The 141109-nt window shown below is 47.0% G+C and overlaps 2 protein-coding genes, 1 long non-coding RNA gene and 1 other non-coding gene across 7 annotated transcripts; 3 read left to right on the top strand and 1 right to left on the bottom strand.

Annotated features, from left to right (window-relative positions):
• Positions 1–25521: 25521 nt before the first annotated feature.
• Positions 25522–35544, top strand: Cd74 (CD74 molecule). Of its 2 annotated transcripts, XM_070036401.1 has the most exons (9): positions 25530–25711; positions 30143–30315; positions 30475–30554; positions 31019–31081; positions 32599–32694; positions 33012–33099; positions 34211–34402; positions 34746–34808; positions 35090–35544. In XM_070036401.1, exons 1-9 carry the CDS (start codon positions 25635–25637, stop codon positions 35098–35100), a joined length of 843 nt encoding a protein of 280 aa, XP_069892502.1. In that variant the 5' UTR covers positions 25530–25634; the 3' UTR covers positions 35101–35544. The 2 variants fall into 2 exon arrangements, with proteins under 2 accessions (XP_069892501.1, XP_069892502.1); XM_070036400.1 differs by lacking the exon at positions 34211–34402 and having other exon boundaries at positions 25522–25711.
• Positions 35545–37567: 2023 nt separating this feature from the next.
• Positions 37568–81792, bottom strand: Tcof1 (treacle ribosome biogenesis factor 1). Of its 3 annotated transcripts, none has more exons than XM_070036397.1 (26): positions 81650–81792; positions 79026–79081; positions 72707–72852; positions 69211–69284; positions 67806–67992; positions 67100–67173; positions 65627–65707; positions 62798–63004; positions 62455–62670; positions 61935–62153; positions 58426–58557; positions 58114–58257; positions 57800–58000; positions 57487–57684; positions 57171–57371; positions 56849–57055; positions 54311–54415; positions 49226–49421; positions 47302–47423; positions 45171–45378; positions 44117–44199; positions 43488–43665; positions 41506–42045; positions 38905–38999; positions 38312–38364; positions 37568–38101 (listed from the first exon to the last, which is right to left on the bottom strand). In XM_070036397.1, exons 1-25 carry the CDS (start codon positions 81755–81757, stop codon positions 38338–38340), a joined length of 4005 nt encoding a protein of 1334 aa, XP_069892498.1. In that variant the 5' UTR covers positions 81758–81792; the 3' UTR covers positions 37568–38101; positions 38312–38337. The 3 variants fall into 3 exon arrangements, with proteins under 3 accessions (XP_069892498.1, XP_069892499.1, XP_069892500.1); XM_070036398.1 differs by having other exon boundaries at positions 49235–49421; XM_070036399.1 differs by lacking the exons at positions 37568–38101; positions 38312–38364; positions 38905–38999; positions 41506–42045 and having other exon boundaries at positions 43544–43652.
• Positions 81793–81940: 148 nt separating this feature from the next.
• Positions 81941–127126, top strand: LOC138837332 (uncharacterized). Its single transcript, XR_011375305.1, has 4 exons — positions 81941–82024; positions 90115–90221; positions 125637–125693; positions 127097–127126. It is a non-coding gene; the product is annotated as an uncharacterized lncRNA (long non-coding RNA).
• On the top strand, positions 123874–123975 carry LOC138837527 (U6 spliceosomal RNA). The gene has a single exon (XR_011375332.1). It is a non-coding gene; the product is annotated as a U6 spliceosomal RNA (small nuclear RNA).
• Positions 127127–141109: the final 13983 nt, after the last annotated feature.

Raw genomic sequence — 141109 nt, 5'->3', positions numbered from 1 at the left:
TTCCAGACCCGAGCCATATATAAACACACGTGGGTGTGTAGCTCCCCGCACACCGTCTGTGCAGAATTGGGGAGCTCGCTCAACTGCTTTGCTTCACTTGGCACATCTTGGAGGTTGTTCCACGTCGGTACATAAAGTACATAAAGATTTGCCCCACAAATACACACCAAGTCCTATTTTCATCAGCAGTAAAAAATAAAGTTCTGGCTTTCCGGAAGCTTTCATCCAGTTCCAAGGACAGAATGACAAGATGATTCTACACGTTCCTTTGGTTGCTGCAGGCCTTGGTTAGAGGATGGGCTGATGGGGAATAGGGTTGGCCAGGCCAGGTGTGGCCTGTGCTAGAGGTGAGAGCACTAAGAATATGCAGCAATTTAAGTCACATTCTACAAGGGGTTTGTTGGCAAACCTGGTGCCATCATGTAAGCAGTACAGTGAAGTCAGACGGAAGAAGCAAATGGTAGAGCCTGAGGCCCTGGGTGTACTGGAGTGAAGCAGCTCTGGGTATGTCTGTGCAGACCCTACTTTACTCATCTCTGAATCCTAAACGTGATAAAGATGGTCCTCTTCCCCTATAATCTAGCTAAGAAAACAAAGTAACTTAGCAGAGGTGGAAACCCTGAGCTGCAGCTTAATTGAGCTTTATCCAGCGTGCAATTCAGATGCTACTTGGTGGGTTTTAGTATATTCAAAATGCTATGGGCATTCTGTGGTCTTGAGTCAGAGTTAAAGTACCCAGCATAATATATGTTTAAGCTTCGTCTACATTGTGTGCCAGAACTTCATTCCTCTGTATTTCCAGATAAGGTATATTGTTAGGATAACCAAACAACTACAATTGGAGACCTGGTCTAGGCTCTAGTTTATGGTCCCTTGCCAACTTAACCTATGGTGGCGGACAAGTCAGCCTTTAAAATCTGTTTAAGCTGGGTGTGGTGGCTCGCTCATGTTATCCTGAGATCTGAGGATCTCGGTTTAAAGCCAGCCTGAGCAGGAAAGGCTATGAGACTTACCTCCAATAAACCACCGGAAAACCAGAAGTGGCGCTGTGGCTCAAGTGGTAGAGTGCTAGCCTTGGGCTGAAGAGCTTGAGGGACAGTGCCCAGGCCCTGTCAAGCCCCACAACTGAAAGAGAAAAAAAGTTTAAATGAGGCAGGTCCCAATGGCTACCTGTAATCCTGGCTACAGGCTGTGATCTGAGGATTGTGGTTCAAAGCCACCCCTGGCAGGAAAGCAGTAGACTTTTTTTTTTTCCAGTTGCTTGTAGGGCTTGAACTCTGGGCCTGGGTGCTGTCCTTCAGCTCCAGCTCAAGGCTAGCACTCTACCACTCAAGGTACAGTGCCACTTCCAGTTTTCTGGTGGTTAACTGAAGAGAAGAGTCTCAGACTTTGCTGTCCAGGCTGGCTTTGAACCGTTATCCTCAGATCTCAGCCTCCTGAGTAGTTAGGATTGCAGGTGTGAGCCACCAGTGCCCAGCTTTTTAGAAACTTTAACAAGCAAGGTAAAGGAGTTATAAACCTAAAAAGGATTCCAAATGGTATATGTGGGTAACTTTTCCATAAGAGGTACTCTTTACAGTGGGCTGGCTTGGGTGACTCACTGCAAATAACAGAATATGGACAAGGGAGGATAGTAACTTGCTGTTGAAGCAACCAGGCTCGCCAACAGCCCAAGGTTGATATCAGACACGTGCCTTCTGACCAAGTGAACAGAGCAGCTCACTTGTGGCGTTGTTCCTCAAGATCCACAATCCCAATCTAGGCAGAAGTCTGCCATTTAACGACAGCCTACAGAATCCTCAAATGGTCACATAGCATGAAGATCAAGAGCAAAACCCATGGAAGGGTGAGGAGCATGCCCCAATGTTCATTTCTTTTAACAAACGCATCACAGTAAATGTAATCTGGTAGAGATCCAGGCTGCCAGGTAAGTGGTATATGGGAATACTCTACAACTGATAAATGTAAAATTAATCCCAGATCATTATGGAGAGGGAAAATGAGGGGAACCTTTGTTACTGTCAGCCTTGGTTTCAAGGCAACACGTGGTCCCGAGACCCTGGAGAGGTGGCCATGCCGGGATGAGCATTCTAGCTCCACAGCCTTGGCCTGCAATGTTCGCCCGAATGTTTCCCTTCTCAGCCATAAAGTGAGAACTCCTGTGATGACGCAGCCCAAAAGGATCATAGGACGAGTGTTGAGCACAGTGCCTAGCACCAAAGAAGCTGCTGCTATTCCTACATCTGCTCAGTTCTTGTGCCAGGCCACATCAAGGACAGCTGGCTGGAGTCCTGGTGGGACAAGGCTTGGCAGTTGCTGGAGCGTTCTTTATCTTCTGTGATGGGACATTGCAGCTTGTCCTGCTGTTTCTTGGTAACCAGGGATTCAATCAGCATCCCTTTGAAAGCAGATCCTTTCAGGGTTTTGTTTGCAAAGAGCCAAACTGTGATGCAGCTCAGCTTGGAACCTAGCAGACTGGGTTACTGAAGCAGGCTGAAGGAAATAGATGGGGTGCTGCCCACCTGGGCTTAGGGAACAAGGAAAAGCAGCCCAGCCTTAGCAGAGGAGCCTACAGCTGACAGCCCCAGATCCCTGGAGACAGCCCCTCTTTCCACCATTTCCTGGCTACGGGCTCTTCCATGAACTGAAATAGTCCCCTCTTTTCCGTCTGGCCCCTCCTGTCACTAAACCACCTTGCTGCTGTGTAACTTGAATCTGCCAGGCATTGTAGCTCTGGGGTGGAGTACTTTCTGCTCCATCTGAGTTCATTGCTAGTACCACAAAATAAAAGAAAGCTAATGGGAGGCTGGGAAGGTGGCTTAGTGGTAGAGTGCCTACCTAGCATGCATGAAGCCCTGGGTCCAATTCCTCAGTACCATATAAACAGAAAAAGCTAGAAGTGGCGCTGTGGCTCAAGTGGTAGAGTGCTAGCCTTGAGCACAGAGAAGGTCAAGGACAGTATCCAGGCCCTAAGTTCAAGCCCCAGGACTGGCCAAAAAAAACTAAGTAAATAAAATAAAGCTACTGGTTCTTCCCTTCTGTTTAGACACTGCCCACCCTGTTTCTTCAAAATGGAATCCCGATGGAAATCTGGCCTGGCCACACCCTTCAGCCTCGTGCCTTCAGATTTGGCCCATGCTTCCCCCATTCCTCCAGCTTGGCTCATTCAGCATCTCTCCATCCGGCCTCACCACCTTCTGCTCATCTGTTAGAATTGTTCTCACAGTTATATTCTTCATTCCTCCTCGTTCTCCCAAAGCACCGCTATTCCCAAGTGGCAACCTTATTATAATGCCCATTTCCATGAGGTGCTAGTAGCTCACACCTGTAATTTTAGCCTCTCAGGGGGCTGAGATTGAGGATTGAGGATCAAGACCAGTCTGGGCAGGAAAGTCTGCTAGTCATCTCCTAATCACCAAAAAGCCAAAAGTAGAGGTGTGGCTCAAGTGGTAAAATGCCATCATTGAGCAAAAAGCCAAGCATGAGCATTGAGACACTGAGTTCAAGCCCCAGTACTCACAGAAAAAAGTAATGCCCATTTTCCCTTTTTGCTATGGGCAAGAAGTACACTTTGCTCTATATCTACTTCCCCCACAGATACCGAGCCCAGGTTCTACACAAAGTAGGGACTCCATAAAGATTTATATCAGATGAATGGATTTCTACCTTCAGTAGTTGAGCCACGGCAGTATTTTGAAGGGCTTCTCTTGATAGAGTACATTTAAACAAAACATTCATCCTAGAGCTCCCAAAAAGTGAAGGAGGGCTGGGAAGTTGGCTCAGTGGTAGAGCGCTTGCCTTGCATGCGTGAGGCCCTGGGTTCGATTCCTCAGCACCACATAAGCAAAAAGAAAAAAGCCGGAAGTGGCGCTGTGGCTAGCCTTGAGCTGAAGAGCTGAGGGACAGTGCCCAGGCCCAGAGTTCAGGCCCCACAACCGGACCCCCCCCCAAAAAAAAATTAAAAAATCAAAAAAGTGAAGGAAATTTCCAAGGCCTTTGAAGAGAGAGGAAAGGGCCATCCAGATGAAATGGCTAAGCATACAGAGGCATTAGCCCTGAGAACAAATACAGTGGTCTAGAGGTTAGGTCAAGTCTGTTTTCACATCCTTTCCCAGGCCTAAGGTCAGGGAGCCAAATGAACTTGATGTTTATATTGAACCAGAAATACTAAGATTTCTGGACAAATTTGCCTCAGTTCTTGGCAGAAGTGAAAGCACAGCAGTGTTGGAAGCCATGCCCCATTGAGCCCTCTGATTTCCAACAAATTAGATAAAACAAATACAGGTCCAAATAAGCACCAGAACAGGAGACAGTGGAAATATGAAACAGATTTAGAGTTTCCCAAGGACTTCAGATATTAGAATCACAATGAAAGATAACTATAAATAAAATGCTGAAAAATATGCAACAGGATAGAAATGAGCCAGCAAGCATGCACTCTCTCCTCTCTCTCTCTGTATTATTTGAAAAGAACCAAAGGAAATTCTCAAGACTGCATATGATCATTGAAATTAAATACTCAATGGATATGTTAAATGGCAAATTAGAGTCAGCTGGAGGAAGAATTACTTAACTGCTAAATCAAGCTAAAGTTATTATAAAACAGTTACATTGGGACTATTTCTGTACAACTTCCTCTGATTCTACCTAAGATACAGCACTAGCCCTGCCAACTGTTTCTGGCTTCTCAGCAGCCAGAAATCACCTGGATGGATGATGACGGGGTATGTGCCTTTGGTCCAGAGAAGCAGTTACCAAAGTCAAATCATACAGGACCAGGAAGATTTTTCCTAAAATGTGGCTGTTTGGAGATACTTCCTCTGGGTGCTTGCTTTTGGATCTCCCCTGGCTATCATTAGCATTTTCCTCCAGCAATCTATTTTTCTGCCACATGTATAGCCTTTAACTTCCCCTGATAGACATGAGTGTCTTCCCCTGAGCTCAGTGCACTCCAGAAAAGAACACATATTAGATTCAGATTGTAGAGCCTCATATCTTCAGCTTCTGTCTCAGTAGATCAAGGATACATTACTAAGTTCTGCTGATGTTGATGGTTCAGAGACCTCACTTAGAAAACTACAGGCCTGGGCTTGGAATGTGGCGTAGTGGCAGAGTGTTTGCCTAGCATGCCTGAAACCCTGGGCTCAGTTCCTCAGTACCACATATACAGAAAAAACCAGAAGTGGCGGCGTGGCTCAAGTGATAGAGTACTAGCCTTGAGCAAAAGATACTCAGGGACACTGCCCAGGCTCTGAGTTCAAGTCCTGGGACTGGCAAAAAGAAAAAGAAAAAAAAAAAACCCCAAAACTACAGGCCTTAGGCTATTAGAGCTGTCTGTTTAGGTCACTGTTCTATACTAGCACCTGAAACAGTGTTAGGTGTTCTATAAATATTTATTGACTCAAATTATAGCTATCTCATTTAATTGCTTTGAGATGAGAAAGGGGCTAGAAAACGGGCAGAACCAAGTGTCAAATCTGTACTTGTCTATAACTACAGCTTGTATCCTTAATCACCACACAAGCTCATCCCTAGCAGGCTGGGCCTCAGAGCACTCAGGCTGCCAATGAAGTCGTGAGGAGTGGACCCTCCCTTGTCTTAGCATTTTCAGAGAGAAGGAGATAATTGAGTCTTGTGTCCAGGGAGTCCATTAGTCAAGAGAGTGTTATATAAGATGACCACCAGGTGGCAGCATTGTTATGACAGGAAGTTGTGGGCCTTGGAGGTGCATGAGTTCTGATTTCATGGTTTTTAGTACAGCCCAATATCTATATTTTTCTTTTTTTTTGGGTCCGGTCGTGGGGCCTGAACTCTGGGTCTGTGTGCTGTGCCTCAGCTCTTCAGCTAAAGGCTAGTGCTCTACCACTTGAGCCACAGCGCCACTTCCGGCTTTTTTTTTCTTTTTGCTTATGTGGTGCTGAGGAATCGAACCCAGGGCCTCAGGCATGCAAGGCAAGCGCTCTACCACTTGAGCCACAGCGCCACTTCCAGTTTTCTAGTGGTTTTATTGAAGATAAGAGTCTCACGGACTTTCCTGCCCAGGCTGGCTTTGAACTGTGATCCTCAGATCTCAGGCTCCTGAGTAGCTAGGATTACAGGCATGAGCCACAGCACCGAGCTCTCTTTCGTGTGTGTGTGTGTGTGTGTGTGTGTGTGTGTGTGTGTGTGTGTGTGTGTGTGTGTGTGTGTGTGTGTGTGTGTGTTGGTGTTGGTGGTGGGGCTTGAACTCTGGGCTGGGCACTGTCCCTCAGCTCTTCAGCTCAAGGCTAGTGCTCTACCACTTGAGCCACAGCACCACTTCTGGTTTTCTAGTGATTTATAGGAGATAAGAGTTTCATGGACTTTCCGGCCAGGGCTGGCTTTGAACCATGATCCTTAGATCTCAGCCTCCGGAGTGCTAGACTACAGGTGTGAGGCACTGGTGAACAGCACACCTAGTTCTCTTAGCATGTTTGACGTACTGAAATTAATTCCCTAGCATCACAAAAATGAATAAGTAAATAAGTAAAAATAAGATTTTTACTTGATGCTGGTATAATCATAGCTTCTCAGTAAGCTGTAGAAAAGTCCATGATACTCTTATTTTCAGTTAACCCAGCAAAAAGCTAGAAGTGGAGGTATAGCTTAAGTGATAGGAATGCCAGTCTTGAGGAGAGAAAGCTAAACAAGCAGGTGAGGCCTTGAATTCAAGCCCAGTATTGGCACACACAATTTTATTTTACCAGTTTTTGTAAAAATAAATATAAATGTAAAAGAATTCATTAATTTGCAATTAATTGTGCATCTTACACATACAGTATGTCTTCTTTTTTTGGGGGGGGGGCCTGGTCATGGGGCCTGAACTCTGGGCCTGGGCGCTGTCCCTCAGCTCTTCAGCTCAAGACTAGCGCTCTACCACTTGAGCCACAGTGCCACTTCTGGCTTTTTCCTTTTTGCTTATGTGGTGCTGAGGAATCGAACCCAGGGCCTCATGCATGCAAGGCAAGCACTCTACCACTGAGCCACCTTCCCAGTCCCATACAGTATGTCTTAATTTGGAGGATCTATATTGTTTTTGTTTTTGTTTTGTGCCTGCTCTGGGATCTGGATGCTGTCCCTGATCTTTTGTGTTAAAAGCTAGTACTCTACCACTTGAGCCATAGCTCCACTTCTGGCTTTTTGATGGTTAATTGGAGGTAAGTGTCTTATGGTCTTTTCTGCCCAGGATCTCTTTAAACCATGATGCTCAGATCTCAGCCTCCTGAGTAGCTAAGATTATAGTTGTGAGCCACAAGTGCCCAACTGGAGAGCCATATTTTAAGGCTTAGTCACCGCATATGACTAGTGGCTGCCATATCTGATAGCACAGCTCCACCTATTAATGTCAAGTATTTATTGAGGTAAGCAATATGCTAAGTGTTTTACAAAAATTGTCAATCTTTGCAATATCCAGTAAGGTAGGCACGCTTATCATTAGTCCCATTTTGCAGTTAAAGAAACTGAAACCTTGGGAAACTAAATGTCTCAGTAAAGATCACACCACAAGAAGGCAGAAGAGTTTGGATTTAAATTTAGCTCTGCCTGGCTACAAAATGTAGGCTCTTCATACTGATATTGTCTTGCCCTGGCAGATGCTTAGGTAGGTAAACTGAGAGATGCACCAGCAGGGATTTTGTACAAGGGACAGCAAAAGCCTAGGCACCAACAGTCAGGCCTGGGAGGACAGGAAGGAGTAGAGGGCTTGAAATTGCCATTGCCCACTCATGTGTTTGGCAACGCTGAGCTTGCCTGGCAAACCAGGCAAGCTTTTTAAGGTAAAAGCAATGATCTTGGGGAAATCATGTTTGTGTAATGAATAACAAATCAGGAAAAGACAATGTGGCACCAAGAGAAAATAAAAATTGAAGCTGGGTGCTGGTGGCTCACGCCTGTAATCCTAGCTACTCAAGAGGCTAAGATCTGAGGATCATGGTTCAAAGCCAGCCTGGGCAGGAAAGTCTGCAAGACTCTTATATCCAATTAACCACCAGAAAACTGGAAGTGGTGCTGTGGCTCAAAGTGATAGAGTGCTAGCTTTAAGCATAAGAGCTCCGGGACAGCACTCAGCCCCTGAGTTCAAGCCCCATAGCTGACAGAGTAGCTGACAGAGAAACAGAGAAAGAGAGAGAGAATTCCACAGGATAAGACTAGACCTAAAGTACTGGTGGTTATAGGGAGACAGGATGTAGCTCTACTCAGAAAAATAATAGTTACAATGATGATGATGTTAGTAGCAGCAATTTGGACAGAAGTCCAAGCTCTGAATTCAGGCTACCCTCCTGCCTAGGATGGGTCATTCATGAAGGTAGTGAGCTTATTGTTTCCAGGAGTATGAAAACATACTATTGGGACATGAGGAAGGAAGTGCTCAAAAGCAATCCTTTGTCAGTTGCTGTAATCCTGGTGACTCATAAGGCCCAGATCTGAGAACTGTGGTTCAAAGCCAGCCTGGGCAGGAACGTCCATGAGACTCTTATCTCCAATTAATCACACATAAAAAAGGAGAAATGGACCTGTGGCTCAACTAGTAGAGCACCCACCTTGAGCAAAAAAGCTGAAGGACAATGACCATGCTTTGAGTTCAAGTCTCAGTAATAGCACAGATAGATAGATAGATAGATAGATGATAGGTAGATAAAGCTATCCTTCCTAAGAATAGAGGCCTTGAGATACTAAGCTCAACTGGACAGTAACGGAGACAGAAGTTGCCCACATAAACAGAACTGGAAAGAAGTCCCATATGGCTTTGTGATCCAGCCCTGGGGAAGGGCTGCACGATGTGCAGCTTTACTATAGCTGGCTGGAGGAAGGAGCGAGGCAGGGAAACAGGATCTGCCGACGGTCTCGCCTGGCTTCACTAGCACTTAGCTACTGCTCATGAGGCTCTCTGAATTCCTCTGAGATCCTCAGGGCTTCTGAGACAATAATATGAGAAATCATAAGGGAATTTACACTCTATCAGAGAGGTGACCAGAGCTTCCCCAAGAGGCCATGAAAGACCCAAGCCAGGCTGGTGTCATTCCAAAGTTCCACTTCAAGCCTGGTGCTGGTGGCTCACGCCTGTCATCCTAGCTACTCAGGAGGCTGAGGTCTGAGGATCACAGTTCAAAGCCAATCAGGGCAAGGCAGAAAAGTCTATGAGACTTTTGTTTTTTCTAGTCCTGGAACTTGAACTCAGGGTCTGGGGTACTATTCCCTGAGCTACTGCTGCTGCTTTTTTTTTTTTGTCAGTAATATGGCTTGAACTCTGGGCCTGGGCGCTGTCCCTCAGCTCTTCAGCTCAAGGTTAATACTCTAGCGCTTGAGCCACAGCTCCACTTCCAGCTTTTTGGTAGTTAATTGGAGATAGAGTCTCATAGACTTTCCTGCCCAGGCTGGCTTTGAACTGTGATCCTCAGATCTCAGCCTCCTGAGTAGCTATAATTACAGGCATGAGCCACCAGCACCCAGCTCCCCTGAGCTTCTTTTGCTCAGGGCTAGCTCTCTACCACGTGAGCCATAGCGGCACTTCTGGCCTTTTCTGTGTGTGTGGTACTGGGGAATCGAACTTCATGTATGCAGGGTGAGCACTCTATTTCTGAGTCACTTTCCCATTTCTCTGTGAGACTTTTGTCTCCAATGAACTAGCAAAAAGTGGAAGTCTAGCCGGGTGCCGGTGGCTCATGCCTGTAATCCTAGCTACTCAAGAGGCTAAGATCTGAGGATCGCGGTTCAAAGCTAGCCCGAGCAGGAAAGTCCATGAGACTCTTATTTCCAATAAACCACTAGAAAACCCGAAGTGGCACTGTGGCTGAAGTGGTAGAGTGCTCGCCTTGAGCTAAAGAGTGCAGGGATAGCGCCTAAGCCCAGAGTTCAAGCCCCATGACTGACCAAAAAAAAAAAAAAAGTGGAAGTCTAGCCGGGCTCCAGTGGCTCACGCCTATAATCCTAGCTACTCAGGAGGCTGAGATCTGAGGATCACCATCCAAAGCCAACCCTGGGCAGGAAAGACCCTGAGACTCTTATCTTCAATTAACCACCAGAAAACCAGAATTGGCACTGTGGTTCAAGTGGTAGAGCACTAGCCTTGAGCTGAAGAGCTCAGGGACAGCACTCAGGTCCTGAGTTCAAGCCCCACAACCAACAAAAAAAATGTGGACATGTGGCTCAAGTGGTAGGTCACCAGCCTTGAGCAAAAAAGCTAAGGAACCGTGCCCAGGCTCTGAGTTCAAGCCCTGGTACTGACATACACACACAAAAAAAGTTTCACTCCTCTCTCCAAATTAGCTTGATTGGGATGAGGGGAGTCCCCAGGGAAGGTAAAAGGAAGGTGGCAGAGAACTGATTTGGCCCAGCTTGGGGCCATTCTTGTCCTTTCTGGTCCTTACGTATGCTTACACAAAGTCTGGATTGTGCAAAGCTCCTCCTCCAGCCCCTCCCTCCTCACCTGGAGTTCCTCTGGCCAGCACACCTGGGCCTTGGGTCCTCTCCTAGCTGAGCCTCACCACGGCTTCCCCTCCCCTCCCACCAGTCTTCACCACCAAGACCTGCTCTTGCCAATGTCCCCAGTGGTCTTTGTGTGGCCCAGGTAGCGGGCATTTCTCTGCACTTCCCTCGCTTGTTTGACACAGGTGACCACTCCGTACTTGCAGCCTTTGTTGAGATTCATGAGTGAAGCCGTCCTGTTCTTTCTCACTGTTCTGCTGCTACGCCCTCCTATTTCTATAAACATGGCGGCTTGTCAGAGCTCTGCCCTGGCTTCAAAGAGCATCTGCCTTGTGCTAATCCACAAATGCACACAGTCCCTCTTTTTAAATTCATTACTTATTTATTTGTCATCTGTGGGGCTTGAACTCTGGGCCTGGGCACTGTACCTCAGCTCTTCAGCTCAAGGCTAGCGCTCTACCACTTGAGCCACAGCACCACTTCCGGCTTTTTCTGTGTATGTGGTGCTGAGGAATCGAACCCAGGGCCTCATGTGTGTGAGGCCAGCACTCTACCACTGAGCCACCTTCCCAGCCCCAAGTTTTAATTCAGTACGGCATCCTCAACCATCGACTTGGTGTCGCAGCAGAAGCCAGGCTGACCCAAGCTCTGGGTTCTATCCGTCCCAGAATGTTCTTCTCCATTCGTCCCCATCTTACTAATATCCCTGCCATGGGGACCATCCTGTCTCCCTCTTCCTCCCTGCCTTAGTGAGTCCTAACATTGCTACTTCCAAGCCAGTGATGGAACCTGCTCCCTTCTCTCCATCTCTATCATCATCTGAAGTCACCATCTCTAAACCACTCTGATTCCCAATTCCTCCCCTGGCTCCCAATACATGACCTGACACAAACCCAACCCAGCATCCCCCCTGCCCAACATCCTTCTCTGGCTGCCCATAGTTCCTGGAGTAATCCCAAAGAGAATCCAGGCCAGGGGTCCTGCTCTGGCCTCTGTCATGGGCTCAGATGCACTGCAACCGCTTTCTCTTCCTCAAACATGCCTAGGACTTCCTGTTTCTATAAACTTCCTGTTTCTTCTCTGTCACCCCGGGGAGGCTCATCAGCATCATGGTCCACTCTCTCTTCATGTAGTCAGGTCAAACTGTATCTGTCTTCCTTCTGACTTTATCCTCTACATCTGCCTTCCTCTCCCACTGCAGCATTATCAGGCCTTGTTTTGTGGCTGCCCTTTCTACCCACATGCTGCCCCTGACCCAGCCACACACTGGCTTCTGAGCCATTCCAGCCACTGGACTCTGAACATCAACTGATATCTGACTCCCATATACCTCCAACCCTGACCTTACAAGACTCACCAGGTATCTGTGTCCCAGCTTCTGGTCCAAATTAAAAAATACACACACACATACATACATAAATACATACATACATGTATACATATGCACACATTTGCTCACATATATTCATACATACCTGTATGTATATATATACAAATACATATGTATGAACACATATTTATATGTGTAAATATATGTAATTAAATATAAAAGCATGTAAACACATAGGTAAGTAAATAAGTACAAACTTACATATGTATGTTTGGACTTTTCTTTTGCAGTACCAGTAGCCAGGTGCTGGTGGCTCACGCCTGTAATCCTAGCTACTCAGGAGGCTGAGATCTGAAAATCACAGTTTGAAGCCAGCCTGGGTAGGAAAGTCCATGAGACTCTTATCTCTAATTGACCACCAGAAAACCTAAAGTGGGACTGTGGCTGAAGTGGTAGAGCATTCGCCTTGAGCTGAAGAGCTCAGGGACAACACCCAAGCCCAGAGTTCAAGCCCCACGACTGACAAAAGAAAAAAGAAAAAAAAGAAAAAAGAATGGCTTTTGCTGGGCCTTGGACTTCAGTGAGGTCCACCCACCACTCTCCAACCTATGATCTATGTTCCTTGCTTGGCTCCTCCCATTCAAATATAACCCTAATAAGGGGCACAGGAATAGCTGTATGTCCCTGGCATCCCCAAGTGTCTAGAACAGTTCTTTCACAAAGTAGCTAACCAGTAAGCAGTTGCAAAATGAATGAATGACTAAGAATGCCCTGTGCTTGTCTTGGGCAAGTATTACAAATGTGGGGCTGGAACCCAAGCCTGCTCCTCCCTCAAGTGGTAGAGTGCTAGCCTTGATCAAAAAAGTTGAGGGGGCGCTTTCACTATATTTGATGTCAGTATAACATGTGGAGGAGATGGGGGCAAACAAGTCGTTTAAGGATTCAGGTGGACCTGTTGCAACAATGAGAAGTACAAAATGTCATGTCAAAACCAACTTTACAATGTCGGTGGGGGGGGGGGAGGGGGGAGGCTGGGAAGGGAGGTGAAGGGTAAACAAAGGAGGAGGCTGCAAAGCTTGGTAAGAAATGTATGCATTGGGGCTGGGAAGGTGGCTCAGTGGTAGAGCGCTTGCCTTGCATGCCTGAGGCCCTGGGTTCGATTCCTCAGCACCACATAAGCAAAAAGAAAAAAGCTGGAAGTGGCGCTGTGGCTCAAGTGGTAGAGCGCTAGTCTTGAGCTGAAGAGCTGAGGGACAGTGCCCAGGCCCAGAGTTCAGGGCCCACAACCAGACTCAAGAAAAAAAAAAAAAAACACCAAGAAATGTATGCATTATCCTGCCCATGTAATTGTAGCCCCTCTGTACAGTATGTTCTCAAATAAAATAAAATAATATTAAAAAAAAAAAAAGTTGAGGGGGCTGGGAAGGTAGCTCAGTGGTAGAATGCTTGTCTTGCATGCATGAGGCCCTGGGTTCGATTCCTCAGCACCACATAAGCAGAATAAGCCAGAAGTGGCATTGTGGCTCAAGTAGTAGAGCCATAGCTCCATTTTCAACTTCTTTTTTTTTGGGGGGGTACGGTCGTGTAGCCTGAACTCTGGGTCTGGGCGCTGTCCCTCAGCTCTTCAGTTCAAGGCTAGCACTCTACCACTTGAGCCATAGTGCCACTTGCGGGTTTTTTCTTTTTGCTTATGTGGTGCTGCCGAATCGAACCCAGGGCCTCAGGCATGCAAAGCAAGCGCTCTATCACTGAGCCACCTTCCCAGCCCCTCCATTTTCAACTTCTTTGGTGGTTAATTGGAGATAAGAATCTCACCGACTTTCCTGCCTGCACTGGCTTTGAACCATGATCCTCAGACCTCAGCCTCCTGAGTAGCTAGGATTACAGGCATGAGCGACCAGTGCCTGGCTAAGTTTGAACTCTGGACCTGGGTGCTCTCTCTCAGCTCTTCAGCTCAAGACAGGTGCTCTACCACTTGAGCCACAGCGCCACTTCCGGTTTTCTGGTGGTTAATTGGAGATAAGAGTCTCACAGATTCTCCTGCCCGGGCTGGCTGTGAACCAGGGTCCTCAGATCTCAAGCTAGCATTACAGGTGTGAGCCACCTGCACCCTGCTGGCTAAGTTTCTAAGGAAAGGAAAAACAAGTTGTGTCAGTCTCCCTGTTATTTGATTTCGTTGACCCTGGAGCCCACCTTTTAGGACCTGGGACATGAATCTCTGCCTGGAGATTTTTCTTTGTGTGTTTTGTTTTGTTTTCTGTGCCAGTCCTAGGGCTTGAACTCAGAGCTTATTTTGCTCAAGGCTTCTCTACCACTTGAGCCACAGCTCCACTTTTGGCTGTTAAAAAATAATTTTATTTATTTATTTTTGTTTATGTGGTACTGAGGCATCAAACCCAGAGCCTCATGCATGCTAGGCAAACACTCTACCACTAAGCCACATTCCTAGCCCCACATCTGGCTTTTTGGGTGTTTAATTGGAGATGAAAATCTCACTGATTTTTCTGTCCTGCTGGCTTTGAACCGCAATCCTCAGTAGCAAAGATTACAGGTGTGAGCTACGTGCACCAGGCTTGCTTGGGATTCTTTGATCACCTTTGCCATCTTCAATTGCTGAGATTACAGGTATCTGCCCTTCCCATTCCCATTTAATTATTAGCAAACATTTTTCTATATTGATCATTTGCAGGCTTTTTTTTTAAAGCAAGGTTTAAATGTCAATTCATTTTTTATGTATTCAGGATCAAATCCAGGGCATTGTGTATTCAAGGAAAGTGTTCTACTCCTCAGCTATATCCCAATTCTATCTTTATTATTATTTTCAATTAGCATATACTAGTTGTACAAGGGAAGTTTCACTGTGACCTTTCCATACACATATACACCGTATCCCATTCAACTCTTTTGCTCTCCACCATCTCATTCTCCTCTGTGTGTGTGTGTGTGCGTGCATACATGTGCATGTGTGTGTGCTGCTCCTGGAGCTTGGGCTCAGGGCCTGAGTGCTGTCCCTTAGATTCTTCCCTCTAGGTACTTTACCATTGAGCCAAATCTCTACTTTCAGCTTTTTTTTTTTTGTCAGTTGTGGGGCTTAAACTCAGGGCCTGGTACTGTCCCTAAGCCTCTTTGTGCTCAAGACTAGGACTCTACCACTTGAACCACAGCACCACTTCCAGTTTTTTGAGTGGTTAATTGGAGATAAGAGTCTAAAGGACTTTCTTGCCTGGGCTGGCTTCGAACCATGATCTTCAAATCTCAATCTCCTGAGTAGCTTGGATCACAGGCGTGAACCACCAGTACCCAAATGCTTCCAACTTTTTGGTGGTTAATTGGAGATATGAGTCTTATGGACTTGCCTGCCCAGCCTGGCTTCAAACTGTGATCTTCAGATAATCAACCTCTTTAGATAATCAACCACTGTAACTCAAATCATTGTTTTGTTTTCATACATGCAAATAAACTATTTTGATAATATTCATTCTTTTCCTTAGCCCTCCTATGTCCCAAGTTTGGTTTTGAAACTTTGTGCCACACTTGAGGGCCGGTGCCAGCTCTGAGAACCTGTCAGGGTGACCCTGGACCAGTTCCTTTCCCCTCTCCAGTTAGATTTTGCCCTAGAACAATGGAGGAACTGTATGTCACCACACCCAATTCCATGGAGGGTATGGCGTCCGTCTTCCTCCTTCCTACTACTTGTCTTCCCTCCCCAGGTGGCATTAAGCTCTTCTACTGGACAGTGGTGGGTTTGTGGGTCAACTAGGAGATTGTGACCTCTTACCCTGTTAGGAGTGATAAAGGGAGCCATGACTCAGTCTACCCTGGAAACTCAGTGTTGGAAGACAGCTTCTTTGGGATGACCTGGGTCCATCCTTAGCTCGTCCTAACCTGCCTCACAGAGTGAGGGCATGGATGGCCATTTTATCACAATCAGCTCAGAATCTATTGACTTTGATGTATTTTTTCCTTCTTTAAAATTTAGTTTTACTTTGAATCAAAGTGATGAATTCACACCGTTTCAAGAATCAAATATTCTTCAAGGCTTGCTGTGAAACACACCAGGTCCTCAGCCTCCTTTTCATTACACTTTCATACTTGTCCAGATGATTCTCTCTTGGTTATTTACCGCCATGTCTCTGAATAACTTTCTGGTATTCTTGCTTCCTGATTTTGTTACTTGCGACATTCTCTGGTTGGCTTTTCACGATGGAAAATGAAAATTTAATTCTCTCTCCTCCCCTGCTCCCTCTACACCCGCGTCTCTTTTCTTGTCATTTCATCCTCAGGGTATGTTTCTGCTGTTTGTAGAATTCAATATCTACCATGTGTGGTAATGGGAATGGTATCCATAGCAGAGCTCAATTGTGTTTGCTATTCATTTTCTATAGATTTCATTTTTACTATTGATTTCTGTCTTCCCAAGAAATAATAGGGATCTTGATTTTTCTTTTGCTTCATCTTCTGTGAAATTATTATATAATTCAAATCTCATACTCTCCAAAAAATGACCTAAATTGCCTGTCAGTACATTCAGACAAAGATTACTTCAGCTTGTTATCCTTTTACCTTGTTGAGGGTATGTCTTTAAGGCCTTTAGGCCTGACCCAATCTGGACCTGCTTTTTTTTTTTTTTTTTTGGTCCGGTCGTGGGGCCTGAACTCTGGGCCTGGGCGCTGTCCCTCAGCTCTTCAGCTCAAGGCTAGCGCTCTACCACTTGAGCCACAGCGCCACTTCTGGCTTTTTTTCTTTTTGCTTATGTGGTGCTGAGGAATCGAACCCAGGGCCTCAGGCATGCAAGGCAAGCACTCTACCACTGAGCCACCTTCCCAGCCCCCCCCTGCTGCTTTTTCTCTTGGGAGTTCTCACTGGTATCCTAGAGCTCCTTGTCTTCTGTCGTGAGAGGAATTTTAGCTTCTTGTCTCTCATGTCTTCCTTTATCCTTGGAAAATTCCTCCATTTTGTGGAGGAAGGAAATCATGGGAGAAAGAGTCTGCAGAGGTCTTAATGACATTCCCTATTCAATGATGAAGGCCTTATTTATCTATGGTTTCCAGGGTTATTACAGAGAAATCAAAGGTTGTATCCATCTTGCTTTTTTCCTTCTGAAAAGTGGTAGGTTTTCCTTCCCTCTTTATTTTTCTGGAACTTTTACAATGATGTGCCCTGCTATGGAATTACTTTCATGTCTTGTCCTTGGTACTCACTGGGCCTTTTCAGTTTGGAAATTTCTGTCCTTGAGTTCTGGAAATTGTATTGCGTTGTTTCTTCTCTTCTGTTTTTTCTGTTCTCTATTTCTGGAGCTCATATTTGGCTGTTGGTCCTTTTAGATTAGTTTTCTTTTAGTTTTTTAGTTTTTTGTTTTTGTTTGTTTTGCCAGTCCTGGGGCTTGAACTCAGAGCCTGGGCTTTGTCCCTTTTGCTCAAGGCTAGCACTCTACCAGTTGAGCCATAGCGCCATTTCTGGCTTTTTCTGTTTATGTGGTACTGAGGAATCAAACCTAGGGCCTCTAACATGCTAGGCAAGCACTTTACCACAAAGCCACATTCCCAGCTCTAGATTAGTTTTAATATTTTTTTGTTGTTGGTGGTAGTGGTTGGGGGCTTTAACTCAGGGCCTGGGAGCTGTCCCTGAGCTCTTTTTATCATGACTAGCAATCTACCACTTTGAGCCACAGTACCACTTCCCATTTTCTGGTGATTAACTGGAGATAAGGGATTTTCCTGCCTGGGCTGGCTTTGAGCTACAATCCTCAGATCTCAGTCTCCTGAGTAGCTAGGATTATAGGCATGAGCCATCAGCACCCAGCTTAGTTTTTAACATTCTTTTTTTTTGGGTCTGGTCATGGGGCCTGAACTCTGGGCCTGGGCGCTATCCCTCAGCTCTTCAGCTCAAGGCTAGCGCTCTACCACTTGAGCCACAGCGCCACTTCCGGCTTTTTATTTTTGCTTATGTGGTGCTGAGGAATCGAACCCAGGGCCTCAGGCATGCAAGGCAAGCGCTCTACCACTGAGCCACCTTCCCAGCCCCAGTTTTTAACATTCTTATCTTTTCTCTCTGATTGAAAAAAAATACCTGTGGCCTATTTTCTATAAGGTTTAAAAAAATCTTCCATTTACTGATTGCTTGATGTCTGCCTTTATTTTGATTTTTGGTAGTACTTAGGTTTGAACTTAAGGCTTCATATTTGCTACAGAAGCATTATACCACTTAAGCCACACCTCCCACTCTTTTTGCTTTAGTTTTTCATGTGCCTTTGCCGAGGCTCCCGTGGACTCTCTGTCCCCTCAGTAGCTAGGACTACATTCACATGCCATTTATACTAAAAATATAAAGGCAAGACTGTATTCTTAAGAGCTTTTTCTTGGGGAATGTTTTTATTTTATAGTGCTTACATTTTTATAACATCTTGTTCTTGAAACATGGATGCACACCTGCCCTTTATCTCCCTCAGGTAAAATAATTTATTCTCACCATTTTTTTTCTGTTTAGTTGTTTCAGTCATTCTTTTTTTTTTTTTTGCCAGTCCTGGGGCTTTCACTGGGGAACCCCAATTTCAGAATTTTTGGGTGCCTCCTCCTGTGATAATCATAATCCCCAGAGAAGTTAGCTCCATTCTATTGCCTGAACTATCTCCAAATGTGCAGTTTCTTTTCCTGTGTTCACCAATAAATAAATAGTTCTAGAAGGAGCAGGCAGGACATTTTATGCAATGGCCAATGAACAGAGAAGGGAAGACATCCCTAAAGCAGGGGTAAAGAACCTTCCTTCCTTCCTTTCTTCCTTCCTTCCTTTTCTTTCTTTCTTTCTTTCTTTCTTTCTTTCTTTCTTTCTTTCTTTCTTTCTTTCTTTCTTTCTTTTCTTTCTTTTCTTTCTTTTCCTTCCTTCCTTCCTTCCTTCCTTTCTTTTCTTTTCTTTTCTTTTCTTTTCTGTTGGTCGTGGGGCTTGAACTCTGGGCCTAGGTGCTGTCCCTGCACTCTATGTACTCCAGGCTAGTACTCTACCACTTGAGCCACAGAGCCACTTCCAGCCTTTTCTGAGTAGTTTGTTGGAGATAAGAGTCTCACGGGGGCTGGGAAGGTGGCTCAGTGGTAGAGCGCTTGCCTTGCATGCCTGAGGCCCTGGGTTCGATTCCTCAGCACCACATAAGCAAAAAGACAAAGCCGGAAGTGGCGCTGTGGCTCAAGTGGTAGAGCGCTAGCCTTGAGCTGAAGAGCTGAGGGATAGTGCCCAGGCCCAGAGTTCAGGCCCCACTACTGGACCAAAAAAAAAAAAAAGAGTCTCACGGACTTTCCAGCTTGGCCTGGCTTTAACCGTGATCCTCAGATCTCAACCTCCTGAGTAGCTAGGATTACAGGCATGAGCCACTGGCGTCTGGCTCAGAACTCTTTTTTCTGCCAAGAGCCATTTGGATATTTGTAATTGTTTGGGAGCAATATAGAATTATCAGCGTACAAAAACAACCTGTGGAGCCTGGTGGCTCATGCCTATAATCCTAGCCACTCAGGAGGCTGAGATCTGAGGATCACTGCTTATAACTAGCTCTGGCAGGAAAGTCTGTGAGACTCTAATCTCCAATTAACTATCAGAAAACCAGAAGTGGCATTGTGGCTTAAAGTGGGAGAGCGCTAGCCTTGAGCAAAAGAGCTCAAGGACAGTACCCAGGCTCTGAGTTCAAGCCCCAGGACTGACAAAAACAAAAAATCCAGCCTGATATATTTAGTTGAACATTTAATTAATTCACTCCTAATGCTGAAAGTGTGTCTCTTTGATGTGATGTTAGCTGGTGCAGATGGTGCTAGCTGGCCCTGCTTTTGCAGGTTTGCATCCATTCATCTGGAGCTCACATAACTATTTGGGATAATAAGTTTTAAAAAGAACTTCTCATAGCAGTAAGTTGTGAACACAGATGTATGTTTCGATGCTTGTCTCCTCTAAGTGGGAAATTCATCATGGCTTATGTAACACCAATAGGACTCAAGCAGTGTGAGGCTGAAATATCTAGCTTTCAACTCATCATCGATTAGCAGGTGAATAATTTCTTGTAAATTCTCAGGCATGTCAGCTGGTTCCACTTTGAATGGTGAAGTAAAGATGTTCAGTTCCATCTGTTTACTTTTCACATTCTTGACTCTTTCACTAAATGCTTCAGTTAGTTTCACACATTCACCGGCATGTTCAAGTGATATGGCAGCCTTTTGTCCTTCCATGGCGGGGAAATGTGCTCTGGTAATTTCTTTCAAATGGCGCTTTCCACAGCCTTAAGCTTCAAATGACTTCACGGTATTTTTTGTTTTGTTTTGTTTTGTCAGGGCTTGAACTCTGGGCCTGGGCACTGTCCTGAGCTCTTCAGCTCAAGGCTAGAGCTCTACTACTTGAGCTACAGCACCACTTCCAGTTTTCTGGTGGTTTATTAGAGATAAGAGTCTCACGGGGGGCTGGGAAGGTGGCTCAGTGGTAGAGCTCTTGCCTTGCATGCATGAGGCCCTGGGTTCGATTCCTCAGCACCACATAAGCAAAAAGAAAAAAGCCGGAAGTGGCGTTGTGGCTCAAGTGGTAGAGCGCTAGCCTTGAGCTGAAGAGCTGAGGGACAGCGCCCAGGCCCAGAGTTCAGGCCCCACGACTGGACCCAAAAAACAAAAACAAAAACAAAAAAACAAAAAAACAAGAGTCTCACGGACTTCTGTTGCCCAGGTGGGCTTTGAACCATAATCCTCAGGTCTCAGGCTCTTGTGTAGCTAGGATTACAGGTGATTACTTCACTTTTGAAAACCAAGGGTAAGAAGCAGAGTAGAGCCTTGTAGTTTGTCACACAGCTCTGGGAGGTACTTGGAAATGTTCAGTGTAAATCCTAGGTCACACAGCCGCTTGCTATCACTGAGTTCTCCGACAGGTCTTCCTTTTGTCTCCATGAACTGCTTAACTTGATGGTTCAGTTCATAAAAACCTCATGAGTTTCTGTGCCATTGATGGTGATAAGCAAGATCTCCATACTCCAAGTCAAGATCATTCAATAATTCCTTACACTGACAGCTGTTAAACTGCTTTTAACAAAATGTGTGTATGACTCTACTGTTGACATCACATTGTTGAACTGCAATGATTGTGCACAAAGACTTTCTTAGTATATGATGAAATGACATATTATTAAGTTACTTGGATTAAGACTGAAATAAGAGGGCTAGGAAGTTGGCTCAGTGGTAGAGTGCTTGCCTTGCATGCCTGAGGCCCTGGGTTCGATTCCTCAGCACCACATAAGCAAAAAGAAAAAAGCCGGAAGTGGCGCTGTGGCTCAAGTGGTAGAATGCTAGCTTTGAGCTAAAGAGCTGAGGGACAGTGCTCAGGCCCAGAGTTCAGGCCCCACGACTGGACCCCCCCCCAAAAAAAAAAAAAAGACTGAAATAAGGACTGGGAATGTGGCTTAGTAGTAGAGTACTGTCTACCATGCATGAAGCCCTGGGTTTGATTCTTCTGTACCACATAAATAGAAAAAGCCAGAAGTGACACCGTGGCTCAATTAGTAGAGTGCTAGCCTTGAGCAAAAAGAAGCTCAAGGACAGTGCCCAGGCAATGAGTTCAAGACTCAGGACTGGCAAAAAAAAAAAAAAAAAAAAAAAACTGAAATAAACCAGGAACTGATGGCTCAGGACTATAATCTCAGGAACCTAAGATCTACAGATCACAGCTCAAAGCCAGTCCAGGGAATCAAAAAAAATTTTTTTGGTTGGTTGTGGGGCTTAAACTCTGGGCCTGGGTGCTGTCCTTGCACTCTTCAGCTCAAGGCAAGTGCCACCGCTTGAGCCACAGCACCACTTCCGGTTTTCTCGTGGTTAATTGGAGATAAGAGTCTCACTACTCTCCTGCCAGGCTGACTTTGAACTGCTGTGATCCTCAGATCTCTGTCTCCTAAGTAGCTAGGATTACAGGCGTGAGCCACCTAAGCTAAGAGTATCAATTTTAAGTAAAATAAACACATGAGAACATGAGGCCCTCAGTACAAGCTCTAATACTGGCAAACAAAACAAAACACTGAAATTATTGTGTGTGTGTGTTGGTCCTGGGCTTGAATTCAGAGCTTCAGCATTTTCCCTGAGCTTCTTTTGCTCAAGGCTATCATTCTTCCAATTGAGCTCCACTTGTAGCTATTTTAGTAGTTTATTGGGGCTAATAGTCTCATGGATTTTCCTGCCAGCACTGGCTTTGAACTACAATCCTCATATCTCATCCTCCTAAGTAGCTAAGTTTATAGATGTGAGCTACTGGTGTCCAGGTAACTTTTTAAATACTAGCTCAAGATTTTATTTTATTTATTTATTTATTTACTTTTTTTTTTTTTTTGGGTCCAGTCGTGGGCCTGAACTCTGGGCCTGGGCGCTGTCCCTCAGCTCTTCAGCTCAAGGCTAGCACTCTACCATTTGAGCCACAGTGCCACTTCCGGCTTTTTTCTTTTTGCTTATGTGGTGCTGAGGAATCGAACCCAGGGCCTCATGCATGCAAGGCAAGCGCTCTACCACTGAGCCACCTTCCCAGCCCTAGCTCAAGATTTTAATTGGTAAAAACAAGTCTCTTAAACAAGTCCTCACCTCTTGTAGTGCCATGCATAGCTCCTAGTGACAGTAGTTCTTGCTTGTCATACTGTAGTTATCCCACACACAAAGCCAGCTGTGCAAGTGTTAAGTGCATGTCTCATTACAAGCCAGAGAGAAACCTCCTGCAGAATCCTTTAAGGTGTTTTTTTTTTTTTTTTTTTTTTGGTTGGTAGTAGGGCCTGAATTCTGGGTCTGCGCACTGTCCCTCAGCTCTTCAGCTCAAGGCTAGTGCTCTACCCCTTGAGCCACAGCACCACTTCTGGCTTTTACTGGTCATGGGTCTTGAACTCTGGGCCTGGGCGCTGTCCCTCAGCTCTTCAGCTCAAAGCTAGCGTTCTACCACTTGAGTCACAGCACCACTTCTGGTTTTCTGGTAGTTTATTGGAGATGAGAGTCTCACAGATTTTCCGGCCTGGGCTAGCTTTGAACTGTGATCCTCAGATTTCAGCCTCCTGAGTAGCTAGGATTACAGGCATAAGCCACAGGTGCCCAGGTTCTTTAAGGATTCTTGATCACAAATATACAGACAAATGTTGGTTTGGAGTTATCTATATTGACAGGGAAATCAACAACAACATCGTTGATCTTGGAGGCAAGATCATCAACCTGAAGAGGAGACATCTCCTTGCACCTTCTCTCATCATGGACTCTGTAGTTTTGCCACAGGGTGTTAACATTCTCACATGTACACTCTCAGCCTATCTGGCTTCAGTCACCACAATACAGGTGAACTGGCTACAGGGAGCTAATGGCAAGTACACTTGAGCAGCTTGTTGTGTACTTGTCTATTCTGTGGTGGACATTCCTTGATTGTCCTTCCAAATCTTTGGGATTCACTTAATATAACTTTATGTTGCTATGAATAAAGTTCCTGGATTGACTGAACTTTGAGACCTTCCTACAGTTGCCTTGGCCGGGCCAGACCAAATGCCTTCTTAGGCCTTCCATGGCCTGCAGCTTGGACATTTCCCACCTTAGCTGCAACTGAATCTTTTCCCCAACAGGTGCTATCATTCACCAGTCTTGGGGTTCAGGATGGTGACAGAAGAAGAAGTCCTGGCTTCTGTTCCCTGTATTTGGGAAGAAGCTTCCAGTCTGCTCTCTGGGAGGGAGTGAAGCACTCGGGCTCACATTGCTCTATTACCAGTGGATTAGGAAGGACACATAAGACCAGTCAGATAAAGAGGTATACCAGGTGAGGTGTGTGGGAAGGATTTCTGGCACAAGAAAATCTGTAGAATGGGGTGAGCCACTCTCCTGGGGCAGGGGCACAGAAGCCCTGTTGAGAGATTTTATGGAAGTTCCATGATGAAGACATGAAGAAATAATTGACCAGCAGTGACTGAACTCCATTTCATTCCTTCTTCTCCCTCAATGTCCCAAGCCTTTCCTCACGTGGTTGGTTCCTCTGGCAACCAGTCCCCATCCTGAAGCTGATGGGCAGCTTTCAGCCACCAGCCATCTTGTTTTTCTTTTTGCCAGTGCTGGGACTTGAACTCTGAGCCTGAACGCTGTACTTGATCTCCTTTTGCTCAAGGATAGTGTTCTACCACCTGAGTCACAGCTCCTCTTCTAGCTCTTTCTGTGATTAATTAAAGATAAGAGTCTCACAGACTTTCCTGCCTGAACAGGCTTGGAACCTCAGTCCTCAGATCTCAGCCTCCTGAGTAGCTAGGATTACAGGTATGAGCCACTGAAACTTGGCCAAAAAGACATCCTTTTTTTTTTTTTTTTGGGCTGGCTGTAGGGCTTGAACTCAGGGTCTAGGTGCTGTCTCTGAGCCTCTTTGTGCTCAAGGCTAGCAATCTACCATTTGAGTCACAGTGCCACTTCCAGTTTTGAGTGGTTAATTGGAGATGAGTCTCATGGGGATTTTTTTCTGCCCGGACTGGCTTTGAACCAATGATCCTCAGATCTCAGCCTCCCGAGTATCTAGGATTACAGGTGGGAGCCACCAGCACCTGGCTTAAGCCTGCCCTTTTTTTGCTCAAGGCTAGTGCTCTACCACTAGAGCCACAGCACCACTTCCAGCTTTTTCTGTTTATGTGGTACTGAGGAATTGAATCCAGGGTTTCATGCATGCTGGCAAGCACTCCACCACTAAGCCACATTCCTAGCCCCAAAACAACATTTTAAAGCTGGGCACTGGTGGCTTATTCCTGAAATTCTAACTACTCAGGAGCCTGAGATCTGAGGATTTAAGTTCAAACCAGGCTGGACAGACAAATCTGAGACTCTTCTCCAATTATCAGCAAAAAGCCAGAAGTGGAGGCATGGCTCCACATGGAGCCAGCCTTGAGTGAAAAAGCCAAGTAAGAGGACAGGGCTTTAAGTTTAAGACCCAGTACTAGTACAAAAACAACCAATAAACATCACTCCAAAATTCCAAGGTCTTAGCAGCTGTTGTGTCAAGAACTAGAGATAGAGATCAAACATATTTCTTACTGTGTCAGTGTACAGGTACAGAGACAAGGTGATAAAACTTTGCCAATATGTTAAATCTCCCCTGAGCCCTTTGCCAGCTCTTCCTTTTTCACTCCCTGAAGAGGCCCCCATTCTCCTGCATTTGAACCACATAATTTCAGTATTAGGAAGAGAGTAGAACAGCTAAGAACACAAGGGCTCCAGGCCTCAGGGGCTCCACCTGGAACGAAGGTACTACAACATGAGCATGACAGTCACTGTGTCTGACACAAAGGAGGTTTAGTAAATGGTGGCAAGTATTACTGTTAGAGCCTTCACAGCAATATTCTCAGATGGGCTGAGTCCATGTTAGGTAAGGGAGAAGAGACCTTATCTAAGCTCACAGGGGAGACATATACCCTCCTTGCCCCATGAGAAAGGAAGACAAATAAAAGACTTTCTGCTTCAAAGTGATTTCCTGTCAAGGGAGAATATTTGTTTGCCTGTTTCTGGAAACATCCAAAGAGCCTTATGAATCCAAAGGTCTGCCTGGAAACAAGTGATGAGATTCCTGGTCAGCCAATGAGATTGTGCTGGCCTTTCTACCTGCCTGGGGAGCTCCCCCGTCCCTGCCTCCCCCCAGATAAGAGGCAACTTTGCTTGAGTGGGGTATTTCCAACTTGGTGGCTTTCACTTCCACATCTACCAGGTAGGTGGAGTGTCCTCCTGTGGACCAATCAGATTCCTCCTCAGCACCAACTTTAAGAAGTGAGCAGAGGCTCGGGTCCCAGACTACTTGGTGGTGGTGGCAGCAGCAGCAGCAGCAGCAGCAGCAGCAGCAGCAAAGACCGTGGGGAAGACCAGAGGCCAGAGCCATGGAAGACCAGAGTGATTTAATCTCTAACCACGAGCAACTGCCCATATTGGGTCAGCGCCCTGGAACCCAGGAGAGGTATGTGGGAACACCAGAAGAGGGCAAATTCTAGATAATTCAGACTTGGAGGTATCCAGGAACACTGGCCTGAATCACATGAAGGTGGCCTTGACTCTTTGGTGCCAAAAACTGACTTTCTGAGTGATTTTGAGCCAGTTTCTGTCCCCTCTGGTTCTTAGTTTCCTCCCTTGAAAATGAGCAAGGGTTTGTAAATTTCTTTTCTTTCTTTCTTTCTCTCTTTCTTTCTTTCTTTCTCTCTTTCTTTCTCTTTCTCTCTTTCTTTCTTTCTTTCTCTTTCTTTCTTTCTCTCTCTCTTTCTTTCTCTCTTTCTTTCTTTCTCTCTTTCTCTCTCTCTTTCTTTCTTTCTTGCCCCCTAGAGCTGCTCACTATTGAGAATTTCACCTATCACCCTTGAAGCTGGGCTATAAATCCCAGGTTAGAAAATTTGGACCAAATTTAAAAATGTTCTGGATCCTAGTGGAGGAAGTTTCTAAAAGAGGATGCTAGAAGCAGTTCCTCACAGAGTTCCCCAATTCCAGTGGGCACAGGTATCTGAGTGAAGGGAATCAGCCTCTCTGTGAGAGGCAGAGGAAAGCGTCTGCGATCACAGCTGCAGCTCAGAGTGCAGGCAGGAGCCCTGACTGAGTTTCTAGAAGGGGCTCAGGGTCAATGTATGGCATATGGTGCTCTGGACCCCTCTTTCACAGCAAAAAGTTGGCACGGCTATCTAGAGAACCCCTGGCCCCTATCCCAGACACAAGATTGCCTCAACCATGTATTTCCCCCTGAAACTCCCTAAATGTGACTAAAATTCAGCTGCCCACCCCCATACCCATTACTTCAGGAAGTAATTTGTTATCTGTAGAGACTTGCAGCCAGATGTGATGTCAGCTGTTGCCAGGCAGACAGGGGCTTGGGAGAGACTCTGAAAGAAGTCATGTGAAGGTAACTAGAGAGTATTAGAGCAGCAGCCTGTGAACTCCCATGGCTATCCTATGGGATCCCATCTCCTCCTATCTGTTGTGAGGAATGGATTCGGGTCCAGTTTCTGCTAGTGCCATGGGTGGACCTTGGATAAATCACTGCTTCTCTATAGGTCTCAATAATATTAACCATGGCCCCAATAATAGTTCTCATCTATTCTACTGGTTACCAGTCCTCATCAACTGTTTATCTGATTACGTCCCAGGCAGTAACCAAAAGCTAAACTTCATTCTTTGTGTTCTTGAGTTGGTCATATTTGTCACCATTTTTACACAAAATTGGGGCTTATATTGTTAATTAACTTGTCTGAGCTCACACAGCTGGTTTACTTGAGACAAAAATTTTTTTTTTTCTTTTGTCAGTCATGGGGCCTGAGCTCTGGGTCTGGGCGCTGATCCTCAGCTCTTCACCTCAAGGCTAGTGCTCTACCACTGGAGCCACAGCACCACTTCTGGCTTTTTCTGCTTATGTGGTGCTGAAGAATCAAACCCAGGGCTTCATGCATGCAAGGCAAACTCTCTACCAGTGAGCCAGCCCGTGAGACAGCATTTAAACCAGGACTTAGTTTGACTTCAATTTGAGCTCCCTTTAGAAGGCAGGATTTGTGGGGAGCAGAGATGTAGTCTTCTGACCATAGGCCACCCAGTGAGTTGCAGATCCATGTGGACTCAGTGTTCAGAGAGTTTCTCTAGTTTTCACTTTAGTTCTAAAAACTGACCTAGCCCTGTGTGCTCAGGCCATCACAGACCAAACCTCATTCAGAGCCTTTCCTGAACACTTCTGCCCGGCAACAGCTATATCATGGTTCTTGCTAGTTCTGATTGGCTCCTGACTTTGGCCAATTACTTTTTTTTTTTAATTCCACAAGGAGACAAAGCAAAGGAGGAAGTGAAAAGGGGAAGTGACAAGAGCTGCATTCTAGCAGAGCCAGAGGACAGAGAGGCATAAGGAGGAAGGAAGTCTGTTGTTCACCTTAACTATTAGCTCCTCTGAGAACAGTACTTTATTTACCTATAGAGCATTAATAACATGCTCACTATGAAGCCAAGAATGTTACTCCATTTTCTTATTTACTACTCTTTTAATTAATCCTCTTTCTCTGTGTTAGGCTAAGTGATTTTTTTCCATGGTCCCAATGCTAAGTGAGTGACTGAGCCAGGATTCCAAGCCAGGTTACATGATCTCATTTTCAATAGGAATCTGTCAGTTTATTTGCTTTTTTCTTTTTCTTTTTTTGTCGGTCATGGGGCTTAAACTCTGGGCCTACGTGCTGTCCTTTAGCTCTTCAGCTCAAGGCTAGTCCTCTACCACTTGAGTTGAGCTACAAACGCCACTTCTGTTTTTTTCTGGTGGTTAATTGGAGATAAGAGTTTCATGGCCTTTCCTGCCTGGGCTGGCTTTGAACTGTGATCCTCAGATTTCAGCCTCCTGAGTAGCTAGGATTAAAGGTGTGAGCCACTGGAGCCCAGTTTTATTTGCTTTTTGAGAGGAGAAGGCCCTGGGCTTCCATAAACTCACATGGTGTGAGGAAAAGCCAGGAATAGAACTAGGTGTAGGTTGTACTCTGGGGTCCCTGAGTGCAGGTGATGAAGCTTGAACTAAACTTGTTACTGGCTTTAGAGCCCAGGCTAATCCTTTGGGAAGGTCAAGAAGTGGAATTTGTTTCCCCCTCTTGCTGATCTCCTCCCTTTCTTCTTAGAATAGTGTTTCTCCCTTGTCCTGGACTTTAGAACAGGAAGCAAGGAGGGCTGGCAAGCATAGAGCCAATGAGAATGAGCCATGTCTGTGACATCATGAGTTACTAGGCAGAAGGGTGTCTTAAGCAGTTCCTAAAACTATTCTCACTGGAGTAAGGAAGGGGGCAAGGATGCATCCTGACAATTCTAGCAGGGTGTGCCTTGGCCAGTTTAAGCGGCTGTAACAGAATACCAAAGGCTGGTAGTTTATAACGAACAAATTGATCCTTCACCATACTGGAGACTGGGAAGCCCAAGATCAAGTGTTTGCATCTGGCTGTGATTTTACAAGGCAGAAAGCAGAAGGGAGAAAAAAAAACCCAGTCCCTCTGCCAAAGCTTCTATTCCCATTCATCATCACATTGGCATCAGATGAATTTGAGGGGATCTGTTGAGATGATGACAGGATCCTAGTATTCCCTCACATTCTCTGGGTGAGTGGAGGGAGGTCAGGGTCCTGTATGGTAACATGTGTTTGCACCCTGGAACCCTGAGGTTTCAGGGTCTGACCACCCCTCATTGGGCAGCTGACCAGTCCAAAGAACATGAGTAGTTCAGCTAGGCATAGATGCCTACAGTCCTGCAGATATCACCATGAGATAATTCTGTGCTCATTGTTAGATCTTGTTTCCAAGAAGAAAGCCAAAGCCAAAGCAGATGAAAGCATTAGGGCTCAAAGGCTGTCCAGGACACATAGAAAATCTGGTGTAGGAATGTCCCTGAGGGGTAATGCCAAACTCCTAGACTGTCCAGGCTCCACTTCCCCTTTTCAAAAGGTCCACTTTTCCTTCCCTTTTCTCCTTAAATCTGATCTCACTGCCCAGCGATGGGAGGAAACACTACTTATATGGTAAATGGCTTGTACCTTTTTTGCTAACAACAACAACAACAACAAAACCACAACTCAAGCCAGGCATCAGTGGGTCAGGCTTGTAATTCTAGCAACACAAAAGGCTGAGATATGAGTTTTGTGGTTTGAAGCCAGCCTTGTCAGGAAAATCTGTAAGACTCTTATCTCCACTAACCTACCCAAAAAGGCAGAAGTGGAGCTGTGGCTCCAGTGATAGAGCTCTAGCCTTGAGCAAAAAGAAGCTCAGGGACAGCACTTAGACCTTGAGTTCAAGCTCCAGGACTGTCCCCCAAAGTAATAATAATGATAATAAAAATAATAAAAAAAAAAAGGGGCTGGGAAGGTGGCTCAGTGGTAGAGCGCTTGCCTTGCATGCCTGAGGCCCTGGCTTCAATTCCTCAGTACCACATAAGCAAAAAAAGAAAAAAGCCAGAAGTGGTGCTGTGGCTCAAGTGGTAGAACGCTAGCCTTGAGCTGAAGAGCTGAAGGACAGTGCCCAAGCCAAGTTCAGGCCCCACGACCGGACCCCCCCCAAAAAAAATAATAATAAAAAAACAGTGAGGGTTGCCTTGATCCTCGAAAGGTCCTCACGGCAGAGGTAACAAAGGAGGCACTCCTACTTTGACTGCAAGATGCCAAGGTGGGCAAGGAACTTGACTCCTTCTCATTCAAACAGTCCAAGGGAAGCTCTGGGATTTCTACTTAAGAGGACTTTAGGAACCTGAGTGGTTGAAAGACTCTGGGAGTGTCTTTAAGCTGCATGTCCACAGGGAGCTCAGTGAATGGGTTTAACGTGTGTCTGTTAGGGTGGCTTACACTCTGCCTGCCACTGGAACAACTCCTTGCATTTTCCTCTGACTTAAACCCCTCTCTCTACAGGAAGTGCAGCCGTGGAGCCCTGTACACAGGCTTCTCAGTCCTGGTGGCTCTGCTCCTGGCTGGCCAGGCCACCACTGCCTACTTCCTATATCAGCAGCAGGGCCGGCTGAACAAGCTGACAGTCACCTCCCAGAACCTGCAGCTGGAGAACCTGCGCATGAAGCTTCCCAAGCGTGTGTATCTACTTTCCTCACCACTCCACTGTCTCTCACCTTAGAGAGCACACCTCTGTACCCAACCAGGCCACTGTCCTCTCCCTTGGGGGCTAAGGTCAGTCCCTGACCCCTCCTGGGCACGGGGACCACACTCATGTTGTACTCCCTTCCCTCCAGCCCCCAAGCCGGTGAACCAGATTCGGATGGCTACCCCCATGCTGATGCAGGCCCTGCCCATGGAGAGTCTGCTTCACGGGGTAAGGACAGCTGAGGGAAGAAGAAGGGGAGTGCTGTCCAGCCTGGATGGAGGGCAGGTGCCAAGGGGAGAAGTCTTCTCTGCTGGAGAGGAGTAGGGCACACCTCAGGGTGAGAGGGCAAAGCTATTCTGGTCATCTAGGAGAGCTCAGTACCTTCCTCTCCCCCCGTCTGGTTCACAAAGCACTTATTTTCCATAGTGTTTTATAGTCATTACTCTTTCTCCAAGTCTTTGATTTCATTTACTAATACTATTTCTGTTCACAAAACTATTACGCTATTACGCTTATGCTAGTGTAACTAATGAGGACACAGAGGCAGACAGGTAATGACATACACTCCAGCTCCCATGTTCGGAAGTGGCCGGGGTGAACTGAGTTCCTGGACCTGACTCTTATCCAGACCCCAGCTTCAGGCTTCCTCTCCTCTGAGCCAAGGCTGATAATGCTGTCCTCTCCTTCCACAGCCCCCGCAGAATGCTACCAAGTATGGCAACACCACCCAGGACCATGTGATGCACCTGCTCCTGGTGAGTGTGGGAGCCAGTAGGTGCCCCTCTACCAAACAGGGGGCCCACGTCACACCAGCCCCACTGAACCTCACCCACAGGAGACCTGTTTAATCCAGCTTCCCCTTGCCACCATTTTTGAGATGTAGAAACAGGCCAAAATCTTGGGGATGACTTGCTTAGACACCCTGATTTCCCTGCCTTTTTTTTTTTTGGTGCTGGCCCTGGGGCTTGAACTCTGGCTCTGGATGCTGTCCCTGAGCTTTTGTGCTCAAGGCTAGTGCTCTACTACTTGAGCCACAGCTCCACTTCTGGCTTTTTCTGAGTGGTTTACTGGAGATTAAGAGTCTCCTGGCCTTTTCTGCCTTCTGGCTTCTAACCATGATCCTCAGATTTCAGCCTCCTGAGTAGCTAGGATTATAGTCGTGAGCCACTGGCATCTGATGCACTTCCAGATTTTTTTTTTTTTTTTTTGTCGGTCGTGGGGCTTGAACTCTGGGCCTGGGCACTGTCCCTCAGCTCTTCAGCTCAAGGCCAGTGCTCTACCACTTGAGCTACAGCGCCACTTCCGGTTTTTCTGGTGGTTTATTGGAGATAGGAGTCTCACAGTCTCTCCTGCCCGGGCTGGCTTTGAACCGCGATCCTCAGATCTCAGCCTCCTGAGTAGCTAGGATTACAGGCGTGAGCCACCAGCGCCCGGCACACTTCCAGATTTTTTAGAGGTTAATTGGAGATTAGAGTCTCACAGGTTTTCCAGCTTGGGCTGGCTTTGAATTGTTATCCTGAGATCTCAGCTCCAGAGTAGCTAGGTGTGAGCCATTGGTACCTGGCACCTTCCCAAATTTGTGTTGCATGTCTCTGCTGTGCCAGGAACTAAGCTGATCCCAGCTCCTGGTTAGTATGGAAGGCAGAAAAGTGACCAGGTGACAGAGAACTATAGTGGCTATATGAGGAAAGCCCATGTGTGTGTGTATGGGGGGGGGGAAGTGATGGTGGTGGTGGTAGTGAGGGGTCTTCTTTGAGGTAGAAACCTGAAGATGCTTGTCTGGAAGTAGAAGGCTAGGGGTATTGGTAGAGGTGCTCTGGAAGCTGGACCCCAACTCCCAGCCCGGGGCCTTGCAGCTGCATAGGATATATGGCCCAGGCTTCTTTTTTTTTTTTTTTTTTTTTTTGGGTCCGGTCGTGGCGCCTGAACTCTGGGCCTGGGTGCTGTCCCTCAGCTCTTCAGCTCAAGGCTAGCACTGTACCACTTGAGCCACAGTGCCACTTCTGGCTTTTTTCTTATGTGGTGCTGAGGAATCGAACCCAGGGCCTCGAGCATGCAAGGCAAGTGCTCTACCATTGAGCTACCTTCCCAGCCCATGGCCCAGGCTTCTATCCTATATATAAGGCTCAGCCCCTATCATGGCTAAGGTCCAAGGTCCAGGCTTAGTACAGCTCACTCCTTAGAGTGAAGAACAAAGGAACATAACTTACATATTTCTCGTTGCCTGCCAGGGAGCTCTTTTTAACCTTCTTTCTGCTCTGCTCCTCTGCAGAGGTCTAACCCCCTGCAGGTATACCCACAGCTGAAAGGGAACTTCCCAGAGAACCTGAAACACCTGAAAAACACCATGGACAACCTGAACTGGAAGGTCAGCAGGCTTCCATGCATTGGAACCCTCTTTTCCCTGATGTCCTGTGAGACTTGGCCCTAAGTGGAAGGAGGGGAGGGCTCATGAGGCTGCAGGGCCAGCTTCTACAGAACTCTGAGCACCAAAGAACACTTGGAGTCACAGAACCACGTGGACAGAGCCCTGAGGGTCTTTTAAGGCGGACCCAGGCTGCAGTTGTCTCCAGGTGTTGAGCCACCATGTTTCTGTTCCTGGGGGCCTGGTCCAGTACAGCATATTGAATGGGGTAGGGCTCCATGATGGATACCAGGCTTAACCACCTGCTTTATCCCCACCAGGTCTTTGAGAACTGGATGCACCAGTGGCTCCTGTTTGAAATGAGCAAGAATTCCCTGGAAGAGAAGCCTACTGAGGCTCCGCCCAAAGGTAGGGTGGGCCTACAGGGTGCTAGGATTTCCAGCTGTCCCAGGTGACTGCATCATGCCACCTCCCATCCTCACAACTTCCTGTCTCTGGGCTCAGCTGCCCCGGCCCCATCTTATTTGTGGGTTTGCTTTTGCCCACCACATTTGCCATGGGGTATAGACACAGCTCATACCTAGCCTACATCTCACTCTAGGAGGGTGATCACATGAGGTCCTGGAGCAAATATAACCTAAAGCCTACCAAGCAGGAATTCCTGTCCTCACCACTTGGAAAGGGCCCTGGGTGTCTCCCACCTCAGCAACATCACATACCAAGATGCTTTAGCCCTAAAGCTGCATTCCCAACATCCCACTTCTCGAATTCACTGTGCAGTTCTAGGCCTGGACTGGCCAATGGCTCATCTGGCCCTAGCCCAGTGAGTGATCCCCTTCAACATACAGAAGAGGCGACCCTTGCTACTTCACCTCTTTGCATTAACAAAGGGCACTTCTGACTTCTACTTGGGTGCTCCCAATAGTAGCATGCTGAGAATTCTCAAGGTATAGGCTGCTTTCTTCCAGAACCACGGGGGAATTCCAGACTGTAATGGGGCTTGGTGCCATAAGAAATGGTCAAGATTAGTCCAGCGCCAGTGACTCACACCTGTTATCCTAGCTACTCAAGGGCCTGAGATCTGAGGATCATAGTTCAAAACCAGTTCAGGCAGGAAAGTCCTTGAGATTCATTATCTCCAGTGAACCACCTAAAAGATGAAAATGGAGCTGTGACTGAAGTGGTAGAGTGCTAACCTTGAGCAAAAAAAAAAAGCTCAGAAACACCTAGGCCCTGTGTTCAAATCCCAGGACCACTCCCCCCGCCCCCCCCCCAAAAAAAAAGCAAGAAAAAAAAAAAGAAAAAGGGAAGGACAGACACAGTCAAGTTCTAGAGTGAATTAGCCACACAGTCTTCCACTCCTCTTCAGTCTCGGACCCTGTGTGGGCCTCAGTTTTCCATCTGTGCAGTTGGTGAAGAGAAGCTACTAGTGCAAATCCTAGGCCCACAGCAGCAGTGTGTGGGTCTTGCAGAGCCAGAGCCTACTCATTCACTGTCTCCATCATGCCTGTCGCTTCAGTACTGACCAAGTGCCAGGAAGAGGTCAGCCACATCCCTGCCGTCCACCCCGGCACATTCCGTCCCAAATGCGATGAGAATGGCAACTATATGCCACTCCAGTGCCATGGGAGCACTGGCTACTGCTGGTGCGTCTTCCCCAATGGCACCGAGATCCCCCACACCAGGAGCCGTGGGCACCATAACTGCAGTGGTAAGCAGGGGCCAAGATGCCAGCAGCTGGAAGGATGAGGAAGGACTAGGAAAGCTAAGGGGCAAGAGGTCCCCCCTGTGCCCATGGGTCAGGATACTGGGGATGTCAGCTTCCGGGTGGTTGGCTCTGTCCTGCCCTTTCCACCCATCCAGCCATCCTTCTGTCTCTGCCATGTCTCCTCTCACACCCACACATCTCTCCATGCACCGGGAGTCCCACAGACCTCCCTACTCCTGTACCACCCTACTTGGCCCCCAGTTACACTCCTGTACTGCAGGCCTGCATCTTTAGGAAGGATGTTATTGGACACCTGCAAGTAACAACTGGACTTGCTTCTTTGTAGAGCCACTGGACATGGAGGACCAGTCTTCTGGGCTGGGTGTGACAAAGCAGGATTTGGGCCAAGGTAAGGCCTGGTGGAGTAGGGGTCACCTGCAACCATCCCTAGTTGCACAGCATGACCATTAGCCATTCTCCCACATCTCATTGTAAAGTGATGGCGGGGGGGGGGGGGGGGAAGGGAGGCATGCTAGGGGAGGTTACTTGAGCCCCTGATGGGCACTACTTGAGCTCAACAGGGGTATGTAAGGTATGTCAAGTCCTCTTGCTCTGTGGTTCTGATACTAGGAAGGAGTAAGGACAACAAATGAGCATCCCCTAACCTCAACCTGCCTCTTCTTTTTCCAGTCATCATGTGAAGACAGCAGAAATCATCTCCAGCACCCAGCCAGCTTTGTGTGACCACGGCTTTCCTGCTCCCCTCTGCCTCAGCCCCTCCCCTGTGCCTCCAGTGTCCCCCAAGTTCCCATCCCTGCAGCCCCTCCTGGGCTGTCAGCCTGTCCACTCCCATCTGTTGGCATGGATGCAAAGCCAGAGGTGGACTCCTGATCACATCACTGCAGTCCCTAACATCAATTATCTAGGTTCATGGGCAGGGAGGAGGGACACTACCCCAAACCCAAGCAGCACATTTGCTGACCTTTCCCCTCAGGCCTTTTCCACCTCACTCCCCAAGGAGGGGCAGTCTCTCTGCTCAACACCTGCAACCCCAGCCAATGCCAGGTCCCCTGCTCAGCTAGCTTGTAAGCAGCCATCAGGGCTGGGCCATAGTGCACATTGAGAATAAAATGTAGTAAGTAGAATGTTCTGGTTCCTAATTCTTCTGTGGGGATGAAGTCAGCTCACTGTAAGGCTGAAGAACCTAAATCCACCCATCAGGAAGAAGACAATGCAGCCCCAGGGGTCCAGACTGGGGCCTGTGGACACAGATATTTTGGGTGGCACGTTCAATATGCAAATACTCTTACTTCTGAGAAGAGACTTGCCTGCAGTTCTAAAGCACAAGTTCCTTGTGTTCCAGCTCCCGTTCCCTCCCCCACCATGTCCTCGATTCCATTTCTATACTAAGAGCAGCATGGGTGTGATGACAGATGACAACGGACTGAGGCCTCCATGTCAGGAATAGGGGCTGCAGCCAACCAGGTGCTTTGTGGGACCATGGGCCAACCACTCTTCAGCTCCTGCCGTTTGTCCCTAGGAGGTGGCGCAGGTTCTGGCTGTCAGGTTGTTGAGGTTCTGCAGAAGCTGACATTAGTGAAATCACACCACTTCTAAGTTTAAAGACTTCTGTGGGTCAAAATTGCTCAATGAGGACACTTCTCTGCAGCCGCTGATCTAAAGCAACACACTTGTAGAGATGAGGTGGGGTACCCAAGGCCTCAAATGCAGGGGTGCCCAGCTGGATACCAATCTAGGTCTCCAAGACTGCCACTCATGCTTTTTCTGCCTGGGCTCTGGCTATTACCAGAGCCTTCTAAATGTCTGGTGTTCTTCACTTCAGGGACAGAGGTAGGCCTCTGCACACCCAGGGTGGGGCAGCAGGCAACATCTCTACCACCCTCCCCTCAGTCCACAGGGGAGCTATAAAGAGTCCCAATAGTCCATACCCAACATATTCTGCAGGTTTGCCTCTTCCTGCCCTCCCAGGACACACTGCCTGGAGGCAAGGCTAATACATGCCTAGTTCCTTTTCTTGTGCCTCCTGTGACTGTCACAGCAATATTCCACCAACCACCTCCCAAGCTCCTGGCCCTCAAGCCCAACCCCCCAAACTGCTTTCCAAGCCCCTTTCCTGTCTGAGCATTTTTACCATCTACCCTGGCATTTGGAGACCAACATCGTTCATCTCCCCTCATACTTACGATGACACTTCTTCCAGGAAGGCTCCCCTACCAATTCAGCCCAGGGAGCTTCCCACTTCACTGAAGCTCTGTGACAATCCGTCTCAGACTGAGCCTCAACATGCAGCCTAAAAGGACTCCTTGTTGCCTTGGAGCCTCAACATGCAGCCTAAAAGGACTCCTTGTTGCCTTGGAGCCTCAACATGCAGCCTAAAAGGACTCCTTGTTGCCTTGGAGTCAGAATGACTTTTTTTTTGGGGGGGGGGGGGCGGGGTCAGTCATTAGACTTGAACTCTGGGCCTGGGCACTGTCCCTCAGCTCTACCACTTGAGCCACAGCGCCACTTCTGGTTTTCTGGTCATTTATTGGAAATGTCCGTTTCCTGCCTAGGCTGGCTGGCTTTGAATCGTGATCCTCAGATTCAGCCTCCTGAGTAGCTAGGATTAGAGGCATGAGTCACCTGTGCCCAGCAAGAATGACCTTTTTTTGTAGTGCCAGTACAGGAGCTTGAGCTTTTTTTTATTTTGGTCAGTCATGGGGCCTGAACTTGGCCTGGGCGCTGTCCCTCAGCTCTTCAGCTCAAGGCTAGCGCTCTACCACTTGAGCCATAGTGCCACTTCTGGCTTTTTTTTTGCTTATGTGGTGCTGAGAAATCGAACCCAGGGCCTCATGCATGCGAGGCAAGCACTCTACCACTGAGCCACCTTTCCCAGCCTGAGCTGTTTTGTTCTCTTATAGCTGGTGCTCTACCATTTGAGCTATACCACTTCTGGCTTTTTACTGATTAACTGAAGGTTAAGTCTTTCAAATTTGTTTGCCTGGTTCTGCTTCAAGCTGCAATCCTCAGATCTCAGCCTTCTGGATAGCTAGGATTAAAAGTATGAGCCATCAGTGCATGGCTCTGAATGACTCTCAAGATGTCTCTAAGGGTCACCAGACTGCCTTTCTTTAAAGTAGCCAACTGCACAGCATTTCCTCCAGTGCATTGGAAATATCTACCTTTCCTTTAAGTCTTTTACTTTATTAAAACAAAAGAAAACAAAACAGAACCCTATAACCAGAAAAACTGACAGCAAGTGGACAAAGCCTCAGTTGGGATCATCCAGACACCCAGCAGCGTGGGATGGGTTAAGCTGAGCCTCACTGCGTCTGCAGAAAGGAGAGAGAGAGAGAGAGAGAGAGAGAGAGAGAGAGAGAGAGAGAGAGAGAGAGAGAGAGAAAGAGAGAGAGAGAGAGAGGAGATCTCAAGGACTTCAGCATGTTGGACTTGTAGAGGGAAAGGCAGGTGACTTAAAAAATATATATATATATTATACACATCTATACGAAGCGCCTTGTGTTGTGGGAGGGGCCACTTCCTCCTCGGACCAGCCTCCGGCAGGCTCACTGGCTTGGCCAGCACGGGACCCTAGGGCTGGCTGTCGTCTTGTGGAGGGAGAAGAAGATAAAGATCCAGTCCCAATCCACGATGGGGAGAGGGCAGAGGCCTGGAGATGGTCACTTCTCTGCTAAGATATCCCTGGGGGAAGGAAATAGTCAGATGTCAGATTGCCCAACTCTTCTCCACCAAGGATGAAGTCAGGCCTCGCACTGCAGTTCAGGGGCACCAACTAACCACTCCATGTGACCATGTGGGCCCCGTGGCTGCTGCAGCTCCAGCCTTTGGCATCAACCCTGGCCCCACCTTCTCTTATGGTCCCCAGGGTGTTGGGATGATCAAGAAGCATACCTGCGCCCTGTGCCTGGCATATGCCTTCACACCGCCTGCTCTGCTGTCTTCTTCTGTAAAGGAAAGTGTAAAAGGCTCTTGTCCCTATGGGTCCCCCACCCTCTACTCACCACCATGCACCCACTGAAGCCTGGCAACTCCCCCACAACTCCATGGTCTTCTGCTCCCTCTCCTTACTTCAACCTCCCACATCCTTTTACCCTCCTACGGTCTTCAGAGGCTGGGAGGGGAGACACCTGCCAAGGCTCTTCCTTGTTAGGTCTCCTTCTTCTTCTTTTTTGCCAGTCCTGGGGCTTGAACTCAGGGCCTGGGCACTGTGCCTGAGCTTCTTGTGCTCAAGGCCTAGCACTCTACCCCTTGAGCCACAGTGCTACTTCCACCCTTTTCTGTTTATGTGGTACTGAGGAATGGTACCCGGGGCTTCATGCATGTGAGGCAAGTGCTCTACCACTAGCCACATTCCCAGCCTCTTGTTAGGTCTTCCATAGCTCCAGAATGGAAAGGAGGCAAGGATCAGGCCCAATTGTGGAAGGGGGTTAACATCCACCCCAGGAGACCCTTTCCTGGGTTTACACCCCTCACAAGTTCCCAACCTTTTTCTTCTTTTTCTTCTGGAATGGTGAGTCAGGATCTTTGGTTATAGTTTTTGCTTTCTTCTTCTTTTCTTTTTTCTCTTTGTCTTTTTTTTCTGAGGGAATAAAATAAACTTTCTTAGCCAAGATTACTCCTCGGTATTGGATTAGTCAACTTCTCAGCCCATGGCTCCGTTGGTCCCCAGCTCTCCTCACACACCTGGAAAGCCATCAAAACAGGCTGTAGCTGGGCTAGGACACCTACTATTTTTCAGGGGCCAGCTTCATGATTCCTTTCCAACCAAGTATTTTACTTTTCTTTTCTTGTTGGTCGTGGGGCCTGAACTCTGGGCCTGGGCACTGAAGAGCCTCAGCTCTTCAGCTTAAGGCTAGCGCTCTACCACTTGAGCCACCACACCACTTCTGGGTTTTTCTGCTTATGTGGTGCTGCAGAATGGAATCCAGGGCCTCATGCAAAGGAGGCAAGCATTCTACCACTGAGCCACCTTCCCAGCCTCTTTTTTTTTTTTTTTTGATCATGGGGCTTGGGTGCTGTCCCTGAGCTCTTTTGCTCAAGGATAGTGCTCAGTGCCACCTCCAGTTTTCTGTTGTTTAATGAGATAAGAGTCTCATAGGTGCCAGGCACCGGTGGCTCACGCCTGTAATCCTACCTACTCAAGCTGAGATCAGAGGATCGTGGTTCAAAGCCAGCCTGGGCAGGAAAAGTCCATGAGACTCTTATCTCCAATTAACCACCGGAAGTGGCACTGTGGCTCAAGTGGTGGCACTGTGGCTCAAGTGGTAGAGTGCTAGCCTTGGACTGAAGAGCTGAGGGGCAGCCCTCAGGCCCAGAGTTCAAGTCCCATGGCTGGCAACAAAAAAGTCTCATGGATTTAACTGCCTGGGCTGGCTTTGAACCATGATTCTCAGATCTCAGCCTTCTGACTAGTAGGATTACAGGTGTGAGCCACCAGCACCTGGTTCTATTTTTCTTTAAATTAGTCTTCCTACCCAACTCCAAGTGGTGGAGCCTCAAGCATAAGAGACATGTGCTCTACCACTGAGCCATAACTTTAGCCTTTTTTCTTTTTTTGGGTCATACTATGTAGTTCTAAACTGTCCTGGAATTGCTTATTCTTCTGGGTCTGTATCCCAAGGGTTGGGATTACAGGTGTTCCACCATGTCCAGGAAATCAGCTGTTTTTTTTTTTTTTTTTTTTTGGCCAGTCATGGGGCTTGAACTCTGGGCCTGGGCGCTGTCCCTCAGCTCTTCAGCTCAAGGCTAGCACTCTACTGCTTGAGCCACAGTGCCACTTCTGGTTTTCTGAGCGATTTATTGGAGATAAGAGTCTCACCGAGTCTCTTCCCTGGGCTGGTTTGAACAGCGATCCTCAGATCTGAGCCTCCTGAGTTGCTAGGATTAGAGGCATGAAACCACCGGAGCCCGGCCAACTCAGCTGAATTTTAAATGAGAACTCTCTTGCCAGGAGCTGGTGGTTCATCAGGAGACTAGCTACTCAGGAGGCTGAGATCCGAGGATCACTGTTCAAAGCTGGCCTGGGCAGGAAGAGACACATTGCCAATTAACTACCAAAAATGCCAGAGGTGGAGCTGTGGCTCAAGTGGCAGAGTGCTAGCCTTGAGCAAAAGCAGCTCAGGGACAGCACCCAAGCCCAAGTTCAAGTCCCAGGACAGGCATACACGCAACACACGCACATACATGTGTACACACACACACACACACACACAAAAACTTCAACACATTTAAAGATGACAGTGGGAATACACGCAACACACGCACATACATGTGTACACACACACACACACACACACACACACACACACACACACACACACACACACACACACACACACACACACACACACACACAACTTCAACACATTTAAAGATGACAGTGGGAATCCAGTCAAGTTCTGCATGCCAAGGGGTGATGGCAGCCCCGCTGTGAGGGTGGCCCCAGCAGCTAGGCTCTGTGCTCTGCAGCTGCTAGGCTCTGTGCTCTGCAGCAATTAGGCACCAGGCATCTATAGGCATACCTGCCTTGGCAAACTCAGAGCAGTGCTCAGGAGGACTAGGTTAGGGGATGGCTCTGCCTAGTAAAAGTAGCTTTTCTCCTCTGAGCCTTTTCCCACATGGAAAATGAGAATGAAATACCCACTTCTGTTACAGGGCTGGTAGAAGGAAGTCAGAAGTCCTACTACATGTAGATTCTAACACAGCCACAGAGCTCTGTAAAAGGCTGTTATTTAGGAGAAACAAGTCTAGAGAGAAGATGAGGCTTGGTCAGGGGTTCTGGTCCATTCAGCACCTACAGAACTGACAGGAAAAGCAGGCACCTCCAAGATCTGCCTGCTACCTTGGGTTAGAGGCAGAGGAGCCTTGAGCCCAGGGCTGAAAGTGGATGTGATTGCTGAATGGGCTCCAGAGGCAGGGCACACAGTGTGGGCCTAGGTGCCCCTCATCTACTCTTGGTTTTGCCACTAGCTGCCCCAGGACCCTAGACAACTACCTCTGAGTCTCTTATTCTGCATGGGGATCATGCCACTGAATGTGGTCCCTAGCCGCCCTCAGTGCGCACCAGGGGACGTGATGTCACTTACTCTTATTGGATTTCTTCTTTTCTTTCTTGCTCTTTGAGTTCATTTCATCATCACCCTCGGCCTTCACCATCCCCAGCTTCCCTTCAAGCTTGTCTTTGGCCCCTGGGGAGCCAGGAGGTCCCTTCCCCTTCTTCTCTTTGATGTCACCACTCCCTTTGTCCTTCTTTGCTTTCTTTTTGGAAGTCCTGGAGATCTTTTCTGGGGAAACAGTACCCTCTCCACCTTCCCCAGCTGTTGACTGCTTCTTCTTGCTCTTGGGGGGCCCGGAGGCTGACTGGTCCCCTGACAACTTCCGCTTCCGGCTCTTCTTGCTACTCTCTTTAGCGGTGTCTGTGACCTTCTTCCTTTCTTGTTCTAGCAGCTGTGTCAGGACCTTCACCACTGACGCCTGCACCTGAGCCTCACTCAGGGGCCAGGGCTGGCCCAGCAGGTGCTGGGTGATGCTGCTCTGAAGCGCCTGTGTGGATGCTGCCAAGCCCATGGCTCCCTTCTTGGGCTTCCGGGGCTCCCGAGGTATGCCTGAGGCAGCATCTTTTCTACCTGTGGAGAGGCTTGGGGTCACAAGTCTGCGTGTTGGGAGACAGATCTACAAGCTGAGGGGGTGACAGGGAAGACTATTTCTCTAACAACAGAACAGATGGGCCGAGTAAAGGTCCTCTCTAATCTCAATTCACACCATCTCAGACCTTACTCCTAACTTAAAGCTCTTCTTTGTCTTTGTCTTCATGCCAATACCCCACTCAAGTTCCAGATGAGGATGGATAATGGATATAGAATGTTAAACTAGAGGCCGGCACCCAACAGGGAGATGCCAGGTCAGACAGGAGGAATTCCTGCTGGCAGTACTGGGAGACAGGAGACAGGCTTGATGTGGTATTCCACCTTACTGGGATACCAGTCAGGTACTAGCTCTTCTTGGGGGCTTTGTCCTTGAGCGTGAACTGAGGAGCTAGATAAGTACTGAGGTCCCTTATTATAAGCCACAGACTCAGACATTCAGCTCATCAGCTTTGATGCACAGTGAGTCCTTGCCCTTCCTGACCAGGGCTCCCAGCAGCCCGGGGGAGTGCTGGGCTGGGAGTGCTGGGCTGGGGTGTGCTGTGCACACACGTGGTGTCTGACTAAGCAGGTTTACTGCCTGCCAGTGACTTCTGGTGCTGCCTTTGTTTAGAATTTTCCACGCCTCTGCTTGCCTTTGATAATTGTGTGCTGACTACACGTGTAAAAAAAAAAAAAAAACCTTCCACAGCCCCCTCTAAAATGTCTCCTTGTCACACCCGCCTCTCATGTAAAGAAAAAAGATGGTGAAGAAAGTGAGCAATGATTTCACCCCTGGCTCCGAGCAGGGAAGCTGCAGCTGATACTGGGGCTGCCACTGCTTCATTTCCCAGGTCACCTGGGATGGTCACCACCCCCTTTCAGGGCTACATGAAGCTCCTAATGTTGGGCTCTACAAGGGGCTCAGGTTGGGATGTGGAGATCCTCACCTCAAGAGTCCAAATGGGCACTCCATGCCACATGAGGCTGGGGGCCATGCAGAGAACTTCACAGTGCCCGTTCCCACCACCTCCCCATGCCATTTGCCTATTTTCTGAGCACCATGCCTTGATATGACCTAACGTAGCCCCCTGACTCATGGTTAGGACACAGGGGTCCAGGGTGGCCAGAGGCTTGTTCAGGCTTCAAAGTAAATCAAAGCAGCCCTGGGGTCAGTCCATTGACCAGGATCTCCTGAGATTTGTTACCTCTGAATCTTGACATCTACACTGTGAGTCCATTTGTGAGAAAGTCAGCTGGGATTGCTGGAGAAAGTCAAGGCCTACTGCACAAGTCCAAGACATTGTTCTCTATCACTCACAGCTGCACCAGCTTTCTGGGGCTGGACAAAACTGGATCCCCAGAATCCAACTCCCATACAGGACCTTATGGATGGGACATGGTGGCCCATGGCCTTGTTCTCTGTCCTGTTGCCCTTGACTCACCTGCTTTAGGGGACATGGTGCCTGCTGTGTGTTGGGAGTCTGCTTCCTGCTTCCCATCTGGGTCATCTTTAGCCAAAGCAGAGGGAATGGAGGGATTTGGGTCTGGCTTAGGAGTGGCCTTTGAAGCTTGGGAATTGGCCAGGGTCAGCCCGGGACTCGCATAACCTGAGAGGAGAGACTGAAGAAGCCCAGTGTAAAAGAGGCTGTGGGCCCGCCCATCCGGGGCCCAATACATACTCATAGCCTGTGGTGAGGAAAGCAGCCCTGGAGGCTCTGGATCAAGCTGACCTTGTCCATACAAAGCAGGCGGCACTGACACCGGAGAGGGGCTTAGCCCTGCAAATGTGCCTCCTGAACCATTTTCATTAGTACTTATTTTAGGCACATTTGAAAAGGAAATTTCTTTTTTTTTCCTTTGAAAAGGAAATTTCTCATTACTGATGCAAATGGAAAATCACTAGAGTTGGGAGTAACCATAGAAAAGTTCTGTTAAGGCATGTTTCTGTTTGGGCATGACTTAGTGTCAAGGTAAATCTTTCCACAGACTGGAAGGAAGGTTAACTACTGTGGACCTTGGGGGGAGGACGATGCCTCAGGTGAAGGATGTCCTAGCCCCTACTGGAAGTTACCTGTGAAGGTGCTACTATCTCATCCTCGCTGGAATCAGATGTGGTCTCCTCCACCAGGGTCTCTCTCTTGGTCAGAGCTGAACCTACCAAAGAAGCAAAGGTCTCCTGTTGGGAGTCCTGGGGTCCTGTCAGCCAGGCAAGAAGAGTTACAGGTGGGCCTGTGCTGCCCCAGTCTTCTGCCCAAGCCTCTTATTGCCTCCATCAACACTAGCCACAGTAGGGCTGGGAAGGTGGCTCAATGGAAGAGTGCTTGCCTTACATGCATGAAGCCCTGGGTTCGATTCCTCAGCACCATATAAACAGAAAAAGCCAGAAGTGGCGCTGTGGCTCAAGTGGTAGTGTGCTAGCCTTGAGCTGAAGAGCTGAGGGACAGCGCCCGGGCCCAGAGTTCAAGCCCCATGACCGACAAAAACAAACAACAACAAAACCCCACTAGCCACAGTATTCAAGAGGAGATGCTCAAATGCCATAGGTTTCATTTCTTTTTTTCTTTTTGGCACCAGTCTTGGGGCTTGAAATCAGGAATTGGGTACTATCCCTTATCATTTGTACTTAATACTAGTGCTCTATCACTTGAGCCACAGCTCCACTTGTGGCTTTTTTGGTGGTTAGTTGGAGAAAAGAATTTCATGGACTTACTTACTGCCCAGGCTGGCTTTGAGCCACATCTTCAGATTTTAACCTCCTGAGTAGCTGAAATTACGGCATGAGCCACCGGAACCTGGCAGTTTTCATTTCTAATTCCCAAGCCTTTTGGTTACCTCTAAGGTGGAAATGTACTCTAGGGACCCGGGGGAATTCAATAAAGAGAGCCAAAAATATCCACTAAGCTGCCAGTGGGTCAAGGGCAGAATCATTTGGATGAACTTCCTCATGGAGTTGTAAAAGTGAGTAAACTGGAGCCCAGTCTGGGCTGTTGTGATCAAGTCCTCTGATGAGGTTGGGAAACGGACCTGAGACCAGAGTTCTTAGCAGGCTACATCTCATGCTCTCCTCTCTCCTCCAGTAACGCTACCCGGCTTTGGGGCTAACATGGCCATCTGGGGTTCCTTACCATCCTGCTTGCACTCTGAAGAGGTGCTGCTGCCATTATTGCTGTTATCTGGGCTCTTGAGGGTTTTGGCTTTGGGGTGGCCCAAGGGAGTGCTTGTGGCCTGCTGGCCCCCGGGAAGCTTGGGTTTTCTGAGCTTCTTGGTCACTTGAGCCTGGACAGGGGTGCTCTGGGGAGATGTCACAGGGAGAGCTCCCACGGCATTACCAACCTAAATTGGCAAAAAGAGTGTAAGGGAAATCAAGGTGAGAGGGGGCTGGTGTTTGCCCAGCACAACAGGAATGGCCCCATGCAGGAAGCTCCACACACATGGCCTTATGTGAGGCTTCCCACCATTCTCAGGTGAATACTCTCCAGTTCCTTCCTGCACACAGGATGCCAAGACAGCTAAAGGCAAGGACTGGTGCTAGAGCACAGGCCATGTGGTGGAGCTGAAATGTAAACCACACCTCTAGGAGCAGAGCTGGGTGAGGAGTTGGGTTCCCTCATCTCCCCAAGCTCACCCTACTTGATGACTGGGTCTGGGAAGGAGACTGAGCCTCACTGGCTTTCTGGGTGAGGACCTTCAGGGTGGCCTGTGTCAGTGGGAGGGATGCCTAGTTCTTCTTTGTCACCTGGACAGTGACAGGCAACCTTGAGACCATGGGTTCTTAGAATGCTACCTCCTATGCCATGACAGCATGGAATAAGGACTTAGGAGCAATCAAAGGTCAACACTGCCACTTACAATAGAATACATGTGACAGAACTTGGGAGATAATAAATCACCATGTTCTCAAAGAGCAGAGAGAGCTCCTGGGCCAGGGCAGAGACTGGAAGTCCAGCACTCAGCTGGTGCCTTCCCTGGGGATGTGTACTCCCTCCCTTATGTCCCCCAACAGCCATGTAAAGAACCTGGATGACCTTTCCAAGCCTCCCATGGGCTAAGCTTACTATGCCACACAGCCTATCACCGCCTGGCCTTGCCCCTTACCACCTCATCCTGTTGGTGAGGTCCCCTCGCCCTACTTGAGTCCCCTGAGTTTCTGGTACCTGCTGGCTTCCTAAGTGCAGGACATTCCCTGCCCCTCTTTCCTAAATCAAGTCACCCCATTTTTCTCTGCTAACTTCCTTCACATCTGCTTTCCTTGATGAATGGCTTGGGAGCTCCATGAGGGAACGATTCTCCCTGCCTTGTTCCTAAATGGTACCTGGCAGGGGCAGATGTGGAATTTCTGGGTACAGTGACCACAGTCAAGCAATCCACTCAGCATCCACACTACATAAGCTCTTGGGCTGTAGTTTGTTCATGCACCTGGGTGGCACACCAGTCCCTTCAAGCTACAGATACCCAACTCCCCAGCACCACTGCTTGCTCAGAAGGAATGGTATACAGGGGTCTCCTCCCTTTATATGAGATGGGAGGACAAACTCGGAAGGCAGAGAGCATGGAATAGAAGTTAGAACCTGGGTGCTGACCTTGTCTAATCCTGACCAAGCCTTGGGTGGGGTATCCTGTTTTTTTTTTTTCCCCTGGTGTTAGTCCTGGGACTTGAACTCAGGGCCTAGGTGCTGTCCTTGACCTTATTTTTGCTCAAGGCTAGCACTCTACCACTTGGGCCACAGCTCCACTTCTGGCTTTTCTGATTGTTTAGTGGATTTTGCTGCCCACCTGGTTTCAAACCACAACCCTCTGATCTTACTCTTCTGAGTAGCTAGAATTATAGGCATGAGCCACCAGTGCCAGGCTGTGCTCAGTTTTATTAACAATAGGTTATTAACTTACCCTGTTGGTTTTAGATTTAGGAAGGGCCAAAAAAAAATGCAGTGAAAATAGGGAGAGTTGGGAAGAACACGCACTGAATGCTAAAACAGGGCAACGATTGCTCATGGCATTTCAAAACTATGGGGGAGGGGGAAGAACACAAAGCAAAGCCTAGCATGCACACTGGAAAAGCTGATGGGGGAAAGCGCTCCCAAAGCACAGCAGGCACCTGGGGCGAGTTCCCAGGCTGCTCCTCCTGACAGTATAAAGGTGGCTTGGAAGCCTGGCATCGGGGCAGTGGCCTGAAGCCCACAATGACTGCCTCCAGCTGGCAGTAACTGTCAGTGGCAGGAAACACTGTGGCCCATACGACTCCCTTAGCTGTTGTACCTGAGTGGTGGCCGCCTCCTGTTTCTTGCCTTTTGGTACCCAACTAGATTCCTTGTTGCTGCCAACTCTGGGAGCTGCCTTTGTGGGAGCAGCAGGCATAGTCTCCCCCTTGGTTTCACCAGCTGAAAGGAGGAGAGGAGCACATCAGGACACAGAAGCTACCTGGACCCCCCAGCTGGGTGTTACCCAGTCACCAGCCCTGACCAGGGACCTGGTACTATGCCCAGGGATCACACAGGAGAGCTGGTTCACCCCTCTCCCCAAGCTCCCAGGCAGGAGCTGTTGCTTTATCAATTGGTAAGGCTCTGGGATAACAAATGGTTCCAGGTCTTCTCAGCACCTCTCTTCTCAGCAGGGCAGGCCAGCACTCCTGAGCCACATGCCACAAGTGCCACACTCCTCTCAGTTCAGACATCCTTTCTGAGAACCAGTAGGGAGAGGTGCACAGGGTTGGACACATCCCTGTTACAGCCCTAAAAGACCCTTCGTGTCTCCAATGCAGTAGCAGTACTGGCTGAATGAACTATGGTACTACTTTGCAGCCAATAGGATTCACGTTTCAAATGTGTAACAAGAAACCTCCAGTGTTCTAATACATGTGCTCAACAGTACTACAATACATCTGTTGTTGAGGACAGGGTACTGGGTGCATGATGATCTCAATGTAAAAACACCCAAGTGTATCTTATATTTTCATGAAAGTCAGTGAGTATAATTGTCAGCAGCATTATATGAAGGAAGGGGATTATAGTTATTTTTTCTCTGGTGAGCCTTTCTTTTATTTTCTCTTGGTTGTTGTGGGGCTTGAACTAAGGGCTTGGGTGCTGTCCCTGAGCTCTTTTGCTCAAAGCTAGTGCTCTACTACTTGAGCTACAGTACCGGTGCCACTTCTAATTTTCTAGTGGTTAACTGGAGACAGAGTCTCATGGACTTTCCTGCCTGGGCTGGCTTTGAACAGTGATTCTCAGATCTCAGCCTCCTGAGTAGTAGGATTATAGGCATGAGCCACCAGTGCCTAGCTGTATTTCTCATCTTCAAGCACTATTTCTTTTTTTTTGGGTCCGGTCATGGGGCCTGAACTCTGGGCCTGGGCGCTGTCCCTCAGCTCTTCAGCTCAAGGCTAGCGCTCTACCACTTGAGAGCCACAGTGCCACTTCCGGCTTTTTTCTTTTTGCTTATATGGTGCTGAGGAATCGAATCCAGGGCCTCTGGCATGCAAGGCATGCGTTCCACCACTGAGTCACCTTCCCAGCCCTTCAAGCACTATTTCTTGATTAACATGTTATAATAACAGCAATACCAACAACTTTTTGCTATTATTGACAGTGTAAGATTCTCGGAACTCTCCCTCTCACCCTCCCTCCACAGTACTGTGCTTTAAAATCAGGGCCTTGCACTTGCTTGGCTGGTGCTCTACCACTTGAGCTATGCCACCAGTCCTGCTTTTTATGGGTTATTTTTAAGAGGCTGGCTCTGAACCATGATCCTCTAGGTCATGGTAGCTAAGACTGATTAGAGGCATGAGCCACTGGTGCCTGGCTTGGTTCTTGTGCTGATGGATGAATTCCCCCTGCAATATCTCGGCTTAGGATCAGCCTAATTCTCTTCACATGCCACTAGGGATGGCTACCCTAGCCAGTTATATGTTCTTCCTTAGACTCTAGGGTTCTAGTCCCTGCAGCTTCCAGATACTGTGCTGGACTCCATGCTTGGAGCTGGCAGAGACCCAAATCCTCCAGAACAAGGTCTCAGCCAGCCCCTATCAGAATGCTACTGTAGAACCCCGAGCCCTGGCCCCCATGGCACTCTGCTAGGCCACTCAGCCAGAGGCCTGTTCTGTCTCATCTCAAAGGGCAGCATGGCGGCAGCCCTTCCCAGCTGAGCCTGGCAGGAGCAGCAAGGCTGTCACGAGAGGCGCTGTGACCTGGCTCACCAGTGGAGGACTGTGTAGCAGGGATCACATTGTCATCGTCCTCACTCTCGGAGGAAGAACATTCGGTGGAGCTGTCCGAGGCCCGGGTCTTCCTTGGGGTGCTTGCGGCCCGGGATTGTGTGGGGGTAGCAGCTGGGCCAGCTGGACTACGATTAGGGTCGACAAAAATCAGAGGGGGTTTAATCACCTTGAAAAACAAAAACAAAACACCCCCCCAGTGATTAAAGACTTGGCCAAAACAAGGGGAAGTGGGTAGAGGACCTCAGGAACACCTAGGCAGAGGTCTTTCTAGCTGCCCAGGGCCCTCTCCATCCCTTTCCACCCTAGGTACCTGCCAAGATCTAGGACATCACCTCATAGCTCCCAAAAGCCCAACTGACCCCCATGCTAAGCACCTGAGAGCAGCAGGGTCATCTCTACTGAAGAGATAGGTGTCAAAGCCACAAACAAGTCCAGAGAGGAGAGAGGTGCCAAGGTCACATGGCCTTCTAGAAGCAAGGCCATGATCAGAATGCCAATTTAATTTTCTTTCTTGTGGCTGATTTTATTGATGGTCCCCTAATGAGGGGCTGTAAAATCAGCAGTCTGGCTGTAAGGTAGGACTTCCCTGGGGAGGTGTTTGCAGTTTCACTGCCCTACTCGAGACTCGGAGGCGGCACTCAGCCCCACTAACCTGGTTTCTTCAACACAAGCAAACAGGGGTGGGCAGGCAGGGAAGAACCCATAGATTAAGACTGAAGGGCTCAGTAAACAAACACAGTGCATGACCCTGATTTGGACTCTTTACTATTAAACACATTAGATACAAAAATAGCATTCATGAGATAACTGGGGAAATAAGACTGCCATTTTTTAGGTGTGATATTATATTGTGGTTATGATTAAAATTTAAAAAAGAACAACAATATAAAAAAGAGTCCTTACCATTTTGGGTCAAGGTGCAAAGTGCAATCTTGGTGGATGAAATGGAAGATCTAAGATCAGCTTCAAAGCAAGCCAAGAATGCTGGGGACGCGAGGGTAGGGTGTGTATGTAACGAGCCTACTCAGTAATACGTGACTGAGGAGGCTAGGAGTAGGGTATAGATTTTTTTTTTTGGTGGGTTTTGGGGCTTGAACTCGGGCTGGGCACTATCCCTGAGCTGTATTCAGCTCAAGGCGAGCACTCTACCACTTGAGCCACAGAGCCCCTTCCGGTTTTCTTGTGGTTAATTGGAGATAAGAGTCTCACAGACTTTCCTGCCCAGGCTGGCTTTGAACTGTGATCCTCAGATCTCAGCCTCCTGAGTAGTTAGGATTATAGGTATAAGCCACAGGCACCTGTTTAGATTCTCTGTATTATCTTTTTTTTTTTTTTTTTTTTTGGGTCTGGTCGTGGGGCCTGAACTCTGGGCCTGGGCACTGTCCCTCAGCTCTTCAGCTCATGGCTAGCGCTCTACCATTTGAGCCACAGAGCCACTTCCGGCTTTTTTCTTATGTGGTGCTAAGGAATCGAACCCAGGGCCTCGAGCATGCAAGGCAAGCACTCTACCACTGAGCCAACTTCCCAGCCCCTTATCTTTTTTTTTCTTTTTAAACCAGTCCTGGGACTTTACCTTAGGGTGCTATCCCTGAGCTTATTTTGCTCAAGGCTAGCACTCTACCACTTGAGTCACTTCTGGCTTTTCTGTTTATGTGGTACTGAGGAATCGAACCTAGGGCTTCATGCATGCTAGGCAAGCACTCTACCAGTAAGCCACATTCCCATTCCCCTCCCCCCCCCAAAAAAAAAAAGATAGGGTCTCTAATGCCGGATGCTGGTGGCTCATGCCTGTAATCCTAGCTACTCAGGAGGCTGAGATCTGAGGATTGCAGTTCAAAGTAACTCGGGCAGGAAAGGTCCCGAGACTCTTATCTCCAATGGTGCTCAAGTGGTAGAGCACTAGCTTTGAGCTCAAGAGCTGAGGGACAGCATTTAGGCCCAGATTCAGGCCCATGACTGCCAAAGATAAAAAAAGATAGGGTCCCTATGGAGCTCAGACTGGCCTCAAATTTGTGATCCTCCTGCCTCAGCCCTCTGAGCACTGGGATTACAGGTGTCCACCATAATACCCAGTATCATTTGATCTTGAGAAGTACTTTGTACTTCCCAATTCTTACTGGTAAGAGAAAAGGCAAGGAGCAAGAGTAGCTCCTTACCATTGGACAAATTCATCTGGTTAGGAACCCCTTTGTCTGGAATGTAACACCACATCCCAGAGGACTACAGGACTGTTTCCTTCTCCAATCTCCCAGCTAGTGAGACCCATGTGTAGCTACTGAGCCAGGGGGGCTCTACCCCTAAAATGCCAGAGCTGGCTGGAAGTCTATTCACTTCCTGGCCAGTGTGTGTGTGTGTGTGTGGGGGGGGGGGGGGAGGGGACAAAAGACAGGAGGGCTGCCTAAGAACCTGGAGGCAATCAGGGCTAGGTCTCTGCCACTTTGGTCTAGCCACCTCCTGGGTATCCATCATTCCCAAGGGCTATGGAAAGAGAGGTAAAGCAATAAAGCAAAGCAGAACACTACCCATTGGGGGGTGGAGGCTCTGTTGGGCTTAGGCCCTTCCTACCCCTGCCAAATAGCCTCCCCCACAGCCACTCTGATCTGCTACTTCCAGAGCCTTTCTTCCCACGAGATGAGAAGGAGAAGGATGGAAAGTGGGAGAAGGCTTGCAGTGGAGGGAGGGGATCTATATATATGAGAGAAGACAGAGGAACAGATTGTCGGGGACCAAGAGAGGCAGCGAACCCACTGAGGCAAACAATAGCGTCTCAGGATGTTAAAAGCAGCTCAGCAGCACAAGCCTCCTCCTCACTCCACCTGCCCACGCCACCCTATCCCAGCCGCAGGGCAGTAGCAGGGAGCTGATGCGGGGGCCTGGATATGGAGGGTGGGCTGGGACAGGGGTAGGGGAAGAGGGGCTGCAGGGAGCAATGATCAGGTCTATAGGCTGTGTGGCCTCACTTTTGTTCCCACCTCTGTCACGACTGCTTTGTGGTTAAGCCCTCTGACTCCTGGAGTCTCGTTTCCCAACTGTTGGAAGGGCCACCAAAAATTCCTCCCTGGGCCTGCTCGATGCAGGGGAAACAGCACATAGGGGTGCCCCTCTGTCTAGAATTGAAGCAGTCGAGCCAATCAGCGAGCCTTTGGCTTCCTCCCTGTGGGCGCCAGGCACTGAGGACCCAGAAGGGATCCACAACACCCCTGCCATCCATGGTGCCTCTTTCTAGCAAGGGTTGCATGGTGTTCAGGTGTGCTGAAGGCCCTGGCTGTCAACCCTCAATTTGTTTTCTTACTATTTCTCTCTTCTTTCAGATGCAATCTCAAACTGGGAGGGCTTTTGGTTTGGGCAGTGATATAAGGGGGACTTTAAAATAATTAAAAACTATGTATTTGTGGTTTCAGACATAGTGGTGATATATTGTACTAATTGTTGTTGATATATATATAAAGCATTATAATATATGTATTTCCTAATTCACTCCAGTTTGCAAAGTACTCTGGCCTGAGCCAGTGTCTATTCATGCCCTGTAGCCAGGGACTCAACCACCATCCCAACACCCAGCTCTTTCTCCCACTCATGGGCTAATGAGGAAAATGGCACAGGAGACTAAGGTAGGAGGGTCAAAAACCCAGGCTAGCATGGGCTACACAGTGAGAGAAATTGTCAGTAGAGAAATGCTGGATAATAATGACAGCGATCACAATTACGGAGGTGGGCACTGAGGAGCTAGAACTCCTCCAGTTAGGAGAGGACACAGTCTCAAGCTCTACCCCTCTTCCCTGAATCCGCCCTGGAGAATTCTAGCTGCTGGCTTTTTTCCCAACCATTTAAAAACTTTTTTTTTTTTTTTTTTTTTAAAATAGGGACTCAGTACTAGTGCAGCAATTGACTGGTTCAGCTTAAACGTGGTGTTCCTTTTAATTGTGTTAACCCGCCCCCACAGAGAAAGGTGAGGCAGCACCCCTCTCCCTTCCAGCTGTGTGGAACACCTCAGAAGGTGCCTGATTAGGATTCCACAGAGAGCAGGAAGGCAAAGACAAAGGCTGAGCCCCAGAGAGGGAGTGTAAAGGCAGCAAGGCAGGGATGAGTGTATGCATCCCGACTGGGTTCAAATAGGTGCTGGGGCAGAACTCTCCCCTTCTCTGAGCCTCACTCCTCAGAACAAGAACAAAAAAAGGATGTTCCCACAGGTTCTCTGGGCTCAACACAGTGCTTGGCACCTAGGGAGCGTGTTCATCAGCCTCTGTAGCTTGCGCTACTGAGATGGGCATTTGAGTGCACCAACCCTGGGTACACAAGCAGCACTGGACCTGCTTGATGGACTGACAAGAACATGGCACACATGGTGGAGGTGATGGGAAAGACCCCTGCAAGTGTGGGGCTACAAGATGCCAGCACCATGTGAAGGTCTAGCCAAAGGGCTGAAGACTGAGGGGGTTGTTCTTACCAGGAAGGCCTAGGTTCACCAACAGTGCATGCCACATAAGAGATGAGTCTCTGAAGGCAGAGCAAAGGCAGTCTTGACCACACCTTTAGGGACCCAGAACTAGGAGAGTGGCAAAACCTTTGAGGTGCCTCGGATACTAAGACACAATCTCAGGCGAGGCCCACAGTGAAGCCTCTTGATCCCCAACAGGAAACAGGAAGACATAGGGATCTGGGAGCAGTGTGTGTGCTCCCTCAGCATGTCACTTCAGTTCACACACAGAGCTCAAGCCTGACCTTCAAATGGGCAATATCAGCTGGCTCCTGAGAACAGGCACTCCTGCTCAGGTGAGGATAGTGACAGGATCTGAAATGCTTAACATCCATACATAAACACCACAGTGACCCTATTTTACAGCTCAAACACCCCAGTGTGGAGGAGGCTGGCTCAGGATGGAGGAGTTGGGGTGTGGAGCTGGGCTTGACCCTGCCCCAATGGTCAACTACGCAGACCAGTGTGTTGAGAGAGTAAAGAGCTCCAGAGTTGTGGAATGCTTGAATATTGAGATTCCTCTGAGGAAGATCTCCCCCTGTCCTCTCTGAGCCGTGTCTGGAGAAGGCACAGCCTACCTGGCTGCACGGTAGCTCCTCATCACTGCTATCTGTGGACTCCTCTGTGTCCTGCGGGGGGGCTGAGGTCAGCGTCTTGCTTTTGGCAGTGTTTGAAGTACCATCCTTCAGAGGAGACAAGATTCAACAGAATATGACGGGGGACGTTAGCTGAGGAAGTGCAACCAGTGAGCATGCTGCCTATCATGACCACAGCCAATGGAAACACACCCCCCCTTGGCTTTCTGATTCTAATCTGTACATGTCACTTCTATTTTTAAAAACTTCTTTTTTTGTGTGGTACCAGCTTTGTGCTTGCTAGTTAGACATTTTACTGCTGAGCCATACTTCTAGCCTTTTTTAGAGGTGGCTACTTTTGATAAGGGTCTTCCTTTCTGCCCAGGAATGCACTTGAACCAGGATCTGCCCATCAGAGCTGGGAGAAAAGGCATGTGCTACCACACCAGCCTATTTCATCGTGATGGAGTTTCACAGATTCTTTTCTGCCCAGGCTGGCCTGGAAATGTAATCCTCCCGATTTCAGCTAGGATGACAGGTATGTGCCACTGTGCCCAGCTATTGGTTCAGAAAGATCCTTGTAAACTTTTTTACTCTGACATCCTTCCAATCTCAGCTTCCTAAGTAGCTAGGATTATAGGTGTGAGCCACTTGCCAGACTTATTTCTGAGCATGTGTGTGTTTGTGTGTGTGAGTGTATGCTGATCCTGGGGCTTGAACACTCTACCACTTCAGCCACAGCTCTACTTCTGGCATTTTAGTTTCACAGACTTTCCTGCCAGGGCTGGCTTCACTGTGATCCTCAGATCTCAGCCTTCTGAGTAGCCATGATTACTGGCGTGAGCACCTGGCTTCATTTCCTAATTTTTAATTGGGCAACCACAATGTACACTGTTGACCAACCACCAACAACTCTGCCCTGCAACCTTCCTTTCTTTCATATTCCCAGATCTATTCTGGTGTTTCTCACATGCTCTGGAGAGGGGCAGGGAATTCCAGCCTGAGATATGGAAAGGCCTGTAAGGTAGTGCTATAGTCCTATGGTTACTAAAGTGGGTGGAGCTGAGAGATAGAAGAAATCCAGGTTACCATGGATGCCAGGCTGCTGAAGGACTAGTCTTTGCAGTAGCCAACCTCTGGGCCTGGTACTCTGCTCGGCCCACATGTATCCTCCATACTGTGGTACTTTCTGACATAGCACCCCACTGAAACCTTAACATAACAGCTATCCAGGTTGAGCACATGGCTCAGTCTGGAATTTATGCCCTTAACATTTCCACTAGTAGCTGGGCAGCAGGGGCTCATGCCTGTAATCCTAGCTACTCAGGCCAAGATCTGAGGATCACGGTTCAAAGCCAGCTCTGGCAGGAAAGTCCATGTGACTCTTATCTCCAGTAAACCAGGAAAACTGGAAGTGGCCTTGTGGCTCAAGTGATAAGAGTACTCACTTTGGGCTGAAGAGCTGAGGGACAGCGCCCAGGCCCAGAGTTCAAGCCCCATAACCGACAAAAAAAAATATAGCTTCCAGTAGTATGCAACCAGCAGGATGCTGCCTGTGCTAACCACCGCCAACCCATGTGTACACACTGCTCTGTGAGGTGCTTATCTCCACCTGGGTCTTGTGAATACCCAGCTTTCCTTCAATCTCAGCATCATCACCGAGCTGCACCCCCAGCCTGCATCTCCATTCTCAGTGCTTACATTTATTTATGTATGAAAAAAACAGAACAAACCTAAGAGGGGGTAGAGTCTGGTGTGGGGTAGGGACTTTGGCTTCTTTTAGAAATGCAAGATCTAGAGCTGGAGGTATGATCAACTTATAGAACACCTTTATCCAGCAAATACAAGGCTCTGAGTTCAAACTCCAATACGTATTAAACTCCTGTATCACAAACAAAAAAAGAAGAAATGGAAGATCTACCTGTAACAAGGACACATTTCTATAAGGTCTCAAATGGCTGAAACTGAAAGGCACTATCCACCTCGTTTCCCCTAGCTGCCTCCTCCATCCCTTATCACTGTATTCATTACATGCTTGAGTCCAACTGGAATTTGTCACCCTGGACATAGCCAGTTCTGCTGCCTACTGTAGCTAGGGAGAGGAAAACTTCTCAGAAAAGAGATCTCCTTCTTCCCTTCCTTCCTTCCCACTGCCTGGATGCCACACTAAGCTAGATCAGACCCCTGGGAGCACCTGCCTCTGTAGGCCCAGAGGAAGGAGTTCCCTACCTTCTCACAGCCTAAGGCCCCTGCATGGTGGTCCCAGATTTCTTATTCTAACAGAGATAACTTTGGAGGTTATGATTGAAGTTGGCAAGAGCTAGCCTTGACTGCATGGGGCAGCTCCATCCTAGTGCTGACAAACCCCCGCTGGTTATGGGGTGCCAAGGATGTCCTTTATCAGACCAGGTGAGGTGCTACAGGTTCCACCTGAGACAAGGAGGCCAGCAGCGGGGCCAAATTCATCTGTGCTTCCTTCCTATATGGTCCTATAGTCATAATTTAAATAACATGTAGGTTGTGGTGGCTTGAAGGCCTCACCTGGACTGGGGTCACAGCTGCTGGAGTCTCATCACTCTGTGACTCCTCACTGCTGCTGTTGTCGGAGTCTTCCTCTAGCTTCCCAGTCTGGGCCTGGGCAGCTGCAGGTCCTGTCTTCCCAGTGGGTGCTGGAGGGGCTTTCTTGGAGGAGTCTTTAGTAGGGACTGAGATAGTGCTGACCTGAGCTGTCTTAGCTGAGGGCTTTATCTGCAGTGAAAATGAGGAAGTAGAGAAAGCTGGAAGGTAGGTAGGCAAGAACTAGAAAAGCTGAGCCCTATACAGTAAGGGCCCAAGGAACACACAGAGCTCTCCCTGGGCCTACCTGGGCTGGTGCTGCCTCCTCCTCACTATCAGACTCCTCCCTGCTGCTGTCGTCGGAATCTTCCTCTAGCTTCTCAGTCTGGGTATGGGCAGCTGCAGGCCCTGTCTTCCCAGAGGGTGCTGGAGGGCTTGTTTTCTTTGAGGATCCCTTGGTAGGGGCTGAAGTGGTGCTGACCTGAGCTGACTTAGCTGAGGGCTTTATCTGCAGTGACAATGAGGAGGTAGAGAGAGCTGGAAGGTGGGTAGGCAAGAGCCAGAAAGTGTAGGCCCTACACAGTGAGGGCCCAAGGCACACACAGAGCTCTCCCTGGGCCTACCTGGGCTGGTGCTGCCTCCTCTTCACTATCAGACTCCTCACTGCTGCTGTTGTCGGAGTCTTCCTCTAGCTTCTCAGCCTGGGCCTGGGCAGCTGCAGGTCCTGTCTTCCCAGTGGATGCTGGAGGGACTTTCTTGGAGGACTCTTTAGTAGGGGCTGAGATAGTGCTGACCTGAGCTGTCTTAGCTGAGGGCTTTATCTGCAGTGAAAATGAGGAAGTAGAAAGAGCTGGAAGGTAGGTAAGCAAGAACCGGAAAAGCTAGGCCCTACACAGTGAGGGCCCAAGGAACATGTACAGCTCTCCCTGGGCCTACCTGGGCTGGTGCTGCCTCCTCCTCACTATCAGACTCCTCGCTGCTGCTGTCGTCGTCGGAGTCTTCCTCTAGCTTCCCAGTCTGGGCCGGGGCAGCTGCAGGCCCCATCTTCCCAGTGAGTGCTGGAGGGGCTTTCTTGGAGGACTCTTTAGTAGGGGCTGAGATAGTGCTGACCTGAGCTGTCTTAGCTGAGGGCTTTGTCTGCAGTGAAAATGAGTGAAAGGGAATAGCGAGAGGGTGGGTATATAGGAACCAGGAGCTGGGTCCTACAGAAAGAGGGACCAAGGCACACTTGTGGTTTTCCCTGGGCCTACCTGGGCTGGTACTGCCTCCTCCTCGCTGTCTGATTCCTTGCTGCTGCTCTCTGAGTCCTCTTCTGCCTCTACAATTGATCCCTTCTGTGCCTGACCCCTTGGAGTGATGGTGCTATTCTGAGGGGCTCTTGCAGGTGGCTTTTCCTACAATGGGAGGGGTAAAGCCACTGGAGGAGGAAGGGGAAAGCGTGGTTCTTCTGGATTAAGCTCCCACTTTATGGTGTGATGGGTGATCATGAGGCTGCTCTGGCCACACATAGCCTGGTCCAGCTACATCACTGTTGGGGGGGGGGTCCCTTCTGCCCCACTTACCTTGGCTGGGGTGACCTGTCTTGCTTGGGCAACTGTAGTGGCCACCTTCCCAGGAGCCACCCCCTTGACTGAAGGTGCCTTTGTGGAAGCTGGGCTGGCTTTGGCCTCAGAGGCTTTCCCCAAGAGCTTGGTCTGGAGGAACAGAAGGGAATTAGAGAAGAGAGAAAGTGAGAGTAGCAATCTGGGGAGCCAAGAACACCCATTCTGTAGTCAGATCTACACTAAAGCTAGGATTCTGGCTCCTTCATCTAACAACTGTGTAAACTGGAGTAAATCATCTGATCATTTCTTTTTTTTGCCAGTCCTGGGGCTTGAACTCAGGGCCTGGGCACTGTCCTTGAGTTTCTTTTGCTCAAGGTTACCACTACCACTTGAGCCACAGTGCTGCTTCCAGCCTTTTCTGTTTATGTGGTGCTGAGGAATCGAACCCAGGGCTTCACACATGCTAGGCAAGCACTCTACCACTGAGCCATGTTCCCAGCTCATCTGATCATTTCATCCTCTGTAACATGAGCCTAGTAACAAGGCTCACCTATAGCATTTTTTATTTTTTTTGGTGTTGGTATAGAGACTTGAACTTAGGGCCCTAGGTGCTGTTTCTTAGTTTTTGAGATCAAGGCTGTAGCTCTACCACTTGAGGCATAACTCTACTTTTGGCTCTTTGTTGCTTAGCTAAAGATAAGGGTCTCGTAAACTTTCCTGCCTGGGCTGGCTTTAAACTGTGATCCTCAAGATATCAGCCTCCTGAGAGGCTAGGATGACAGGTGTGAGCCACCAGAGCCCAGCTACCTGTAGGATTACTGTGAGACTTCAATAGGTGTTTTAGTACTTAAACCTAGTAACAGGTATCATGCTATATGCTCAAATTCACCACTGTAATGAAGTTACCCAGAATAAAGGTGTTTCTAGGCTCCCTTCTAGTTTGATGTCCATGTCATTAAATTCAGGTCAAGACAATCTAAGTTAAAAGCCATAAAGATAGAAATACATTTCTCCCTCCTCTGGGATGGGATGCTAAGGTAACAGCTAGAATTCAGACAGCTATCTTAAGTCTATGAGGCAGGAGCTACCTTAAGTCTATGAGGCAGGAGCTAAGAGCAAGACAGAAAAACACTGCAAATTTTCTTCTGCTTAAACCTAATCTTAAGTGATATCCAGAGAACTGTAATGCCTGACAGAGTCTTCAGTGAATACAGGTAAGAGAGAGATAAGCACAACCAAGAGGGAACTCTGAGGAATAAGCACTCTGCAGGATCAGACAGCAAGCCGGCTGCTGCGAGATGGCATGCAGAATCTGCAGCATCTCAAGGCCATGCCTCACAGGGATGCCATATGGCTAGTGCCAGAAGACATCCCACCCTAGCACCTCTCATCTGCACGGGGAAGTCAAGACTCAAACGTTCCAGCTGAGAGCTCATCAGAACAGCATTTGCTACATTAAGGGGCTCAGAAGACAGAAGACACATTCTTTCACAGATGGGAGAAAATCAAAGTCATGAAGCCCACCTTGATCCAAAAGCCAATGGAAAATAGGACCAAAGCCACAGAGCATGTTCTCCAACCACAGTGCAGCTAAATTAGAAATCAACAATAGAAAGGCACCTGGGTAATCCTAGATTATCTGGAAATTAAATAACTCATTTCTAAATAAACCATGGTTCAGAGAATAAAAATAAAACAGCCTCCTCAAGGTAAAGGTGGGTGGCTCAGGCAGGAAGACAAATACTCCAGTGACCTACACAGTGACATCCTTTGCGGAGCTGGGCCTGGCATGTGTTTGCAGTCTGAGAAGAGGGGAAGTCTTCCCAGTAAGACTATACAGCTTAAACTCCAGAAGAAGAATCTTCTGTGACCTGTGGTGTTACAAGATAATAGCAAGATGGGGAAGCAAAGATCCTGAGAAAGATGTTCAGTAGTACAGGGGAAAAAAAGGATCAATCCATGTCTGAGTGGTTATTGAAAAAAGAAAGTGGTAACTAAAGTAGTAAACAAGTGATAGGTGGGGAGAGGCAACATCTTCATTTCCTCTTGATCTCCCAGGGTGGGAAGTCTGAATCCTGGCTGTTGCACATCAAGCTAGGCCATTCCTCAGGGGATAAATGGTCCAGAGATCATCAGACACAGGTCCCTGACTCGTGTGCATAGTCTCACCCAACGTGGGAGAGCTCATTTCTAGGGTAGAGAAAACAATCAAAGCCCTGGTAGACCTTTTAGGTAGCTCCAGAGAGTCTGCTTCCGGCCCTGCCATACACACCACACAGGCACTGGCAAATCAGGCTTCCTTCTCTGCCTAGTCTCTGCCTCCTGGGAGACTTTCAAACTGGATTGGCTGCCAGTCTTCCTGAAAAGCCCTAGGTGACCACCTGTTTCACTCAGCAAGCCTCACTGCACACTTTGATCCAGTGGAACAACCTACACATACTTACATGGCTACTTGGTAGGCCTTCCTTTTGTCTTGGTCTGTCATGGGGCTTGAACTCCAGGCCTGGGCACTGTCCCTCAGCTCTTCAGCTCAAGGCTAGTGCTCTACCACTTGAGTCACAGCACCACTTCCAGTTTTCTGGTGGTTAATTGGAGATAATAGTCTCAAGGGGACTTTCCTGCCTGGGCTGGCTTTAAACCGTGATCCTCAGATTCTCAGCCTCCTGGTAGATAGGATTTCAGGCATGAGCACCAGTACCCTGACAGTACCTAGCAGTGACTGAGCAAAGCGTGTATGTGAACTCAACAGGGCTATGGAGGAGACCCTGGAGCTTGGCTGGGTGGAAAACAAAAGCGAGGAGGGAGGCTGTCCAGAGGCTTCTGAACACCCAACAGCAGGAGTGGTAGCCTGGCCTGCCTCCCTCAGGGCCTCACCAGTGCTGGGGCCACAGCTGCCTCCTCACAGCTGGACTCTTTCTTGCTGCTCTCAGAGTCTTCAGAAGCCTTTGCTCTGATCTGGGCAACTGTAGGCCCTGTCTTCCCAGGGCATGCTAGAGTGATTCCCTGTCTTGAGGCAGCTCTCCCTTGGGAGTCCTTTCCCCATATACTTTCCCTGGGATAAATAGTAGAAAAGAGGGGGTCTACAGGAGCCTAGGGAAGCTAGGCAGACTGGTGCAGAGGTGGCTGGGCAAATTCAGGAGTAATCTGGTCCTTTGCCTCCTCACTTCTGAAAGGACATTCCCAGGGCCTCTAGATATGAGTTTACAGCAAGAGATGAGGGCAGGCTGCAATCACGTCCTGCAATCCAGGGGGCTAGGGTGCTAGCTTATATGGGGGCGACCTGGCAGATCTGAGGGTAACAAGGGCACCTCTCCAGGGAAAAGCCTTGATCTGGGTTTTCAAAGCTGGTTTTGTCCACAGGGAGGCAAACAGCTGGAGGTACATAAATTTGGAAGCCCCATCTGTTCTAGGGTGCAGGCCCCCGCTGTCCTTCCCCACATCCTGACCCAGGGGCAGACTCCTTGCTGCTGGCCTGACACGAGGGCAACCAGGGTAAGGCCACCTAGCTGCCTTCTGTCCCATCTCACCTGAGCTGGAGTCACCACTGCCGCCGCTGCCTCCTCTTCCTCACTGTCTGAGGAGTCCTCGCTGCTCTCGGAGTCTTCCTCCTTGGACTTTTCAGCCTTGACACGGGTGGTTCTGGGCCCTGTCTTCTGAGGGGACACTGGGGCAGTTCCTTTCCCCAAGGAACCCTTGGCAGGATCTGAGGCAGGTCTGATCGGGAGGTTCTTCCCTGAGGGTTTTGCCTGGAGTGAGACAAATAGGGAGAGAGAGCTCAAGGAAGGATGTTTCCAGACCAGAGGCCAAGACAGCCACCAGTCCCAGTGCAAAGGAGCCAGGGCTTAAGGCCCCTCTTCCCTTTGTGGGGGTCTGAATGCTGGGGGCAAAAATCTGGAATGGGCCTCACTTGGGCTGGGGCTGCCTCCCCTTTACCATCCTCTTCCTTTGCATTAATGTTCTAAGTCCTTCTACCTTTTCTGCCCACAGGGATTACTGTAGTCTTCCTAAGACCCTTCTTGGCAGGGTATGGTATCTCCCCAGCCTCACCTGAGCGGGGCTCACAGCTGCTGGTGCTTCCACTTCACTGTCAGACTCCTCTTCGCTGCTGCTGTCTGAGTCCTCCTGCTTTCCTACCTGGACCCGGGTCTGGGTCACTGCAGGTCCTATCTTTGTAGGGGCCACTGGAGGTGCTCGTTTCTGGGGGGACTCCTTGGTAGGCACCGAGGCTGCTCTGACCTGAGCTGTCTTCACTGAGGGTTTTGCCTGTCATGAGAAATGGGAGTGAGAGAGCCACAGGCTGGGGATGAGTACACCTCATAGCACAGATGGCACTACCCAGGGCGAGGACCCTGGGAGCCCAGGGCTGCAGGGGACTCCCTGCGGACCTCACCTGAAGTGGGGTAATGATTACTGGCATCTCTTCCTCACTGTCAGACTCCTCCTCACTGCTGCTCTTGGCATCCTGCTCAGGCCTTCCTTTCATGGCTTGGGTAGCCAAGGCCCCTGTCTTTCCAGGGGTCACTGGAGAGGTCCATTTTGCAGGCGTCTGCTTGGCCGAGGCTGAAGCAGCTCTAACTTGGGGAACTTTCTCAGAGCCCTTTACGTAGTAAAGGAGAAAGAGTGGTTTACTCCCATGATGCCTTCAGGAGAAAGCTTGGAGACCCTCTAGGGCTTCCCCCTGACCGTGACTGTGCTCATCTCCAGGTGCATCTATGGTCAACACTGATCAGGCTTTATCCCTCCTCACCTGAGGTCTTCATGGTCCCTGCTCTACTTCACAACCCTGCAAGGACCCAGTAGACACTTTACATGGCAGATGTCATTCTGCTCTGACTATTCTGTACTGCTCCATACCCAGGGTGGTGATAGCTGGTCGGTCCCCTGCTGGAAGCCCCAGTGCCTATCTGACTAGGCGGAGGAAAGGAATGGGAGGACAAGCTAGAGAACAATGGAAACTGAGCTATGGCAAGCAAGAGACAGTTTGAGTTGGCCTATAATCCTAGCTACTTTGGAAGCTGAGATCTGAGGATCTCCTAAGGCAGAAAAGTCCATGAGACTCTTATCTCCAAGTAACCACCAAAAAGACAGAAGTAGAGCTATGTCTCAAGTGGTAAAGCACTAGCCTTGGGCGAAAACACCAAGCAAGAGCCAGAGGCTCTTAATTCAAACCCCAGTGAACTTGTATGTACACACACACACACACACACACACACACACACACACACACACACACACACACGCACACACACGCACGCGTGCACATGCATGCATGCTGCAGTCTGAATGTGTAGGGATGGGTTGAGGCCCTTGACCCCAGAAACCTGTCCTTAGCTTCTTAGGGCAAGAAATCAGCCTGGCCTCTTCTCTGGCAGGATCAGCCACATGCCATCTTCCCAGAATGATTCTGGGATTCAGCCCTGAACCAATCTTTCCCAGAAAGTGGCAACTAACATCTAAGAACTTTCTCAGGTAGAAGGAACAGATATTTCACACATACTTTGCTTGATTTGCTTCTTTTCAAATTCTAAACCAAAATGGAGAACACAGTTTTTATGAAAGTTCATGTGGGTTCCTTCTGAAAAGTAGATACTCACACCTCTAACCATAGCAAAACTACCCTGAGCCTCCACTCTGCCCTGACACGCAGGCCTTTACATGCTTATTCCTACCTCAGGGCTCAACCTCCTTCAAGTATGACCTCCTAAAATGTCCATGTGGTTCCTATCTTTTCAGCTCCAGGTCCCTGCTCAATCCATCCTATCTTCTCTGCCTACTCACTTCATATTGCTGTGACCCTGCCCTGTTTATCAGTCCTGGGTGTGGACACTCACTCTTCTCCCAGCTCTAATCCAACAGCTTTCTAGTTCTGTAGCCTTGTCCCTGGGATGTATATCCCAGGGGAAAGGCTCCAGCAGACCAGGAAGGTAATGGATCTCCTTTAACTAGCAGTGGTTGCCTGCTCAGGGTCTTGACCTGAGAAGCAGATAGGACAGACAAAACTTTGAGTTTGCCAGGCGCCAGTGTGGCTCAGGCCTGTAATCCTAGCTACTCAAGAAGCTAAGATCTGAGGATCACGGTTCAAAGTCAGCCTGGGCAGGAAAGTCTGTGAGATTCTTTTCTTTTTTTGGGGGGTCTAGTTGTGGGGCCTGAACTCTGTCCCTCAGCTCTTCAGCTCAAGGCTGGCACTCTACCACCTGAACCACAGCGCCACTTCTGGCTTTTTTGTGGTGCTGAGGAATCGAACCCAGGGCCTCATGCATGCAAGGCAAGTGCTCTACCACTGAGCCACCTTCCCAGCCTGTCCGTGAGATTCTTATCTCCAATAAACCAATCAGAAAACTGGAAGTGGCACTGTGGCTCAAGTGGTAGAGAGCTATCCTTGAGCTGAAGAGCTGAGGGACAGTGTTCAAGCCCAGAGTTCAAGCCCCATGACTGACAAACAAAACAAAAACAAAACCCCCCCCCCACAAAACTTTGAGTCTCAGCAGGAGGATTAAAGGATACCAGTTATCCTAGCACTTGAGAGAAAGCGACAGGAGGATTTTGAGCTATAGAGAGAGCTTGTTTCAAAAACCAAACTAAAAGTTCAATCATCTTCACAGCAGAACTGGCTGGGTGCGGGACCGCAGCCTGTTTAATAGAAATGCAGACTGAGGCGGGCTGGGAAGGTGGCTCAGTGGTAGAGCGCTTGCCTTGCATGCCTGAGGCCCTGGGGTCAATTCCTCAGCACCACATAAGCAAAAAGAAAAAAGCTGGAAGTGGCGTTGTGGCTCAAGTGGTAGAGTGCTAGCCTTGAACTGAAGAGCTGAGGGACAGCGCCCAGGCCCAGAGTTCAGGCCCCACGACCGGACCCCCCCAAAATACAGACTGAGGCTAACAGAGTGATCATCAGTGCAGTGGGATGCAGCACTCACCCTCTGCAAGAAGCCATCTAGGCCACACTGTAGGCTGGAAAGACAAGTCCACTAGCCCAGCTCCTTTGCCCCAATCTCAAGGATAGGTATTCTCTGGCTAGGATGTTTATCACACAGGGGATCTGCCAGCATCAGGGGCCACAGGCAGCCTTTCCCCTGTCCCTCACCTGGTTGGGTGTCCCAGTGGGGGCCTCCTCCTCACTCTTAGATTCCTTGCTGCCCTCAGATTCTGCTTCTGGTTTAGTGGCCCTCCTGGTTGGAGTGAAGACAGCTCCCCTGATATGGGGTGTCATCACATTACCCACCTTTTCAGGGCCCAGGGCAGCCCTTCTTGCTGGAGACTCTTTAGTAGGGGCTGGCAAGGTTTTGGCTTGAGCTGGCTTTACCTGGCATCAGGAGAGAGAAGTATGAAATGAACAGACTTTGTGGTTTAGGTGATGAAAGTACTTTAGTTCATAAAACTCCTTTCCTTCAAACAATGTCCTGAAACAGACATTATCTTCACACCCATTTTCTATGGCACGGAACACTCAAGGCCAGCTCTCATGGACCACTGATCACTAGCCTTGGGGAGCAGATTTAGTCATTTCACTTGTTCCCCTCCTGGCACACTCAGGATCTAGCCTGAGAGGGTATCCATGTGTGCTCTTTCAAATAGCTGGTGTCTTGGAGGAATCTGAAGGCCAATCCTCCCCCTGGCTTGCCTACTTGCATGTTTATGCCAGTCCTGGGGCTTGAACTTAGGGACTGGGAACTGTCCCTGAGCTGCTTTTGCCACTCTACCACTTGAGCTGTAGCACTACTTCTGGCTATTTCTGTTTATGTGGTACTGAGGAATGAAACCCAGGGCTTCGGGCATGGTAAGTAAACACTCTACCATTAAGCCACAGTCCCTGCCCCACATTTGCATTCTTTTTGCGAGACTTCCTTGAAGCTTCTAAAATTCTGATATTTCCAAGGTAGTCATTCAGTGTCCTGATCCACCTCCAAGCTTGGACAGACCCACAGAACCTGGGGGTATTCTTGTCCTTCACCCTCCTTCAAACTCCTCCTTGCCATGGAGTGCTGAGAGCCAAGGATGTCCTTATGCTGGTCATATCCAGGTCCCAAAAGTGAAGAGGCAAGGCAGGAACAGCCCATACCAGGACTGTGGTAGATGGGGAAGCTCAGTCTTTACAGGGTCCCTGGGTGGTTGAGACAGCAGCCTGGGAATCACACTGATCCACTTTGACTCTAGCTGATCTCTTTTCTAAAGCAGTGTTTGAAATGTACACCCAGTCCCAGCTACTGGCATTTGCTGAGGCACTCCAACAGCCCCCAGCTGGTCCCACTATTCCTATTATACAACATCTTCCAAGGCCGGACATGGCCAGCAATCTTTCTGAAACACAATTCAGGCCACCTTACCTTTGAGATGGAAACTACAGTGGCTTCTCTGAGCCTCAGAATGAAACTCCTGTAGTGGCCCTCCAGGCTGGGTAGTGGAGCTTCCTAATCTATACGTGACGACTGCTTATATCCCACTTTCTCTTTTACAAATTTAGTTACACAAGCTGTCTCCACCTCACCCCTTCACTGTGCTCCAAGGCCCTGTATGGCATCTCATTTCCATAACCCTGGCCCTTCTGTTATGTGGTGTGCCATGGGCAGCCCCAGACTCCTCCTAACTGCAGCCACAACCTTTCCAACTTCTAATCTGATTTGGTCATGGAGGTTTGAGCCCCACCAGGGTCCTGTAGGATCAGAGAAGGAAACTCCTGAAGATGGGTGGCAATTACCTCGACGTCTGTCTCATCACTTGAACTGGTGGTGTCTTCGCTGGAGTTGCTGGCCTGGGTCACTGACAGCTTTCCTAAAGGGTGGACATGAGACATTAAGGGACACCCTCTCCCACCCACCCGCCCTCCCTAGCACCTCTGTAACGCCAGCTGCTAGTGAAAGCCCAGCTCAGCACTTGCTACTCCTGTACAGAATATAGGTCTACTGTCTCCTATGCAACCCCCCCCCACCCCGCCCCAAGGGGGGGCCCTTCATTATTCCTATTTTCCCACACAGCTCTAAGGGCCTCTTAAGGCCAGGATAGGACCTTAGAAACATGCTCCAGGACCTGATAGTTTGTAAATCTCCATTTGCTATTATGTCCATGGAAGTAGGCAAGAATGGCATTTATGTAAAAATGGAGACCAATTCAGGCCTTTCCACTTAAGTCTCTGCACCACCACAGTGGTCCTTGTGTCCTGCCCGAAAGAGAGGAGTCAGAGCATGCTCTGGCTACCCCTCTGAAAAGCCCCAGCAGTGCCCGTGGAGCTGACCCAGGAATCAGGAGAAGGGAAATGGCCCGAGGTGCAGGAGTCTCCTGTCATACAGACAAACTTCTGGATTCCAGAATGTCTCAGAGCTTAACAAAGCAGAGCTTCAGCCATATCAGTCTAGGCTCCAGCCCTAATTCTGAGCAACTGGATCTTTGAGGTGGGGGCATCTCACCAGGCCTGGCAGTGGTTCTGAGGGTCTGAACACTGCCTTCCTCCTCAGTTTCTGGGGCCAAGATGATACTTGCTGAGGGCTCTGCAGCCTTCTTGGGTGACTTTCCAGAGAGCAGATGGATCAGTGCTTTCCCCGAGTCAGCATGTGGCATGGAGTTCACTGTCTTGCTGGTAGTCTTGGTCTTTGCCTATATGGAAAAGAGGGCCAGGAACATCTTGCATGGCAGGATGTTTGAGAAGCTCAGCCTGCTGTGTGTGGACCTGACAAGGCTACTCCTAGTTGGGTGTGTTTGGGTAACCTGCCTCCCTGAGCCTCACACTTCATCTTCATAATTCCTTTTATATTACTGCTAATGTTCAAGCTGTAGGGACACATACCTTTCTATGTCTGTAACACTTTATGAATTACTAGAAAATGCCATTCTATATTATTACTTATTTTTAATTTATATTTTGATTGGTGAATGCATAACCTTATGAATATCCTACTTCTTAATAGTTTCTTTTTTCTTTTATGACCAGTCCTGGGGCTTGAACTCAGGGCCTGGGCACTGCCCCTGAACTTCTTTTGCTCAAGGCTAGCACTCTACCACTTGTGCCACAGTGCCACTTACAGCCTTTTCTGTTTATGTGGTACTGAGGAATTGAACCCAGGGCTTTGTGCATGCAAGGCAAACACTCTACCACTGAGACACATTCCCAGCCTTCTAATTTCTGATGTAGAAAATGCTATTAAATGCCGGGAGCTAGTGCTTCATGACAATATCCTAGCTGCTCAGGAGGTTAAGATCTGAGGATTGAGATGTGAACTCAGCCTCACCGGGTAGATCTGAGACTCTTAATCTCCAGCTAACCAGTAAAAAGCTAGAAGTGGAGGTAAGGTTTGAGTGGTAGGGCACCAGCCATGAGTTTGAAAAAGCCAAGAGAGAGCTCAAGGGTCTCAGTTCAAGTCCTAGTACAAAAAAATAAAATTAAAAAATGTTTAAAAAAAGGAAAGAAAGGACATGAAGAAAATGTCATTAGAGTTTTAGAAATGCAAAGTGCCTTGTTTACCACAATGCCTCCACTATCTGGATTTCACCTGGGGTTCAATCCTTTGACTAGAACTCACCAGGTATTAGCAATGTGCTCCTCAGAAGATGGGAGTGCAAGGATGACGGAGGAATGAAAATGCAAATCCCAGGTGCAGGATGTGTCTGGTGGTCCACTACAGAGCCCGAGTGGACCCCATCTTTCAGAAAAGGAAAGAGATCTAGAGAGGCACACAGATTCACTAAGACCATGCTGGCCAATCTCTGAATCCCAGTTGGGCAAATACAACCCTATCCTACTCAATCTAAGGTGATTATTCTCTACCGGGCACTTCCAGACCCACAGGCAACAGTTTGAAAAGTGGTCCCACTCACCTGGACCTTTTCTTTCAGATTTGATGGAAAATCCACTCCTATCATTGAAGAGTTGGTAGATGCTACTCTTAGGGCTGCAAAACACAAACAAATACAAGTAAACGAACCAGGTAGGTTTTTCTCATCTAAGGACAGCTAGGCCAGGCCTCACCTAACAATTCAATTGGTACTGGTTGCCTGATGCTGAGGCTGAGCCCCCACTTCCAGGAAAGAGTGCTGTGATACATTAGCCACGCCCACCACAGTCACATGAGAGATACACTTGCACCTTTTAAGGGACTCCCCGTGTGCCTGGTAATATAAGATGCTGAGGCCTCTAGAGGGAAAGAACTGGCTCACATTCCTGCCACCCCTACACAACTCTGGTGGGTGCCTTCCACAGCAGCTGGTACATAGTAGCCCTGAAAAGCCTCAGCAGGAAGGTACAGCTGTTAGCTCAATGTCCACAGAGAAAATGCTTGGAAATCAAGTGGCTCCTTTTTCTTTTTTATTAGCAAGATTTTTTTTATTTTATTAAAAAAAATTTTTTTAAAGTATAGTAGGATAAAGCAAAGATAAATGGGGGGAAAGAGAGAAATGCTTCCTGCTACTTATACAGGAGATGGAAGTACATAACTCTGGATGATTTCCTAATAAAGAGGTGGTTGAACATGAGTCTGGGCCTACTTAGATGTAGAGATTTATAGATTATTAATGCTTTAAACAAAATTATAGATAACTTCCTCTTCCATCCTAGACAGACAAGACTTTTAAGCTGTTATTACAGAGAATGTTGCTGAAATGAATGGAATGATCTAATTCTCTTCCTGGTACTTAAAACTTTCTCTTTTGGCAATTACAGAAAAGTTGAAACATAGTCAGAAGTTGTAAGGAAGTAAAATTAAACTCTCAGCTTTATTCACTCTCAGCTTGTGGCCAACTTAGTTCATCCGTTGTGTACCTATGCTACCCCATCCTGCATGCCCCAGGTTTTCCTGGGGATGGACACTGTTCTGTGACAGCTGGGGTATACTGCTCACGTTCCCTTTTCCCAGGAAGATCACTTATCTAAAAAATGCTAGACGTACTGACATGTTGTCCATAAATATGTTAACTTATTTCTCTCAATAAGAACCCCAAAAATGGGGCTGGGAAGGTGGCTCAGTGGTAGAGCACTTGCCTTGCATGCTCGAGGCCCTGGGTTCAATTCCTCAGCACCACATAAGAAATAAGCCGGAAATGGTGCTGTGGCTCAAGTGGTAGAGTGCTAGCCTTGAGCTGAAGAGCTGAGGGACAACGCCCAGGCCCAGAGTTAGGCCCCATGACTGGACCCCCCAAAAAAAAGAACCCCAAAAAAGTGTAAGTCCAACTCTATTATCATAGCTTTAAAAATTGATTAAATTTAGCTGGGCACCAATGGCTCACGCCTATAATCCTAGCTACTCAGGAGGCTGAGATCTGAGGATCATGGTTCAAAGCCAGCCCTGGGCAGTAAACTCCATGAGACTCTTTATCTCCAATTAACCACCAGAAAACCGGAAGTGGCACTGTGGCTCAAGTGGTAGAGTGCTAGTCTTGAGCTGAAGAGCTCAGGGACAGCGCCCAGGCCCAGAGTTCAAGCCCCATGACCAAAAAATAAAAAATAAATAAATGTTTTGATTAAATTTAGTAGCCTGCCAGTATGGAGTGATACTGTCAGAACACAAGCGTGTGTGGATGGCTATTTGACAGTGGATGCAGAAGGAGGTTTACAGGCTACCCACAGATATGCAAACAAGGAAGGGTTTAAGAAAGAAACTTCCCTTTTTTTCTATATGTTTTTGTAAAGTTTAACATAAATTTTTTTTCATTTGTAATTTTAAAAGATTATACAAGATATAAATATACATCCAGTGTGATCACATGGCATTTGTTTGGTTTGGTGCCATTCCTGGTGCTTGAGCTTTTGTGCTCAAGGCTAGCACTCTACCACTTTAGCCACAATTCACTTTCACCTTTTTGGTGGTTAACTGGAGATAAGTCTCATGGACGTTCTACATGGGCTGGCTTTGAACCATGATCCTTAGAACTTAGTCTCCTGAGTAGCTAGGATTACAGGTGTGAGCCGCTGGGCCCAACTTACAAATACTTTTAAAAACAGATTCTGGATACCAGGCTCAAGCCTGTAATCCTGGCTATTTGGGAGGCAGAGATCTGGAGGACTGTGGTTCTTTATGAGTTCATCTCAGTCAATACCTGAATGCATATACCTGTCATCCCAATTATGTGGGACAAAGTACTAGTAGGATCTTGGTCCAGATTAGTGAGGCAGAAAGCAGGACCTTATCTCAAAATTAACCAATACAAAGAGTTGGAAGGATGCTTCACTGCTTGAGTGGTAGAGAGCCTGCCTAGCAAGTATGATGTCACAAGTTCAAACTCCAGTACTGCCCAAAACAAAACAAAACACCATAGGCTCTAGAAAAATAAATAAAATTTGCTGAATTATAGGAGGCAAAAATATCAGTTAATAATTTTGTTTGTTTCAAAGATAGGGTCTTGCTATACAGCCTGAACTATCCTAGGACATGCTATGTAGCACAGGTTGGCCTCAAACTATTTACTCATCTCCACTGCCCAAGTGTTGAGATTAGAAGTATACATACATATATTCGCATACAGGCTATGAGAATATAGATAACTTCTTTTCCCGCTTCTCTGCCTTTTTCAGTACTAAAGATTGAACTAGGAGCCTTGTGTACACTAGACAAGCTCTCTACCAACTGAGCATTCCCAGCCTTTCAGGTTTTCAAAATTCTGTAATGAATGTTATATGAATGAATCCTGCATTACTTTTCTAATCAGAAAATCTACTTTAAAAATCAAGAAATTGCTTTCTATGAGAGCAAAACATGGCTCTACAATGCCTAGGAGACACAGCAATGGCTCTGTAGAGCTCAGGCTGTTGCTGGCAAAAAGAGAATCAAAAAGCAGGGGCTTGGAGGCCTCCATGGGCCACTCTGTCTAAGCTTGAAACCAGTCCCAGCACTCACATGCACACTGCCAAGGGGAAGGTGACTCTCAAATAGCCCTGGGCCACTCAGACGAGGGGTCTACTGCATGGATGGCTGTCTATTTGACTATGTGGTTGCATTCTTTGCATTTATAATTTACAGAGATTAAACAGGATATAAATTATACATCCAGGATGGTCACAGGACTTGCACAAATGTGGTTGCTTTTTTCATATCCATCAGAACCCCCCAGGACTTTGTGGAGATGCAGTCCTGGGTCTCACAGGGGGGCCAACCGTATGAGGTTCACCTCTGGATCCTCAGAACTTAGACACACAATTGTCTGCCACAAAGGAAGGGCAGGCTCAAGCCTTTCTTCCCTAAAAGTTCCTTCTAGGACTTACACAGAGGGCAAAGGCAGTAGAGCACTGTACCTCTAAGGCAAGCCACTGTTCTAGGGGTGTAGCTGCAAGTACCTGCACACTCCCCAGTCCTCTGTGGCACCTAAAACACAGGGGGCTTACTGGCTTTGGTGGCTTCGGCTTCTGCCTCCTCCTCCTCCTCCTCCTCCGAACTCTCAGAGGTGGTAATGGGGTCTGACACACGAGTCTTCTTGGCTTGCAGTGCTGCGTCATCTTCAGCCTTCTGCTTCTGGCCAAGCTCTGACGTCCTGCAGGACAGGGGAGATTGTCTATCCCAACTCAGTGACAGGACACCTTAGCGGCATCTGAGAACAGACCTCCCCACACTCCCAGGCTCTACAGGAAATGTGAAGAATTTAAATAGTTGGGTCCCCAGGCTCTACAGGAAATGTGAAGAATTTAAATAGTCAGGTTTGACCTGGGTGACAGTTAATAGTACAGTTGCTTCTCAGTTGGACCAGTGAGATTTCTTTTCTTGAAGAACCTCAACCTCCATGCAAGTGCCATGGTTTCTAGGAAGTATGCCAGTTGAGTGGCCAACACTAACTCAAAGCCTGGGCACTGTTCCTGGGCTGCTTTTGCTCAAGGCTAAACCTCTACTACTTGAGCCACAGTGCTACTTCTGGCCTTTCCTGTTTATGTGGTAGTGAGGAATCGAACCTAGGGCTTCATGCATGCTAGGCAAGCACTCTACCAATAAGTCACTATCCAGCCCTTCTTAGAGACTGATCGTGAGGTACAAGTATAAATGAAGCAAACTAGGCAGACAGGACAATCTCTGCAACACTGAGATAACATGGCTCCTAGGGTGCTGTGTGACACAAAATGGCTTGAGTAGTTTATCCTTACAGGAAACAAACAGGCCCTGGAAAAGGCAGCCACAGCTGACATGGATATCACAGGAATAAAGTAACAGTAGAAGTTGTTCAGACACCTCAGAACTCTTTCAGAAAACCAAAGGTAGTACGAGTTGGTGAAATGACAGAGAAGGAAAAACAAACAGAACTCTTGTAACACCACGGGTCAAGAGGTGTCTTCCCCATATAGCAGGACAGTATTAGGAAGAGAAGAAGACTGAAAGATAACAAGGAATGGGAAGAAAAAGAAACAATGAGGAGGCTGGGCGCCATTGGCTCATGCCTGTAATCCTAGCTACTCAGGAGGCTGAGATTTGAGGATCGTGGTTCAAAGCCAGCCAGGACAGGAAACTCAGGAAACTCCGTGAGACTATTATCTCCAATAAACCACTAGAAAACCAGAAGTGGCACTGTGGCTCAAGTGGTAGAGCGCTTGCCTTGATCTGAAGAGCACAGGGACAGCACCCAAGCCCAGAATTCAAGCCCTACAACCGACCAAAAAACCCTCCCAAAAAAACCAATGAGGATAAGAGGTAGGAATCAAGGTGATTTTTTTTTTTTGTTGGTCATGGGGATTGAATTCTGGGTCTGGGCACTGTTCTTCAGCTCTTCAGTTCAAGGCTTGGACTCTACCACTAGAGCCACAGTGCCACTTCTGGTTTCCTGAGTGGTTTATTGGAGGTAAGAGTCTCACGGACTTTCCTGCTCAGCTAGTTTTGAAGCAGGCTAGCTTTGAACCATGATCCTCAGATCTCAGCCTCCTGAGTAGCTAGGATTACAGGCGTGAGCCACCGGGGCCCAGCATGAATTTTTTTTTAAAGAACTAGAATTTGCGGGCGGGGTGGGGGGTGGGGAAGGGATGCGAAGGGGAAACAAAGGAGGAGACAACAATGCTTGATAAGAAATGTACTCATTATCTTGCCCATGTAATTGTAACCCCTCTGTATGGTATTTTCACAATAAAAATAAAAATAAAAAAGAACCAGAATATAGGGTTGTGAAGGTGGCTCAGTGGTAGAGTGCTTGTCTCACATGCATGAGGCCCTAGGTTTGATTCCTCAGTATCACATAAACAGAAAAAGCTGGAAGTGGTGCAGTGGCTCAAATGGTAGAGTGGTAGCCTTGAGCTGAAGAGCTGAGGGACAGTGCCCAGGCCCAGAGTACAAGCTGTATGACCCGACACACACACACACACAAAAGTAGAAACATAGTTAAGAATTCATTGTATATACCCAAAAATTTAAAAAAAAAAAAGGGAAGGGGTGGGTCAAAGGGGGTAAAAATATTGGAAGGAGTGACACAGATCAACATGCATTGTTAAATGGCAAAAAAAAAATTCAATACAAACTCTAGAAAATTAAGGAAAGTGAGGGAGGGGTGGATTGGAGTGCTGAATGAGAATGTTGAAAGGGGTGACATTGATCAAGACACACCATATTCATAAACTGTTTTGTTGAATAGCAACTCCTTTGTACAAATGTTTAAAGACAAAAAAAAAAAGTGTCTTCTATCCAGAACAGAACACAGTCCATAGTAGCAAAAGGCAGAAGCAAAAGGGTAAATATAACACCACTGTGACCGCAGGCATGGGCAGACTAAAGTTGTCCATGGTGAAATAAACCCCAGGCCTGATACTTGGGTTTGACTCTAGGATCTTGAAGAACTGGGTCTTCATACTCCAGCAGCCAGAGAGGAGATTTACACCTTAGCCAATGGTAGCCCTCGTGCTTATAGCAAAGACATCTCCCTCACTGTGCCAGCATGCAGTTATTGGCCAATGACCTGCAAAAGATAGACATTGCACTGCTGGACCTAGAGGCTTTAGGAAACAAACTCTCTGCAGCAGCCCAGGAACCCATAGGTGAGAAGAGAGCAGAGAAGGGGCAGCAGTGACAATAGTAACAGCATATGTACTTTTGGCCCCTAACTCCCTACTTCTGTAGAAGCTTCTAAATGGGGTTTTAGCTACCTCCTGCTGTGCTTAATAGTTCTTGTCAAGCTGTCTGAAGCAGTGTTTCAAATTTCTCTTTGTCAATGACCAAAACTGCCCTGTAGGTAATTTTGTATCTTGCACCTCTATTTCAATGGAATTTATTTTTATTTTTTTTGGTGGTTGTGGGGCCTGAATTCCTATTGGGTGTTGTCTTTGAACTCTTCAGCTCAGGGCTAGCGCTCTACCACTTGCGCCACAGGGCCACTTCTGGCCTTTTCTTGCTTATGTGGTGCTGAGGAATTGAACTCAGGGGCTCATGTATGCAAGGCAAGCATTCTACCATTGAGCCACCTTCCCAGCCCCTCTCAGTGGAAATTCAAATAAGGGAATTGTCGGGCTCTGAGCCATCTAAGTTATACATACACTGTAGTAGTCCCTACCACATCTGTAGAATGTAAATAGCATTTCTTCTTTTGGGGACCACCGGGAGGACTAATATGACTTGTCTGATGAAGTCAATCTTGTATAGGCTGAGCTGCTTTCAAGTTCTTTTATCCTGTTTTTTTTTTTTTCCCTGAAACTTTCATACAATTATTTTCCTGAGCAAAAGTAATTTGTTCTAATTAGAAACACTAAAAAAGACCTAATTCAATAAATCTGTTTTGTTGTTGTGCTGGTCCTTGGGCTTAAACTCAGGGTCTGGGTACTGTCCCTGAAACCTTTTTGGTCAAGGCTAGTGTTCTACCACTTGAGACCCAACTCCACTTCTGGCTTTTTGGTTAAGAGTCTCACAGATTTTTCTGCCAGGGTTGGCTTTGAGCCACATTCCTTAGATCTCAGCTTCCTGAGTAGCTAGGATTGTAGGTGTGTCACTGGTGCCCAGTTTACTTTTTAAATAATAAAAAAATTTTAAGTGCAGTGATGATAATATAGCATGGATGTAATTTTGTATACTGCATTTTTATTCGTTTGGAAAAGTGCTCCTAATAATTGTTGATTAGTCTTGAATAGAACCAGGTATGTTACAGAGGATTACAGCAGTAGCTAATGGCCATTCAATGACAGGCTCTGTGTACAACTTCTGGGCTCCACCCCAGAACTTACCCCACCAGCAGTGCCCTCCCTTTTCCTCCTGTACCAGGGCTGAACTTTCCCTGACTGAAGTCTAGTTAAGCCTCCTAAGTACCCTGGCAACTGTTCCCTTCCCCCCACCACATTCTAGGCCCTGTCATCAGGTTTCATTTCCTTCTGAGCACTTCTCTCTTTCTCTGTTGTTCTACTTACTTCCGGCCTGATTCCTCACCCAAATCACAGGCCCAAGAGGAGGGCTACAAGCTTACCCCAGCATCTCCCAATTCCTTGCACATACCTAGAAAAAGGAGTCACTAAGTACCTTGCCCAGAGTCAAGGAGTTAAGTTTGGAGCACTGTTAGATGAGCACCCACATGCATGAGCCCCCTACATTTCAAGTATCACTTTCTTTGGCCCTGCTGCTCCCCATTTCTCCCAGGAGTCAATCTGTGTCTTATGTTTCCAGCTAAGAAGGACATGGCTCTCCCAGTCTGGGAAGCACTACTCAGTTGCCTTCTTCTCAGGAAGGCCACTTCTCAGGAGCATTTTATTACAGGTTTCACTTATTACACGTGATGTATTAACTTGTCCTGTTTCTTTCCTCCCAACAGAGGAGTTCTAGTTCAGCGCTGGTGGCTTATATTTGTAATCCTGCTCAGGAGGCTGAGATTGGAGGATCTAGCTTCAAAAGTCTGGTGAGACTCGTATAGAAAGGTGAGCTGTGGCTCAAGTAGTAGAGCACCAGCCTCCAGCAAAAAAGCCAAGAGACAGCACTCAAGCTCTGAGTTCAAGCTCCAATACTGGCGCACACACAGACACACAGACACACAGACACACACAGACACACACAGACACAGAACAATGCTTGGCTTGTAGTAGCTGCTCCATAAATAATGATTTTTTTTTTTCCAGGTCGGTCGTGGGTCTTGAACTCTGGGTCTGGGCGCTGTCCCTCAGCTCAAGGTGAGCGCCCTACCACTTGAGCCACAGCATCACTTCTGGCTTTTTCTGCATAGGAATCAAACCCAGGGCCTTAGGCATGCGAGGCAAGCACTCTACCACTGAGCCACTTTTTTTTTTTTTAATTACATACAGTACTATTGAACCTTTACAATGCAATGAGATAGTTATTATTTTTCATTTCATAGATGAAGTCAAGGAAGTCGCACAAAGTTATACAAGTAGTTGGGTTTGAATGACTAGCTAGGCAGCACAGGAAAGACACTTGTCCCACAGAAGGGGCTAGCAGCAGGAAGGGTGTGTGGTACAGCTCACCAGAACCATCTGCTAGGGAAGGAAGTACTGTAAGTAACCCCCACCTACCTCAGCAAGAAGGAGAGGGTGAGAAGTATAGGGCATGCCATGTGCTCTGAGCTCACCTAAGCACCAAGGTGGATAGGGTTTTTCATGACCTTAGCTTTCCACTACAGACTGGCATCCTTTGTTTGCATACCAGAGGGCAGGAGGCTCATTCCTACTGTCATCTACTTTATTTTTGGATAGCTCTGATGAGCAAGTGCTTGTATTTAGAAATTAAAACCTGTCTTTTGATTACTACCACTCCTTAGGAGCTATAACTACTGCTTCTTCGTCCCAGCTATGCTCAGGGCAGGGAGAGAAAACAGTCATCCATTCACAAGCCGTTTCTCTGATGATGCACCCTTAACTGACCCCCTCCTTGAAAAAGTGTTTACATTTCCATTTTATACTCCATGTGTCCTTGGAGGTTTTCCCTCCAAATGTGTTCCCTCCAGCTCAGTGCACAGGCTTACCCCCAGATCTGGGGGTCAACTAGACACTTGTCCAACCTATCCACATCCTGGTTTCATCCCTACTGTTCCTGAGACATGCTGTCTACTTACTCTGTACTCTCATCTCAGGCCCAGCCAGCACTTGCCTGGTAATAATGTCTTGCTCTGCCTTGTCTTTCTGTGGCTCCCATTGCTTGTGAGTAAAGACACAATTTCACCCTTCGTGGCTAGGCTGCAGGGACTGGCCCTGTCAGTTGCCTGGCTTCATCTACATTGTTCCTCAGCTACAGGCCTCAGAACCAGCAGCACCCACTGCCAGCTACTCTGCCTGCCTCTTTAATGCAATAGCTAGTTCACTCCACTACTTCCAAGAGCTCTTATGTTACAGCCCCCCAGAGAAGCCCCCAAAACTAGAGGCTAGATTTGCTAAGCTATGTTCCATGTCCCCAAGCCTTTGTCTTTCCTAGAAGCATTTTATGGCCACTTGTTTTATCTTACCTCCTTGACTCTAAAGTCAGCAACAGGAAAGGAGCAACCAGTTCTGTATCATTTATGACAGTACCACCATTCTTAAAACAGGACTGGCCATTCTTCAGGAGTTCAATAACTGCTTGTTGATAAAAGTGATTATAACTATCAATATCCTCTCCCCCTACCAAATGTCCACACAGAAGTTGTGGCATGTGGTGGGACCTGGCTTCTGGAGGCAACGCGTGTCACAGATCTGAGACCAGACCAATATGCTGGCTGCTTCCTGGATGACTGACGGGAGGTGGGGGTGTGGGGGTCCCCAGTCCCACCATACTTACTGTTGCCAGTGTGTATAGATGTCCAAAAGGGTGACAGGCTGAGCCAGAAGATTCTTCTGTAAAAAAGTAAAGAGAACACTACAATGACCTCCCAGTGCAGTAATGTCCTTTTTGGACCCAGTTCCCTCCCCTAACCCTGGGGCCTGAACACACAAGCACTTTACAGAGGGTCTTTTGCTGAGAAAGAATGTCTACTTGGCCTTGACAGTAGCATTCAAGTTCTTCTAGACACAAGAAGGGCAATCATGTAATTCTAGCTAAAAACATTTTGAAATAGTACATTGCTGAGAGGCACTTTTGAGAAGCTGGAGTTGAAATGTTTCAGGATAACATTTTTCCAGGCTCATTGGCACTACTCACTTAGCGGCTATGAGACAGGGCTTTTCCTTCTTCTGACCTTTTAGAAGCCTTTCAAAGGTCTGCCTAGTCAACCTCTCTGATGCTCAAACCACAACCCAGACACTTGAGGCATCCATGTGGCATGACCACAGTCCCCTGGTGGCTAGGAAGAAACTTAACCCAAATGGTGCCAGCCTCTCAGTAGCAGAAAGCATCTAGGTGAAATCTAAGCCCCTGAATCCGGGGCAACAAGTCCATGCCATGCAAACAGAAGTGCCAATGTATCAGTGTTCTAAGGAAGCTGAGTCATGTGACAAGAACAGAGGGTGTCACACCTGAGCAGATGTACCTAGAGTCAGGCAGAGATCCTGTCAGCTGGTTGCACTCATCTCCTCACATCTTCAAACTTCAAGAACTTTCATCATAACATGGGAAATGTATTGTAGACACACTCACGTCTGAGATAGTTCATGTCTGGGTCTAGCACCATAAGCTACTAACACCAAGACTGTCAGTTTCATTCTTTTCCACCCTGGGAATACTGGTGGCTGAGCTCCCAAAAGGGCTTTGCCATTCTTGTTAGGTGAAATGCTCTCTTCTCTGGCAATACATAACTCATTCTCCCATTTTCTTCTGGTTTCTACACATATGTCATCTCCTCAAGAAGGCTTCCCTGACCACTCTACTTATAATCGAATGCTGCCATTCCTTACCCCTTACACAGCTTCTTGTGACATTCAGACCTTCCATCTATCAGGTATAATTAACTACAAGTTTGTGGGGGTTTCTTTTGTCATTTGCTTTTATGTGCCAGTCCTGGGGCCTGAACTCAGGGCCTTGGCGCTGTCCCTGAGATTTTGTGCTTAAGGCTAGCTCTACCACTTGAATTCACTTCCAGCTTTTTGGTGGTTAATCGGTAAGAGTCTCATGTACTTTCTTGCCCAGGCTGGCTTTGAACTGTGACCCCCCAGATCTCAGCCTCCTGAATAGTTAGGGATACAGGCTGAGCCACTGGCTCCTGGCTCAAGCTTGTTATTTGTATATTTGTTATGATTATGTCTGATCCTAATAGAACAAATAACTTTGTGAGGACAAGACACTCTTTTTTTTTTTTTTTTTGTCAAATGATCGTGGGGCTTGAACTCTGGGCCTGGGTGCTGTCCCTCAGCTTTTCAGTTCAAAGCCAGTGTTCTACCACTTGAGCCACAGCGCCACTCCAGTTTTCTGGTGGTTAATTGGAGATAAGAGCCTCACTGCCTGGGCTGGCTTTAAACCGTGATCCTCAGACCTTAGCCTCCTGAGTAACTAGGAGTACAGATGTGAGCCATTGGTGAGCGGCAACAAGACACTCTTGCATGCCAAACGAAGATGGACACTCTCTCTTGCCCTCTTATCTCCTAGGTGATATAGTTTTGGGGCCCATCATCCTTTGGCCCTTCCCAAGGTCCTGAGATTTCTTTCAAACTATCAGGGACTGGGACTGTGGCTCAGTGGTAGAGTGCCCGCCCAGCATGCATGAAGCCCTGGGTTTGATTCCTCAGTACCATATACACAGAAAAAGCTAGCTTTGAGCAAAAGCTCAGGGACAGCGCCTAGGTCCTGAGTTTAAGCCCCACGACCGGCAGAAAAACAACCCCACCTCCCCCAAAGCTAATCAGATCAGTATCCATATGGTTAGCTTCAAACTCTGTCTCCATTTCTCAGAGAGACTGTAGCCCTTCTACTGCAATCAATACAGTCCGGCCAACTTCGTGATTCTCTGACTCTACCTAACAGACTGTAATTTCCAGGCTCCTTGTTCCATCAGCTTAAGTCAGCGGATGAAGTTCGTTTGAAATGACTATGCACCACGACGAGTTCGAGTCCCACAGCTGTCCTATCAGTGTTAAGGATGGCAATTATGGGGGCTCTTCTCTTGCCGCTCCCCAAGGCTGGGTCACAACCCATCCCAACTCGCAGCAACCCCGACCACCTGGGGGGGTACCGCGCCGGGCCACGTGGCCGGAGACTTAGGAAACGTTAACCCCCCCACCCCCACGGCTACCAGGAAGGGGTGGAGAAACGAGGCGCGGGAATTACAAAGCCCTGAGCGTCAGCGCCCACGTCGTCGGCCCTCCCACTGCACAAACGGGGAAACTGAGGCCGGAGCAGGCGGCGGAGGCCACGGCCCCCGCCGCCCCCCGCCGCGCACTCCGGGTTCGCGCGCCGATCCCGCGGGAGCGGCCAGCCTCCGCGGGGGTGCGGGCCACCTCTCCGGATCGTGCACGCGGCCCGCGGACGCTCACCTGGCCGCTCTGCTCCTTCACCTCCCGCGCTGCGCGCACGTAGCCCGTCTGCAGGAGATGCTGGTAGATCAGGGGAAGCAGCTCCCGCCGCTTCCGGGCCTCCGCCATGCCCGCGACCCCGGCCGGCCTGCTCGCACGCACGCCCCCTTCGGCCCCCCACCCCGCCCGCCACTTCCCCCGCGCCCGAGGACCTCGCGCACCACACTTCCGGCTCCTCATCGCCTCGGCCGCTGGGCCCGCTGGGAAATGTAGTACGGATGTGGACCGCCGACCCTGTCCTGGCAAGCGAAAGGGGGCGGAGACGTAGAGACCTAAAGGCCCTCCCATTGGCTCGGGGACGTGGCCAGCCGTAAGCCCGCCCCCGAGCCTGCCACGGTGAGGAGGAAAACCTCTCTTCCATACCTTCACCTCTGCACTTCAGTTCTTTCACAACTGTGGGCACATTTGCTACATTTCTCCCTGGACTTGAGCTGCCAGAATATCCATTCATTTCACACATGCTGTAGGACCCATTGCAAGCGACAACTTACCTGACCCCCCCATCTCTCTCTCTCTCTTTCTCAATGATCCTTCTCCTCCTTCCTCCCAACACCTTACCACCTTTTCCTCACGCTCAGCAGTCCCTGAGCTGCTTTTGCTCAAAGCTAGTGCACTGCGACTTGAGCCACAGCTCCACTTCCGGCTTTTTGGGGTAATTAATTGGCGTTAAGTTTCTCCCTGGGCTGGCTTTGAATCGCGATCCTCAGACCTCAGCCTCCTCAGCAGCTAGTGTTACAGGTGTGAGCCATCAGCACCCAGCAACTTCACTGAGTTTGTTAAGTCCATCAGTTTTACTAAAAACTGAGCAACCGGTTCCCTCGCCTTTATATCAGTGCCCTTTGATCTGAGCTGTTCCCCATTGCACTCACTTCACCACTGGGCTCCAGGAAACACAGGATTCACTGATAAATACCCTGTGACAGAGGGCAAACTGGCCCTCAAAACCCAATGCCCCATGCTTATCATCTTAAAGTAAAAAGCCTTTGGAGACCATTTGCCAAGCAACTAGTTCCTGTTTGGTTCCAATGATAGAATGATAGCTTCTCTGGAAGTCATCTAAAGATAAAGACCGAAATAATGAACAACCAGGCAACACTTTGACCTGGACTGTATTAACTGCATACCCTGCCACACACACAGTCACATGCACGATTGTTAGCAGCTCTTTTATGCATTTTCTGCTTATAACTCAGTTACCCCCTCATGACAAACTTGGATAGTAGAAATGAAAACGATCTCCAATTCATAGGTAAAGAAACTGAGGCAGGGGCTGGGAAGTTGGCTCAGTGGTAGAGCGCTTGCCTTGCATGCTTGAGTCCCTGGGTTCGATTCCTCAGCACCACATAAGAAAAAAAAAGCCGGAAGTGGCGTTGTGGCTCAAGTGGTAGAGCGCTAGCCTTGAGCTGAAGAGCTGAGGGACAGCACCCAGGCCCAGAGTTCAGGCCCCACGACAGGACCCAAAAAAAAAAAAGAAAAAAAAAAAAGAAACTGAGGCACAGAGAAATTATATATAACTTGCCCAGTTAATAAGAGGCAAAGCTAGACTAGAATTTAAATCCAGGCGGCAGTGTAACTTTGCAGCACTATTATTCCATTTAAAAATCTTATCTTTATTCTTCTAGCACTTACAATTTTTAACTATATTATGTGATCATTTGTTTAGCATGGCTTCTTTCATTAAACTTCAAACTCTATTAATAGAGATTTTAATCCGCAATAGATAGTTATTCAATGGCTAGCTGAATGCAGATTAGTACATGCTAAGGGTCAGCCACATTTGGGTTCTGCCCAGTGGAGGATGCTGAGTGGGAGAGAAAGAGAGAGGGAGAGGCAGTGCAGGACAAACTGTGGAAACCAGCAGATAGAATTTGGCTCTGAGATGGAAAAACTGAAAGAGGGCTATGTGTGGGAGGGACTGAAGGAGGAGGATGGTGTGGGGGAAGTGAGAATGCAAGTCCTACTTCAGCTATCTTAAGCTGAAAATGCCTGTGGATAACAAGGGTAGGTATTATAGGTAAAACTCAGGGCCTTTTTATTGCTCGGTGAGCCTTCTACATCTGGGCTATATCCCCAGTCCCTAAGTATGTGCTTGGAAACCTGGTTTGAAGATAGCATAGAGGTCCTGGCTGGAGACAAAGACCTTTGGTTTAAATGACTGGCATGGAGACTGGGAGGGATTCAGGAAGGGCTATTACATAGAGTAATAGAGAGGGTCAGATGACAGTGGAAATCCTAAGGGTATAGGAAGAATGAGGGAGGCAGGTTTTTTGTTTTTGAGGTTTATGTGAAGGGGAAGAGAGATGATGATGATGATGATGGTGGTAGTGGTGGTGTGTGTGTACTGGGGGAGAGAGATTAATTCCTGGGGTGATGTTAAGAAACCAATGTGAGGGGCTGGGAAGGTGGCTCAGTGGTAGAGCTCTTGCCTTGCATGCATGAGGCCCTGGGTTCGATTCCTCAGCACCACATAAGCAAAAAGAAAAAAGCCGGAAGTGGCGCTGTGGCTCAAGTGGTAGAGCGCTAGCCTTGAGCTGAAGAGCTGACAGCGCCCAGGCCCAGAGTTCAGGCCCCACGACCGGACCCAAAAAAAAAAAAAAGAAAGAAAGAAAAGAAAGAAACCAATGTGAAAGGAGGAGTGGGAGGTGTGGGTGAAGAGGCTGGTCTTGGAGATGAGGAGGGAGGACTTCCCTAGACTCCTGAAGGGAGAACAAAGAGAATGGGTGCCATGTAGATGTAGGTTTGTAGTGGGATGTTAAGGGAGATTTCATTTGAGCTTCTATTTTTTTCTGCCAAGTGGGAGGTAAGGTCTGCTGAGAGTGAGGAAAAGGTGGTGAGGTGTTAGGAGGAAGGAGGAGAAGGATCATTGAGAGAGTTGAGAAGCAACTTGCCTACAGAATTTGCAGTTTCTTGGTAGTCTAGGCAACCCATATGGGGTTGATGGTCTTTAATGTATGTTCCAGCCTGTTTTGCTGAGATTTCCACCATCAAGGTTTAACTGCCCAGGTGCAGGCAGAGGAGAGTACTTAGTAGGGTTTATGTTGGTAGAGGGTTTTGCCAGGTGAGCAGGGGAAAAGGACATGGGGTTCTAAAGTGTTGGCAGAGACACATTGTCTCTGTATCTAGGTTAGGTAGGAAGTAAAATGAAGCCAGGTGGGATTGGTTTTCAGGGAGACAGTGCAAATCTTTGCAGACTGGGCCATTTTAGGAGGGGGAACCAAAAGCCTGGAATCAGAGAAAGCTCCAGCTGGATGGGCAATTAGCATGTAAGATGAGGATATAAACCACTAGAAGAGTTGAGATCTCTTTACACAGTCCCCTATCTTCTTTTCCTCCCAGAAACCATTTCACCTGATTTTCTTTTTCTTTTAGTGCAAACACTGGGGCTTGAACTTGGCTTTTGCCAGTCCTGGGGCTTGAACTCAGGGCCTGGGCACTGTCCCTGAGCTTCTTTTGCTCAACTAGTTCTCTACCACTTGCGCCACAGCACCACTTTGTGCTTTTTCTGTGTATGTGGTACTGAGGAATGGAACCCAGGACTTCATGCATGCTAGACAAGCACTCTACCACTGAGCCTAACATTCCCAGCCCTGCCTCATGTTTTAGCTTGGCCTTTTTCTTGTTTTTCTTTTTTTAAAAATTTTCTTATATTTTATTGAATGTAATATATGTATATTACCATTTCAACAATGTAATAAGTGAAAAATACAAGTGAGATTTAAAATTTCTCTTTGGGTACTTAGTTTTTGAAATCTAGTCTCAATGTTGACTAGTCACATTTTGGGTACTGAATAGCCACATGTGATTAGTGTTTTCCAAGTTGGACAGTGTATCTTTAGATGTACTAATCTGTTCAGAACTCTCTGGTTAAAAACATTGTCCTTACTTTGTATATCTTTTCTTTCCAAGCTTGGCTTTTTTTTTTTCACCAAAAGCTGGCACGCTACTCTGTAAGCCACATCTTCACTTTTGGCTTTTGTGGGGGGTTAACTGGAGATAGAAATTTCATGGGCTTTTCTGCCTTTGGCTGGCATTGAACCTTGATCTTCAGATCTCAGCCTCCTGAGTAGCTGAGATTACAGGCATGAGCACCAGCACCCAGCTTCTGTTTCGCTTTCTTGAGGACATCCTTGCTTTGAAGGTCCAAACCTAAATAAACCAAGATGGCCTAATACCTTTGTCTGGCAACAGGTTGTTTGTTTTTGTTAGGTCTCTAATAGAATTTGTTTCTGGCACTTAGCTTTGTCCTCTGCTCCTGGGAGGCTGCTTCCTCTGAGGACAATTTCTTTATTTCCCTGATTTTCCAAATCATACCCTTCACTGAATTGCCTCCGGACCCAAGCTCAAAATTAAAACATTAAACCAATAAAATATAACATGGTAACAATTAAGGAAGCAGCAAACAAAGAGGAAATGTCCAACAAAACAGAGCTTTGAAAAACATTTCACCTTGGAGCATTTCTTCTCCCAGTTAGGAAAAGATGTCATTGTCAGTGAATGGTAGGAGCCACTCAACTGCCAGTGCCACTGGGCAAGGCAGCTGGCCTTAGTCACCCCAGACTACTAAGCAGGGCACAGGCAGAACGGGAATAAAGGACTGTAAGCCCAGCAGGTGGGGCACTGAACCCTTTTCTTCCTAGCTGGAAAGGTTCTGGCACTCTGGTGGGAGGTATCATGGCAGGGAAGGGGGCTATTGGACTAGCAATTACTTTTGTTGTTGTTGTTCTAGTTCTGCTGTGTGACCCTGATCAAGTCTCTTGCTCTATCTGGTCTTCAGCATTACCTTCTATGAAATGGATCTGCCAGATGAAGGTCCTTCTTTAGCACTGGATTCAAGAGAGAAGCTCTTCTGAGATGACTACTCTTCACCCTAGGATGGCTCCCCTTATTCCTGCCTTAGTTACTTTGGCTGGTAGATGCACATGTCCAGAAGCTCCCTTCTCTCTTATAGGATGATCATTTTCTTTCTTTTTCTTTTTCTTTTGGTTCACCTCACAGTAGCTTCTTAAGGTTTACAAGTTGTTACTAAAGCAGCAAGTTAAGCAATTTAGAAATGTATCAAGACAGCCAATCACTTAATCATCCTCCCCACTCTCTAACCAGCTCCCAGCTGCTTTCCCTACTCTAATGCTCCCCCCCCACTCCCCACCTCATCCTCTCTCTCTTGGTACACAGATACCCAGCCCTTTAAGGTTTGATTATCTCCTTTTCCCTTGCTCATGTCTCATTTTTTTTCCTTCCTACAAAAAGGGGTTGTAGCCAGGCTGGAGGTGGCTCACATTTGTAATCCTCAGAAGGTTGGGAGTCTAATACAGAGGACCTGTGCACACTTTTCTGACAACCTTTTGAACCATGTTCTTAAATTCCACACTCTAAGCCGGGATTAGATTTTCAGTTATTTATGTTTCTTCAGTTCTCTTTCACTGAGAGAGTATTCTGTTTATACTTCAATCAAGGTTCAAAGCCAACCCGGGTATGAAAGTCTATGAGCTGGGCACTGGTGGCTCATGCCTGTAATCCTAGCTACGCAGGAGCTGAGATCTGAGGATCGTAGTTCAAAGCCAGCCCAGACACAGAAAGTTCATGAGACTCTTTTTTTTTTTTTTTTTTTTTTGTCGGTCGTGGGGCTTGAACTCTGGGCCTGGGCGCTGTCCCTCAGCTCTTCAGCTCAAGGCGAGCACTCTACCACTTGAGCTACAGCGCCACTTCCGGTTTTCTGGTGGTTTATTGGAGATAGGAGTCTCACAGTCACTCCTGCCCGGGCTGGCTTTGAACCGCGATCCTCAGATCTCAGCCTCCTGAGTAGCTAGGATTACAGACGTGAGCCACCAGCGCCCCGCTAGTTCATGAGACTCTTATCTCCACTAGAAAACTGGAGTGGAGCTGTGGCTCAAGTGGTACAGTGCTAGCCTTGAGCTGAAGAGCTGAGGGACAGCACCCAGGCCCAGAGTTCAAGCCCTACAACTGACAATAAAAAAAAAAAAGTCCATGAGACTCTTCTCTTCAATTATTCACCAAAAAGCCAGAAATGCACCTGTGGCTCAAGTGGTAGAGTACTAGCCTCAAGCAAGAAAGCTCAGAGACAGCCCCAGGAATTGCACAGACACACAGACACACACACATATGCGTGCGCACAATACACAAACACAAATTGTAGTATGCATCTATCTCTACAGCTCTTTATTTTTCACTTAAGGCTAGCATATCACAGCTGTTTTCTCCAAACATTGCAATCAACCATGCTTTTTTTTTTTTTTTTTTTGTAGTAGGCACACAGTGAGCCAGAGCTGGGACTTGAGGCTACCAATACTAGCCTGTTTGGCCCTATGACATCCCAAAAATGTCCTGTTAGCAGATTGGAAAACTGAAGCTTTGAAGGTCAAGACCTGGGCCAGGTGCTGAGTGGCAGGATTTAGCCAGGCCCTCGCTGTGTCCACCAGACTCTGAGCAGGACCTAGACAGGAGGGGGGGGGGTGGGCTACAAGGTTACAGGATACAAGTTGTTCACTAAGAGCTCTAGACTAATACAATAGAACCCACCCTAGTCCCAACCAGCTAGGCACCATGGCTCAAACCTGAAATCCTAGCTACTTGGAAGGTAGAGATGGAGGATAGAAGTTCAAGGTTAGCCTAGACAAAAGTTCACAAGAGCTGGGCACTGGTGGCTCACACTGGTAATCCTAACTACTCAGGAAGCTAAGATCTGAGGATCGTGGTTCAAAGCCAGCCCAGGCAGGAAAGTCCCTGCGAGACTTATCTCCAATTAACCACTCGAAAACCAGCAGTGGTGCTGTAGCTCAAGTGGTAGAATGCTTGCTTTGAGCTGAAGAGCTGAGGGACAGTGCTCAGGCCCAGTTCAAGCCCTATGACCAACCAAAAAAAAAAAAATTCACAAGACTCTGTCAACCAGGTGTACAAATCCAAGCCAGCCAGAGCCTAAAGTGATACCCTGCCTTAAATATAGCTACTGGAGCTGGGCGCTGGTGCCTCACGCCTGTAATCCTGCTACTCAGAAGCCTGAGATCTGAGAATCGCAGTTCAAAGCCAGTCCAGACAAGAAAGTCCATGAAATTCTTATCTCCAATTAACCACCAGAAAACCAGAAGTGGTGCTGTGGATCAAGTGGTTGAGCACTCACCTTGAGCTGAAGAGGGACAGTGCCTAGGCCCAGAGTTCAAGCCCCATGATTGAGGAAAAAAAAAAGCCAGAAGTGGAGATGTGGGCCAAGTGGTAGAGTGCCAGCCTTGAGTGAAAAAGCCAGGCAAGAGTGCAAGGCCAAGAATTCAAGCCCCCAGTACCACCAAAATACATACATACATACATACATACATACATATATACATATATACATACATGCATATTAAAAGCACATGTGGCTGGGCACATCCCATCTACTTGGAAGGCTAAGCCCAGAGCATTGCTTGGGCTACAGTGTCCTATGCCAATCGGGTATTCTCACTAAGTTCGGCGTCAATATGGTAACCTCCCAGGAGTAGGGAAACACCAGGTTGCCTAAAGAGGGGTAAACCAGCCCAGGACGGACAAACACATGTGACCCTCTGGCTCACTTGGATTCTATCCTATGGGCTTGAAGGCTTTGGAGGTTGGTTTCCTTCCTTCCTTCCTTCCTTCCTTCCTTCCTTCCTTCCTTCCTTCCTTCCTTCCTCCCTCCCTTCCTTCCTTTCTCCCTCCCTTCATTCCTTCCTCCCTCCCTCCCTCCCTCCCTCCCTCCCTTCCTCCCTTCCTCCCTTCCTCCCTTCCTTTCCTTTCTTTCTTTCTTTCTTTCTTTCTTTCTTTCTTTCTTTCTTTCTTTCTTTCTTTCTTTCTTTCTTTCTTTCTTTCTTTCTTTCTTTCTTTCTTTCTTTCTTTCTTTCTTTCTTTCATACTCTATGGCTTGAACTTACAGCCTTGCACTTGGGAGGTCAGTATTCTACCAGTTGAGCCACACCCCTACTCCCCTATTCCAGTAGCTTTTTTTTTTTGTTGGCTGTGGGGCTTGAACTCTGGGCCTGGGCGCTGTCCCTCAGCTCTTCAGCTCAAGGCTATCACTCTACCACTTGAGCCACAGCACCACTTCTGGTTTTCTGGTGGTTAATTGGAAGAGTCTCATGGACTTTCCTGCCCAGGCTGGCTTTGAACTGTGATCCTCAGATATCAGGCTCCTGAGTAGCTAGGATTACATGTGTGAGCCACTGGTGCCTACTTCTCTGGCTTTTTTCATGGTGAGTTGGAAAAAAGAATTTCATGGATTTGTCTGCCTGGACTGGCTTTGAACTGGGATCCTCAGATCTCAGCCTCTTGAGTAGCTAGGATTACAGGCAGGAGCCACCGGCACCCAGCCTACATATGTTTTATTTTAATAGATGAAGCCAGATTAACTGTGAGCCTCATCAGCATAATTTCTTATTTTTGGTGCTTTTCTTTTTCAGAGCTGAAACAGCCCTTGGAGAGCATGTAGCTGAGCTCTCTCCTCCTACTGTTAAGGTCCAGTGACAGGAAGTGACTAAGCCAGGTCTCCAGCAGATTGGAAATAAAGGTAGGCCTCATAGCTTTTGGCCTGGGCCTCCTGCTCTTCCTCTAGGTGCCTCTGCCTCTTCCTTCCTTCCCTTCTGTCCCTGCTGTCCCACACCATGTGGCCTCACATCATGCTTATTTCTGCTTATCACACCTTGTCTGGCTGAACCATTGACCACAGACTCTTAATATGTGGTCTGCTCTCTGGTATGTTTCCAAGCCATCAACCTAATCTTTTAGTACTCATTGTCCTTGGGGGGGAAAAATCTCCCATTTCCTTCATATCATTTGGACAGATTGCCCTTTTCCCCTTTGACTTTTCACTGGTTCTTCTTTATCCTTCAAGGCCAAGTGTAAATGCCACTTCTTCTATGGTGTCTTCCCTTACTGCACAGGCTTTCCATCTCACTTGGTAGTCTACCACTTACATCTGCTGACTTACATCTGCTACAGGGCCCCTCTTAAGGGCTGTTTCTTCCAGAATCCATGCTGTGCTACAGGAGAACCAACCAGGAGGGGGCAGTGCACAACCAAAGGAAGGTGTTCCTAAAGGTCAAGGTCACAGTGGGACCTGAGCCTGGAGGAAATACCAGGATCAACCCTGTGGCTGGCGCCGCCCTCACATCAATTTGCTTGACCGGGTTAAGTTAGTTCCTAAAATTGTGGTGATATCAAGAAGCTTTGAGAGATAAATATGTGGACATTTTAAAATGAAAATCATTATGTATTTATTGTAATGTGTATTAGACAAAAAATAACTAGCACATCAAACCTGTTATTTTGCAGATAACATTGCCTAGGATGGGGCTAAATAGGCATTCAAATAAAGAAACAGTGAGTCAATGTAAAAGAAAGTACCAATTAAATAATAGTACAGGTGGAAAGCCCACAGTGAATGGCTGTGATGGGGAAACATAGAAGTGTCTTCAACATTCTGCGATGTTGTGATCTGCAGGGATGCCTGCCTATGGAGGAGGGTGTGGGAGAGGAAGAAGGAGTTGCTGGCAGGAACAGGGTGCTGGTCTTGGGGTGGAGTTCAACAGATGCGCAGTGGTGTTCTCACCCCAGGCCCTCCTCCACCTGTGGGGGTATGTGGTGCTGGCTCCCCCTCCCTGCCTTCTTTCCCAGCTTCCCTGTGGTTACTAGGGAGTGGGAGGCAGAGAGGGGCCCTGTTCTGGAAGCTCATCTGCTCCCTCTTTTTCACCCAGCACCCTGCTTGGCATATACTATTCAGGGTGATGATTAACAAGATGCAGAAAGGCACTGGGGGTGGGGAAAAGAAATATGTAGACAGTGTTTTACTGTATCCATGTCCAACCTGGTATGACCAGCTTCATGGTTCCTAGGTTTGGCTATGCATTGGAACCCCTGGGCTATTCAATGAGAATAGAATTAATTCCAAGACTCTATGGCAGCAAATCTGATCTTGGGATCCTTGCATCTGCATCTTAGAAGCTCCCCAATTGGTTCTGATGTTTCTAGGTTTGGAATCGCTATGTTAGACAGCACACCTCCCCCATTGTATCTGTGGAGGCTCAGAGAGGTTGGGCCACTTACTCAGTCACCCAAGAAGTCAATAGCTATTATCCAAACTCCCAATTCAGTCCTTCCCATTGAACATCCCTGTCTGAGACAGGTCCAGGGTTCTCAGAGAGCTTCAGTGATAAATCTGAGGATTCTCTGAGCTTCCTCTGCCTCTGGGCTTGTCAAGGACTTTCTCTAGAAGAGAACATGCTGTACGACTTGCCATCTGCTGAGGAGGCTAGAAGGAGTGGGGAAGGATGCTGATGGAAAAAGAGTGCAGGGGGTATGATGCCAGGGGAGGGGGCGGCCAGGAGGTGCAGCCTTGTCCCTGCAGTTGCCAGCCTGCAGAGAGCAGGAAGCAACTTGGAGAAACGCCACCAATGGTTGGATGTTCACCTGGAATCCTTCAGGAACAGAATTAGGGCCAATGTCTCCAAGGTGAATCTCCAGATGGAACTTTCTGACAGTGATCAGTGACCTGGGAGATGACTGACTTTAGGGAAATCCTCCAAGTTCCTTCCTGCTTTTTAAAATTAGAAGATAGTTGACATATGAAAAATATAGGGACAAATATAGGCAATCCCTTGTTCCCATGTGAATTAAGGCTATTAATAAATTGGAGCTTCTCAACTTATTTTGCCTCTCCTGTGAGAGTGGTCGTCAGCTTATTCCCTGGTAGGCAGACACCATTCCTGTACATGGCTATTTTCTTCTTTTTCTTTCTGTTTCTCTTTCTCTCTCTTCTTTTTTTTTTTTGTCGGTCGTGGGGCTTGAACTCTGGGCCTGGGCGCTGTCCCTCAGCTCTTCAGCTCAAGGCGAGCGCTCTACCACTTGAGCTACAGCGCCACTTCCGGTTTTCTGGTGGTTTATTGGAGATAGGAGTCTCACGGTTTCTCCTGCCCGGGCTGGCTTTGAACCGCGATCCTCAGATCTCAGCCTCCTGAGTAGCTAGGATTACAGGCGTGAGCCACCAGCGCCCGGCTCTCTCTCTTCTTTTCCTTTCTCTTCCTTCCTTCTTTCTTTTCTCTCCCTCCCTGCTTGTTTGCTTTCTCTCTCTTTCTTCCTTCCTTTCTCTCTTTCCTTCCTTCCTCTCTTTCCTTCCTTCCTTTCTCTCTTTCCTTCCTTTCTTTCTCTCTTTCCTTCCTTTCTTTCTCTCTTTCTTTCTTTCTTTCTTTCTTTCTTTCTTTCTTTCTTTCTTTCTTTCTTTCTTTCTTTCTTTCTTTCTTTCTTTCTTTCTTTCTTTCTTTCTTTCTTTCTTTCTCCCTTTATCTCTTTCTCTCTTTCATACCAAGGTTTAAACTTAGGGACTGAACTTAGAACCATTAACAAATTTTTTTTTTTTGTTAATTGGAGATTAAAGTCTTCAATTTTCTGCCCAGGATTTGAATCATGATCCTTAGATCTCAGCTTCTGAGTAGCTAGGATTACAGGTGTTAGCCATCAGCTCCAGGCCTATACATCAACTCATAATTATGTTATATATGTCTTTACTCATGAAACAGAGAAGGTATTGCTTTGTAGATTTGTAAACTTTCTCTAAAGGGCATATAATGTGCTATGGTATACCTCATCCACAACTTGCTATTTTCTTTCTTTCTTTCTTTTTTTTTTTTTGCCGGTCATGGGGCCTGAAATCTGGGCCTGGATGCTGTCCCTCAGCTCTTCAGCTCAAGGCTAGCCCTCTATCACTGGAGCCAAAGCGCTACTTCCGGCTTTTTCTGTTTATGTGGTGCTGAGGAATCGAACCCAGGGCCTCATGCTTGCAAGGCATGCACTCTACCGCTGAGCTACCTTCCCAGCCCCGCTATTTTCATTCCACATTGTGTTTGAAATTTATTTCTACCGATGTATACCATTTCAGGAATCTATTTCCACGATGGGGGTTCTACTTCATAGACCCCATATACCCAGTGTATTAATCCACCCTCCTGTGGATGGGTGTTGAACTGAGTCCCAGTGTTCTACAATAGAAGCCACTCTTGTGGGGCTGCCCTTGCACACATCTCATGTGTGCTTATGGGGAGGGTGCTGCCTTCATGAGCTTCTTGGGAATTGTCTGATCTTGCCTGGCTGTATTGGAAGGGGCTGGTTTCTGCTGGTGTATGTCAGACCTACTACTCTGACAGGGTCATTGTCTCTGACTCTAATCTACCATTTGTATCCCCTCTGGTATGCAGGATGGAAACATCCTCACGACTTCACTGGATGTTCGCATTTTGTTTCCTGGGAGTCACCTTTTTTTTTTTTTGTCAGTCATGGGGTCTGAACTCAGGGCCTGGGCGCTGTCCCTCAGCTCTTCAGCTCAAGGCTAGCACTCTACCACTTGAGCCACAGCACCACTTCTGGCTTTTTTCTTTTTGCTGATGTGGTGCTGAGGAATCAAACCCAGGGCCTCGAGCATGCAAGGCAAGTGCTCTACCACTGAGCCACCTTCCCAGCCCCAGTCACTTCTTGAGTCCCTCATTTAGGTAAATTTGGAGTAATCTGTAGGATCATCTGCGTTTTCTTACTTGTCTTTCTGATTTGTAGAGATTTCTTTCTGAAATTTGTTGCTGGGCTCCTCTGCTAGCCTGTGGCTTATCTGTTCTTTTACTTATCAGGTGTGTGTGTGTGTGTGTGTGTGTGTGTGTGTGTGTGTGTGTGTGTGTGCATGCGCTTACACTTGCATGCATGCTTTCTTTCTTTCTTTCTTTCTTTCTTTCTTTCTTTCTTTCTTTCTTTCTTTCTTTCTTTCTTTCTTTCTTTCTTTCTTTCCTTTTTGTGTCTGGTCGTGGGGCTTGAACTCTGGGCCTGGGCGCTGTCCCTCAGCTCTTCACCTCAAGGCTAGCGCTCTACCACTTGAGCCACAGCACCACTTCCGGCTTTTTTCTTTTTGCTTATGTGGTGCTGAGGAATCAAACCCAGGGCCTCAGGCATGCAATGCAAGCGCTCTACCACTGAGCCACCTTCCCAGCCCCTGCATGTTTTCTTTCTGATATTAGGGTTTAAACTCAGGATCTCATGTTCTTGCTTAGCTTTTTTTTTGCTCAAGGCTGGTGCTCTACCACTTGGGTCACAGCTCCATTTTTGGCTTTTTAGTGGTTAATTGAGGATAAGAATTTCTTACATTTGTCTACACCAGCGGGCTTTGAGCCAGGATCCTCAGATTTCAGCCTCCTGAGTGGCTAAGAATACAGGTGTGAGCTACCAGCACCTGACACTTACCAGTCTTTTGATAGGCCAAGTGTCTTCTGCTATGGTTTGGGGCTCTGCAGCCCTTGGACCAATGAAGTTATTAGGTGTTGTGTGACCTCCTCAGCAGGGAGGTGCAGCTTGGAGTGCAGGAGGGTAATTTATAGCTGGTAAACTCAGGATCAGTTATTTTTGCCTTTGGGTGCAACTTTTGTTGTTTTTAACTGGTGAAACCAGAATAAGAGCTGTCCTGAGACACTAAGAAGCTGGAAGGAGGAGGTCTCCAAGGAGAGGGGAGCTAAGAAAGCATCTCCTCAGATGCTACTCCCTGAGAGAATCCAATGTGACATTTTGGTCTTACCTGACCCTTGGGGGTCAACATTCCCATGTCCCATGGCTCAGGAGGCAGGGACCTGTGTGGAGAGGAAGTAGAGGGAAGACATGCTCATACCCTTCATATGCCCTGACTGCTCACAGCTGCCTGGGCCATAGTGGCAGCAAGCTTAGGAGAGCAGCTCATGGCTCCAGGGAAAATATTTGTTTGGGGGAAGAAGAACACACACACACACACACACACACACACACACACACACACACACACACACACACACACTTGGTCACTTCCACTCATATGTGACCACATGCCAGCCCACACAAACTGGTCTCTTGAGGCCACAGTGAGAGTGGGAATGCTATCTTTATCACCTGAGCACATGCCATCCTGGTAAGAAGAAGCTGTGGGGGAGTCCTCTGGGGGTCACAGCCTCTTGGACAAGGTCACAGAGCCCACTGGCAATAAAGTCAAAGGGACATCCTTCCTCATCCCATTTAGTGACCAGCACCACTTCAGGGGTTCCGCCTGCTCAAGGAACCAAAAACTGCGGGGCATTGAGCCATGTTGCTTAAAATGGAAACATGTTTTCAGTGATGCATGTGTATTTTGTACAAAATGAGTACAGAGAAAAGTAACCTCCCAGCTGCCTGTTTCCTAACCCCAGCCCCTCAGGAGGAAGTAGAAATTATATATGCATGCAATATTTACTGATGGTGGCTTGTTACCTACACTGTGGTCAACTTTGCTTGTGATTTCCATGCCATCTTCTCCTCTCCCCCCCTCGTCCCCCCCTACATCTAGGGGCTTGAACTTAGAGCCTGGTAGCTATCCTTTAGTTTTTTTCACTCAAAGGCTGGCATTCTACCACTTGAGCCACACTTTCACCTCTGGCTTTTTGCTGGTTAATTGAAGATAAGAGTCTCACGAACTTTCCCTTCCTAGGTTGGCAATTTCCAGATCTCAGTCTCCTGAGTAATAGGATTACAGGTATGAGCCATCCCTAGCTCAGCATCCATGCCATCTTTTCCCCTTCTTACATGGAGAATCGGTAACACAGCAGACAGGAATGAATGAAGACTGGACGGATGTGTGGATGGGGGGAAGATGGGTGCATGATGCCCTTCTGGGTTTGGCTTTTGTATTAGGTATTTTAAGACACATCTCTGGCCTTGGGGGGCTTTTTATCCTTCTGCAAGTCACAGTAGGTGGGTAAATTCAGGCCTGTTTGACCCTGGCAAAGAGCCATAGTGGGGGAACTAAGTAAACCACGCAGCCGAACAGCTTAATTGTCATTTCCACCAGCAGATGGTTACCAGGGAAACAAGAGGACTGTTAGAAGGGGGAGGGGTTTCCAGGCTAGGCAAAACTGCAAGATAGAATATCAGATTGGAGAGGGGGAGGTTTACAAAGTTCTTTAATTTTCCTTCAGCAACAATCCAAAACAATCACAATTGTATTTTTAGATAATTTTGATGTTGCTTTATAACATTGCATGGTCATATAAGACTGAGGCCATATTGGTGCTTCTAGTTGCAATCACATTAGCACAGGGGTCATCAGTGACATTGTAGTCCCCTGAATAAACTAAGGTTTTGCTGTTGGTCAACCTGGGAAACTTCTTTTTCACTGATGCATTAAAAATATTAAAAATATCTGGGTGCCAGTGGTTCAGGGCTGTAATCTGAGCTACTCAGTAGGCTGAGATCTAAGGGACCATGGTTCTAAGCCAGTCTAGGGGAAGGAAAGTCTATACACTTCATCTCTAGAATAACCAGCAAAAAGGTGGGCTAGAGGCCTGGCTCTAGTGATAGAGCACCAGTTAAACAAGTACAAGGCCCTGAGTTCAAAACACAGTACTGGCCAGGGAAAAGTGCATATTAATGGGGTATCATATTACTGTGCTATTCTTAAATTTGGGTCTGTAGATCATTAAGATTCTTAGACATATTCTTTGAGTAGAGGGAATTATCCAAGAGGGGTGCTGGTGGCTCACACCTGTAATTTTAGCTACTTGAGAGACTGAGAGCTGAGGAATGAGGTTTGAAACCAGCCTGGGAAGGATAGTCTGTGAGACTCTTATCTGCAATTGACTACCAAAAAAACTGGAAGTGGAGCTGTGCCTCCACTTCCAGTGGTAGAATGCCATCCTTGAGTAAAAAGCTAACAGACAGCACCTAGGCCCTGATCAGGTTACCTTTATTCTTCTGCTTTAATTTCCTTGTCAAGAAAATAAGGATATAAGAAAGCAAAGAAAAAAGGAAAAGAAGGATCAAAATGCCTTCCACACAGGATATTATGAGAGGAAAATGAGATATGGACACTCCATCTTTATAAAAAGATAGGAAAGGAGCCTTGAAGAGGCTCCGAGACACTTTACCAATCACTGTCTCTGGCAGAGCTGTGCCTAGGTCTTGGGCTTTTTGCCCTTCATTACCAAGGGCATGTAGGCCATTTGCAGTAATTTTGGATTCTAATTCTGGAAAGTATAATATTAACACTCAGGTGGGGCCTGCCACTATTTGGGCAAACATACTATCTTTATTTTTATTTGTTAAAGAGATTAAATTAGGGAAACCAAACAAATAAGTGAGCACACTGAATTTCCCTTAACTATACTTCTCTTCCAGTGAAAAAGCAAATTCTCAGGTGAAAGGTCATACAAGGGGCACCCAGGGCTTTCAGTGCCAGATACCCAGACTAGTCATTTGGTAGCACCAGCCACTCAGGAACCTGATTTTAGGATTGGATCACCTATGGCAGGCAGTGGGCTTTAGAATGCAGAGATTGTGACTGGTCACTGCTGTTTCTCCCAAGCTCAGATCACTGTTTTGCTTGTGGAAATGTGTGCACCATCATCAACACTTAAATAAAGGGATGAAAGACTGGAGTCGTGTTCTTTATGTTTAAAGATTTGAAGAAACCTGATGAGGTGGTTCATGCCTTTAATCCCAGCATTGGGGAGGTAGAGGTAGAAACACTGAGATTTCTAGGTCAGGCTAGAATACAAGAAAGATCCTATGTCAAAAAACAAGCAAGCCAGGCACTGGTGGTTCACACCTATCATCCTAGTTACTCAGGAGGCTGAGATCTAAGGATCACAGTTCAAAGCTAGCTCCAGGAAAGAGCCCATGAGACTCTTATCTCCAATTAGCTACCAAAAAAAGCAGAAGTGTAGCTGTGGCTCAAGTGGCAGAGTGCTAGCCTGAGCAAAAGAAGGTTAGGGACCATACTTAAGTCCTGGGTTCAAGCCTAGGACCTGGCAAAACAAACAAATGAACAACAGAACCAACAAAGCCAACACTGGGCACTGGTGGTCAATGCCTATAATCTTAGTTAGGAGGTTGAGACCAGGAGAATTGGGGTTTGAGGCCAGCCATAGACAGAAAAATTGAAATTCCACCTCCAATTAATGAGCAAAATGCCAAATGTAGCTCACTCAAGTAGGAGGGCCTTGAGCAAACAAGTCAAACCCTGGTACTGGCAACAACAACAACAACAGAGGGATCTCAGAATGGAAGGTGTGTTAGAAAAGATGTATCTTCCACATCCAAGTTTTCATAGGAAGTTGAGGAACAAGAAAACTCAGAGTCTAAATAGCTTCTGGTCTGAATTTACAGGACCAGGGAGACTGGCAGGAAAAGAAGCCTAGTCCAGAGACTGAAGTCAATAAGAATAGCTTTGTTACATCTGAGTTCCTGTTTCCTGGGCTTCTTCCATGGGCCAGGCTCTGTCCTACATGCTGGGAATCCCAAGCAATAAAAACAATCTGTACCCCAAAGAACTACCAGCCTATGACAGTGTGCTCAAGATAGTGAAGGGGAGACTGAACTTTGGAATTAAACAGACAGAGGTCATACTTCACCTGCACAATGTGTGATTTGGGGCATGTCACTTTACTTTGCTGTTTCAGTTTCTTTATCTGTTAAATGGGATGGAAAATAAATAAGACATGACCTAGGGCATCTGATCTAAAGAGAGTGCATGGTTCACTGTTATCTAGAATGAGACTGATTGGGCCCAGGCCCCTGGAAGATGAGCCTTTCTCTTCCATTTGCCACGAACTCCAGAGGAACTTCTCTGAGATGACATCAGAAGCCGTTCCAATGTGCATCTCTTGGCCATAGACACCAGATTATTTATAGTGATGTGGCTATTGTGGTTGTTGCAGTTGTTGTTTCTATTAAGAACATGGATGTTCTGACTAAGCCTGTTCATTTCTCTTGGTACCTGTGAGCAAGGGTTCCTCAGGGGTGCATATCAGGACAAGCAATGACCAGGACAAAAATAGCACTAGGCAATCAGATAACTATGGAGTTGCAATATGGCCCTAAAGGTGTTCTGTGAAGCTCACATTAATCTGTTAGTTGCTAGATCATGGATAGGTGGGAGGCAGAAGGGCTTGGGCAGGCAGAGCACAAATAAAAGGGACAGGGGAAGACTTCGAGTAGTTTCTTACTAATTGGCACCAAAACATTGAAAATTCTAAGCCTCAGTGCAGTCAAGATGAAAAGCTTTGTGCATGCCTTGTGGGGAGTAGAGTTGCTAGGCTGTAAGAAAAGCAACTTACCAACTCTACAAGATTATATTGAATTGTTTTCCAAATCTCCTATTCCCCATGGGCATTGCCTCCGGCAGTGTGTGAACATGGAATCCATATTCTTGCCAACACTTAGTATTGTCAGACTCCATACTTTCTTGTTAGTCTAATAGATATAAAACGAACTCTCATGATGGTCTTAGTGTGAATTTTCCTGCATTTTAATAAACTTGAACATCCTTTCACATCTTGAAGATTTACTTAAAAGATGTAGGTCCTAGAAAAATGAGAAGGAGGGAGTAACAATGTTGGACAAGAAATGTACCCATTTCCTTACTGTGCAACTGTAACCCCTCTGTACATCATCTTGACAATAAAATAAAATTTAAAAAAAGATGTAGGTCCTGTGTTCATTTAATATGTGAAGAAGCTGGCTGAGAATGTGGCTCAGTGGTACAGTGCTTGCCTTGCATGCATGAGGCCCTGGGTTCAATTCCTCAGCACCACATAAACAGTAAAAGCCAGAAATGGCGCTGTGGCTCAAGTGGTAGAGCGCTAGCCTTGAGCTGGAGAGCTGAGGGACAGTGCCTATGCCCAGAGTTCAAGCCCCACAATGGACAAAAAAAAAAAAAATTGTGAAGAGGCTAGGTGCTAGTGGCCCACTCCTGATCTGAGGATCTTTGGTTCAGGGTTAGCCTGGACAGACAAAGTTGAGAGACATATCTCCAATGGAACACTAAAAAGTTGGAAATGGAGATGTGGCTCAAGTGGTAGAGTACCAGTCTTGAGTAAAAAAGCTAAGCAAGAATACAGAGCCCTGAGTAGGGCGTGTATGTTGCGCTCACGGACGCACACGCAGACAGAATTTTTTGTATCAGTTACACCTAAACAAAGCTGCCCCAAACACATGAACATACCAAATCCCCCCCCCCCCCCCCGCCCCAGAGAACTAGCATTGTATCCCTAACAACAATGAACATTTATTAGGTACTCAATATTTGGATTGGATATGGAAAAAGAAGTCTTGGGTCCCTCACACCACAGAGAACATTCCATCTCAGGCACAACCAGGCCAAGTAGTAAGAATACTGGATTGAGAGCCAGGGGACCTGGTTCGAGCCTCTGCATGGCCACACCCTATGTGGCCTTTGGCAGGGTGCTTGTCTTTTCTGAGCCTCAGTTTCCCATTCAGGAGCTGAGCTGGGTAGTGTTCACAGGAGAGTAGCTGAGGGACCACATGAGATCTTGGAAGTAAAATACTTTGGGGACTGGGAAATGCAGCTCTGGTCAGATTATTGCTCCTTCTTTAGGAACAATTTAAGAGGGCTTTGGAACCTCAGAGACTGGGTGGCTTGTGGACTTTCTGGAAGTAGAGGGCATGCATTCCTAGGCTGGAGTGAGCCTCTATTTCCTCCCTATTGCCTGACCTTCCAGGGGCCTCTCCACCCCACCAGGTACAGCAAGACAACCCCGGTTTCTTCCTGGCATATGTTCTTAGGCCATCCTGACCATCACTGGGAACCAAATTCGATACCCATCTTTAAGGTAAAGATAGTGAGTATTCTGGTGCCAGAAATATCCTGGAAGGCTTCACTACAGGCAACTGGACCCAGGTACAGGGATGCTGCCAAGCCATGGGGCATAACCCTTAGGTTGTCTTGCCCATATCCCTTTTTCCTCATATCACATTTGTACCTATTTAATGACAGAAGGGTTTGCCTCTGCAGGCATTTCTCTGAGCGCGTGTAGAAGGGCACTGACCACTGTAGATGGGTTAAACGGGGACTCTGCAAAGGTTCTGTGGTCAGATAGAAACACTGAATTAATTTATATGTGCCACTAACACTTGCTGAATGTGTCAGGCCCTGGGCTAGGTATTTTATGAAAGTGATTCATTTCTTACAGCAACGTTTAGGGCACACGCTAGGACTGGTTCCATCTTCCAGGTGAAGAAACTAAGGCTGTGCAAAGTTAGAGTACTAATTAAATTTATTTATTTATTTACTTACTTCCTTACTTACTCTGGTACTAGGGCTTAAACTCAGGGTCTTGTGCTCTCCCTTGGCTTTTTCACTCAAGGCTGGCACTCTGTCATGGGAGCCACATTTCCACTTTGCTGGTTAATTGGAGATAAGAATCACACAGATTTGTTTGTCCCCACTGGCTACAACCAAGGAGCCTCAGATCTTAGCCTCCTAAGTAGCTAGAATTACAGGCATGAGCCACCAGCTCTTAGCAAGTTTAGGTATCTTGCCCAACATTCCTCTACTGGTGAGTGGCAGTCATCTTCAATTTCTAGAGTTCCCGTTCTTAGCCTGCTATACAAGCAGGCCTTGGTGACTGATGAGGCTCCAGGGTTAGGAGAAGGAAAAGGAGAAGGAAGCCTTTTACTCTGGTTTTGATTCAGCACAGCGTCAGCTGAGAATGGAGGCTTGGAATTAAGAAAACACCTGCATGGCTCCCCTCCTGGAGAAAGCTTCAGGTAGGAGGTATGTTCAACAGAGCCAGGAACCACACTGAGGTGGGAATGAAGAGACCAGTTTTCCTTGAGTGGTATCCTTCAAGGCAACATGGAGGGACCATTAACTATGTGAAAAGCTGGGTACACAGAGCACCAGGCAGAGGAAATAGCATGACACAGAACAAGCAAAGTCACACCCACAGGAGACGAAGCGGGTAGGGGATGGGAGAGGAGGCAAGAAGTCATTGGAAGAGGGTTAGGGAGCCTTCACCCACAGCTTCAGCTTTGTGCTTCCTAGATTCAATGGGAAAAAGGAGGGATGAGAATGTCCCAAGAAAGTGCTAAGCAAATAGTGCGGCTGTTAGCTGAAACTAGGTCCATGGGGAGAGGAGCAAGGGAGGGATGGAAAGAGGGGTCGTGATAGTATACTTGTCTTTGGTCTCCATCATAAGTTTGTCTTTGGTCTTACTGCTAAGACTTGGTCAGTGCTGACCTTCTCAACTTCCCTGGAAGGAAGGAACATCTTGCTACGGCCCCTCCACCCCCAAATATTCTGGGCAGGAAGGAGCAGGATCTGTCAATGCAGCTTGCAATAAAGAGTCTCATTCAGGGAAGCAAACAGCTGCTTGACTATTAATAGGCAGGGGCCTCAGCCGCAGGCTGCTGGGAGGGCCTAGCACACAGCTCTGCAAAGGTGAACTGCTCCTTCTGCCTGTCTGAGGCTTGTTCCTTGTGAGAGGACAATTGGGAAGCCATTTATTTTTTAGATGTCCAGCCACCCCCAGGGAAGCTTGACTTGGCCCTGCTAGGGTGCAGACTTTCTCTCTCACGTGTGTGTGTGTGTGTGTGTGTGTGTGTGTGTGTGTGAGAGAGAGAGAGAGAGAGAGAGAGAGAGAGAGAGAGAGAGAGAGAGAGAGAGAGAGAGAGAGAGAGAGAGAGAGAGAGAGAGACTATTGGGAATTGAATTTAGGGCCTGAGTGCTGTCCCTTAGTGTTTTCTCTCAAGACTGATATCCTACTACTTGAGCCACAGATCTACTTTGGGCTTTTTAGTGATTAGTTCTTGCCCTGGCTGACTTTCAACTGAGATCCTCAGATCTCAGCCTCCTGAAATAGCTAAGAATATGGGTGTGAGCCATCAGCACCTGGCTTCCCTCATTTCTTCATGCCACACACAGTCAGAGGTAGAGGGCTTCCAGAGGATCTTGAGCTAACCAGAGATCCAGGCATCCCTGCTGATGGAAGGGATGTCTAGCTGAGGTCTTCCCAGCAGCTCAGATGGAGACATCAAGCCCCATTTTTGAGAGATCCAGGTTGGGGGGTCTGGAAGAGTAGGGGTGTCAGTCTAGAAACAGAAGGACTTATGACAAAAACTAGGGATGAAGCAAGAGGCCAGAGAAGCCACAGTGCATTCTGGGTCATAAGCCAGACCAGGGCCCAGGGGAGCCTGGGAGTCTAGAGCTGAGAGGGTGAGGCCTAAGGGGTGGCCAGTCTCCCACTACTGTTCCTGTGGGGATGCCCAACTTCACTTTGGCTAGCCAGACCATCAATTCAAAGGAGTCTACGGACAGGGCGGCTGAAAGCAAGCAAATGGCAACCTGACTGGCAGCACTGAGGCCAAGCCCTGCTGTGCGAGAGGCTCCATGGCTCCTGCCCAAGTGGGCTCAGGGATCACAGGCTGGCGTTGTTTCTGCCCCTTCAGGTGGTGACCACTTCAAAGAATCCCCATTTAAAGCAAGGCCGCCCCTCAAGTTTCCTAAGGACCCTGTCCAGGCTAATGAGATCATTAAGAGATGCCTTGTTAAATGGGTTTAAACAGAGTTTGCCTGTAAGGCCTTTGGCTGAGCCTTGTGCCCAGGCTGTAGTGATTTTTAACCTATGCACATCTGTGCCTGGGTATGCACTTAGCAGCATGCAGGAGAGCATGGGTTCTGGTTCAGAATGCCAAGGACCCTGGGCCCAGTTTTTTCTTGGTAGTATGACATCAGGCTAGTTACCTAGCCTTGCCTCAGTTTCCTTTCTTGAAAAAGTAAGCTAGTAACACTGCTGCAGAGTTATACTGGAGAACTTTCTTTCTCTTTCTTCTTTCCTTATTCCCTTCTTCTTTCTCTCCCTCCCTTCCTTTCCCTACCCGTCCCTTCCTCCTTCCCTCCCTGCCTCCCTGCCTCCCTCCCTACATCCCACATCCCTTCCTTCCTTCCTTCCTTCCTTCCTTCCTTCCTTCCTTCCTTCCTTCCTTCCTTCCTTCCTTCCTTCCTTCCTTCCAACTTGCTCTGTTGGTCTGTCTGTCTGTCTGCCTGCCTGCCTAACTGTCTGTCTGTCTCCTCCTTCCTCTTTCTTCTTCTGTTTTGGTAATGGGGCTTCAACTCAGGGCCTGGGTGCTGTCCCTTAGCTTTTGTACTCAAGGCTGGTAACTCTTCCTCTCAAGCCACAGTTCCATTTGCAGCTTTTTTTTTTGGTGTGGTTAATTGGAGATAAGAATCTCATGGATTTTCCTGTCTGGTTGGCTTTAAATTGTGATTCTCAGATCTTCGCCTCCTGGGTACTTAGGATTTCAGGCATGAGCCTGTGGCATTGGACTGGTCGTAGCATTTTTCAAGTAGAATTGGTGAGGAAAAGCTGGAGATGGGAGGCAAAGTAAGAGAATTAAAGTTGGAGGCAGGACAATCAAGAGATGACCACAGGCAGCTCTCAGAAGGAGGTAGAGGCCAGAAGTTCAGAGTCAAGCATGTGACTAGAGTAGACTTTGCTATCAGGGACTGTCTAGTGGCTGGGAAGGGACACAGGATAAATCTGCAGATCCTTACTAAACTAGGAGCTTCTCACCAGGAGTGAAAAGTGCTTTCCATATCTGTATCCCTGAACTGTGAAATGAATCCCAAATCTTGTCAGCACTGATCGGAAGGGTTTGTCCCTTGGTACTTGAAATGGATGATACTGTGCTACAACTAATAAAAACAAATATCATTTGTGGAGCTCTTATGATGTACCAGGTACTGTGCTAAATACTTTACATCCATCATCTCCAGTACTGTCAGCTCCATGAGCACAGAAACTAGGTCTGTTTTGTTTTACCACCGCATCCCTAGGGCCTAGCACAAGGCTGACATGTAGTAGATGCCTAATGCATATTAATGGCATAAAGAAACAATTCTGCCTATTGTCCCTGTTACACAGGTAAGGAGCCTCATCTCAAACAGGCGAAGTAACTAAGGTTGTTCAGTCAGTGTGATGCAAAAGGCAGGATTTACCCTTAGGCCTGATTCTCAAGTTCACAGGCTCTGCTCTACCATTCTCAGTGGGGCTTGGGAGCCAGCATCAACAGCATCTCTGAGAGCTTGTTGAAAATAGAGAATCTCAGCTGCATCTCAGATTTACTGAATCAGAATCCACTTGGTAACAAGATGCCTAAGTGAATCAGAGATATATGAAAGAGTAAGAAGCACGGATTCTCCAGCCATTCTGCTCTCCTCCCCCCACCCCTACCCCAGTCACTCAGGGGCCGACATCCTTGGCTGCTAAGCAGCCTCAGCCACACTGGACTCAGCCATTTGGTTCTTTGTCCTTTGCCATGAAACTGCTGAGTGTAATTGTAGTCCTAGTGGCTTTGACCACAGTCTTTAAAAGTGTTATTACTTAAAGATCAAAAGCATAATTTCTCCTTTTAAGTCATTCATGTCCATCAAGTTTCTACCAATCCCAGGATGTATTCATGAGGATGGAGGCAGGGCTTTGTAGCTGGTGGTCTTTCTCTGCACAGGACCATCTTAGAAGGAGCCTTCTCCCTGATTCTTTTTTTTTTTTGGGTCCGGTCGTGGGGCCTGAACTCTGGGCCTGGGTGCTGTCCCTCAGCTCTTCAGCTCAAGGCTAGCGCTCTACCACTTGAGCCACAGCGCCACTTCCCGCTTTTTTCTTTTTGCTTATGTGGTGCTGAGGAATCGAACCCAGGGCCTTGAGCATGCAAGGCAAGTGCTCTACCACTGAGCCACCTTCCCAGCCCCTTCTCCCTGATTCTTTGTTTTTCTATATCCAATCATGGATGTTGTGGATTCTCCGCCCCATTCTATGTTTATTATGAGCAGATGATTTAATCCAATGATTATATTCATAAACAATTCCCCACTGATTTAAACAGTTCTGTTGACTTGTGTTTTGAAGATTATGGGTCTGGTCTTTCAAAACAGTGTAAAGAAGTTCTTCTAGCAGAAGAAACAGAGAACATGGCTTATGGTTACTTCACCTGTTTTCCCCAACTCTCTTCTCTCTCTCATCTAGCTTCTGGTCCCTAGGCCACTGACCTCATTGTGTTATTTATTGTTGTTGTTGTGTCCCTGGACCTTCCTAATAATTAGTGTTGAGCTCTTGTTCAAGAATTCAAATGAGGATTTGCTCCAGATCCACCTGACTTCTACTGTGGGTTTAGCTAAATCATCAGTTCTTAGCTGAGACTACCTAGAAATTGTATGTAAAATTTGCTTTAGGTTGTATTGGGGAGGTCACTCATTTTCTCAGATCTTCACAGTGTCTGTGACCCTTCCACCTTCTCAATAATTATTGTTCTCTCCCACCTCTGCCACATTCCTTTCTCTCAGTGGGTTTATTTTGCTTGATTATATCTTCTCTGTGGATAGTGAAATCTGTGCAAGTTAGGACAATAGTCAGGGGCATTCACATCCAAAGCTGTACGTGTGTGTGTGTGTGTGTGTGTGTGTGTGTGTGTGTATGTGTGTGTACACGCACACTGGCATTTGAATTCAGGGCCTTGCACTTGCTAGCTAGGCAGTCACTCTACCATTCAAGTTACTTCCCCAGCCCGGAAGCTGTGCTTTAATTCTTAAAGTGTGAGATCCTTCGGCAAAGTACAGTACCCTCTTCACTCTAGACACATGAAAAGCATTGGAATTTTATGTATTATTTACAAATAATGTTTGATTCATGGACTATTTCAAGACCTTTTAAAAATAATCTGGTATCCCCTGCTCTAGGAATCTGTAGCTCATAGACTTGAAGATAATATCATAATATAATAGAAAAGATCATAGATAATAAGAAAGTCAACCCCTTTGGATATTATCAAGTCTAACACTTCATTTTACAAGTGAGAGCACTAAGGCCTAAGAAGAGAAATATCCTGCCTAAGGTCACACAAAGAATTCCTATCAGAGTTAGGGTTAGAAAACAAGCTCTTACTACCCAAATAGTCTCCCTGTAGCCAAGCTATAGACATTCTAAGAGGGGTTGGTGAGATCCATGGATAAATACTGGGTATATAAATAGCAGAGGATCCTAAGGGTGCTGGTGGATTTTTTTTCATTAGTTAGACAAAATAAAGTATCAGTCTTGTTCTTTCCCTTCCCCCTGTCTCCCTTCTCCCCCCTCCCATGCACACACACACACACACACACACACTTATCCTTAGACTAGGTCAATGTTGCAATATAACCCCAAGAATTCAAACAAGGGCTTTTCTTCTTGGAGGTTAAGGTTAAGGAGCATTAAATTGATTACATTTGACACCAATCTCAGTTTTCTAATAATGATGCCTATTATCCCATCACTTAATCATGCATGTGTTCATTTGGCAGTTATTTATTGAGAGGCTTTTAGGTGTTGGATTTTTATGAGAATGGCTGAGAAATAAGTATCTTTAAGTACAGTTGTGGCCCTTGCTTTCTGGTGGCCCATCGTCTATGAGGTGAGGGTTTTACAGCTTCCTCATAGGCCAGAGCCAATTTATTGTCTCCCTTCCCTGATTTTGAGTTTGGCAAGGTTGTCACTAAGCAGCCAGAACAGCTTCCTCCTCATGGCGGGCACGATTGCACCTGCCATTCCCAGTGCTGTGACTAAAAGGAATTTATACTGTGGTCTTCAATCCCTTCATTTTCCTATGTTTCTGTGTGAAATATGCAAATTCTCTGAGTCCCAGAGAAGGGAAGGGACTGATTGGAAGTAATCAGTGAGTCAGGGCCCAGCCAGGACTGCCTGTTTTTGTTTTTGTCAGTTGTGGGGCTTGAACTCAGGGCCTAGGCAATGTCCCTGAGCAATTTTTTTTTTACTTGCTTGTGCTCTACTTCTGTGAGCCACAGCTCTACTTTGGTTTTTTGGTGGTTAACTAGAGATAAGAATCTCATAGACTTTCTTTGAACCACAATGCTCAGATCGCAGCTTCCTGAGTAGCTAGAATTACAGGTATGAGCCACCAGAACTCAGCTTTTTCAACCTGGGTTTTAGAGGTTGGTCCTGGGAGCAGGCTAACTGGAGAGAAGGAAAGCAAGAGCATGAATGATGTTCTAGAGGTAGGACTGTGCATGGGATAATAAAATGCAGGACCCACGCAGCTCCAGTTGTGCATAGATTGTTGTGGAGTCAGGAAAAGAGGATGTAAGGCTGATCATGGAGAAGTTATTATGAGGACAGTTTCAGAAACTGAGCTCAGACCACAAAGCCTCAGGCACTGGGGGCCTGGCAGAAAGGAAAAAGAGGTATCAAATTTATGGAGGACTTCTGAGTATTACATGCACTGCACATCATCTCTGTCAATGGGAAAATTGATGGTCATCCACACTTCCTGGAGGATCAAATAATAATTCCTGCTGTTTAATAATGAAGCAGCAGCCATTCATTTAGTGAGAAAATGTGCTGAAGAGAGAGCTGTTCACCAGAAATACACCATGCTGTCTTCCCTGAGCTGTGTGCGTGTCCTGATTACACAGGGAGGAGACAAAGGACTCATAGTGGACCAACAGTGGTGGGACTGGAACTTAGATCTTCCTTTCTCCCAGGTCAAGGCCTCTCCCATTTTAAATCTGAATCTACAGCCAGCCTCAAAAAGTGTGTGCACAGCAATAAATAAGCAGGACTGTGTTGGGTCACAACAGGCTGTGCACATAGCATGCTATTCTCCCTGATCCTGGGGTATCAGCACCCCAGAGTTCTGCCTGTGCTCTCTGCCCACAAGCAATGACATCTGCTGCAGGCCAGGCTGTCACCTGATGGGGGCTAGCCCAAATGCATTTCTGTCCAGCTGAGTTCCTGTAGCACCTCCAGGGCCAATAAGCTTAGAAGAGAAGAAAGCAACTGCCCTCTCTTAGACGATGTGTGTGGCTTGAGGGGTGAAGGCTCAGAGCCCTTTGCCCAGGGAGCAGAAAGATACATGATGCTTCATGCAATGACTGGAGTGAATGAGGGTGATATCAAAGGATAGCACAGAACAATTCTGATCACTTAAAGAGAAGGAGATAAAAAGTTCAGTGACATTTTTCAATCCTCATAATGTTTTAATTTGATGTGAATATGTCATTAGTAACTTCTCTAAGTCTTGCTAATACATACACACACAAACACACACATGCACACACACACACATGCACATTTTTTTCTCTTCTCTTCTTTCTTTCTTTCTTTTTCCTTTTTTTGAACAAGCCTTGGGCTTGGAGCCATTGGCAAGCAACAATATCTAGTTAGGATTTAATAGCATTGTTTTATTGTATTTATTTTTACTTTTAGCTCCTATTTATGGTAGGTGAGACTGGTTTTCCATTTGCAATAGTGATATAAAGTTTCCATTTTAAAGACATTTATTTAAGTTAAAAGGAGTCTATTTAAAGGAAAACCTTGAATAATAATACAGGTGCCACGCAGACCTAGTCTAGGTGGTAAAGGTGGTTTGGGAACAAATGAGATTTAAGGAACATGGACTTAAGCAAACAAAATAGCTATGTATTCTCATAATCAAAAACCATTGTGTTTTAGAAGCCCAGCATATAGAATCTTAGCACCATAAATCCTAAAATAAAGATAGGAAATACTATCAAACACCTCCTGTCTCTCATAAAATATTAGCATGGGAGGCAGAAAACTTGGAAACCATTGTCAATTCAATGTCCTTACTGGTGTGGGAAAACTGACACTTCAAGAGATTAAGGATAGAGTGAAATCACATGTGAAAGAGACTTGTAACACCTAACATGTTCTTAAAATATTATGTATATTTGTGAAGTACCCTCCAACCCTAAGTCACTATGCCAAAGGTGTCTGGCTGAGACTTGGGACTCCAATCAGACTTTTTGACTCTTGTTCTTGTGACTTTCTTGACAGCTATGACACAGTTCCTGAGGGACTTGTGATACTACAGGAATGGAGAACAAACCTGTGGAGGGGGGTGGCCTGCTGGGTACCCCCCCCGAGACAGCAACAGAGATGGGGGAAAGCCCTGGTCAGGAGTCCCAGGAAGGGAATGTGCAATGCTGTTAAGAGAAAACAGAGTACTTTGGTCTGCCATTCTTGGAGCTATATAGAGGTCCCTCTTTGAAACCAGCATGTGCCAGCAGCCTTCAAGGGGAAATCTGCTCTATGATCTGAACTAAGCTATTTTGGGAGCCATGGGTTTGCCTTTTGTCTAACCATTAGGCATCTAAGCAAATCTATTTTTTTTTTTTTGGGTCCGGTTGCGGGGTTTGAACTCTGGGCCTGGGCGCTGTCCCTCAGCTCTTCAGCTCAAGGCTAGTGCTCTACCACTTGAGCCACAGCGCCACTTCTGGCTTTTTTCTTTTTGCTTATGTGGTGCTGAGGAATCGAACCCAGGGCCTCATGCATGCAAGGCAAGTGCTCTACCACTGAGCCAACTTCCCAGCCCTTTTTTGTATTTTTAAGCAAGTAAAAAACATATTGGCATGTTGGAAAAGACCCTGGTCTCCCAGCTTCTTACAGACTTAATTTCATTTTTCTATGTACTTGCAATTTATGGATTCTCCTTTGCCAGGGAGAAACTGCCTTGAAAATGGAGACTCCATGGCCAGGCACTGATGGCTCATGCCTATACTCCTAGCTACTCAGGAGGCCGAGATCTGAGGATCATGGTTTGAAGCCAACTTGAACAGGAAAGTCCATGAGACACTTATCTCCAATTAACCAGCAAAAAGCTGGAAGTGGAGCTGTGGCTCAAGTGATAGAGCGTTAGCCTTGGGCAATAAAGCTCAGGGACAGTGCCAGGCCCTGAGTTCAAGCCCCAGGACCAACACACACACACACACACACACACATACACACACACACACACACACACACACACACACACACACACACACACACACACACACACACAAATGGAGGCTACAGGGTGTGACACCATGCTGCACCAGATGGTAATGTATAATACATACACTGTCTCTTTTGGTAGTCATTGCCAACTTTTTTTTTTTTTTTTGGTCTGGTCGTGGGGCCTGAACTCTGGGCCTGGGCGCTGTCCCTCAGCTCTTCAGCTCAAGGCTAGCACTCTACCACTTGAGCCACAGTGCCACTTCTGTTTTTTTTTTTCTTATGTGGTGCTGAGGAATCGAACCCAGGGCCTCAGGCATGCAAGGCAAGCGTCTACCACTGAGCCACCTTCCCAGCCCTCATTGCCAACTTTTAGAACTGTGTACCTATCCATAGTCATTTAAGCAGCCCCATCCAGGGCCTGACCCTCATGCCACTGTATGAAGTGAAGGGTCTCTGGTGGGGGACTAGTAGACCAACAGTTTCCTCCAATCTGACAGCCAATGGGCTCTTTCTCCTGATGGTCAGACTTTGACCCCAGTCAAGTCTCCAGGAGGCCCAAAGCCTTAGAATTGCCCACTTCTCATGGTCAGCAGCCTGTCTGCCAGGCTCAAATTTTCACACTCACTCCTGAAGGGTGTTCTTGCTCCCTTTCCCCCAAGAACTGTTTCATGTGGCTCTGTGGCGGGAAATGCCATGGGCAGTTGCTTCTCAGTAGTTACCAGGCTGAGGCTGGACCAGGCCCCTCTTCCTGAGGTCACCCACAGCGTGCCTCCCAGGTGCCAGGACCCTACGTGTTCAGTGATGTGGATTCCTGCATACATTCCAGGTGGCCCTGACGAATGCTTGACCCTTCCCTGCCCACTGTCCCCCAGACAGGCGTCTGGAGAGAAGCAAAGAAAGGACCACTTCTCTTCCACTGGTCCTCAAAGTGTCTTTGCCATTCTCTCCACATTAATCATGGAAAAGACAGCGTGCCCCACCAGGGGAGAGAGAAAGCACCTTTTTCAGCAGGCTGGCTATGCGGGTCTCAGCCCTCCTTCAGCTCTGCTCTTGAGAGCAGAGCCGTCCTGCTGTCTTAGACCCTTTGCGTGCTCTTCTACCTACACCTCTAAAGGTTAACAGCGCTAACTTGATGTCACTTTTCGGAGAAAAAGATTGATAGCCTGTCTCATCCCCCATTTCCTGTGGAGGGCAGCTCGTTGTGCTTTGGCATAGTCAGCAGGCCTCCCACCCACCCTCCCTGGTGTTACCCTGGGTTGGGACTGTTAAGTATTTCCTCATTAAAGCTCTGGCAGCTGGGCACAGACCTTCAAGCCAACAGCAATAGTTATGGCTGCCTTGGAATGTTTGGACAGAGTTCTGCAGTTACAAGTTATGAAGTTGAAAGGTTTTATGGATGGGGTACCCTGCTGGTGTTAAGGGAGCCCATTTCTCCAGGGGCCTGAGTCTGCTGGCTTAAGATCCTAGTAGCAGGAAGTAGAGGGTGATGGTCAGCCAGAGAATAGAGAAGGCAGACAGGGAGCAAAAGGTAATGGAGCCCAGAAACAGCTAGGACAATGAAAGGACTGCTAAATTAGGGACAAGAAGTAGGAGGGGACACCAAAGGGCACCTTTGCCCCAAATGCAGAAACAAGCTCTCCACACAGAGATTCCCAAGTCCTGAGCCTCTTTTACAATCAAAGGGACAACCATTGGATGGTCATGGTTTTCTGTTCTCAAAGCTGATGGTTTCAGAGAAAGATTCTGGGTTGGGGTTCACAGGGCAAACTGGATGTCTCAGTCTGAATCTTCCTTGGGCAGAGGATCTGTTTTTATTTTTTTATTTTTTGCACTGCATTTATTTTTTATTTTTATTTTTGTTGGTTGTGGGGTCTGAACTCTGGGCCTGGGTGCTGTCCCTCAGCTCTTCAGCTCAAGGCTAGCACTCTACCACTTGTGCCACAGCGCCACTTCCAGCTTTTTCTGCTTATCTGATGATGAGGAATCGAACCCAGGGCTTCATGCATGCAAGGCAAGCACTCTACCACTGTGCCACCTTCCTAGCCCCTGCATTACATTTAAAAAGGCATCTGTAACAGGGTGCCTGTGGCTCACACCTGTAATCCTAGCTACTCAGGAGGCTGAGATCTGAGGATCTTGTTTAGAAGCCAGCTTGGGCAGGAAGATCTGTGAGATGCTTATGTCCAATTAACAACTAAAAAGTGAGTATAAAAAAACTAAAGGACAGCACTTAGACCCTGAGAGACCAAACCCCAGCACACACACACACACACACACACACACACACACACACACACACACACACACACACACACACACACACACACACACACACACACACACTGAATTACACTTACCCTCTCATGATATTGCTGGCCAAATTGAGGATTATTCATTTATCCATCATTCTGCAAATATTCATGGAATGTCTAAGCGCTGAGGAATTGGCAAGAAAGCAGGAGGTCCATGCAGCATGGGTCTGATGGCTGTGGGTTGGTAAGTGATACACAGACACTAAATGCACCACGAAAGAAGGAGGAAATATCCAGAAGTCAAGGTGTTCTGTGCAGATGTGGACAGGTTCTGCCCTCTCTGACAGTGACATTTCAGATTCAGCTCAAGATTTAAGGAGGAAGACAGCTGAAGGCCAGAGGTCTCTGCAGAAGGCATGAACAGGGCAAAGGCCATGAGCAATGAGCTTGGAGACAGGCAGAGAGTTCAGGGGGGGCAGAAAGGGTATGAGTAAGATGCCAGAATAAGAGCAGAGGAGGCTGGCAGGGTAGAACATATGGAGCCATAGGAAGGAATTTGGAGTTTATTCTCAGAACAACTGGAAGACATGGAGCTTGGGGAAAAGTTCAGAAAACCTAAGAGGGATAAGTAAGGCTCACTGAAACATCTCTGATTTGTAATTCCTCTTCCTGGCTACCTCCCTCTTGTCCATCCAGTTACACTCCCTTTCTGTTCTTTTTGGGAGAGAATGCAAGAAAGTATCTTGGTGGGTGGGATTGCCTTCCTTTGTTATTATTGTTGTTGTTTATTGTGGTGATACATGAGTTTGAACTCAGGAACTCACACTTGTTTGGCTGGCACTCTATCACTTTAGCCACACTAAAGCCAGCACTGCTTTACATTGTTTTGTTTTATTTTGTGGACATCTTTGCCCAGGGTGGTGTCCAACCTCAGTTCTTTGGATCTCAGCCTCCTGAAGAGCTAGGATTACAAGTATGAGTCATTGGTGTCCAGCTTTTAGAGTTACCTTCTTTTTTTTTTATTGTGAAAATACCGTACAGAGGGGTTACAATTACATGGGCAAAAACATTTCTTATCAAGCATTGTTGCCTCCTCCTTTGTTTCCCCTTCCCATCCCTTCCCATCTCCTCCCCTCCCTCCCACACCTGCCCCCAGAGTTACCTTCTTAACTGCTATATTAATGGATTGCAGACCACATTCTATAAGAGGACCCTTCTATAACATCAGGTCGGAAGGGAATGGAACCTGTGATCCTGACAACTGCCACAGGCCAGAGCCAGGCTAGGATACCAAAACAGGATGAGCAGGAGTACAGTGAGAAACCAGGAGAATGGCCAGGAAACCATGTCATTATTCATATGGATAAAACTGCTAAAACAAACTTTCCTTTTCTAAGAAATCCATAGTTTATTAAAAATTTGTTATCCAGGGGAAATATAAAAAAATTACCTATGTTCTCATTGCTCCCACCCTATCAAACATAGAGTTTAAATTGTGTGTGTGTGTGTGTGTGTGTGTGTGTGTGTGTGTGTGTGTGTGTGTGTGTGTGTGTGTGTGTGTGTGTGTGTGCTGATAGCGGGGTTTGAACTCAAGAACTTGCATTCTTCTTTGGCTTTTTCTCTCAAGGCTGGTGTTCTACTATTTGAGCCATAGCTCCACTTCTGGCTTTTTAGTATTTAATGGAAGATAAGAGTCTCACAGACTTTCCTTCCCAGGCTTGCTTTCTACCCAGATCTTCAGATCTCGGCCTCCTAAGTAGCTGGGATTATATGTATAAGGCACTGGTGCCTAGCTAAAAGTTAAAAGTCTTAACTTGTGAATTAGGGTTCACCAGCACTAGATAAGAGGCAATTCTGATCTTGTGCCTGACTTTAACCCTGCTGGTCCTTGGTTGTCTTGGGTAGCAGATGGGATAACTACTGTAAATTCCTTGTGGGGTGGTGGAGAGAAGTAGATGTCATGGGCCTCGTGAGGAGTAGGCAATAACCCCCAGATTGGGTCATTTCCTTCTCTCTGCCTGGAGTTCTTCCTGGTTTCTGGGGGGAGATGATCTTAACCCTGATTGGAAGTTCCATGGATTTGTCTCTGGAGTCACCTCTTGTGCACTCTCCACCATGCTTTAGTGGGCCTACGAGGCACTGTTTCTACCTTTGTGACAACGTATGTCCATTTCCTTGTTCCTCAGCTCTGGCCTCAGAGCTAGCTGAGATTTCATATGCTGCACATATTCCAATTATTTTTAAAAGTTGGAAATTGGGAGAACAATAGAATGTTCCACTATTTTCTTTGGATAAAAGCACTTTTTGTGGGCTGAGAAGGTGGCTCAGTGGTAGAGCCTGAGGCCCTGGGTTCGATTCCTCAGCACCACATAAGCAAAAAGAAAAAAGCCGGAAGTGGCACTGTGGCTCAAGTGGTAGAGCGCTAGCCTTGAGCTGAAGAGCTGAGGGACAGCGCCCAGGCCCAGAGTTCAGGCCCCACGACCGGACCCAAAAAAAAAAAAAAAAAAAGAAAGCACTTTTTGTTGTTGTTGTTGTTGGTCATGGGGCTTTAACTCTGGGCCTGGGCACTGTCCCTCAGCTCTTCAGCTCAAGGCTAGTGCTCTACCACTTGAGCCACAGTACCACTTCTGGTTTTGTGGTGGTTTATTGGAGATAAGAGTCTCACGGACTTTCCTGCCCGGGCTGGCTTTGAACTGTGATCCTCAGATCTCAGGCTCCTGAGTAGCTAGGATTACAGGTGTGAGCCACCAGCACCTGGTTTTGTTTTGAGAAACAAACTCATTAAGTACCTTAGGCTGCCCTCAAACTCACAAACCTCTTGCCTCAGCCTCCAGAGTGCTGGGAATAGAGGCACACACCATCATGACTGGCTAGGTAAAGACATTCTTTTTTTTGTGTGTCAGTTGTGGGGCTTGAACTCTGGGCCTGGGCGCTGTCCCTGTGCTCTTCAGCTCAAGGAGAGCACTCTACGACTTGAGCCACAGTACCACTTCCGGTTTTCAAGTGGTTTATTGGAAATAAGAGTTTCTCTGACTTTCCTGCCTGGACTGGCTTTGAACCACGATCCTCAGATCTCAGCCTCCTGAGTAGCTAGGATTACAGGCATGAGCCACCAACCCCCAGCTTGGTAAAGAGATTCTTAAATAGCTATTATTGGCTGAGATTGGTGGTGAACAACTATAATCCCTGTATGAGTCAAGAAGAACTCTTGAGCCTGGAAGTTTAAGACCAGCCTAGGCAACATAGCAAGGTTCTGTATCTATTAAAGAACAAATAAAAAAAAAAAGATGTTGCTTATTATTAGATTGATTGGAAGACATTGCAAATGTGTGGAAATGAAATCACACACACTTTCCTATAACTAGTATAAACTAATAATAAAAAGCTATTGTTTATACAGTGATAATTTTTTTAAAGATAGGACTTTTTGACATCACATAAAAGCAGGAAAGGAATAATCCCTGGTTTAAAAAATCCTTTAAGTGGATGAATGGACATTGTTCTTTTTGGGGATGCGGGGGGGGGGGGTACAAGTCCTGGGGTTTGAATTCAGGGCCTGGGCACTGTCCCTGAGCTTCTTTTTGCTCAAGGCTAGTGCTGTACCACTTGAGCCACAGCTCCATGTCCAGCTTTTTTGGGTAGCTTATTATGAACTTTCCTGCCTAGGCTGGCTTTGAACCATGATCCTCAGATCTCAGCCTCTTGAGCAGCTAGGATTACAGGCGTGAGCCACGAGCACCTGGCTGAACATTGTTCTTACCATCTTTGCTGTAGACCCATGAAAGCATCCCTTTGGGCCAGCACCTGGGCTACTCCATGTCAGCCTGCCCAAGGAGACCCTGCCTTGGCTTCCTGCCATGGTAGGGTTATTTTTCCCTCCAATGGTTGTGATTTTCAAGGGGCTATTTTTTTTATTTCATCTTGAAAGGGCAGCAGGGTCCATGGGTTCCAAAAACTGTTATTAATCCCTCAAAAACGTCCATGTTCCAACCAACATGTGGGCAGGCTTTTAAATGTTTGCAGTTGCCTCCCTCTCCCTCTCTTCTTTCAAGAAGTGAGGACTTCAAAGGCCATTTCCTCGCTGAAATAAACATGGGCTGGAGGGAGGGGAAAGAGGAATGGGCTTGAGGAGTGGAAAAGAAAATCATGTTTTCTTCTAAAAGGGATCCAGGCGTGTCACTGTATAAATGGTGTGGAGTCTGGAGGGCAAACATCTAGACAGTTGAGGACAGGGCTGGGGTGTAGCTGGGAGGAGATGCCCAGGTCCTTTGTGTGTTCAAGAATGGAGCATGCACCTTTCATGCACAGGGCTGCTAGTGACTCAGATGCTTTATCTGTGCATCACAGCTGAACCTCAGAGCTCACTTGTAGGCTCGGTGGAAGTGGCTTTTACACACCTCAGTCTTCCCATCTGTAAAATGGGGAGAATTGTTTTCATGAGGATTAGGCCAGTTCATGGTGGTGTCATTGTTTTGACAGTGTCTGGCACTCCCAAAGTCTTGGGCCAATGTCATAATTGTGGGTTTGTGTGTGTGTGTGTGTGTGTGTGTGTGTGTGTGTGTGTTAAATATTCAGAGGATAGGATCCCTATAGAAGTTTCTTTTCCAAGTCTGAAAACTCATGCCCATGCCTGAAAAGTCTGTGACTCTGATCCTCCATTAGGAGAGACAGCTGGATTCTGCAGAAAAGAAGCAGGCTCTTGACACTCTCAGCTAGGGCAAAGCCCACTAGGGGCGAGAAACAGATGGGCCCATTCTTTGGAAAATGAGAAGAATGGCAAGGACTCGCACAGAAGGCTCTGGTGTGCATGCGCGCGCACATACACACACACTCACACACTCAAATACCCATCCTTCCCAAAGTGAAGCCTTTGGCCTTCATCTGTAAGGAAGAATTGGTAGAATTCTCGGAAGGATACAGTGGCGTGAGTGTGGCACAGGGAAGCATGTATGAGTTCTACAAAGTGGAGCCTTCTTGAAAATGTCCACCTTGGATGTACTGAAATGTCAGTTGGGTGGGATATCTAAGTAAGATAAAAAATAAATGTAGGGCTGAGATCGGTGCTGGTGGCTCATGCCTGATCTCAGGAGGCTGAGATCTCAAGATTATGGTTCAAAGCCATTCTGAACAGACAGATCCATGAAACTCCTTATTTCCAGGTAACCACTCAACAGAAGTAGAGGTGTGGCTTAGAGCACCAGCCTTGAGCAAAACAACCAAGGAAGAGGTATAATGCCCTGAATTCAATCCCCTATGTAAAGAAAAAAAGAGCTCTGTTGAACCTCAGAAGAAAGCAAAAGGAAAGAAGGTGGAGTGTGTGGAGCTAGAGAGAAGATGCTTCTGGAATGAGTCCACAGGATCTAGCTGGAGTGGAGATCAGGAAGAGGCTCTGGAGCTGATCCTGTATATGTTAAAGGGGGAGAAGGGAGGAGTCCTTTAGGAAGGAGGCAGGAAGCCAGAAGTCCATAGGCAAGAAAAAGATAGATCAAAGAGAAAGGATCTAGTGCCTTAGTATGTGGAGAGGGGACAGTGACCTGGTCTTAGTGGATGCGAGGATCCAAGAGCAGCTAGTGAGGGAAGGACCTCATGTGAACAGGTAGAGAAGGCCAAGCTGGGAGGCTGAGGTCTGTTCCCAGGAAGCCATGTCAAAATGGAAGGGTGTGCATCCAGCCAGGCCCTGTTGTAATGAAAGAGGATGTAACCCAAGATGGGAGGGAATTGCCAGAGCAAGTCAGAAGCAGAGGAAGCAACCTAGACCTTGTCTGAACTGACATGGAGCTTGTTCTTGGGTCTGCAGCCAGATGTGGAGAGTCTTTGGGCCCCAGACTAAAATCATCAGGCAAGAAAGCTGGTGTTGCTGGACGCTGGTGGCTCACACCTATAATCTTAGTTAATCAGGAGGCTGAGATCTGAGGATCATGGTTCAAAGCCAGCCCAGACAGGAAAGTCCATGAGACTCTTATCTCCAATTAACCACTCAGAAAACCAGAAGTGGTGCTGTGACTCAAGTGGTAGAGTGCTAGCCTTGAACTGAAGAGCTGAGGAACAGCGCCCAGGCCCAGAGTTCAAGCCACATGACCAACGAAAAGAGAGAGAAAGAAAGAAAGAAAGAAAGGAATAAAGAAAGAAAGAAAGAAAGGAATAAAGAAAGAAAGAAAGAAAGGAATAAAGAAAGAAAGAAAGAAAAGAAAGAAAGAAAAGAAAGAAAGAAAGAAAGAAAGAAAGGAAGAAAGAAAGAAAGGAAGAAAGAAAGAAAGAAAGAAAAGAAAGAAAGAAAAGAAAGAAAGAAAGAAAGAAAGAAAGAAAGAAAGAAAGAAAGAAAGAAAGAAAGAATATAGAAAGCAAGCAAGCAATCATGCAAGCTGGTGGGGCCTCAGCAATTGTCTAGTTTAAAGCCCTTTTTTTTTCTTGATTTTTTTTTATTGTGATTACATAATTTCCCAAATTTCACAGTATTGTGGGATAGTGATGCTCAGTTAAAGTCACAAACACATTCTAACTTTCCTGGAACAAATTGTCTATCCTGGTCTATAACATTTATGAGTTCTGTGAGCTTTGCGATACAGTTATTTCTTCCACATTAGGTGGTATGTACATTTCTTTTGTTTTGCATAGCATCAACTATTCCCTCTTTCCCATTTGTTCCTTCCCTCCCATCACTGCCATTAAGTTGCTTAGTTCATTTTGGTCAATGCCCTGTGCAGCCAATGGGTCTCACTGTTGTATGTTTTTCCCTGATTCCCTCTAGTTCTGTATCGTTTTCATGGTTCCCCTCCGGTGTACACATATATACCATACATGTGATCAGCAGCATGGGGTTATTTAGTAGTGGTTCGACCAGATGAGTGGAAGTCCTTTGTTTCTTAAGTCCTGTTAATTTTGTCGTATCACCTAACATTTTGGATTTAACATCCACTTATCAGGGAGACCATGTACCGTTTGTCTCTTTGCACTTGGCTTACCTCCCTCAATATGATTTCTTCTAGCTCTATCCATTTCCCTGCAAATACCATTATTTTGTCCTTTCTAATGGCTGCATAATATTCCATTGTGTATAGATACCACAATTTTTGGATCCATTCATCTGTGGTGGGACATCTGAGTTGTTTCCATATTCTGGCTATTGTGAACAGTTAAAGCCCTTTCTGCTGTTGAGCCCATAGGCATCTGTGGCTCCTCTGTGCCTGGGAAAGGCATCATAAAATGGTGACAGAGCTGGGTGCCAGTGGCTCATGCCTGTCATCCTAGCTACTCAGGAGGCTGAAATCTGAGGATTGCACTTTGAATCCAGCCCGGGCAAGAAACTCTGTGAGACTCTTATCTCCAATAAATTACTCAATAAAAGGCTGGAAGTGGCATGGTGGCTCAAGTAGTAGAGTGCTCACCTTGAGCAACAGAAGCTCAGGGATAGTGCCCAGGCCTAGAGTTCAAACCCTAGGACCAGCAAAAAAAAAAGTGGTGACAGGGCTCTAAAACTTACTCAGGCTCCACCACACAGGAATAATGCTGTAGCTTAATGGTATAAACATCTCACTATATGCTTTCACTGCATCTGCACCATAGCGCCATGAAGAATAGAGTCACATGACTGCTTCCATGTTATACCTGAAGAAACTGAGGCCCAGAGACCAGAAAGACCAGCCCCAGAGAATAGAGCTGGTGAATAATAGAACCCAGATCCAAACACAGGAAGCCTAGCTCTCTACCGTGACCCTGTCAGGGCAGAGATGGGGGTGTGTGGCATTCCTGGCAGAGAGGAATGAACACAGAAGCAAGATGTAAGAGTCAAGGGCATCTGGAGAAGTGGGTAGTTTTCTGAAGTAGTGGGTTGGGGGCAAGGGGAGAACAGGGAAGAACATTCTCCATGGAAGGCAAAGGCTTTGCTCTAGTTTTGGCTTGGCAAGTGTCTTGCACAGCACAGTAATTAAGACTGTGGGCTGTGGAAAGGGGAGGGTGTACCTTCAGTGCAATTGTGGAAGGCATGCTGCACTGGTTGGAATAGCTATGGCATGCTGCAGTAAATAAACATCCTGAATCTTTTCATGGCTCCTCGCTTGTGTTACATAATCGTCATGGGTTCTCCCCCCCGCATCTCTCTCTCCTCTGCACTATACTCACTCTGGGACTCAGACTCTGGGAAGGGGAATGCTGGACATTGTCACAGCAGGAATTACACAGTCAAGTCCAGAAGTAATGTCTAAATCAGGAAAGGCTGGAAACTGGTCTCATGGCTCCACTCAAGTCCAGAGGAAGCCATGTTCCATGATCCCAGGAGGCAAAGAGCCAGAATGTTTGCTGAACATTACAGATGACACCCATGCAGATAGGTGGCAGGAACAGCGAAGACCACAGTGGAAATCCATTTCCTTTTTAACCTTATTTCAGCTCTTAGAGCATGTCTCAGGTGAGCTCTCCTGTGCACCTGCACTTTCCTGTGCCTGCTTCTCCCTTCTCAGCAGTTGACAACAAGTCCCAGTTCAAATCTTCCTACAATAGCAGCAACTAGCTACACTTTTCTAACACTATTTCTCTCTCTCTCTCTCTCTCTCTCTGGTCAGTCTTGGAGCTTGAACTCTGGGCCTGGATGCTGTCCCTCAGCTCTTCAGCTCAAGGCTAGTGCTCTACCACTTGAGCCACAGCGCCACTTCCAGTTTTCTGGTGGTTAATTGGAGATAAGAGATTCATGGACTTTCCTGCCTGGGCTGGCTTTGAACTGTGATCCTCGATCTCAGGCTCCTGAGTAGCTAGGATTACAGGTGTAAGCTACCAGTGCCTGGCCACTATTTGTCTCATTGCTCTTATTTTTACCTTTGCTTGATATGGATATTTGGTTTTTTTAGTTTTTTTGCTTTTTGTCAGTTGTGGGGCTTGAACTCTGGGCCTGGGCTCTGTCCCTGCGCTCTTCAGCTCACAGAGAGTGCTCTACCACCTGAGCCACAGCACCACTTCCTGGATATTTGTTAATAATAGTAAAAATTTGTCTTTGACTAATAAATATGTTTTATTTCCTCAATCCCTATAATAATACCTTTTTTATAGTTCCGAGCTTTGAACTCAGGGCCTCTTGCCCTTGTTCGGCTTTCTTGCTCATGGCTGGCACACCACCACTTGAGTTACATCTCCAGCCCAGCATTTTGCTGATAGAGTTTTTTTTTCTGTCTGGGATGGCTTTGAACCTTAGTCTTCCAGTTCTCAATCTCCTATGTGACTAGGATTACAGGCATGAGCCACCAGCACCAGCCCAATGAATATCTTGTGTGTGTGTGTGTGTGTGTGTGTGTGTGTGTGCGTGTGTGTGTGTGTGTGTGTGTGTGTGTGTGTGTGTGTGTGTGTGTGCGTGCATGCTAGTCCTGGGGCTTAAACTCAGAGCTTAGGTGATGTCCCTGAGCTTTTAAAGATTTTTTTTTCTTTTTGCTGGTCCTGGGGCTTGCACTCAGGGCCTGAGCTTCTTTTGCTCAATGCTAGCACTTTACCACTTGAGCCACAACACCACTTCTGGCTTTTTCTGTTTATGTGATACTGAAGAATTGAACCCAGGGCTTCATGCCTGCTAGGCAAGCACTCTACCACTAAGCCACATTCCCAGCCCCCATTTTAAAGATTTTAAAATTGTTATTATAAAGGTGGAGTTATATAGGAGTTACATTTTCTTAAGTCAGGTAATGAGCATATTCCTTTTTGTTACCCCTTCCTTATTCTCTCCCACTTTTTCCCTCCCGTCCCCACCCATAAATTGTATATCTATTTTCAACATAGTGTCTAGTGAGTACTACTGCTGCATTGTTCACCCTTTGTCCCTCCATTTATGTGGCCCCCCGTACCTCCCAAAGGCATAAATGAACGAACAAGACAAAAAGAAAAGAGAACAAAAACAAAACAAAACAAACAAAGCTGCTGGTTTCTATTTCCTGGACTTCATTTTAATAAGTATTATTTTGTATGATAAGAGGCACATAGCATTGTACCTTATATCCCTTCCCTAAGAATATCCACCTTTGGTCTTACTGTGTGTGAATGCTTAGAGTCTTCCTGAGCTTTTTTGCATAAGACTAGCACCGTACTGGTTGAGCCACAACTCCACTTCTGGCTATTTGGTGACTAATTAGAGATAAAGTCTCATGGACTTTGCTGTCTGGACTGGCTTTAAATTGAGATCTGAGGCTATCAGCCTCCCGAGTAGCTAGGATTATAGGCGTGAGTCATTGGTGCTTGGCTCCAATAAATGTTTTTTTTTTTTTTTTTGGCAGTCCTGGGGTTTGAACTCAGGGAATTTGGCTTGCTAAGCAAGTGCTGAGCCAAATCTCTAGCCAAGAACTTTCCTTTGAGAAAAAGAATTTCATATAAGTAAATAAAGCACTTGCTTTAGCAGCATATATACTAAAATTGAAATGATACAGAGGAGATTAGCATGGTCCCTGTGCAAGGTTGATAACAAATTTGAGAACCATTACATAAAAAGAAGAAGAAGAAGAAAGCAAAGCCGGGCACCTGTGTCTCACATCTGTAATCCTAGCTACTCAGGAGGCTGACATTTGAAGATCACTGTTCAAAGCCAGCCCAGGCAGGAAAAGCTATGAGACTGTTATCTTCAATAAACCACTAAAAAAGCCAGAAGTGGAACTGTGGCTCAAGGTAGAGTGCCAGCTCTGAGTGAATCAAAGCTTTAATCAAAATTCTTAAAGCTTTGGCATTCACATTTGTTAAATGGCAGTAATCCAGGTAACACCACCACAAGGTAGTTAGGAAAAGTTAGTTAAGCTCTCGACATACCTCTTGACTCATAGTAAGTTCTTGGTGTTGCCATTTATTAGTGTTAGGGCAGCCCCTCTCTTACCAGCCTCAGTTTCTCTGGCTCTGAAGTGGATTTGACGATGATCTATGGCAGGCTATCTATCATTCCTGCTTAGAATAGCTGAGGTAGAGACAGGTCTTTGAATGCCAGGATAGGTAGAGAGAACCCTATGAACTAGGCTAGCCCCCTCCTCTCTCCCATCCCTTCTCTTCTCCTCCCCTGCAAGTGCTGTACTGGGCCTCTGACAGGCAGCTGTGTTTTTTTATGCTCAGCAAAAATCTTAATCATAAACAGCAGAAATTGGGGGACCTGCGGCTTTGAATGCCTCAACCCAGGGATCTGGGTGAGAAAAGGCTCCTTGTGTCTGGGGCCTGGGGTGAGCTCTGCATGCCTCATGACCAATCACTTACAGATTTGCTCCTAGAAGTCTAGTCCCTGCCAGGAATTGCAGGAGACCCAGGGCAGCTTTGCTGTGGTGCCTGTGCTCCGCCAAAGGTCCTTCTGGGGCTGTGAACACTGAGGGTTAGGGGCATGGACTGGACATAGGATACCCTTTTGGGAAATGACTAGGCTCTTCCAGCTTAATTCTGAGTCAGGTGTTCAGAGGGAGTCTCCAGGGGCATGCACTTGCATTTGGAAAGAAGTGAACCTGTCTTAACACCAGCCTGAAAGCACCTGCCACTCCCATCTCCTCATCCTCCATTCTCCCCTTCTCATTGCAGCCTACTACTGAGTTTGCAGTTTCTTCCACACCAAGCTTCCTTTAGATATCCATGCCCACCTCGTTCAGTCCTTCCCCAAGGTGGGCCAGTCCTCATGTGTCAGCATCAGTTACCCACTGTTTCATCTTAAGTGCCAGACTCCAGTGGCTCATGTCTACTCAGAAGGCTGAGATGTAAGGATCATGATTGGAAGTCAGCCCAAGCAGACAGGTCTGTGAGAATCTAATCTCCAATTAACCAGCAAAGCAAAGCAAAACAAAACAAAAAAGCTGGAAGTGGAAGTGTAGTTCAAGTGGTAGATTACCAGCCTTAATGGAAAGACCCAAGCCAAGGTCCTAGCTCCAGTACCAGCACACACACACACACACACACACACACACACACACACACACACACACACACACACACACACACACAATAGATAGATAGATAGATAGATAGATAGATAGATAGATACAGTAGATAGAATGCCCTGAGCCAACTTCATCTTCCATCACTAAGACTTTCCTGCTTATTATCTATTCACCAGCTTACTTTTCACTAAAGTCTAAATTCTGTAATGGGAGAGACCACTTCTGTTGCTATCTATATATTTTCTCTCCTCAGCAAAGGCTTTTGCCATTAACACCATGGAAATCCATAATCTGAGCTCTATTCCCTCTGGTAAGTACGTATTAAATACTTATTAAATACAAATCAAAGAGTGAATAAAAGAAGCACATGAGAAGAGTCCTTGAGTAATATTTGCTATTATTAAGTAACCATGAGCCAAAGGCTGGTGCCTCATGCCTGTAATCCTAGCTATGAGGAAGCTGAGATTTGAGGATCACAGTTCAAAGCCAGCCTGGGCAGAAAAGTCCAGGACTCTTATATCCAATTAAGCAGAAAGAAGCTGAAAGTAGAGATATAGCTCATGTTGTAAAGTATTCATCCTTGGGTGGGGAAAAGGCCAAGTAAGAGCATGAGGCCCTGAGTTTAGGCCCCAGTACTGACACACACCGAAAAGCTAACTGTGATATTACCAGTGCCCTACATATGAGCTAGTGTATTGTGTATGAGCCCCCATAGCTCTGGTTTAGCTCTGGTTTTCCCATTTTCAGAAGCCCAGAGAAGTCAAGTACTTGCCAAGGTCACACTGTGAGTAGGAGACAGAGTGGAGACTCCAGTCTCAATGGTTGGCTTGTCTGTGGCAGAGCCCATGAATCCCTACCCCCCAAATGCCACCCAGGTCACTCTTTGAAGTGACTTTCCCAAAGAGGGATGGGGGTGCTAGAGAGGCATCTCCCTGCCTCCCACCATCCTCCCCAGCCCTCCCATTTGCTAGTACCTTCCATTCTATGCTCAACATAGAGAGCATACCAGGTCAGTGTTCCACTTCTGGGCAGCGCAGAGGTGGCTCTGGTCTCTCTGAGTCATCCAAATCCCTGTGGCCTCTCAGGTCAGTTCCCAAGGTGCCAGGCCATGACCCAATGCCATTCATCCAGCTGGCACATTTGTCTAAGCTAACTGGAGAATTCACAGAGCTCACCTCACAGGAAGGATCCAAGGCGAGCCATGGTTCTTACCCAGCCACCAGGAATGCTGCTGACTCATGCAGCAGGCTGCTGGTGACTCAGGGGCCAAGCAGTCACAGCCTTGGGAGGGGAGACAAGAGAGGGAAGGGAGGAAGAAGAGCAGACAGGAAGGTCTCCTGGTAAAATGCAGGGCAGGCCCCAGCTCACTGCCTGACATGAGTTAAGTACATACCAGCAACTGTTTTATCTAAATAGGCTCGGCCCACACCAGCCATTGCTGTAATCTAGCTCCATGACCATAGGCAGCCCTTTCCCTCCTCCAGAAACCTGATTTCCCCATCTGTGAATTGAGGATGGGCCCTGATGGTCTGTCACCCCACCCGTAACTCAGGTCATAACAGTGGGTAAGAAACAGGTGATACAGGGCTTGGAATGCCAGTGGGAAGAATCCAGGCTGGATTTTGCAGGCCAAGGCCCTGGGTTGGGAATTAGGAGTTCAGGTTGGACTTTCCCCACACGTATGACCTTGTAACATTACCTTGTCTTCCACAGCCCCGTTCCAGGATCTGTCATAGGTTGGACTTTAGTCACATTTTGCCTTCTCCTGAGAAGGCACTGGTCACCCTCTCTGCCTGCTGATTCTTTAGGGGCTCATGCAATGCCATTTCATCAAAAGCAACTTTTAGAGTCTTCTGTTCAGAATTCATCTCTCACAGATATTCAAATGAAGGTATGAATCTGCATTTGATGACAAAAACTGAAATACATTGTGAAAAAAAGCAGGAGTCAGAATAAAATACATAAAATACATTTCTATCCATATATGTGTATCTATAAGTAGAAATGCATAGGGAAAAAGTCTAGTAGGATATATATAATGATCATATTACTTATGATCATCTCTCTGAGTCATGAAAACTATATCAATCTCTTTCCTTTTCTTTCTTTATTGCCTTCTCTTTCTTTCTTTCCTTCTCTTTCATTCCTTCCTTTTTCCTTTCTTTCCTTCCTTTCCTTCCTTCCTCTCTCTCTCTCTCTCTCTCTCTCTCTCTCTCTCTCTCTCTCTCTCTCTCTCTCTCTCTCTCTCTCTCTCTCTCTTTGTGCTAGCACTGGGGTTTGAACTCAGGACCTAGGTGCTACTCCTTAGCCTTTTCTGCTTAAGACTGGTACTTTACCCCATGAGCCGTACCTCTACTTCTGTTTTTGCTGTTGTTGTTTTGTTTTGCTTTTGCTGGTTACTTGGAGGTAAGAGTCTCACAGACTTTTCTGCTTGGACTGGCTCCAAATTATGATCCTCAGATCTCAGCCTCCTGAATAGCTAGGATTATAGGCATAAGCCACTGATACCCTGGCTTTCTTTACTTAATATTTTTAAGGTTTTCTAATTTGCATGTAACAAGAATGGTACTTATTACAGGTGTAATAACACTCAGAAGGCTGAGATCTGAGGATCCAATTAGTCATCAAAAAGTCAGAAGTGGAGCTGTGGCTCAAGTGATAGAATCCATCCTTGAGCAAAAAAATCTCGTGGAGAGAACCCAAGCCCTTGAGTTCAAGCCCCACGATGTCACAAAAATAAATACGTAAACAGAGATCAAACTTCTTTTTAATTAAGAAGCTTGGTTAATTTTTCCCTAAGCTGAGTCCTGAGCATTGGCCAGGTTGGCTCTAAATGGTTGCCTGTGTTTAGGTAATTCTCTTCTCTGTAAGTTAATCTTTCCTGTTTGAACAAAATTGCTGAGCAAATCAGCTTAAAGAAGGAAATGGCTAATGGTTTCAGAAGTTTCCATGATCTGTGGCTCCATTGTTCCTGACATCGTGGGGGTAGCATGATGAAGAGTAGAGCTGCTCCTTTCATAGTGGCTGAGGAGAGAGTGCAGAAGGATCAGGAAACAGTACAGCCTTCAAAGACACATTTCCTATTCCCTACTTCCTTCAGCCAGGCCCCGCCTCCTTATAGCCCATTCAGAAGGAATTCATCAATGAATGAATGAATCATTGAAGTTTTGGATCCCACAATCCAATCACCTTTCAATAGCACCAGCTAATCAGAACTCCTCCCTGGGATTCAAATTTTTATTGTGGTGAAATTCATATATCCTAAATAAGTTATTTAAAATCAAATAAGCCAATTAAAGTATATTTACAATGTTATGCAACCACCACCTCTGAGTTCTAAAAGCTTTCCCCATTCGACCTTCCACCATATCCTGACAAGTACTGCTCCACCTTTTGTCTCTTTGGATTAACCTGCTGTATGTACCTCACACAATATATAAAGTTTTGTGTGTGACTGCTTTTACTTAGGATGTTTTTAACATTTGTCTATGTTATAGTGCACGTCATTTCTGCTTTTGGTTAAATAATATTCCACTGTATATATTTACTAACTTGTTTATTCATTCATTCATTCATTGAGAGGACATTTGGATTCTTTCTACCAATTGACTATTCCTGCCATGAACAGTCATGTACATGTAGTATTGAATTGCTTAGTTATACTAGGTTCTTTTCCTTACCTAGTAGATAATTCTATGACGTCTAATTACCAAACTTATGCAGAGGTTATAGTCATCCTACTTTACATTTCACTAGCAATGGTAATTGTGTGTGTGTGTGTGTGTGTGTGTGTGTGTGTGTGTGTATGTGTGTGCCAGTACTAGAGCTTGAACTCAGGGCCTTGAACTCTTGGCTTTTTCCACTCAAGGATGACGCTCTATCACTGGAGCTTTACTTCCACTTCTGACTTTTGTTTTGTTTTGTTTTGTTCTTGTTTTGTTGGTTAATTGGAGATAAGAGTCTTTTGGACTTTTCTGACTGGGATGGCTTTAAGCACAGAACCTCAGATCTTAGCCTCCTGAGTAGCCAGGATTACAGGCAGGAACCAATAACACCCAGAACAATGGTATTCCTTAACATGGACCTTCCCTGTGAAACTGAAGTCTACTTGTTTGGAAGAGTGAAAATGACACCCAAAGAGAGATCAAGGTAAAAGACAGAAAGCGTTCCAGCCATCTGTGAAGCTTAGTTCTGTTTCATGTCCTCCTCAGAGTAGCAGGAAGAGACCCCCTTGTTCTTGCTGAAGCTGGCCAGTTCCATTTCATCATGGAGTCCTTGCTGACCCCAGTTTAGGACAGAGTTCCAAGTCCTGCTGCTCAAGCTGCGTTTAAGTGTGCCCTAGGTAGGGCACTATGTCCCAGCCTGGACCCTGAAAATTGAATTCCTTCCGGTTCCCTCTGCTCCTCCTCAGGTCCAAAGCCAAGAACCCAGACACATTTGACCCCTAGCCACTCATCTGATAGGTGAGAAGGTCAGGGAGGCTGGCAGTAAGGGAGGTGGGGTACAGAGGGAGAAGAGAACTGAGGTTCCCCTGAGGACACAAGAGAGCAAGGAAAGCAGGAGGCTGGAGGCCAGGCAGGGGGAAAGGTGGAAAGAAAAACCTAGCAGAATAGCCAATGTTTAGATGGCCTTCCACAGGGTAATTGAGACAGCCTGTCCGTGGCCAAACATGAAGGCAACTTTCAGGTTCTGAATTGAAATGACTCCAAGTTCATTTTTTGGGAGGAGGAAAGGAATGGAAAGTGATGGAGAAGGGCAGTTTTCAGATAGAGTCCAGGCCACTCTGTCCCTCGCATTCCCTGGAGTCTCATATTTGAGCTCTGGGTCTGTGGGAGCAGAGTATAGCCTGCTGCTATTCTTAATAGCATCTGGGGAGCACATGGCCCTAGGATAAGGGCTCTGGATGTGCAGGTAAGGAAGTTCTAGATGCAGCCCACGAGAGAGAGAGAGAGAGAGAGAGAGTCCCAGAGGGCCTCAGAGTATCTGGAGGAGGACATGCCCACCCTTAATAGGAAATGGTTTTGTAATCATCAGTATGAAGAATGGAAAGATGGCCTAGCCTTCCCCCTTAATGCAGTTGACTGAATTTTCTGGTGTGTGTGTGTGTGTATGTGTGTGTGTGTGTGTGTGTGTGTGTGTGTGTGTGTGTGTGTGTGTGTGTGTGTGTGTGTGTATTTTGTTTATTTTATTTGTGCCAGTACTAGGTCTTGAACTCTGAGCCTTGCACTCTCACTTGGGCTGGTATATACTACCACTTGAGTCACACCTGGCTTTTTGCTAGTAGAGAGATAAAAGTCATAGATTGTTCTGTTTTAGCTGGCTTTAAATGGGGAGTCTCAGATTCTAGCCTCTTGAGTAGCTAGGACTATTGTCATGAGACATCAGTGCCCAGCTGATCTGTTTAGGGTTTTTTTTTCCCTGTCAGTCATGGGTCTTGAACTAGGGGCTTGGGCATTGTCCCTGAGCTCCTTTGCTCAAGGCTAGTGCTCTACCACTTGAGCTACAGTGCTACTTCTGGTTTTCTGGTGGCTAATTGGAGATAAGAGTCTCATACACCTTGCTACTTGGGCTGGCTTTGAACTGTGATCCTCAGATCTCAGTCTCCTGAGTAGCTAGGATTACAGGTGTGAGCCACCAGTGCCTGGCTCTGTTTATTTTTCTTTTTCTTTTTTTTTTTTTTTTTGGGGGTCCAGTTGTGGGGCCTGAACTCTGGGCCTGGGCGCTGTCCCTCAGCTCTTCAGCTCAAGGATAATGCTCTACCACAGCGCCACCTCCGGCTTTTTTCTTTTTGCTTATATGGTACTGAGGAATCGAACCCAGGGCCTCAGGCATGCAAGGCAAGCGCTCTACCACTGAGCCACCTTCCCAGCCCTCTGTTTAGTTTTCGATAGCTAGAGTGCAGATGCCTAAAAACATGGATGCTTTTACCATGTCGGTTCTGCTACAGTCATAGGGGTTCTAACAAGTTCTGTCTCATGTGTGTACTGCTTTGCTAAGGCTGCCTTAATGAAACACTTTACTTTAGGTGGCTTGAACATCAGAAATGTCATCTCAGAGTTCTAAAGTCTAGGAAGCCAAAATGAAGGTGTAAGTAGAGTGGGCTCCTTCTGATGGTCTGTGTCTTTCTCTTTGGGAAATTCTCTGACAATCCTTAGTTGGTTTGTAGATTCATCATCTCAACTTCTGCCTTCATTGTTACATGTTATTGTTTCTTTATGTATCTGCCTGTGTTCAAATTTCATTTTTACAAAATACAAGTCACATGGGACCTAAGGTCACCCTAAAAACTATTTGGGTGTGTGTGTGTGTGGTATGTGCTGGTCCTGGGGCTTGAACTAGGGGCCTGAGTGCTGTCCCTGAGCTTTTTTGCTCAAGGCTAGCTCTCTACCACTTGAACCACAGCTCTACTTCTGCTTTTTCTGAAAGTAGTTTTATTGGAGATAGGAGTCTAATGGACTTTTGTTTTTTGTTTTTTTTTTTTTTTGCCAGTCCTGGGGCTTGAAATCAGGGCACTGTCTCTGAGCTTCTTTTGCTCAAGGTTAAGACTCTACTACTTGAGCCACAGTGCCAATTCTGGCCTTTTCTGTTTATGTGGTGCTGAGGAATTGAATCTGGGGTTTTGTGCATGCTAGGTGAGCACTCTACCACTAAGTCCCATTCCCAGCCCCCAGTGGACTTTCTTGCCTGGGTTGTCTTTGAACTGCGATCCTCAGATCTCAGCCTCCTGAGTAGCTAGGATTACAACCTTGAGCCAGCAGCACCTAGCTCTTAGTAAACATCTTTTATGCTGATGGCCTCTGCAAGGACCCTTTTCCTAAGCAATGTCACATTCTTAGACACTTGGAATTCAGCATATCTTTTTTATGGAGACACAATTCAACCATAACAACATGATACCTATCAAAAAAAGGAAAAAATAGTTATGGCACATTATAATTATATGCACTACATTTGAGAGAATATTTCTGACAGGAAATAATTTCCATAATTTCTGAGCATAGAATCTTCTGTTTCCAATTTTACAGGTCTGATAATTGGAAGAATTTTCCATAGCCTAGCGTCTGGCTCCCTGGATTTCTCTTCTTTTTAACTCCCCCCCCCCCCATCTCTCTCTCTTGGTAGGCACTAGAGGACACATTCATGTCTCCAACCAAGCCTAGATATGCATCTTCATGTTATTATGCCAGTCGGGTCAGCTTTGGGGGCAGCAAGAATAGTGGAAGCTATTTCTCTTTCAAGATAGCCAGCTTAGGTGTACATTGGACCTTAAAAGTTCCATCAAACACTGAATGTATCCCCAAGTCAACTTCCCCGAGCCAACTCCTCAAACCATCACAGATATTCTAAAACCATCAGACAGGAGGAAAACAACTGTGAAAAGAGTCATTGATCACAATAAATTATAGCTAACCTGAGTCAAAATTTACAGAAACATGTGGACATGTGAACATGTTGCTGGGATTCTCTTAGGGCTTAAAGATAGGTGAGACCATGGAAAGATCTAGAAGCTTAAGCTGTATAAATTTCATGGTCAACCTGCCTCAACATGGGGTGCCTCTCCTCACTACAAAAATAAATCCCTCAACCAGGTGGTGTTGGCTCACACCTGTAATCCTAGTTACTCAAGAGGCTGGGATTTGAGGATAGTGGTTCAAAGCCAGCCCAGGCAATTCTCTAATTAATCAGCAAAAATCCATAAGTGAAGCTATGACTAAAGTGGTAGAGCACTATCGTTGTGCAAAAAAGCTTAGGAACAACAACCATGCCCTGAATTCAAGCCCCAGGACCAACACACACACACACACACACACACACACACACACACACACACACACACACACACACACACACACACACACACGTCTCTTAAATGTACATGGGAGGAAAGCTTAAACATCTATTGTGGGATAGCCCCTGTGGTGGGTACCAATGAGGCAGAGGTAAGCAAATCAAGCCAATATAAATCTGCCTTCTAGACATCACTGTCTCTGCAAAGGGCTGGGTTTTGAACAGATAGAGTCCTCTCAAAGGTGGATCATTTGAATGGAGGAGGAAAAATCTAGCTAGGCCAGAAACTAGGGCTATTCCCTATGAGAAGTGTCTTGAATGTGCCTATGAGAAGAAGCCTCCTTTCAGAACAATCTCCTTGTTGAAGAGCTTTAGCAATCAAAGTTCTAGACTAAAGGGAATGTCCTCAGTTTGGCCAGGAGATGAGAGTTGAAATCCTCAAGTGAGACAGAGCCATACTGCTCCCAAAACATGCTCTGCCTGGAGTCCTGAACCCAGTAACTGGCAATCAGCCTCCAGATCCAGCCCTTACCCTTGGTCTAGAAACATCTGGCTGAGTAGAAACTCATGAATATCCTCAAATCAGTCCTTCCTGCCAGCAATGGCCAATCCCAGCTGTCTGCTACCTGTTCCTGCCTACCTTCCATCAAGATGGGCACTGTGGTTCATATGAAGAGCTATAGTTCTCCTCTCTGAACCTGATGTATAGTTCTCCTCTCTGACTTAAGATGCTGAGTGAGTGCCAATGGATTATCCACTCCATGAGGTCATTTTATAGTGTCCGTTGTGGTGATAGAAAGGCATAGGGCAGTTGTTCAGTAAGTGACTGTCAAGAGAATGGATGCAGTAGGGGGATCTTTTGGGGGTGGGGAAGAACGTGATTTTGCATAAATTAAGGTGGGATATGTGTGCTTTGAGCTTCAGGTATAACTGGGAAACATTATGTACTCCAATGATAGCATCAGGCAGCCTCTTCACCTCTGTGCATGGCTCCCTTTGCTCAGAAGCAGCAGGTGAGCCCAGGCTGCTACCTTTCTTACTCCAAGTTAGGGATAAAAGACCATCTCTGAATGGGGCTCAGTGGACAGCCATTCCCAAATGGTCCCTGAGGCTAGGGACAGCTCATGCTTGGATGGGCCAAGCTGTTCCTGGAGCTGATCCACCATGGAAGGATGAGGTAGCTTTTCAGGAAAGTCTGTCATCAGGAAAGAGGAAATGATTGTAAGGCAGATAACAAATGCCAGTGTGGACTGAAGTCAGGGTGTTCCGGGAGAACGTCTCATCTCTGAGCTTCGATTTCTTCCCATGTTAACGAGGACAGTGATGACACAAGTCAGATCCCCTCTTTCCCATTCCAGAGCGTTCATGAGGCCCTAGCGATGCCTCAAGTGATAAAGGAGAGCTACCCGGCAGCAAGGCATTGCAGGTACCTGGCCTATTTATTTTAGTTCTTACAACCGTCCATCCCTTAGAACAGACTCAGGCTGGGAGAAGCTGCAAGGCTAAAGCCTGTCACACAGCCAGGAAGGGTGGAGCTGGTGTTTTGAGCAGTGCCCTCCAAGCATGAAGCTATATATAAACTGTAAATAACTTTACAAGCGTAAGGGATTATTAGTAATGGTCTGTTCTGTTAATAATAGTAATTTTTAAAAACCCTGAGAGGGAAATTCAAATAAATTTAAACAAATGTTTGTTTAGCACCTACTATGGGCTGATCACTCACCAGGGGCTCAGAAGTCGACACATAAATAACTGTGAAACAGGCACACTGTGATCTAATAGAACCATAAACGTGCCCCAGGAGGTGGGGGGGAGTGAAAGCTGACTCTGAGTGTGGAGAGGAGATGGTGGGGGGTCTGGAAGGATCTCTGGGGAGAGTGGGGATTGGAAGTGAACTTTAAAGATGAAAGGACTTCAACAAACGGGGATGGAGAGAAAATTAACTTGTAAGGGACTTGGGAGGATCTAAAGATCCAGAACAGAATGCTTGGATGAGGGTTAAGTACTTCTATGCAAAACAACTCTCATATCAGCATGAGCTTCAAAAGTGATTGACTAAGTAGAGCACAGCAGTTGCCATGGGAACGGAAGCACGCTTCATCCCTGTCATTAGTGAGCATCCCTGGCTTTGGAGCTGTCTAGCCAAGGCCAGGAGACAGAGGGGGCTGGGTTGCTCTGTCCCTTAGAAGAAAAGCCCAACAAGATTTCTGCCCTTGGGAAATTGATTCTCGTCTCACAGGGAGGCAGAGCTGACAGGTGACACCTCAGTATGAGAAGATAGCCAGAAGAAGCCTGTGCCTCTGAAGGCAGAGGCTTTAGGACATCCCAAAACTACTGGAGTAGGCAGAGGGGCCTTAGAGCAACAAAGGAAGACAGGTAAGAGGTCTGCAAGCAGATTCCCGGAGGGCTCCATTCCCACCTGAGCACCACGTGAGGAGCAAGTTGGGGTAACTCCATCCAGGATGTCAGTCCACAGGCTGTGTCTGAGTCATTCCCATGTCTGCTCCCAGGGCTTCTGGTGGCTACCTGGCCATGCTGATACATTAGGAATTTGGGTGCTTCACCATTCCCTGAGAAGAGAGACTGGGCAGCAGTGGGGCACAGTGGGATCTTCATTCAAGCAAGCATCAGTGTTGAGACATAGGTTAATCTTGCCTTTGACGTATTTTAGCTGTGTGACCTTGTGAAACTTCCCTTTCTGTGTTTTTGGCTCCTCTAATCTTTGAGGGCGATAACAATTTTAAGTACTTCCTTGGACTGTGTGAGAGTTAAGTGAGATAACTGATATAAAGAATCATACATGACTCATAAATATGCAATAAATGCAAATGACCACATTATTATTATTGCTTCCAAATGTAGATTTGGTAAGAATTTAGGGTTCTTTTGCTCTCCAGAGTCTCCTTATTGTTTGTGCTAAAAGCCAGTTTCTCCAACTATAACAGATGATAACAATGAAAATAGCAATAGCAGTGTTGAGGTCTATTCACCTTCCTTACTGTAACCTAAGACTATTATAAAGGAGAAAGAGCTAGCTGAGTATTCATGGTACATGCCTGTGGTCCTAGCTACTCAGGAGGCTGATATCTGAGGATCACGGTGTAAAGCCAGCCTAGGCAGAAAAACCTGTGAGACTCCTATCTCCAATTAACCAGCAAAAAGCCAGAAGTGGAGCAGTGGCTCAAGTGGTATCAGCTTTGAGTGAAAGAGCTAAGGGATCACCCAGGCCAGGAGTTTAAGACCTAGTATAGGTACCAAAAAAAAAAAAAAAAAGGGAGAAAGAAGGGTCTGTTGGTGGATATCAGACTATTGTGCTTTAACTTTTTACTGGAGACAGCTAATAGCTGTTGAAAATTTCAGAAGACAAAAAAAAAAAAAAGCAACTTGATCGAGAGAAAATGCAGGTTTGTCTCCTGAAGCTGTATGTATACTTGTAGGCATGAAATCAAAGTATAATGACAATAGAATCCAAAGATAGCAGCAATAATAACCATAGCCATCATTTGGAGAGAGCTCATTATACACTAGATACTGAGCTAAGAGTTCCTTTAGAAGGGAAGTATTATTTTCTTCCCATTTTATAAATAAGAAAATTGGGCCCAGATAGGTTAACTCAGGTAGCTAAACTACACAGCTAGCAAAGGATAGAGCAGGAATAGAGCACAGGCAGCCTTGGACCAAGGATCTTATATGTTTGATTTTGTGCTGAGGCTTGAACTCAGGGCTTGATGTTCTCACTTGGTTTTTCTATCAGTTGAGCAACACCTCCACTTCCAGCTTTCTGCTGGTTCATTGGAGATAGGAGTCTCATGGACTTTTCTGCCAGGTCTCGCTTCAAACAGTGATCCTCAGATCTCAGCTTCCTGAATTGCTAAGATTACAGGCGTGAGCCACCAGCACCCAGCTCAGAGGTCTCATATTTAACCAGAACATTCTTTCTTCTTTCCTTGGGCCTATGGGGACTTTGGGATGTGGCTACACCACACTCTATCCATTTCAGTATCCTACCCTCTGTTTCTCTGGGCCGTCACCGATGTCTCTGAGAGTGGGTATGTGAAGAGGAATAAAAAGCTTCAGCTGACCAGTGAGTATGGAAGCCACCCACATCAAAGAGGGCAGAGTCCCGGATGGATGAGCTGGAAGCCAACCTGGGTCCTGTTAAGCTAATTCCTCCTGAAGCTGGCAGAGGCCATGGCGGGAACTTCTGAGAACATGGAAAACAAGTCCTTTCATAGGGCCTTCCTTTGAGTTGGCCTCCGGGTGGGGCTGGGGGTGGGTGGGTGGAGGGTGGGGAGTGTGCCGAGAGGGGAGCCACAGTCAGGCTGGGCAAACAGATTGGGCAGAGGCTGTGAGCACAGAGTGCCCATTGTGCATCGAGCTCTGCTTTCAATAATCCACTCGGAAGAATGTTTCATTGAGTGCCACAGAAAGAAGTCATTGAGACGCCCAGGGCTGGGCCCCATGAAGAGTTAAAGTAAGGGGCTATGGGTACCCAGGCTCTGGCCACTACTAGCTTGGATGCCTGATACAGGGATCTTGACCACTAAGATGAGGTACACACAGTGAGACCACCCAGACAACTAGAAGCAGTCAGAATGGGGGTGTCCTCCCTCCAAAATGCTAAGGGTGCCCCAGCATCAGGGAGGAAAATCCTTTCTTCCCCAAACCATCTGCCTAAGTAATAAATACCCAGCAAACACTGGGACATCAAGATGCCCCATTAGGCTGCATATGGGGGAGAATAGCTCACTGGGCGGGCCTCCCCTCTCCTGGATTTACTACAGAGGGGTATAAAGGATCTCTGCACTGTCTTTATGACATAGCACTGCTGACCTGTCATTAACCATTAATTAATTCTCATTAATAATGCACTTGTGAAGGGTGGATGTGAGAGCCAGAACCAGAGGTCACCTGGGGTGACCCCTGTGGAACATGCTCTTTCTGAGAGGTGCAGTTCATGGGGGAGGATATAGCCTGTTCATGAATGACCAGTAGAAGTGGGGGTGCTGTGCTCCCACAGCAGGGCTACATGCCATTTCCAGTTGTGGGGTTCCAAGTGCTGGCAGCATCATGCCACCTGTGGGTGGCAGAACAGGCAGCAGGTAGATGACATGACCTGCCACTGGGAATGAGCAAGCCAACACATTCTTGTTGGCTTGCTGAGAATGCCCATCACAGTGGATCAGCTGAGGCCCTTACCATCTCCCTGAGCCTAGGATTCAGGGAGAAGGCCTTACAGCTAAAGTGAACGTCCACTGTGTGCTTTTCATAAAGATCATTTTGGATGGAAACCTTTAAAAGTAGACTGACTTTCCTGGCTTTCTGAAGAGGATCATGAACAGGATTCAAATTCTAGTGGGCAATCCATCACTTCTATACTAGGGTGTGTGTCTTGGTGATGCCCCGGTCCTGTTCTTGTTCATATAGTTCTTTGCTACTATACTAAATCCCAGCCATTTGGAATTCATCAGAAAGATTTTTGGCATCCCCTTCTCTTTCCCTCCCTCCCTCCTTCCCTCCCTCCCTCGTTTCCTCCCTCCCTCCTTCCCTCCCTCCCTCCCTTCCCCTTTCTTTCTTTCTTTCTTTCTTTCTTTCTTTCTTTCTTTCTTTCTTTCTTTCTTTCTTTCTTTCTTTCTTTTCTTCCTTTCTTTCTTCTTCCTTTCCTTTCCTTCCCTCCCTATCTCCCTCCTTCCCCCTCCCTCCGTTCCCCCCTCTCTCTTTCCTTCTTTCTTTCTTTCATTGTGCTGTACTGGGGTTTGAACTCAAGGCCTCATGATCTTGTTAGCTTAACTTTTTTTTTTTTTTTTTTTTTTTTTTGCTAAAGGCTGATGTTCTACCACTTGAGCATACCTCCACTTTTGGCATTTTTTGCTGGTTGATTGGAGATAAGAGTACCATGGGATTTTCTGCCCTAGCTGGCTTCAAACCATAATCCTCAAATATCAGCCTCCTAAGTAGCTAGGATTATAGGTATGGGCCACCAGAGTCCAGCTTTATTCTTTTATTTCTGTCTGTTTTATTGTGAAATGTGTTCCTGCAAAATACTCACTTGTTTCAAGCCAACTTCTTACCTAAGCCCACTGAGCTCCTTCTGCTAGCCTTGGACTGGGAATGAAATGATGGGTCTTGCTTGAGCTGCGTATGAAGGTCAGCTTCGCGTGTGGAGGGCCTAGGAACTCTTGTGAGCTAAGGGATTGATCATTGTGATATTTTCCCACTGTTCAGAGGCCTTCTCTGTGTTCTTTCAAGTCCCGATGTGGCTAGCCTAGACAAATTGACCTTGTGAGAAGATGACAGTACGCAGAATAAAGTCTTCACCAAGGCTTCTAAGTATCCTGAAGGAAATCATATCTGTAATAAGGCAATTTTATTTCAAAGATAACCAAATACACATACACCTTCTCTTGGTCTCTCTCTCTGTCTCTGTCTCTCTCTCTTACACACATACATGCACATACACACAGATGCATAGCAGTGGAAGAAGAAACTATCAAACATTCTTACCCACTCTTCCATTTTTAGCTCTCCATACTCTAAAAAGTCTAATTGTCTGAGGACAATTGGCATAATGACATATTCACGTTTGAAAGATTATTCTAAGTCCCTTTGCATTGTTCGCCATTTAGTTCAAAAACCTTCCTATCACCTCCTAGACACACAGACATGTTTATTCCTTTCAGCAATGGAGAACTCAGTACGTTTCCCAGTCTGAATTTATCAATGGAAATAAAATCTCCAAGAGTCAGAAAGTCACAAAGCTATACTCCTGTCACTTCTAATCTGCATTTTGTAGGCAGATGTCAGGCTTCTTGTAGTGTTGGATGTGGCTGTCATGTGGGGGCAGGGGATAAAAGCACGGATGTGAATGGGGGGACGGGTCTTTCCTGAATGGAATGGGTGGGCATTCATGACATCTGTCATCTGGGAAACAGCTAGGTTCTGAAACACAAAGTGAGTAGCATAGATGAGCCTGGCAGGGAGAAGATGTCTGCCTCTCTGTGCCTTCTTTCTGAGGCCTGAGCTTGGATTTCACGAGTGGGGCCTGATGCAGGTAGGATTTGTAAACACTGTCCTAGGGAAGGAGGTGGGAAACACCCTGGAGAGAACAAAGAAGGAATATAAGTAGTCCTTCTTGAAAGCAATATGACCTAGATTCCCATTATGCTTTGTGTTTATTTCTGACGTCGTCTCTGAGGTTTTGGAATGTCTAGTTTAAATGCTCCAACCTGGCTCTGCTGCGTAATGGCATGTAAGAAGGAGCTGAGGACCGATGTGCATTTCTCCCAGGGCATTAAAGGAGAAGTAGTGCCCTCTGAGGCCATTTGGGTTTCAGTGATTACTAAGAGATACCTCAATGGAGTGTGTCTATTGGGGAACAAGAGCTGGGTCTCAGTGGTCCACCTACTCTTCTCCACATGGTGATTCACCCATTGCTGTTGTCCTTTTATTGAGCAAGCTGCTGGAGCTCCTATAAAAGAAATCCCTTAAATTGTCCTGAAATCTGTCTCCTAGTAACTTTCACCCACAGGACTTACTTCTTCCACTCAAAAATCACAGAGCTGGGCTTGGTGTTGCATACTTGTAATCGCAGCAGCTTGGAGGTGGAAATAGGAAGATAGAAGTCCAAGGCTAGCCAGGGCAAAAACATTAGACCCTTTCTGAAAAACAAACATGAAGTAAAAGGACTGAGAATGTAGCTCAAGCAGTAGAACACTGTCCTAGCAAGCACTGAAGCCTGACTTCAAACCCTAGGACCACCATTAAAAACAACAGGGATTGGAGGCATGGCTCAGTTAGTAGAGCACTAGCCAATGAGCAAAAGTGTCAGGTACTGAGTTGGAGTCCTGGTCTCAGATCAAAAAAGAAACACAAAATAATCGTAATCATCCACATTCACAGATTGCTTATTATGTGCTGAACACTGCACTGAGCACTGCA

The sequence above is a fragment of the Dipodomys merriami genome, unplaced genomic scaffold, assembly GCF_024711535.1.
Source record: "Dipodomys merriami isolate MVZ:Mamm:240054 unplaced genomic scaffold, mDipMer1.0.p SCAF_27, whole genome shotgun sequence".
Classification (NCBI taxonomy): Eukaryota; Metazoa; Chordata; class Mammalia; order Rodentia; family Heteromyidae; genus Dipodomys; species Dipodomys merriami.
The sequence above is the reverse complement of the archived record's forward strand: the minus strand, read 5'-3'. Positions and strand labels throughout refer to the sequence as shown.

What these genes read in the sequence shown, in the direction of transcription:
- Cd74 (XM_070036401.1), top strand. Translation starts at nt 25,635, where the DNA reads ATGGAAGACCAGAGTGATTTAATCTCTAACCACGAGCAACTGCCCATA. An exon ending in CGCCCTGGAACCCAGGAGAG is followed by an intron (nt 25,712 to 30,142) that starts GTATGTGGGAAC and finishes CTCTCTCTACAG; the next exon opens with GAAGTGCAGCCGTGGAGCCC. An exon ending in TGGAGAGTCTGCTTCACGGG is followed by an intron (nt 30,555 to 31,018) that starts GTAAGGACAGCT and finishes CTCCTTCCACAG; the next exon opens with CCCCCGCAGAATGCTACCAA.
- Tcof1 (XM_070036397.1), bottom strand. Translation starts at nt 81,757, where the DNA reads ATGGCGGAGGCCCGGAAGCGGCGGGAGCTGCTTCCCCTGATCTACCAG. An exon ending in TAATCATTACCCCACTTCAG is followed by an intron (nt 62,671 to 62,797) that starts GTGAGGTCCGCA and finishes TTCTCATGACAG; the next exon opens with GCAAAACCCTCAGTGAAGAC. An exon ending in AGGAGCTACCGTGCAGCCAG is followed by an intron (nt 49,422 to 54,310) that starts GTAGGCTGTGCC and finishes TTGTTTTTCAAG; the next exon opens with GTGATTAAACCCCCTCTGAT.